General features: G+C 37.3%; 1 protein-coding gene and 1 pseudogene across 6 annotated transcripts; both read right to left on the reverse strand.

Annotated features, from left to right (window-relative positions):
• Nucleotides 1–1,964: 1,964 nt before the first annotated feature.
• Nucleotides 1,965–63,371, reverse strand: GUCY1A1 (guanylate cyclase 1 soluble subunit alpha 1). 6 transcript variants are annotated; one of them, XM_047717827.1, is made up of 10 exons: nucleotides 63,091–63,371; nucleotides 62,627–62,700; nucleotides 30,867–31,226; nucleotides 27,434–27,495; nucleotides 23,961–24,019; nucleotides 21,829–22,538; nucleotides 19,782–20,267; nucleotides 15,908–16,051; nucleotides 12,133–12,287; nucleotides 1,965–2,863 (listed from the first exon to the last, which is right to left on the reverse strand). In XM_047717827.1, the coding sequence occupies exons 3-10, from the start codon at nucleotides 31,119–31,121 to the stop codon at nucleotides 2,662–2,664; spliced, it is 2,073 nt and encodes a 690-aa protein (XP_047573783.1). In that variant the 5' UTR covers nucleotides 31,122–31,226; nucleotides 62,627–62,700; nucleotides 63,091–63,371; the 3' UTR covers nucleotides 1,965–2,661. The 6 variants fall into 6 exon arrangements, with proteins under 6 accessions (XP_047573783.1, XP_047573784.1, XP_047573782.1 ...); XM_047717828.1 differs by lacking the exon at nucleotides 63,091–63,371 and adding an exon at nucleotides 62,826–63,041; XM_047717826.1 differs by lacking the exon at nucleotides 62,627–62,700 and having other exon boundaries at nucleotides 63,091–63,370.
• Nucleotides 22,982–23,114, reverse strand: LOC125094449 (uncharacterized; annotated as a pseudogene).
• Nucleotides 63,372–144,179: the final 80,808 nt, after the last annotated feature.

Raw genomic sequence — 144,179 nt, forward strand, 5'->3', positions numbered from 1 at the left:
AAGCAACTTTTCCTTCCTTCCCATCAAAGGATCTGAAGGACTAATGGCCTTTAGAGTAATACGAAATTCCATACCAGACATGCCATCTTTATACTCATACCTGTTTTCAAACCCAGGAAAAAGCATGAATCATTTTCTTTCGAAATATAGAAGGAACAAGAAGCCATGGATGGAAACAATAAGACCAGAAGAGAAGAAACTGTTCTTGGAATTCCAGATATTAGGAGAAACAGGCTGATTGGGAAGCACTCTTGGGACCTACATTTCTTTATAGAATAGTTAACCTGGCAACAATATTCAGGACCCACAGCCCCCAACCTTGCCAAAAACCCTCTGTCCATTCTTTCCTCCATCCTCAATTCCACTCCTAACTTCAGAGCTGCAAGTCGGATCCCTTACTTTCCTTGAAAACTTACCCTCTAGGCTCTCTGTCTCTGGCTACCATCAGAGGTCTAGATTAGAAAATGTATCCATAATTGCTACCCTCCAAAGTGGATAAGCTAGAGAGAAAAAAGGGAGTCCTTAATTTTTTTTTTTTTTTTTTTTTAGCATCCACACTATGAATTTTGAATAGATCCCATCATGGAAATGTGTGTTCATCCTAAGAGCCATAAAGTATTCCATAATTAATGAGTCTTTGTAGGCTGGCCTGGGGTATCCATCACAGAAGATTTAATTTCTCTGTGAAATTACATTTTTGGTAACTTTTATTTAGATAAGATTTCAAACTTATGGAATAGTTACAGGAATAGTACAAGGAATTCTCATACAGCTTTTACTCAACGTTGTTTACATTGTATGTGTGTATACAGAGAAAATATTTTTTTGTATTTTTTTGAATTTTAATTAACTTACAAACTTAGAACACAAATTATTACTAAATTGGGGTCTGATAAAGAAGACATTGTGTTTTATGCTTTTTAATTTCCTTTAATTCATATCATTTTTTTTTTGTAATTTTAAGGGTTCAGTTCCAGAAAGAAAAAATGTATTTGTCTTTATTTTTCTTTTAAACATGTTTATTAACTCCATATAATTGTGAGACTATAATTCTATTTTCCCAAGGCCTATGGTACTTTCTAATAATAGGATTGGAATTTAACAAGCTACAGTCAGTGCTTCAAGATGCTGGGCTATCATTTAGTACATAAATTGTCGTGTAGCTCTCATAGAAAACCTGGGTACTAGAGGCCAACCAATAATGACTTTTATTCCTAAGGTCACCAGGCTAGTGTATCTAAACTCTACAAATACTGATTTAAAAATTATAATGTTCATCTTTCTCTTGCTTTGAAATTGAGCTCTTTTTAAAATCAGATCCCTATCCCAACCCAAACTTGCAGGTTATTTAGCTCTTCAGAGAGCTTAGACTAGTATCATTAAAAACAGAAGTTCCAACTCCAGAAAAATGTTTAAGAATTTTCTTAATGAAACCATAGCATCATTTTCTTCATCAATACTAACATTCTCTTCAAAAAAAGATTGAGATCATTCAACTAGAGTTAAAAAAAATTCACAAATCTGTATTTGAGAAAAAAACTTGATGACTCTTAGGACACCAAAGTGTACAAAGTACACACCAAAGGACACACCAAAGTGTCCAACACAAATTTAAAAATAAGCTATTAACAAAAAGAACAAGTCTCATTTCCCACTTCTGAACTTAGGTTTTCTCACTGGAACTTTGTATGGCTCAGCACAGCAATGCAGGATGTCTGCTGATATAAATCCAAATTTCTGGGTGTGTGTGCTTAAATGTTTTACTTCTGGACATTATGGTATATCCATATCCCCTGGAATCTCACTTTACTCTCATTTGTTTCTCATTAAATTAAAGTAGAATGATATTATTGCATTTTAATATAGGCTATAACCCTCATTTATCCCAAATATTATGACACAAAAATGAATTACTAGGAATTAAACTACTAATATAGCCTTCACCAAAGTTCAGAATAGAAAAATGTCAAACAAAAGGTAGTATTTATTGATATGATACATTACATTATGGCAGATATTTTTACAAAACAATCTTTGATATATATAGAAGAACTACTTTATAGTCATATTGCATCTAACCAATAATTGCTTATTTCCTTAAAAAAAAAAAAAGTGCAACAGAAAAAATATCCAACCTATTTTGTTACATAACCAACAGTGAAATGAAGAAATATAATAAAATGCAGAGCTGAAAGGTTCAAAGAGCTAATGGTACCAAAGACTCTAATTTTTATTTGGAAAGCTTTTGGGGGGGCACACTATCACAAACGCACTTTCACAACCACGGCATTCCACCAGGACACAAGACTACGGGTCACTCTGTCGGACCGCGCAGGTCAGGGCACTACACCTATCTGACGTATGTACAATATGCTGAATTGTGAGTACAGGTAAAAAGTGATAGGGATGGTAACAGAAATATCCCCCAGAGGTCATTTTTGAGGTTCCTTCCCTTTTTTTTTTTTTTTCCCCTCTGAAGACTTGAAGTGTTGAAGTGAATACATTTTTATCATGTTAAGTGGAAGAAAAAGTAGATTGTGATTTAGCTCCTAAAATTTTAATACTGTTCTTAGTCATCCGCAATCATAAAGTGCTTTCAGAGATTCCGCACCTGCTCATAGGAGTCAAAACCCAAAGACTAATAAGCCGATATGTATTTTGCTAATCTATTCCTGAGGCTTTGCCCAAGAAATTGGCATTGCCATCTTCGACATCTTTCTTCTGGAACCACGGTTTTGAATTTGTTACTGGTTGATAAGCTTCCAGAAAATGACAGATTCCAGGAATTTCACTGGGGAAGTTTGGTGGAAGTTCCTCCCTTGATCGAGGGGTAAACACAAAACCAGGGCAGTCTTTGAGTAATCTGAAAAGATTAAAATAAAAATATTAAAATTAGAATCTAATACAGATATAAGTATCTACTCAAGAAAAAACAACTTAACTAAATCAATATTCCTGACAAACAGATCTTCCTTGACTTATGATGTGTTACATCTTCATAAGTTGAAAACATCATAAACTGAAAATACCATAAGTTGAAAATGCATTTCATACACCTAACCTAGGAACATCATAGCTTGGCCTAGCCTGCCGTAATGTGTTCAGAACACTTTTTTAAAAAATATTTTATTTATTTATTTGACACAGAGAGAGAGAGAAAGAGAGAGTACAAGCAGGAGGAGCAGCACAGGCAAAGGGAGAAGCAGACTACCCATTGATCACAGAACCTGATGTGGGACTCAATCCCATGACCCTGAGATCATGACCTGAGCCAAAGGCAGCTGCTTAACCAACTGAGCCACCCAGGCATCCCTGTGCTCAGAACACTTACAGTAGCCTGCAGTTTGGCAAAATCCTCTAATACATGGCCTATTTTATAATAAAGTGTTTAATAGCTCATGTAATTTATTTAATATTTTATTGAAAGTGAAAAAAAGAATAGTTAAGTTTATCAATTGTTCATCCCCCTGATTGTGAACAAGACTGTCATGTGGCATATCACTAGATAGGGAAAAGATCAAAATTTGAAATTCAAACTATGGTTTCTACTGAATGCATATGGTTTTCCCACCATTATAAAGTTGAAAAATCATTAAGTTGAACCATCGAAAGCTGGGGACTGTCTGTATTAATAAACCAGCCATTTTTAGTGTGATTGGCAGAAAGATCCTAATGATTTTAAAAATATCTTCACAGAAGAACAAAGAAGAATCAGTTCACAATAACAAAAGAAAATTCTCCAAATAATGTATTTCACTCATATTAGGAAAAATATAAAATATTTTTGTAAAGATAAAATCAATAATTCATATAACAGTAAATTCATAGTAGTGGGAAAAAATGCAAAATAATCCAAAAGTCTAATAATAGCAAAAAACCCCCAACCCCATCCATAAGCATAGTGTTATAGAATAAGGCTTCCTAAGTTGAAAGAGAAAAGACATTGTCCATTTATTGGTTCATTTATTTTGTATATATTATGGGGAAGTAATCTAGGACAAGAAGTTGTAAAAGAAAAGTTCTATATAAGATATATTACATATAGAAGCCTGGCGGCTCAGTCTTTAAGCGTCTGCCTTTGGCTCAGGTCTTGATCCCAGGGTCCTAGGATCAAGCCCCGCATAGGGCTTCCTGCTCTGTGGGATCCTTCTTCTCCTCCTCCCACTCCCCTTGCTTATGTCTCTCTCTGTCAAATAAATAAATGAAAATCTTAAAAAAAAAAAATATATATATATATATATATACATATATATACACACACACACACATATATCTTATATATAATGTGATATATATTTCTATATATAATGTGACATACATATATATGATGTGAAAATAACGTATGAATCTCTCGATAGAATTTTTATGAATTGTAGGTTAGTAAGACTAAAAGGAAATTTAATTATACAAATTAACACTCTTCTTACTGTCTGCTATTTGAAATATTTCTTCTTATATTCATCTGTTTACCACATTTTATTATTTGCTACTAACTACTTGTCCATTGCAGTAAACTCATTTTATTGTATTTGCTCAGTTTTTTAAAAAGTTTTTAATTATATCCCAAGTAGTTAACATACAGTGTAATATTAGTTTCAGGTGCATAATATAGTGATTCAACACTTCCATACAACAACCGGTGTTCATCACAAGTATACTCTTTAATCCCCATCACCTATTTCCCCCACTCCCCCAACAACCTCCCCTCTGGTAACCAACAGTTTGTTCTCTGTGGTTAAGGGTCTTGGCTTGCCTGATCTCTCTCTCTCTTTCTTTTCCCCTTTGCTCATTTGTTTTGTTTCTTAAATTCCACATATAAGTTAAATGCATTTTAAGTTCCAATCCTACTGATGAAGTTACTTGTTCCTCTTTCTATTTCCTTCCTTAACTTTCTGTCAAAAGCAAAGTTTTTTTAGTTTTTTTAAAAGATTTTATTTATTTATTTATTCATGAAAGACTCAGAGAGAGAGAGAGTCAGAGGCAGAGGGAGAAGCAGGCTCCCCGCTGAGCAGGGATCCCGATGTGGGGCTAGATCCCAGGACTAGATCCCAGGTCATGAGCTGAGCCAAAGACAGACGCCCAACAATCTGAGCCACCCAGGCGCCCCAAATGCAAACTTAGTAAGCATTTCTCTAATAATATGCTTAGTAAGCATATTATTCAGGTATATGTATTCAGGACAGGAAATGTTGGTAGTTCTGGGCTCTAAACCAACTTCCACAGAAAACCACATATTATTCATGCCCAACCAGACCATGACCTCCGCCTCATCAGCTTGTGATGTCATGCCTTAATGTAACAGAAGATGGCGCTGCATTAGATTTGGTACCTTGACACCCTATGTACTGAAGAAACCAACCAAATAGAAATCTAGGTTTCAAAAATGGCAGAACTCAAGTAGAAAAGAACATGTGAATATTCAAAAAGCCTCATCAATAAATATGCAATCGGCAAAATAATTAATGAAATGATGCTTTAGTCATGATCCATAAATATCTGAGTGCCTATTATTTATAAGGCATAATATTTGGTAATACATAATAAGAAGTTTCCGAATTCCATAGTATTAAAAGTATAAGCTTCGAAGTCTGGTAGATCTAGGCTGAGATAGCAGCAAAGATGTCTGTTTTCTAACCCTTAAGATGGAGTAATAATAGTACAGTTCTCTTAGGACAGCTGTGAAGATTAAATAAATAGATTAAACATGATGGGATAAGCGTCAATTAGTTATCAATTCACACTCATCATATTGCTAACATCTGGGGAATAGAAACCTTCATATTCTGTTGGTGGGATATAAATTGGTAAGAACAATTTGGACAGCGAATGGATGGTTAGTGAAGCTGGGCTGGACGTAGCCTATGATCTGGGAATCTGTGGGGTGTAGTATAGCTCTCCATGGCTTATTCAAGCTCTAGAGTACACAGACCTGTACTGCTAGACCTGGCTCAAACTGGGCTATGAGAGCCAACTGCTAAACATTCAGGGATTTTTATGAGCCAATTAAACCATCTGTGGCTGAAACCTGCTGTGGTGGGAGTACGTATGTCATAGAAATGGGTAAGTGCCAAAAATCAAAGACTCTCTACTTTCCTCTTAATGCTGGTTTACTGTACAATGCTGCATTAGGAACAGCTTAAATAAATGAACTAAGTTTACAATTCATCAAAAAAAAATCTCAAAAACATAATAGGCCGCAGATTTAAGGCAAGTCATGAAAGGATATGGACAAGTTGAATGGGCATCTATTTTTCTCTGGTTTTGTTTTTCTACCTGGAGGAACCTAAATGAGAGTGACACTCTTGGACTCTCTCTGCCCAGTTTCTTTCCTGGTAGTGAGTGTGGGAGAAGCTGCTGGGCATGCTCTTCTAAGTGCCTTCCTGCCTCTCTTTGGGAGCCCTCCTCTCTGCGGGAAATGTACGCTCTCAGCTGCTCCTACAAACCCTAAGGGGCACAGAGTTCAGCCTGTCAGACAGCAGTGGGTTGGGGGCAGAGGGGGAAAATATCTTCTTTCTTTTTTTCTTTTTTTCTTTCTTTCTTTCTTTCTTTCTTTCTTTCTTTCTTTCTTTCTTTCTTTCTTTTTTTTTTTTTTTTTATAAAATAGGGATCTGGGGGCCCCTGGGTGGCTCAGTGGGTTTGGCTCAGGTCATGATCTCAGGGTCCTGGGATCAAGCCCCACATCAGGCTCTCTGCTCAGTGGGGAGTCTGCTTCCCCCTCTCTCTCTGCCTGCCTCTCTGCCAACTTGTGGTCTTTCTCTTTGTCAAATAAATAAATAAAATCTTAAAAAAAAAATAAAACAGGGATCTGCAAGAAAATGACAAAATACTGACATTTATTAAATATTAGTATTAGCCACATGGGTGGCCATGGGTGTCCTATTTTCTTTTTTTCTTTGATTTTTCTTTCTGTAGGTTTAAAATGTTTAAAAATTACTTATAAAGTGCATAAAACTATAAAGGTTTGATAAATAACAATATATAAAATTAAGACCTTTCTTTTTCTGTCTATATCAACCCAGCCTTTCCTAATGAATATGGTGATTATAATCATAACCTTATGTTTGAATTTATATAGAATATTCAGCACTTAGAAGTGGCCTTAAAGTATGCCATTTGAATTTAAGTGCCTTGCTCACGAAGACACCTCTGAAAAGCTCTGTGTTTAGGACTATACAGCATGTCTTCTGAATACAAATTCTATCCTTTTTAAAGAAACTTACAGGTAAACACAATTAGAGTGTCACAGAGTTAGAAATGTTCATTAAGTCATCTTTAAGAAAAAATCAAATTTTTTTTTACAGATTTATTTATTTATTTGAGAGAGACAGAGAGCGTGCTGGGAAGAGGGGCAGAGGGAGAAAAGAATCTTAGGCAGGGTCCGTGCTGAGCGTGGAGCCTGACGTGGGGCTCAATCTCCAGACACTGAGATCACCACCCTGAGATCACAACCTGAGCTGAGACTCAGAGTCAGATGCTTAATCATCTGTGTCACCCTGGTGTCCCAAAAAGATCAGAATTTTTAAGGAAAAGAGGTTGGAAAAATAATACCATTTAGATGAAAGTCTGATGGAGGCCAAAGCCAAGAAAAGCAACAAAAGTTTCAGGGCAGATATCCACATATGGTGGGAGTTTTTTTACTCTCTCTTGACCAGATAGCATTTTCCCCAAATTGCTTTATTAACTCTCCTTTTTTCTGTCAGCTCTCCATATTCTCTTTCTTCTCTTTGTTCCTTCCCTTTATAGAATTGAAGTCTTGTTTGTCTTTTATTAGGTTCTCAGATCTCTCTTGCAAACAGCAGTTCCTGGTTGTACTTTCCCACCCACCCTGGGAAGTATCTATTTATATCCCTCACCTGCCATTTTTGTCTTTAAATCCCTGGATCACCACATAAACCTGTCTCATTAATCCACTGACCTGAAACTTGGACAATATTTAGTCTCATCTCAGTTTTCTGCACTTCAGTGAGATCAAACAAGAGGGCAGAACATTGTCCCTGAAAATAAAACTCCTGGTGCCATTTAGAATGAAGGAATGTGTAACTGTCATAACACAGCAACATTCTAAATTACTGATTAGACCTTGAAGTGAAAGGTAATATTTGAAGTTAAGGATTTTTTTTTTTTAAGATTTTATTTATTTGACAGAGAGAGATCACAAGTGGGCAGAGAGGCAGGCAGAGAGAGAGAGAGAGAGGAGGAAGCAGGCTCCCTGCAGAGCAGAGAGCCCGATGCGGGACTCGATCCCAGGACCCTGAGATCATGACCTGAGCTGAAGGCAGAGGCTTAACTACTGAGCCACCCAGATGCCCCTGAAGTTAAGGATTTTTAAGGATTTTTTGTGCTTGTGGGATATGAATTCTGTGTCCTGAATTTACAAGTTTTATAAGTGTATCAAGGATACACTTACATGTGTACATATAATTTTTTTTTTTTACAAATGTCACCCCAGATTTCAACCAGTGAAGTTCTCCAAAGAAATAATTAGGTTTTATACTTGAATGACTTCTAGTAGAGTCTACTGTTTGTCCCAAACTTTGACAGAACTGGAATTATGTCTCTATTTCACAATCCAGTTGTTAAATTTCACAAAGCGTGCACTTTTGATTGAAATTTATATTATCAATTCTAAATTTTCCTATCATTTGGGGAAAAAAAAGATAGTTTTTAAAAGAAAGACTTTTAAAATGTGGCTAAACATATTTCACATTAAATACTTATTTCTTGCCTAAATAAAGCATTTTAACTACCACTTGCCCTTTAGAGAAGACATATATATTTCTTATATGAAAGTAAGAGGTAAGTAAGTTGAAAAAGGAAAAAAATAAACCATACCTTATTTGTCTACAAAAGATAGAAATTTAGTAAAAACATTGATGTTCAGTATCAATTAAATTTTCATTATCCTTTATAGATGTGCATAAAAATACATACTAAGAAATAATAAAAAAAACCACAAAAATGTGAATAGTTACTGTCTCTGGATAGTGAGATTATGAACTGTTTTTATTTCCTTTATAACTTTCTGACATTGTAAATTTTCTAAAATGAGAGAGCATATATTACTATTATAATCAAAAAATAATTTATTAAAAGGAAGGTGGCACTATGTATGGTATAAAATCTTGTACGTGCATGCCCAGTAACATTGCCTGTATGATGAACCTAAGGATTTAAGCTATGAGCCTTCTCCTGTTGCTGAAAATGTATATCGAAGTGTCATAATACTCTGTTGGAAGACATGAGATCTTAAAGTACATTTCGGGAGTAAAAAGAGTAGCGGATATCAATGTCTCCTACCAAGATTTAAGACAACTGAACTTTGAGAAATGAAACAAAGGAAGAATTTGAAAATGTTTTATCTTGAAATTCCTGAAAACAATTAAAATAGAAGAACTAGAAAATACACTTTTTTCTATATGAAGTTTTGGTTTTAAGGATACATACCCACCCAGGGACTCCTCATGGTGTCCATGCACATATATTACGTTATTGAACACTCAACAGCAGTGAAAGGACGAGAAACTACTCAAGTTATCTCAGGACTATCACTCTTACTTCCTCCAAAGAGCAGAGTCATATCCTCTAAGGACTTGAGTTCTCCTTACATGGCCTATCTGGGAAGACTCTGAGGCTATTACCATTACAACTTTTCCAATTCTCATGCTAGAGTGACTCATTTTCATATCAAAGAGTGGACCATCAATCAATAAATATTTATTGCTTTCCTACTGCATCCCAGGTACTGATCTGGGAACTGGGGCTATGAAGTGTAGACCACCAGAGGCTGACACACTCCGAGGGGAGGTAGGCAATAAACACTGAAAGAAAACACCATTTCAGACACAGGTATGAGCTAAGAAGATGAAAAAATAAAATAACATGAGGGTGTGAGGTGAAAGTTGTTCCTCTAGCTATGGCAGTTAACTAACCAGTGTCTCTTTGAAGGGGTGACATTTGACTTAAGGTCTAATTATGAGGAAGAAGAAGACGCAGGATGATCCAGGGAACAAGTAGAAAGCAGAGGCACAGCCATTATCCTCGATTCAGGAATGGGTTTTGCAAGTCTGAAGGAAAAAAGGAAGGCCAGGGTGGCAGGGTGGCAGTGAGTGAAGGAGAAAGTAGAAGAAAATAAAGTGACACAGGCTGGCAGGACATTGATCAAAGAGGACATTTTGGTCCATGGTAACATACTTCAATTTTATTCTGGCTGCAATGGGAAGCCATTGGGGGGGTTTTGATGCAGGAGTGACGAGACTGGATTTATACTTTAGAGAAACAATCTGGCTGCTGTGGGGGATGGACTGTGGGGAGGAGGTGTACAAGAAAGCAAGCAGAAGAGTGAGGGTGATCCTGAGTTGGCTGGGGTGGGACAGAGGAGGGAGGCTTGCCTTGGGGTGTGGTACAGAAGAAAGTGAAAAAAGATGTATTCAGGATATAATCTGTGGGTGGATGTGGTAAGCTGTGAGGGGGAGAAAGCGATGATCGCCCTGAGATTTAGAGTCTAAGATGGTGGTGCCATTTTAAGGAGATTGATAAAGCAAGCTAGGCTGTGGGGGGAGTGGATTTCATCAGGATGCTGTATGTAGGAAATCACTTGTTCTAAGACGATCATGATAATTTTAATTTGTCAATTAGTCATCTGAGAAGAAATATAGAATAGGATATATGAGTCTGTAGCTTAGTGAAGAATTGTGGGAGGGGCTAGGGATAAAACAACAAAAACAACAACAACAAAAAAAACCTGTGTGTCAATAAAGTTCAGACACAGAAGACAATGGGGACAGAGCTCTGGGCACTTCGAAGGTATGGTAGGGAAAAGAGTAACAAAACAAAACACTGAGACGGTGAAGTCAGGGGGTAATGAGGAAACCGAGTGAGTATGGAGTCACAAAAGCCTAAGGAAGAAAACGTTCAACAGAGGGACTGCTCAAGCTATTCAGCTGCCATTGAGATGTTGAGGAAGATAAGGGGGAAGAACTGACCAGGATTTTAGCAAGAAACACCGATGACCCCATTAAGAACCATGTCAGTGGAGTGCAAGGGACACATGCTGATTGGTGTGAGTCAGAGAGCCAACAGGAAGTTAAAAAAATAAAAATAGAGCCAGTGAGTATGAAGAACTCTTGCAATGAGTTTTGCTGGAAAAAGAATAAAAATATGGCAGCGGTGTTGGGGGTGGGTAGCTGAAATATGCTTGGAAACAAGGAAGATACTATTTTAGGAAGTCTCATAGGAAGACACATCTGTTTTCTGATGGGAATAATCATTTCACTAGAGAAACTAATCACAGAGAGAAACCAGGTATTTTCAGGAGACAAGTTCTTGAGAAAGCGAGAAGTGGTCACACTCAGAGCAAACTTGGGGGGATCGTCTGGAGGAGGAGCAGACAAGATGGCGGCACTGTCACCAGAGCAAGAGGCTGTGACCAGGGCTCTGGGGGAGGGGGGGAACTAGGCTGATGGGGTCTGCCCCCAGGGGAAGGTGGTGATGCACTTATCAGATGCATTCCTGTCTTCTCTGATGAAACAGGAAAAGAAGTTATCAACTCTAAAAGGAAAGGCTGTGGAGTTTGCAGGAGAAAGAAGATGCTATAAAATAGCTTTCTCTGAGAACAGGAACGATAGATAACTTTCTGGGTATAGTTTGGTACATTAGCTACCACTTGTGTCTGGAACACGTTTTGCTATTCAAGCTTTTCTGTTAGAACTGTATTCTTAAAATGAGATGGAACATCTCCCCGTCTGGCATCTGAGCTAAAGGCGTGTTGAGGACCGTGCCCTGTAAGTTGTGGGGCCCATGCTAAGTCTGCCAATGCCAAGAAGGTGCTGCTGTCAGAACGGCCATCCAAGTATGGAGAGCATGAATCCGTGCTTTGAGAAGTACAGTGGGGGAGGATGGGATGTGAGTCAAGGAGCCACCTGGACAACAAACACCTCAGGCTTGTTCTCATGAGGCTGAGTAATTTTTAAAAAGGCGAGGATGATAAAGTTATTGCTTTTCTCTTTCTTGTCAGATTATCTAAGCAAGAAAATGCTATGGAGGATAATATAAACCAATGGGAAAACAAGACAACAGTGTATAAGTGAAAAGAAGGGATTTGAGGCATTTAGAGGCATTTAGTGCAAACTGTACCTGTACGTTGTTGGGCTGACATTGATTTTCCGTGGAACACTGCAGGACTCAAATTTGTTCGCCAAGGTGACGTTGTTTCCAAAAAGACAGTAACGAGGCATTTTAACACCAACAACGCCAGCAAAAACTGACCCGGAGTGCAGTCCAATTCGCATCTGAAAGCCCAAAGTCACACAATGTCCTCGTCATTGGTAAAACACTTCTTGCTCGCTGGTCCATACCAGATGAATGCCCTTCATATGATTTTACCCTCTGCTGTCCCTATACCATTCTGCTCTTCTGCAAGACCTCCTGCCTGCTTCCCTCTACTCACATCCAATTAAAAATTAAAAAAAATCTCTCTCTCTGCCTACTTGTGATCACTGTCAAATAAATAAATAAAATCTTTAAAAAAAAATTCCTAGTACAAAATCTGTCGGACTTCTTAACTCTTCACCACTATGCACTTAGGTCTGTTCCACAAAGCATTTTTGTTTTAGCTGCCTTCAATGTCTGAACCACATTTCTATGCATTCCTATCACGGTCATCAGAATGACAAGGTGAAGCGTCTGTGAGCTTCTGTTTATGGGAACCTGCTCTGTCCATCAAGGGAGACAGACAGAATCCTGGCCCCCAAAGATTGTTTCCCAACACACGGTCAGAGAAGGGCAGGAGATGACGGCTCTTAGAATAAAAGGATGAAAAGAACTTTATGACAAACACTTCCCCCCTCTTAATGACGAACATGAAAGGAGAAAGGAATTGTGATATTTAAGTAGAACACATCACAGACGGAGGAAGCATAGCTGAAGTGGCTTAGACCCGCATCACAATGACTACATACACATTTTTGTTAAACCCGCCCAAATGCGTGGAAAACTAGAGTTGGGCCATATCCAGAAGTAAGGTGAGGTCTGGGATATGCTGGGGTAAAAGTTTAGGAGTTCTGAAGGTTACCAGTGATTTGGAGAACAATTAAAACAATATTTTAAACTGGCATCTTTTATAAGATCTGAATTCTTGATGATCTCAGGGGATGTACAAATTCTGAAATTGCTGCTACAATATAGTAAGATAAAGTCGGAGTATTCTGTATGACAACTGGGCACCACATTCATTCTTTTCAAGTCCTCTGTTCAGCTGACCATGTAAAAAAAGTTTTGTTAGGTATATGCATTTTATTTATTTATTTATTTATTTACTTTAAAGATTTTATTTATTTATTTGACACACAGAGAGAGATCACCAGTAGGCAGAGAGGCAGGCAGAGAGAGGAGAAAGCAGGCTCCCTGCTGAGCAGAGATCCAGATGCGGGCGGGATCCCAGAACTCTGGGATCATGACCTGAGCCTAAGGCAGCAGCTTTAACCCACTGAGCCACCCAGGTGCCCCAGGTATATGCATTTTAAACAAAGGTCAAGTACTCAACGATTTAATGTTATTCAGAATTCAGAAGACTCTAGTTTTGAGTAGTTTTACAACTGATTTTAGGTATCTGCTAAGGATGTTCCAGAATCATTTGCTTATAAAATGTCAAATCATGAATTTTGCACAATTTTCAAACAAAAGCACTATAGTATGAATCAGGAGACCTGCATCTGCCACAAAAATCTGTGACTTTCTATGAGTCTCTTTAGGTCTTGCTCAGTGTTTCCTCATCTATAAAATACAGGATTGAATTAGTTTTAGAGTCCCTTCTTTGTCACAATTTCATCTTAATCAGCAAAGCTTAGATATCTGTTACATCTGGTATTTTCTTCTTTAGGAGAATATGGTTTTGTACGTATACCAACTGATCAATATAAGCAAAAGTCTATCTTCTCTGATCAGGCTCCCCTCTTTGGGCACTCTCCTGGTTAAACCTGTTTCTCTCTCTGTACTTAGTTATTCTAGCTTTGTCTTGATAAATTTATGATAAGATTTTTTTCTATTTCATAATCAATCAATCCAAACAAGGCAGATAAAGTAAATGGCCTTTAGTTCTTCCCATGCCACTCTCCCTCCTTTTCTTCCCTTCTCCGGTTCTGAATTTCGCTCTCAACTCCACAACTTTCTTATCAGGGAACTTTTTATATTCACCAGCAAATTCACAAATTTCATTTCAAATTCATAAGAAAAAGACCCTAAATTGAAGACGCACAGCACGTCCTGAACGGAAAGCTGCTGGTGCAATCTTCCATTTGGGGACCACGTTTGACACAGCACATGTCTCATCACGGATGCCTTGAGAATAGGAAGGAGGTTACAGGAGTACTTTTCCAAATTCACTTTGCACTGACCGACTTCCCCTGTCGCATTCGGCCCTCTGGTTTCTATCAACACTCCACCTGCAGCTTTCTAAGCCACAGTGTGTGGACAGTAGTAAGGAAATCAACAGTGATAGGCGATTTATACAAATGGCATGTTGGAGAAACACACAGAGCTTGAAAAAAAAGGAAATATTTCCTATTCTTTCACTTTGATTCCCTTCCATCGGGTAGCAGGGTAAGAAGGAGGGAAAAGACTGGGTTCAACATATGGCTTCTATTGTGAAGAGAGCCAAGGCTACACTTCTAAGTATTATAGTTTTGTATTTTACATTTTTTCTTTCTTTTCTCTATTATTTTATAGCATGCCAGATAGGATTCTATAGGACTTCAAAGTCCCCTTTCTTTTCGTTTCTTTTTATTTTTTTTTTAAGATTTTATTTATCTACTTGAGAGAGAATGAGAGATAGAACAGGAACAGGGAGAGAGGAAGAAGACAAAGTGGGGCTCAATCCCAGGACCCTGGGATCATGAACTGAGCCAAAGGCAGATGCAGAACTGACTGAGCCTCCCAGGCGGCCCTCAAAGTCCCATTTCTGAGGGTCATCAATCGAGGACTGTTTTATAAAAATTAAGTGGCAGATTCACTACAAGTAGGACAAACAAAGGAGATCTTGTACTCTACGAAATTAATGCCTAGCATGGTCATTTTATCTTCTCATCTGCAATAACACATTATTTTGAGATAACATAGAAATTTTAGAGTATTACATGCTTTGGAAAATATTGGGGTGGAGTAGCAGTCAATTTTCATTAGAGTGTAATGTCCTGCCCTACAGGGGAAATGATGTTTTCTAAACTTGTTTGCATTTTCTAGATGCATTTCGGTTGGTGAATCAGATACACTTGCAAGCGATTTGGAAGCCAGGATTTCTGCTGTGACTGCACCTCTGGGGCTTCCAAGAGCATGGACAGCTGTGGCAGCCTGTGGGTTTCCTATGGCGTGCTTAGCACAGAGCCCAGCTTCCAGTCACTCGTCTTGTGAGGGTCGTGATGCAGGATTTCCATGTTACTGATTCAAATTATATTAAGCGCAGTTTTGTCCTGCAGCCAGTAATAGAGGCAGCAGCTCTCTGAGCACAGTGGTTTCCTGCTGCGGCTGGGGTGGTAGAGTTCTGGAGCCAGCTTCTCCATCTCAGAAAAAGCAAGGACCCAAGTGCGGCTCTGGGAGTCATTTTTTTGGAAGGTTTCACTTATGAATGGCTTTGTTAGTCCTCTCAGTGATTCTGCACACCCCTTAAGACCCTATCATAAATTTCTTCTGGCTTCAACAACTTCAGAGATTTTGCTCTCTGCAACTTACCCCAACTGATGCACTATTCTTTGCATTTTTAATTATAATTATAATTTTATATATCAATTATATATAATTATATATAAATTCTATATATATAATTATAATTATAATTTTCTTTTCATCTTTAATTATAAATAATTAATAAGCATGTACTCTCCATGACATTTGCTGGGCAATATATGATCTGCCTTACCTTGATAGGTTCTCCGTGGGGAGACATGACTTCATCCGAGAGCTCCATCATCTTCAGGGCCATCAGCGCTATCTGAACCGCATGGGTGTCACTTTCTTTGTGTAGTCCCCCAGCCACACAGTACGCATCGCCAATGGTCTCCACCTGCACGTAACAGATTTTCCGCATTACAAATACAAGTTCGAAAAGAATGATAGTGCACGTCATAGAGCAGACACCGCAGTGTATGGGCCCTCTGGAACATCAGAGTAAATCAGATACTCTCAGAAATGGCTCTCCCTTTCAGGAAATTCATCAAGTGGAGACGCCTTACATCAGGTGCTGCTCTGGAAGCCAGTGTGGTCCTGGGAGCACAACGTCAGGAGGTGACATCTCCTCCCAGACTAGCGGAGCATTTCACTCCCTCCACCTCATGTAAAGCGCTCTGTAGAGGCCAATGATGTAATGTAAATGATATTGCCTGTTTATAACAATTTACTTAAAGATATTGGAATCACTTGCCGATTTTATAGCCTCTTAGAATACAGTGTTTTGAACACTCACTGCTCAATCATTTCATATGAATTTAGTAAAATGTATGCTATAAAGCTAAGATATTCTAGTTTTTCAAAAGGATTTGGGGACCCTCAGAGTAACTATAACTGGGTCTACAGGAGTATCAGTCACGAGGTATAGAAATCAAGATGTCAAACAATGGTGCTTGGAAGGCTATTGAAAACCAAGCTGCTATATAAATTCCAAGTGTTATCATTGTCATTACAGTTGTTGTAACGGGGAATTTTTATCTGTCCGCAATGCTGATGGCAAAGCTACCGGTTAATTTGAATCCGCTAATAATCCACCAAATCATAATCACTGAGTTTTTCTTCTCCTCTAAATATTTATTGTAACTTACTAGATCGTATCACTCCTCTTATCCAAACTTTCTAGTGTGGAGGGATGGAGATGAGAAAGGAAAAATGAGAAAGGGAGACAAACCTTCAGTGATTCTCCATTTCACTCAGAATCAATGCTGAAACTCTTAAAATGCCTCCAAAGTCCTTCTCACCTTTCTGCTAATCTCTCATTTTACTTTATCCTTTCTCTTGCTTACTTTGTCCCAGTGCCATTGACCTCCCATTATCCCTCAAACATACCAAACATGTTCCCACTTGCTATTCCTTTGCCTTGAACAACCTCCTGCACATGGCCACTTGGCGTATCCCTCATTTCCTCCAGTGCCCGCTAAAACATTACCACACGAGAAACACTTATCCCACCCGCCCTCTGTAAAATAGCAATCACCCTTACCTTCTGCTCTTCTCCTCCTTACTTAACTTTATCCAGAATAGCACACCCATTGGAATGCTAAAAGTTGACTCATTTGCTCATTTTCCCTTCTTTTCCCCAGTAGAATGTCAGCTCTCTCAAATTGCCTGTTTTACTAACTCCTAAATTACCAGTGCCCAGTATATTTGCTAACAAGTGAACCAGGTGGCAGTGCCTCTTATAAAGATTTTCTTCAGCAATGAATATATAAGAAGTGCCTAAAATAATGGCTGACATATCTCAGGTGCCCAATAAGTGCACCTTATTTAATTAAAAGAAGTGGCACCCTCACTCCTACTAGATGCCTATTCTCTCTGCTATCATAGCACCTGTACACCTGTGTTCCCAACCAGGCATTCACCTTGTCACATGGAAATCTGGCATTGGTCAGCCCCGCCCTCCTATCCCCCCACATATGAGATCTTCTCGCTCAAGTTGACCAATCCTGGATGACAATGAATATCTGCTATAACAATCAATAAATGAAAGCTGAATAAATTGAAAAATGAACAGAAGATGAAAAGACAATAAGCAAATGAGATTAAACAAAGTCCTGGTATAAACAGGTCCTGGGGTGCGGCGGGGGAAGCTAGACTATTCCTTGGAAGCCACCACACTCACAGGCGAGCGTAGGATTACACATACTGTGCATCTTACGTTTATCTCCTGGTGAAGACCCTTCCTGATCTACTCACAGCTGTCTCCAGGTATTTGCATGCAAAATCAGAAGCAAAGAGAAGGTGGAAATAAGGGCAGAGCAGATGATTCACTATTTAGCTTGGGTTGTAGCTGGATTAGCCACGGAACTCTGTGGCTACTATCCACATGGTAAGGAGCACAGATTCTGAATACTTGATTGGAATAACTGAATTGTTTTAGCTTCAACAAGCTGAAATTTGTAGAAGAGGGCTATTACCTCTGCTAGCCACCATGGCAGTCGCAAGGGAGAGTGAGGCTTTCTTCTTAAAATTCTGAGAGGAGACAATGTCAAGATAGAAACTATCTACAAATAACTATAGTAACTTGCACAAGAGGACATCAAGCTTAACCTAACTAAAGCCAATTATTTTATCAGTAATTATACATGGAGTTTCCCCCCGCCCCAAGGGGATCATGGCTCTGTCTGGAATTTCCTGCTGGAAATTTTTAGAAGGAAGGTTTTAAGTTGGACATCTAGATTGGAACAAAGCAGAGGCTTATGTAGTCTCACAAATAATATTTGTTTTCTCCTCAATGATGTACTTAGTTCACGTTGGCTGAATCTCCGAAATGCCAGATTGTACGTGGCAAACTAAAATGGGATTCAAGCCACACAAATGAGAGGGGTGCTTTGTTCTTAATGCCAGTGGCTAAAATAATATGAAAGACTTTAAATTAGTAAAAAAAAAAAAAAGGGGGGGTTCAATTCTAGAAACACAGAACACTAAAACTACTTCACTAGTTCTCTTATAGCTAATCAAGTTACATTAAAAAAAAAAGGCTAGGGACGCCTGGGTGGCTCAGTTGGTTGGGCAGCTGCCTTCGGCTCAGGTCATGGTCCCAACATCCTGGGATCGAGTCCCGCATTGGGCTCCTTGCTCAGCAGGAGCCTGCTTCTCCCTCTGCCTCTGCCTGCCATTCTGTCTGCCTGTGCTCTCTCTCTCTCCCTCTCTCTCTGACAAATAAATAAAATCTTAAAAAAAAAAAAAGGCTAGTACACATTAGGGATAATTACTTCCCTAATGAGCTTCCACGTGCCTAGAATGATGCCCAGTATGTGGTAGACTCATCCAGTAAGTCCTGCCACATCATGAATAACTGATACGATTTACCATCATCTTTGCAACAGGCCTGTTCCTGAAGCTTATAGGACATAATGTATGTTATTCATGTGTATAAGCTCCGTAGGTGGATATTACTTTCTCTGTTTTAGAAATGAGAAAGGCTATTTCACTTTCTCAGCTTACCGAACAAGCGGAGAACAGGATTTGAAGCCAGGCCCCTCTCTGCACCTATGTCTCTGCCTTTGGCCTCGAATCTCCAATAATGCCTTAAGTCAGTGTTTTTTTCCTCTGATTCAGCCATTCAAAGCATCACATTAACTCCAGACTGAGTTAACCTATTTGAAGATAGTTTGTATAAGACCCATGTTTTTTTTCTACTTTTCCTTTTACAGAGGATCACTTTTCTCCCTACAAGTCATACTTGGAATGATCCCATGCTTGATAATTCAGCTCAGTTGCCACCATCAAGTGTCCCATTTACTGACTGTTAAATTGTCCCCGTTCAGGGGTCCTATGCCCCATCTTCCACTCAGCCTATCACCCCTCCACGCTATGCTTATTCTTTGAGAAGACAATGGGGCAATCCTTTAATGGAATAATGATCTCAGTTTCTGAGCAGATTCGGAGCTATTTCTGGCTAGAGTACACCCACAGGATTAAGGCACAATGTCTGCTCCCAGGACGCGGCTTGCAGAGAAAGCCTTTCATCTGCGTGGTAACTCAGTAACTAGGGGGTCCTGGCTCTGGTGCTTTTTCTCAGTGACTTCTGCCTGTCCCTGGGCCTCGCCCTCCTCTGCCCCTACCTTGTAGACATCCAGCTCACCGCACTGCTGGTCAAAGCGAGTGTAGAGTGCGTTGAGCATGGTGATGACCTGCAGCGGTGAGCACTGGGAACAGATGGCCGTGAACCCCACGATGTCGGAGAAAAGCATGGTGACGTCACTGAACTTCTTGGCTTGCACAACTTGCCCTTGCCACAGCTGTTGCGCAACCTCGGAGGGAAATATGGAGCACAGGAGATCCACCGTCTTCTTCTTCTCCTCCTCCAGGGCTTGGTGGGCTTGCTCGAGGGTGGCCTTCAGCTTGCCCAGCCTCTTCTTCAGGCCATCTTGCGCTCTAGCCTGCTCCCCTATCAAGACTACATCCCTCAATGCGTTGTGAATCGGGATGTCTGACAGGTAGAGCCCGCGTCCTGTAAAATCTTCCAATCTGTCCACGCAGGGTGACCCCAAGAACAAGATTGCACTCGATTCAACAATGTAGATCATTTGGCCTTTGAGGTCCATAACCTGGGAAGTAAAGGCAAACCAACTGTGGTTTATTTTAGTTTCCAACATCTTTTTGAGACAAAAGGAAAGACAGAGATATGGCGACGATCCCTTTGTGTTTAAACTCGATTTTTTCCCTACCTGCTAAAAAAGAACAATATGCTTTCATATAGTTCCAATTGACTGTGCATTGTAAAATGCACATGGACATTTGGAGAATGGGTAGAGTGGAGTAACTCTGCATAGAGATCGTGATTTTCAATAAACCTCGCAAAAAATTCTCGCTTCAAGTTTTTCTCACTAGAGGGAAGGCTGTATTTCTGCTATTATTTTCTTATAGTAGTAACAGATAGCGTAAAGGATTGTACCAAGGAAGCCTTGAGAGATGTGAGGGGTAGGTGATCATCCTGGTTTACTGTATGAGTGAGAACAAATACGTGTAAGTGTGTTCTCCGCAGCAAAGAGTCAAAATCAACCCAAATGCCCTTCAGTAGGGGACTGGTTAAATAGAGGATAAGCATACGATGGGATTCTACACAGTCTCTGGAAAAAGGAAACAGGCCTACACACCATGACGTGGAAGAATACCCGAAATGTGTTGCTTAGTGAGAAAAAGGAAGTTGCAAGCAAGTAGTATTTTGTTTTGTTTCACACACAAAAATGTATCCAACTAATGTCGTTGATTTTTTGGCTGCAAGGAATATCTCTAAGTATTACCTATTTTGAGCATTTAGCTACATTGCTTTTGTGATGAAGAGTGGTAAAACTGTTTCCATTTTGGGAACAAACTGCACATCTCCTGCAATTATGCATGTTTAATAGTTACATACATATAAGCCTGAACATTAGCTTTGCTAGTACCATCAACTATGATTTTGCAAACTTCTTCCTTGGACTAAATGACCACCCAGATTCTCTACCATGAGAAAAAGCCCCACAACATTCTCTAACAATTAAAAAAGTTACTGATTTTCCAAGTCTATTAAAAATTGATTTAAAGGGGCACCTGGGTGGCTCAGTGAGTTAAAGCCTCTGCCTTCGGCTCGAATCATGGTCCTGGGGTTCTGGGATCGAGCCCCGAGTCAGGCTCTCTGCTCGGCGGGAAGCCTGCTTCCCTCTCTCTCTCTGCCTGCCTCCCTGCCTACTTGTGATCTCTGTCAAACAAATAAATAAAAATCTTTAAAAAATTGATTTAAAAATCCATTTAGTTGTCTCCTCTAAGAAACAAGTAGTTTTTGTTTGTTTGTTGCAGAATAATGCCTCTTGTTAGGTATTTGACAACTAAAAACACATTTTTATATAAATATTTATCTAATTTGGTTTATAAAATACCCTGAGAGGATTTTAAAAGGTAGACCGCATCCAATAAATATTTGTGAAGTAATGAATCAAGTAACCAGCACATGCATGAAGAAAGGATTAAGTTTATTTCAGCCTTAAAATGCTACTAGAATTGTCTTAAACGTAATGGATGTTTTATCAAAACGTTTGAAGTGATGCGTATCTCTTTACTTTTTTGTTTCTAGTCCTTAAACAAGAAGTGATTTATTTCATATTCCAACTACTATGACATTTTCCTTACCCTTGAAGATTTCTTCACAGAGTTGTCCCACCTCCTCACTCGGACGACAAACTGCATGTTCAGCATAGCCATGATCCCACTAAACGTTTGGTTGATTTTGGGAGTCAGAATTTCAAAGTACTCATCAAAATTCGGCTTTCCTTGGAAGTCCTTCCTGTTCATCAGCCTTCTAATGCCATTGCCAAACTGCAGAATCGTCAAGTCCTTGTCAAACATGAAGTGAAAAGGAAAGGTCTTGCAGAAGAGGGACGCGGGAATCACCAGCGAGGACTGGGGCTTCCCCGGGGACAGGGAAGGTTTGGTGCTTTTGATGTGGAGGGAGTATAACAAATAGGGCTGATTGACGAACTCGCTGCCGTCATTCCGGAAGCAGGGAGGCAGGATGGACACCTCCACTTCGGTTTCGTACAACACGCGAGCAGCAGCCTTCATGATGCCAGGAAGAATCAGGGACGTGATTCTCTTAGGGAAAAAATAGTACACATTTAAGAAATCGTGGTCTTTATCCAGGCACAGAATGGAAGCGTCCTCAAACCTGTCTCTCTTTTCTGCTTCTTGGCAGTGGCTGCTCTGTTTCAGGAGGGTGCTGAAGCTATTTAAAAAATCTTTGAGGGTTCCTCCAACCACACCTAGAATGTGTTCATCTTCCTCGTAACATATTTTGAAAAGCTCTTCCCCGAGAGACTCTTTGACGATTTCCACTGGAACTCCTGAAAGCAAAGAATACATTTTCTGCCATATCTATATCATTCTGGGAAGAGCTGCACAGTTACTACTATTTTTAACACCGTTTGATTTGAGGGTTTAGTGCCCTTTACCTCTGGTAACAAGAGTTCTGACCAAAATTAATCATCTATATTCAAATTACCCACATCGATGAGTTTCCACAATTCTGGAAACTCCAAATAAAAATTCCCCATCAGTTAATTATGAAACCATGATAAATTAAGTATAATACACAACTTTTAATCTCCCTAAAGAGACTGTTGTTCTTACAAAAGAACAATCAGTACTACGGAATCAAGTTCATTTCAGAAAAAGCTCTCCCGTCATTCTGTTAATGATAAACACAGGACATTTTGATGAAGGGGCACTGTCCATACCTGGAGGGCCTCGCTCCCTCAGTAGAAATGTTAACAGGAATGAATTTGAAATCACTGGTCATGAAACTCAATTTTATCATTTTTCTCTAGAGATGATATAAAGTCATTTAATTTTTTTTTAATTAGCAATAATCACGCCTCGGATAAACCTCATTGGCTATGATACTGCCACTGCGCAAAGCTTAATTTTTTTTTAAAGCAAAACAACATTCTTGTTGTTTAAATGTTACTGGAATGAATATTTGTTTGGAATTCATTTACTTCCTGTAACTTCTCCTTCCTTAATCTTCCTTATTTTTTAAATTCTGTGTGTCATTTTTTCCCCCTCATCTATAATTTGGAAAAATAATAGTGCCCTTTTCATAGCACTGTTGTGATGTGTAGAGACTATTTAGAATAGTGCCCAGCTCCTGGGAAGGACTCAGTATGTTAGCCATCACCATCACCATCATCATCATCATTAAATTCTTAATATCTTGTAGCTTTGGAAAGATTTAACCCATTGGTCCATGTCCTCCAACTTTAAAAAGGACAGTACAACAAAGTTACTCATCTACTTCCTTCCCATAAACTAATTATTAATACAAGAACACCGCTAATCCTTTTTCCCAGGATTGCTTCCAACCTTCAAAAAATTTCTTTATTTTACTTTGTTGAATAAGATTTTTCATGAATAAATAAGGAATACTTAGTTATGTTCAAGGCCAAAGCATGTAAATGTCAATGAGTCAGCTTCCCATGCAGCCTTATCTATGTCTCAGCAAATAAACATTATAAAGAAGAGGAAATGTTTTCCGTCAAACAAAAATACACAGCATGAAAAAGAATTACTCTTTATGTTAACACAATATATTATACTGAATACTTCATACTGGAAGTCATCAAAAACAAATATGACTATTTTAGGAGAAAATTTTAGTTCTACAGGTAAATATTTTCTACCAGTAGAAAATATTAGTTTACAGGTAAAATATTAGTCCTATAAGTATGATTACTCCCTAATTACATATACTTAAACAATTCTATTACCTGCTGCAACTGCTTGGTCTGTAATTATTTTTTCCAAGTCTTCTCTTTCCAAAGATTTCCTGAAAATATGTCAACATCTTAAATTACAAACTGACAAATGCTTGCTACACCTTCTGATTGTAACATACAGACATGACGACAGAAAATAGTCGGAGTTGCCTTTTCTGTAGAGGCAAATCTTGACTACCAAGTTTACAAGAAAGGAGCAATGACATGTGCAACCCCAAAATACACCTGATTTGGAGTGTTTCCTCATTTTTTGAAGCATATTTACCATATTTACCTTACTTTAGAAAGCTAATACTATAGAGGTTTACACTGGCTGGGAATCAGAATAGGGGATGGTAATACAGCTGCCCAGGGTTCTTCCGATAATACAACCAAGAAGAAAAGTTCATGCACTGATGGATTTCCCTTTTTAAGTCCCATTATCTTTCTTCTTTGCTTTCTTTCTTTCTTTCTTTTTTTTAAAGATTTTTAAATTTATTTATTTGACCAAGAGAGAGGGGCACAAGCTGGGGGAGCAGCAGGTGAGGGAGAAGTGGGCAGAGGGAGAAGCAGACTCTCCACTGAGCAGAAAGCCAACTCAGGGCTGGATCCCAGGACCCTGGGATCATGAGCTGAGCCAAAGGCAGACGCTTAACAGAATGAGCCACCCAGACACCCCCGCTATCTTCTTTTTTAAAGCAAATATGTAGCATATATTGCTGAGTTTAAGGTTCTATATATTTAACTCTCAGGCATTATTACATTGAGCTATGTGTATAAAAATCAGTAACTAAAGAAATCTATTCTTTATTCAATCACTGCACTGGTTTTTACAGCATAGAAGTTGATAATATAATAGCATACATTTTGACCAATAAAAAGTTTTAGTAATTTCCACTAGATGACTTACTGATTCATGTTTGCCTAATTATGTTTTGATGATTTCTGACAGAGATGACTTATGATAACCAAATTGGCCAAATTACTAACACATGTTAAAAGACACCTAAGATTCTATCTGTAGTTCAATTTGCCATTAGATAAGCCAAGTTTACAAACAGACAAAAATCTAAATTTTAAACAGATTTCAATAAAACACAATACATGTAGAGAAGTTTCAAAAGGAAATATTTTCAAGAAGGAAAACTGCTCAGTCCACTACTTTATCACATAAAGGTACGTTGCTTATAATTGTTTAAAATGCTAGGTAGAAATACTTCCTTATCTAAATTGGTTGAGGCTCAATATCTAATTTTCTATTTAGTTTGTGTCTAGATATCCCCAAACCTCTTATTATATTTTATATTAATCATCTTCAGACTTGCTTATTTTTCTCATTTGCTCAATTTCTGTTTTGTTTTGTTCTGTTTTCCTAAAGAAATGAAAGCATTTCTGCTCAGGGTACCCTAATTCTGCCAATTTCCTGAACCCATGATATGAGATGTGAGCAAAACTTAGTGCAAACAGCGAATAATGCAATTAAAAATAAGTCCTCTAGCTTTACCTTCAAAAAAAAAAAAGACTAAACTTGCATATGTGCCAGCAAATGTGTGTGTGCTTATACACACACGTACACATACACCCACACCCACACACCCACACACACACACCAGCCTTGCACAGATATGCTGATGTGATCAGAAGATCCCCAGAAAAGACAAAGCAAAAGCTCTCTGTGAAACCAACCCAGAGAGATATCACAATGACTGTATTAAAATTAATTCACTTAAAAGGTGGGGGGCAGGGGGCTCCAGTCTTCATTTAGGGACAGTTTATTGTTTAATATATTGATTTTTTTGCTTTTCAAATACTATAATAAACAGTCCAAAAAAAGAGTTATGTTCAGTGGTTGGCAGGTTGAGAGCAGTAGATATGACAGCACACTTTCCAAAATGAAGATGGGGGAAAAAAGGAAACAAAAAATAGATCCAAGAACTAAAAAAGCAAAACAGAGAGAAGCCATTTAGCATATCAGCAGGCAGTCATGAGAAAAAAAGTTTGTCATCTTATTGCAACAACTGAATAATTATCATTAGCACAATTTAAAAGTATAATCAGCTCCTTAAGAAATCAAGGAACCAGTAAAAAAAACTTCAGCTTTCCAAAAAAAATGATTTTTTTTTTTTTTTAAGTTTTGAGGTATTTTTAAAGAGCTGCACAACTGGGAATACATTCTAACTGAGCCCCTGCAGCATCTAGCTTAGGAACATTTCAGAACACAGAGCCCTGAGAATCAATTTTGAGCTGACTGGCTGTCAAGGATTTAAGCAGACAGACACAGCAGGGGAGCTACAATGACTTGGCTATCTTATCAGCTTGACTGAGAATTAAGGTCAGAGGCATTCTGGAATGCTTTTCATATCACTTGTATAAACAAAGCTTCTGTCAGACACAGAGAGTCACACTCGCTCCTTCTGGACCCTTCCTGACCCTTTCTTGGCTTGCCTGCTGCCTGCAGTCCAGGGCCAGTTAGTCAACAGGGAAAATGAAGGACAGGTAATCCACTCATGAGAAATAGATGAATGAACGTGTAAAATATTCCCAACGATGGCATTGGTTTGCAAAGCTGCAATGTTCAATTCTGCAAATTTGAACACAAGTATTTATTTTATTATTTACAAATGAAACAATCCTTGAGATTCCAAGGAATCAAAAACAAGGCCAGTAAAATGACCCTCCAGCAGTAAATACGCTAAGATATTTATGCAAAATTAACTCTATAAAGCAGCTTAAAAAAAAAAAACCCTTATATATTAACCCTTTACAGAAAGCTTTCTTCAAAAAAATTTCAAAGACAGCATGCAAGAAAAAAGTATAAACGGAAGATACTCGGCCAGTGCATACAAATAGAATCAAACTGGTTATGAAAATGTGGAACCACTTCCCTTAGGACTGATAAACAGCTGTTGCCTCGAGCCTCCTGAGTCAACCCCTCCCTTTTAAGCACCCACCCAACTTTGATTCTTCTTCAGTCTTCTCTGGCTGTGGCAGCTGAAAGTTTAAAGTGTGTGGGAATTCCTCTCCCCATCCCTGGACTGGGCACTGGGACCCTTTGCCACCTCTTGGCTGTATCCTTCAGGCAGGAGTCTGTACTGATCACCTGGGATCCCCGCCTTACCTCTGAAGTACTGACATTACCTCTAGTAGGAAAGAATATGTCTTATGGCTTGTTAAAAGCAGCAGTATAGGGAAACATGGTTAAGATCACGGACTCCGGAAAGAACAGGCTTAATACTCAGCTCTGCCTTTTCCTGAACAGCTGTAAAGTCCTAAACATTTTATATAAATCTGAGCTCAAGGATGTATTCAGTGTGAAAAATAAATGCACTAACTTTCAGATTAGTGGCAGTTAAAACACTAAGTCTAGTTTCTCCAATACCACAGCGATTCGAAACATGTCGTGGCCTTCACTAAGGGGTGGTTATTTGTAGTGGTATCAGTTAAGTGCCATGGGTGGGTCACACAACTTAAGTGGTTCAGTTTACCTGCTTTCTTTTATTTTGTGTTTCGCCAATGTCCTCTGAAGTGCAAGGTTCAGCCGCTCCAACTAAAAAGTGAAAAGAAAAGTTTTAAACATTCCCTTGAATAATAATTTACTTGAAGACAGATATTTTAAAAAAATGTGTCCTGGAAGTTTCTACCCAGCAGAAACATGATCACTTTACTGATGAGTGCGGTGAATTTACACTTTGGAAACGGGGACTAATTTTCTAGAAGTTTCTCAGCTCTGGGAACAAACAATGCCCTTTAACTAATTTGACTTTGGATGATGTGGGCTATGGCTTACAGCCTTCGCCCTTTGTGGGTGGTCTCACTGACAGCCACAAAACAAGGTCAGGCTGAATCGGAATCCAAATAGAAGATTCCAGTTGGTAATGCCAGGTCTTCCATGAGGGAATTGTGGGCACCACTTCCGCTGGGTCAGGAAATCCTCTTGGATGTGCTGCCAAGGCTTCAATCTCAGCATGGCTCCAGCCAAGCAAATTCCTGTTCTCTTCACAAACCCTACACCCGGCGCCCCCCCCCCACCCCGCTGATTTTCTCAGCTACAAATGCAAGTTTATATTTCATATTTGATTTACAGGTCCTGGCCTAGAAAACTTGAGCTATCTCCATCTTTACCCTTTCTCTAAACCCTTAAATCCAAGCTTTCACCAAGGCAAGCTGATCGTTGATTTGAAACAAATCTCCCATTTACCTTACTTTTTTACTCTCTTGATTTCTGAGTATTTCATGAGTTTTTCCACATTGTAAGTTATTTGTATGTAAGCCTCCATACTTCATAAATACTTGATGATCTATTAATCTCTCTTAACACCTTGTTTTCTCTAACTAGTTGGTAAGCTGGACATAGAGTACTTGTTGGCTAGACTGCCAATGTTTTGCATTCCATATAAAAACTATATGTATCTATATGTGTATATATAACTGTTGATTCTTTCTGTAGTTTGCCCAGAGGAAAGTGAAGAATTTTTTGGTTGTGTTCCAAGTTGGGAAATTCCTTTTCCCCTAAGAACTATTTATATCCCTCTTACAGTTTCCACTGGTCAAATGAGGCAGCAGAGTTAAGCAAAATAGAGCAAGCTTCTGTTTTAATAAAATGAGTTATGGAAAGGACTTTCAGTTTTAAAGAGCATATCGAGCTTAAGGGGAAAAAATCTGGAATTTATTGAAAAAAAAAAACGAAATGAAAATTTTGCATTGGATGAGCAATAACACATTTTCAGGTCCTTCTATTCCACAACTGGAATGACATCTCCCTGTTCTAAATCTGCTAAGGACACTTGTCCCCTCCCCCACCAAAGAAAACCCCCAAACAAACTCAAAGCACCATGACTGCGGAGTTAAATCTAATTATCTAAAACAAGAACTACAATCCTGTCCAATGCTGTTTTGAGTCTTTCCCTTAGGTTGCTGATAGAATTGAAACTAAACTAAACTTAGCCAAACTAAACGCTCTACGTCCTACTAACCAACAAGTTAGAGAAAATAAGCTGTTAAGAGAGATTAGCAGATCGTCAAATATTTATGAAGTATGGAGGCTTACATACAAATCTAGCCACATGAAAAAGAATCAGTGAAAAAAAGTTATATTTGACTAAAGACATGCTGATGTTTGGACAGTTGAAGTAATCCACACTGAACACCGCCCAGTCCAAACACATCCAGCACCGGGACATTTTACTGTTAAAAGACAAATGGCCTCAGTTGTCAGAGTTCTAGTCATTAATGCCAAATGTACCCATTTTACCCCCTAGAGTTCTGACAGCTTTGCCTTCCCTGCTACATGACGCTGTAGTCAAATTTTGATGTATTTTCCTGTGAGTTCACAAACAACAGAGATTATTCCAAATGAAGAAAAAGAGAAAAGGTAAAATATCATTTAGAGTTGGTATTCAGAATGTTTTTAAAAGCGATTCCAACATTTGTCTGACTTCAATGGCAGGAATTCAAAATTTATCCAACAAAATAATAAAGCCAACATGGTAATGACAGGACCCAGGGAAGGCATGGAAGCTCTCCAGCTTTCCCATCCTCACCATCTGTTCATCTCTGCACGTCTCACTCTGTTCTTGGAAATGAGAGTCCCAAACACTTCCCAGAGGATGATGCCAACCAACTCCCTGAGAAGGACGACATCGCTCATCCCAGCCAAAGCTGGCTGTCTAGTAACTGGGGTGGTGTGAGAATAATGACATATTTCCATTTCAAAGGCCATTAACCAAAGTACTATTGTGCTAATACTGTATCTGAAGTAAACTCCCTCAACTTTCTGTTGATTCTAATTTCTCCATCTTCAAGCTTTAATGCTAGTCTCTTCTTTCTCAGTCACTCTAGCCATACCGTTGACAGCAGTAATGCTCTACCTTTCGGAAGCTGTGGGACTTTAGTCATTTAACCTCCCTAAGTCGTTCTGGGAATGAAACAAGATTACCTCCGAAGTTCCTTTAAGTTTGAAAAGTCAGCAGTCCATGGTTTTTTCAGTGCTCTGCACAAAACAGGGTGGGTGTTGGGTGAATTAAAAATGTTCAGTGGATTATTATAGCTGGGGTCGGATCAGGTCAATGTCCAATCTCTCAGATAAAGTGAGTTTATAGAAAACTGTGAACACTGCCAGAGGGAGGAAGACATCATGAAGACTTGTCAGCTACTCTTCTTGTTAGCCCTGCAGGGGGAGAGGAGCTCTCCACATACCCTTCTATTCTAAGATATGTGACCTCATAAGGTACTGCCCTGTCCCCAGGTTCTCTTATAGGTGGATTAGCAGAAGGGGCTCCAGATATCAATGTGACATGAGGCTATGAAGCTCACAGAGCTACATCAGGAAGTGTCCAAGCTAACGGGCAAGCAAGCACAGGGCCATGATGCTGACTCAAGGAAGCAGGTCAAGAACTGGCTTTCGCAGAGACCTCAGATGCAGAGCTGGAGAAGGAAAATGGAGATTTTCCCAACTCAACAAATTGGCAGGGAACATATGATGCTCTTTGGAATTAGAAGAAAATGGACAGGAGGTAAGTTATTCTTCCAGGAATTTAATTTTAAGAGAATAGGTAACAACTACCAGGCACTTATGGTATGGCAAGAGCTGTGGATTAAGTTCCTTCATGCTCATTAAAACTCTAGGAGCAGGTACTGTTATTACTATCATTTCACAGATAAGGAAGGTGAGGATAAGAGGAGTTAAGCAGTTGTTCAAAGTCATAAAGTTCATCAGAGTGCAGGATCCTGCTGAAAAGAATTCAAGATCTTAAACATTTATTAAGAGTAAACACAATTTAAGAACACAATCACTTTCAAGAAGTGTGTTTAGATGTTATAGCCTTGCAAGTGAGAAAACAAGGGTTAACATTTTCCTTAAAAAATATTCTTTTACCATTTTCACAATATCAGTAAAATCTCAAAAGGTAAAGCACTCACCTCAGGAAAAATCAGTTTGCAAATACTCTCCGCTAATGTGTGAAGATAGACTCGGCTCCTACTGGTCTTTCTTTGAGGAGAACTTCTTTGTACATTCTTCTCAGGGACATCCTGACAGATGGGCAGAGTTGCTTTGCTACTCTCTGAGCTTCCTGCTACCTCTTCCGCTGGCTCCTGGGGAACCTGCCCTGGTGCCAGTAAGGACAAAGGGCACTCCCCTGTGATCTTGAGATCCTTCAGCTTGGTGCAGAACATGGTGTTAGTAGCTGCTACAGAGTACTTCCGGGTGAGCTGTTCTTCTTCCGTGGGACTGACCAATGGATGCCACTAGCAGATCAAGGATACTGGTGACTGGGGTGTCTATGGAAGTAGAAAGTCAGAATAGAAAGGTAAATGATTTTGTATACTTAGGAAAACAGAAAAATATAGGTATAAAAAAGCAAAGACGATGCATTCAAGTGTCATTTTCAAGAAGAAGAAAATTCTGGTGAACGTGTCAGTTACAAAATGGATGAACCATTTGGTGAAGATCTTTATTTAGTATCTGTGCATTTTAGTATACTAGTAAAATACTTGGTTTTAGTAGTTTTCAAAAGGAGCATAATTTTCTCCCAACTGTCCCTACCACAATTACTGATTTCCATTTTTATAGCCCATTTGGTCTAGTTTGATTCCACAAGAATGGAACTTTACAGTTTTATGACAAAAGCCAAGTATAAATAAATCTACATCTTAGTGCTAAGCACTGCATTCTCATTATGCTCTCCTTTCTGAAAAATCAGGATAACAGAAACCAGTGTCTCCCAATATTTAAAGGAAAAAAAAAATGTATGTAGTGCTGCTCAAGGATATGTTTTGGGATCTGAAATTCTGAATTTCAGATGAAAAAAAGATTAATTGAAATGATTACAGCAAAAGAAGATACTTGTTTCTATAAATAGCAAAATAATTTAAAAATAAATCAAAATTAAAAACAAATACTACTTTTTCAAAATACTCCTGGGTCTATGGATCTGAGTCTAGATGACACTGGAATAAACTAAGAAGGCATCTCCTCCCAGAGGCCAGCTGAAATCATACATATAGCTATTCCAGCATATTTCTCTTATACTTTTGTTTGTGTTAATGTTGTGACCATGAATCCCCACACACAATCCACAGCCCATTGATAATTAGTTATCTGTCACTTGAAAATGTCTGGTTGGGAATTCAGTTTGTCAGTAATACTAATGATCTTGATTAACTGGGATCATTGTTTCCATTCTTTGAAAATTAAAAAACACACACACACACACACAAAAAGAGTGCAAAAGAGCCCTGGTTTACTTACTTCCAATGACATGCCTGGCACAGTGCTGAGGATTCTGTATTTACAGTTAAGCCTCACAGCAACCATATGGCACATTATTATTATCCCCAATGCGCCAGAGCCTCAACAATTGAGATTATTTTCTTTCCTCTGATGTGCTAGAAAAGTGACAGAGCTAGGTTTCAAACTAGGGTCCATGTGACACCAGAGCCAATGTATTTTCTATGAACACAAATTCCTAGACCAGTTTCTACATCATCAGGCTTAGTTCAAAAACCAGGATTCATTTAAAGATATGGTTTACAAGTTTATATTAAAAAGCAAATAAGAACATAATTCTCTTGCTCATAGGCTGGGAGTAGTTGAATGATCCAGGATAAAGCCTTGTATTTCAGTCTTTAGAACTGGAGTTCAGTGACTTCTTTTCTGTGTGCCTCAGTGCTTTTAATATGTTGTTAAAGTGTACAAGCCATAGCTTGTAATTTGTCACAGATAAGTTCTCTAATAAGTTTAGGACAATGGACAATTCATTTTCTTAACTGGGACAACTAAAGAAGCTAAATTTGTCATCTGACGGCCCTTGGGGAGTGTCATAGATTATTAGGTATGGGGGAAGATTACGGATGCTGACAGGTCAGTAGAAGCTGCTGCTACTCTCTGTTACTTGAAGTCCTCCCCCAAATCTGTGATCACATGTAATTTATGAGTCTTCAAGAAGATACAAGGAAGATCCTATCTATTCATGAGCAGATGACATTTTCTGCTAGAATAGAATACGGAGTTCTCTCAGCAGGCTACTGAGTGACCCAAAGGTAATTCAGTGACAGAAGGGAATGGTTACTTGGAGTCTGAAAGACCTAAAAATCCCAGGCTTTCAACCACATTTATTTTAAGATTCAGTTCTGAGAAAATATATGTCACTCAATCTTAAATGCATCTGAATGTAACTATTACTATTCACTAACTCCCACCCTCAAAAATGCTTTAGATCAGTGGACAGTGGACCTTTCTGTAAAGGGCCAGAGAGTAGATAAATTCAGTTTTCTATCAGTGATTTAATTCTTGCCATTGCTGCATGAAAGCAACCACAGCTGATACACAAAGGAGGAATGGATGTGTTCCAATAAAACTTTATTTGCAAGAACAGGCTGTGGATTTGGCCCTCAGATTCACCCTATCAATTTGGATCAAGCCATAGGTTGCTGACTCCTGGTTTTAGAAAGCTGAGCAGGTTAACTGAAGCATTTTAATCCAAACAGAATTCCGCTATAGGGCCAGAGTCACTTTCTCATCTCCTCTACCCAATTCACTCCCAAAACATAGCAACCTACGTGGATTCAGTTTTGTACAACTTCAAAATAAAAAAGGGCAGCACAGTGGATAATATTAAATAACTATAAAATTATAATACCATTATTTTATATTAATTTTCAGGAAGAAGAGCTATATTAACTGAATGCCATGATTTCAGTTATATCAAAATTAACTATAATAACTAGAAGAAGAGAGTACTCAAAAAAAAAAAGGAAAGAAAGAAAGAGAAAGAAAGAAAGTAAGAAATCAAGCAAGAACAACAACAAAAAAATTAGAAGATTTTAGATTGGATCTGATGAAGGTATAGAACTCCTCCCTAGAATAAGTTATTCTGGAACATATCAGAATTTCAATTTGGGACTTAGGAGTCTGTCATAAAACAGTTTATGATAAAGTCTCCCACTAAGTTTAACTTCTCATTAATGTTGAATTTCAACCCTTGTCCCCAAACCCAATATTTTGATTCTCAGCCTCCTATTCAATCGTGCTGCAGGGTAAAACTCAGCAGCCCACCTTGAAATTCTTTTTTCTCCTATATTGCGCGACACTATAATTCCCAGAAAATGTGTCTAACACTGTTTTTTATTAAGTAAAAACAGGAACAGGAAACAAGTTGTGCTTACTTTAAGATCAGTTAAGTGTTTAGTCTCATTAAATCACATATGTATAAACAAGCTAATTAGCATTCTTCATCTGCTCAGCCGATGAAATTACATTACGAAACAGATGCACTTAGTGCTGATACCTTGGAAACCTATGCTTGTTTTGTGTTTGCCTGCTAGGAATACAGAATACGTTCTTCAACTAAACAAGTGATGATTTTCAGGTGTAACATTAGCAGTGACTTTGGAAATGGCTTGGTCAGTGGCTGATTGGGGAAGTGAGAGTAACACGGTAAGGGGAAAAAAATTAAAGTAATAAACTTGGTGACAAGGCCTTGATGAGCAGTGGGATGTATGTTCTCAGAAACTTGGAGAGGTATCTGCCATCCTCAAGGTTGATGATTAAACAGCCCTCAAACGTATTAAATGTTCTCTTCCTTTTACTAGTAAGTGATTAACTGCTATGGTGAGAATAATGACCCAGCTGTTGGCCTCATATTAATAACCAAGATGTGTGATTGTTCAGGTAAGGGGCCTGTCCGTGATTCCAACTCCAGAGTTACACATAAAAGTCTTGTTTTCTACTTATAAAAAGATCTGAAAGGAAACAATGACATCGATATCCTCTTTTACGACAGCAGGTCCTAAAGAGCAGATTTCAAATTAGAAGCTGGGGTGGGGGGAGGAGCCTAAGAACTAAGTCTCCATAGTAAAAGCAAATAGTTATATCTGATTTCCAATCTCAGGCCTAGCACCTAGCCAGGCCACAATCTGTGTGAAAGGGATGTGTTTTAAGAGCGAATTCCAAAGTCTAAATTTTTAAGAGTAGCTGAAAGAAGAAGAGAACTTAGAAAACAAAAACTGCCTTAGTGAGGATAAAGTTTGCATCCAGCAGCACAAAGCCATTACCATTTTCATAAACTGGTGTCAAGCTTAATTTTCAGGTAGACCAGAAATCTAAAAATGTTTTTTTCTTCAAAAAATTGAAAGAAATAAATAAAATCCCATAAATCAGCCTTTTACAATGTGTTTCTTTTTATTTTGCAGCGGGAACTATTTATAGAACTTTCCTCTGTGATCTATCAGGAAAGCAGACCAAAGTATTAGAAAAACTGGTAAGAATGTCCAAGTCACTCCCAGGACTAAGGTTAAAAAAAAAAAAAAAAAAGGCAAGCCAATGTCCCTTATGGTCACACTTCTTAAAAGATCAGGACTTAGGTACCATGTTCACTTCCTTAAAAAATAATTTATTCCTAAGTCTACAATTCCTGGCTTTTGCTTCTGCTGCGTCACTGACACCCTGACATGATAATCTCCGAAAAGTTAAAGCTCATGAACCTTTTGGCTTTTAACATACTTGATCTCAAGTGCCATTGGCCTTTTCTTTTTCATCATCTCCACTCCCACAGACTCTTTGATATTTCACTTTCATTCACTTTTCATTCTGTTCAACAGGTATTTGTGGTAGCCTACTATGTGATAGGCCTTCTTCCAGGCACAGGGACAGAGCAGTGAATAAGGGACATCACCTGCCCTCTTGGAGCTCACAGTCTGGCAGGAGAACTCTTTCTGACATACCAGTTCCCCAGAAAGGGGAAGGACAAGTGAGTGCTCTCAGAGCACAAATCAGGGATCCATACCCAGTCCCGGGAGGCAGAGACATCTGAGCTGAGCTGTGACCCTGAACCAGGTGAAGAGAGTTCCAAACAGAACCAGACCTAGCCATGATCTAGGAACTGAAATAATTCCAGCATAGCCAGAGCATGGGGTCAGGGAGAGCAAGGTGAAGGCGGAGGGAGCCAAGACAGGCAGAGGTCAGGATTGTGGAGGGCTCTCTAAACCTCGTTAAACAAAGAAAAACTATTCTAAGAGCAACCACCTGAAAGACTAAGATGTAAGAATGTGAATAGATTAGATTGTATTTTTAAAGGATGATTTGGAATGGAGAATGAGAAATGTGTCAGATCAACCAGGAGGCTGATCTGGGTTGGACTAAATAATGACCTTAGCATGAAAAAGTGGATCAATTCCAGAAGTATTTCAGGTAGAGAATCTACAGCCCTTAGCTACTGACTGGATATGGGGGCTGAAGGACCTTGAAGACGTCTTCCTCTGAATTTTCTTCTCAATACTGCAGCCAAGGAAAGACTCTAAGGCTCATGGAGAGCAATCAAAGAGTCCACAATCCATTTCCCATGACTTTGGTTATTCAATCATTTTGAGCCCAGAATTTGGGTTTTCACTATTACATAACACCTTGTGGGAGTCAGTGCGCTCCAACTCTTTTGCTAAAATCTCCTTTTGGAAAGTAATTTCTCCTTCTTCAAAAGCCCAGAGGTGGGAAAGCTGACTCCAGTTTATGTTATACACAGAGCGTTCCCCTTCCAAGACTGCATCTGCACACCAGTGTAAGGTGTCCTCAGCTATTTTAAGAAGAGTGCAGGGTACTTACCTTGAATTTTGTAACTAGAGAGCCCATACCGCCAACCTTCCCAAAACAAAGAAGTCAACTCTAAGGGCAACAGTAACCTCAGTTCTAGGAGTCAAAATGCCAGAAACCCCCCCCCTTGCCCGATGACAACTGCCTCCCTAAAGCTAGAGTACCCATACAACTTATGTTTAATAATAATTATAATGAAAATTATATTTAATACTGATAATTCTAGTTTAACAAACTGTATTTTCTTTTTTTTTTTAATGATTTATTTATTTATTTGAGAGAGGGAGAGAAAGTGTGAGGGGCAGAGCAGAGAGAGAGAGAGAAGCAGACTCCGCTGAGCACAGAGACACACATGGGGCTCAATCCTAGGACCCTGAGATCACAACCCAAGCCAAAATTAAGAGTCAGACACTCAATCAACAGAGCCACTCAGGTACCTCAAACTGTATTAATTCTCTATTAAAAACAAGGTGGGTATGATTCACATTTTTTTTTTCGTTGGAATTGGGAGCAATTCTCTGACATCTTTGAAGCAATAGGAGAGTTTAGTATCATCTATAGTAGAGAGATTTTAACTCTAAGTTTCTGTTTTTATGACAATACGGAATGTTTTATGTGATTCTCAGTTTTTATATCAAAACGTTCACAGAATGTTTTATAACTAAGCAGCAAAACCTTTGGGATTATAAATCCTAAATCTCTATGTTTAAGACTTTTAGTGTGACTATCACTGAAATTTGAATACATGCAGTTAGTATGTCTTCAAATTAAATATAATTACCACTTAGAGTAAATCATGTAGGTCATAAGGAAATCAGATAAATATTCCAATATTCTGCTCCTGAAATATATGAAACAATTTCCTGCAGCTATTTCTGTGATTCCCATCATTGTTTTATTACTAAAATAGTTCCTTAGAGACTTAGTCATTTAAAAATACATTTACTGAAAACATAACAATTAGTATGAAAGGAGTTAAATGCAAAATGGAATTCCTTTCTACACCATAAACAGCCATTTTGTTTTTATCTATTTTCAGCTAAATACTGTATATTTCTGTGACGTGAACTGACTCAGACGCAGTCATAAAGAGGGGAATAATGTCAGTATAAAGTAGCAGTTATGCCACATCTCTAACCACTCCACATTCTTCCTGACCTCATGTTCCATCTTGGAAGTACTTACTGCGGTGGTTTTCCTCTATATTCTTCCTTGGCGCCCTAACTCTGCAGGCTCTGCACTTTCTTATAGTTCCTTCCCATCAAACTACTTTCACCCTTTCCCCTCATGTCAGACTCATCGTTGATTGCGGCAGTACAGTATTCTTTAGAATTCCTTAGAATGCAACTGGTTTTGGTTTTTTTGTTTTGTTTTGTTTTTACCTAAGCTGGTATATATAGCTTTTACAATTGTTACTGCTCTTGTTGGTGCTCAAACTTTGGGCTGGTTTCACCCTAACACATTTTCCTCCCACAAGATCTTTTATTTTTAGTGCAGTTTTACAGCACACAAGGTTTTTCAGGAATACATATATGGTGTTGTTTTAGAAATGCCTGTACTCTCAACGATATTTGATTTAAATTTGCAGGTAAGGTAAAAAGCTGCCTTAACTACCTGCAAAAAAGCACTCGGTAAGGTCACACTCTTGAACAGCCTACAGAATCCATTATGATATAGATAATACAGCCTGACGAAACTTGTAGAATGAAAACAAGTCCATGATGCTTAAACAATTGGGCTGACTGATAAATTTCACTCAAGTGGGAAAATAAAACTAATGACCATCTAACATCAGAACTTCTCTACTTTCTTTTCTTTTTAATTTTGGCCGGCCAGGAAGACCTGGAAACGCTTCTTCCATTTCATATACATGCATACATACATGTACACAATTATTTGCCCTCTTGCACAATGCCGATTTTTTTAAGTGCCCGAGATTTTATATTTACACCTCTATCTCTGGAGATGAGTGGTAGGAGACAGACTTCATGCTTGGAGACATCAGTTCACACCACTGTACCCTCAGGTAGTAGAGTTAGTGGAGCAGTGATGGAGCTCAGGCTCTGGGACCAGGTGGTCTGTGTCTGGTCCTTACCTCTACCATCTATCAGCTCTGTGACCTTAGTTAAGTTCTTAACTTCACCTCCGCTTTCTCCATCTGGAAAATAGGGATCCTAATAGCAACTGTCTCATTAATGTGTTTTGAAACTAAACAAAATGATAAATGCAAAGCACTTAGGAAAGTGCCTGGTGGCCAACACATAATGATTAATGTTGACTGTCACAATTCCTACTTAGCAGTAGCACATCAATGGAAAGGTTTCTTAATTTCATTGAGCTTCTGTTACCTCAAATGTAAAATGGTAAAATGATGATGAAACAGGGATATATGAAGGACTAGGAAAGATAATCTATGCAAAGGCATTGTACAAGAGAATCCTGCTAAAAGAAGTCACTAAATAAAAGACTGACAAATTTATTCTATTTCCTCAGAAAGACTGAGTAATGTTTTATACCTATGACACCTTTCCTATTACCTTTCAAAGCCAGTTTAAGGGAACTCTAATATACACCAACTGCTTGGTCCTATAAAAACTTGCAAAACATTCTCCACTTGAAGAACATTAATGCATACCAAGAAAATAATATCTATGTCAGTAGTTAGGGTGCCTTTTATTGGTTTATAAAATAATAGAGTTTACAGTATAGTCCAGAAGAGTAAGATTCTAATTTGGTTTTATCATATATAATCCCATTAGCTGAGTCGCATGCCAAATTTCTTTAATAAAATATTAGAATTAAAAACTGATGGACTATGCTAAATTTTATTTATTTTTATTTTTTTATTATTATTTTTTTTTAGATTTTATTTATTTATTTGACAGAGAGAGATCACAAGTAGGCAGAGAGGCAGGCAGAGAGAGAGGGGGAAGCAGGCTCCCTGCTGAGCAGAGATCCTGATGTGGGGCTTGATCCCAGGACCCTGAGATCATGACCTGAGCCGAAGGCAGAGGCTTTAACCCACTGAGCCACCCAGGCGCCCTGACTATGCTAAATTTTAAATCTGTTTTTCCACTCATGAAACCAAACCTGTGATATAAATCAAGCATGCTTTACATCAGTGAAGTACATACTATTTTCTATAAGCCCACCTTACTCCCAATGTGGAAAATTTTTAAACAAAATAAACCTGTAACAACCAAGTTGAAATAGAAATTCTGTGGTATCTGATTTCCTTTCCTAGAATGCTAGATTGGCAAATGACTCATATTGTTATACAACCAATCTTGCCTTCAATCACTGCTTTCATATGTTAACTGTTCTCCATATCGACTCAATGTTAACTTCTCAGTGTGTACGTCTTTTGTAGAATGGTTTAAGAGATGGGTAGGGAGAGATTAACCAGCATGTTAATTTTAGGATATTTGTGAAATCAAGTTAAGTCACCCAGAGTCTGATTAAAATAAGAGATGCTGGGATTCCTAACAAGAGTAAAGTGGATTCTGGTTTTGACTGTCACACCTATGGGGCATTTGAATTAACATTTTAACAATGAGAAGATATCATATCAAAGTGGCCTCATTTTTGGTGGGAAGGAAGGGGTAACTGGACTAGTACAGAACTCACCCTCTGGTGGAGGAAAATAGATTTAACCTGTTATATTTGGAAAAAAGATTCTGAAAGAAAACACAATAGTGACTCTCCTGAGTCTTCTAATCCAGCCCATGAAACCTTTCTCAAGATCCTTGAGAAAAAGGGCTGCAAACTATAAAGCCATGAAAACTTAAGACTTGTAAGTACCTTCTCTCAACAAAGAGAAAAAACAAGAACAGGAACAAATATATCAATAGTAAAAGCACAGGCACTGAAGAGGTCTACACTGGGCCAGGACTGGGAAGGTCAGATAGAGCTAAACCACCACTCAGGAAAACACTGGACTTTCAGGAATTCTCCTCACTTTTTTTTTTAAGAGAAAGAGAATGTGTGAGAGTGGGTGGGGCAGGGGGACACAGTGGGCAGAAAGAATCTTAAGCGGGCTCCATGCCAACGCAGAGCTTGAGGCAGGGGGAGGGCTCAATCTTGGACACTGAGGTCATGACCTGAGCTGAAATCAAGAGTCAGATGCTCAATTGACTGAGACACCCAGGTGCCCTTCTTGGGACCTCTTAAGTCAGGGGTTGGCAAACAATGGCAAAATCCAACCTGCTGCCTGTTTTTGTTCTGCCCTAGAGCTAAGAATGGTCTTTATGTTACTAAATGGTTGAATAAATCCAAAGAATATTTCATGATACATGTACACTATATGAGATTCAAATTTCAGTGTCCATAAAGTTTCATTGGAACACAGCCACGCTGGGACAGAATAAGAAATATATATTTGGCTTCTGCCTGTTGTTTCCTGGCACACAACTGCTGAAACCCAAAGAATCTCCAAAGTGATAAGGCTCCTGGATAGCTTCAGGATGGGGCCTGGTTGCCATGGGAACCAACCATATGATTAGAGGATCGGAATTCTCTATCCCAGCCTGGTCTCTAGAGAGAGGAGAGAGTCCGAAGGTTGAGTTAATCACTAATGGTCAATGATTTCATCAATCATCCCTATCTAATGAAGCCTCCGTAAAAAAGCCTATTCAAAGGGGTTTTGGAGAGCTTCTGGGATGGTGAGCACATGAAAGGGCTAGGTGGGTAACACGCGAGGAGAAGGTATGTAAAGGCTGTATTTTGAAAAGACCTCTCTCTTTTACAATTTACAATTCACCCCAAAATCCCACCCTGGAGACCCCAAGAAAGATGTTCCCCTGGAAGCTCCTGGGGACATGATGGATAGTCAGGGGCCTTCCTGAGTTCTCAGCTCAGCAGCTGAGATCTTCTGATTCTTGAGACAGAATATGACCTCTGTCACCAGCAATGGGGTACAGATCCTTGATGCTCATGCTTAGAACCAGGCCAGCAAGAATCCAGCACAGATTCCATTCCTTTCGAATTTTACATAATGATGAAATGAAAAGAAATCATTACCAGAAGTAAATTTTGGCTTCTGGATGTGTCCTTTGCAGGTAAATATTCAGATACTCACAAAGTTGCATGTTGAGAAAGGCTGAGTTCTTTCCCATTAAATCCAAAACCACAACCATATTGTTTTAATGATTTTTACATCTAATTGATTCAAAATGTGAAAAATTAAAAGAAGCCTTCCTGTTCATAGTAAGCTCCAAGCAATTTTGAACACAAAAGTGAAAGTGAACCTAAAGACATAGGTATTTACATAACAGAAGATTAGAACTAGGAAAGATGTTAGAGACTATGTATTGTAACTCTTCCTACTTACAGATGGCAGAACAGAAGTCAGATTTCAATGAGTTGGCCCAAACCCCAAAGTTACTGAGGTAATGGGGTCAGACGGGAACTGAGGCAGATGGACAGCCCAGAATTTACTCCAATATACAGCTGAACTTTGAGAAACATGAATTTGAACTGCACTGGTCCGCTTATGCACAGATTTGTTTTTCAATAAATATGATACAGTACTGTCCATGTATTTTCCTTATGCTTTTTTTCTTTTGTTGTTTTTTGTTTGTTTGTTTTAGATTTTTATTTATTTATTTGAGAGAGAGAGAAAAAGAGCATGAGAGGGAAGAAGGTCAGAGGGAGAAGCAGACTCCCCATGGAACTGGGAGCCCAATGTGGGACTTGATCCCCGGGCTCCGGGATCATGACCTGAGTTGAAGGCAGTGGTTTAACCAACTGAGCCACCCAGGCACCCCTTTTTAACAGTAATTTTAGTTCAAGTTCCACCCTTAATAATTTGAGAGTTGAAAATACTTCAGCTTAAAAAAAATTTTTACTTAGTCCAAACAGAGGCTTACATCTCACCCATACATCATTATTAATAACATTAATGAATTAATATTAAAACATACCATAACATTGCTTTGGCTGTCTGTAGTTTCTACAGTATTTCCCCAGACTCTTTTTCATGATTTTCTCACCACCTTTTGCACTTTCTCAAGAAGCTATCTTTAGCCCTTTTTCAATTACCTAAAAATATTTTCTAAATAACCTTACTCATGATCCAATCTTTGCCACTTAATTGAAAGTAGGTATGGGAGGGGAGTACCTGGGTGGCTCAGTCATTAAGCGTCTGCCTTCAGCTCAGGTCATGATCCCAGGGCACGGGGATCCAGCCCTGCATCAGGCTCCCTGCTCAGCAAGAAGCCTGTTTCTCCCTCTCCTACTTCCCCTGCTTGTGTTCCTCCTCTCGCTGTGTCTCTCTCTGTCAAATAAATAAATAAAATCTTAAAAAAAAAAAAAAAGAAAGAAAGAAAGTAGGTATGGGGGCACCTCGGGACCTGGGTGGCTCAGCTGGTTGAGCATCCAACTCTTATTTTCAGCTCAGGTGTGATCTCAGGGATGTCATATCAAGCCCCACCTCAGTTCCTCACTCAGCATAGTCTGCTTAAAGTTCTCCCCCCACCCACTGCTCTCATACTCTCTCTCTCTAAAATAAATTTAAAAAATTTTTAAAAAGATTTTTTTTATTTATTTGAAATAGAAAATGAAAAAGAGCACTAGCATGAGCAGGGCGGTGGGGCTGGGAGTGGGGAGCAGGGGCTGAGGGAGAGGGAGAAGCAGGCTCCTGGCTGAGCAGGAAGCCTGTTGCCGGTCTTCATCCCAGGATCCTGAGATCATGACCTGAGCCAAAGGCAGATGCTTAACTGACTGAACCACCCAGGTGCCCAAAATCTTCAAAAATAAATAAATAAATAAATAAATAAATAAATAACAAGTAGGTATGTTTCCAGACTCAATCTAACTGGTCCATGTAGATCGCAATTTATTCAATTTTTGACTTCCAATGAGTTATTTTTAAAATTTTATTATTATTTTTTAAAGATCTTATTTATTTGCCAGAGAGAGAGCACAAGCAGTGGGAATGGCAGGCAGAGGAAGAAGCAGGCTCCCTGCTGAGCAAGGAGCCCCATGTGGGACTCCATCCCAGGATCCAGGGATCATGACCTGAGGCAGATACTTAACCAACTGAGCCACCCAGGAGTCCCTCCAATGAGTTATTTTATGCTGTAATCAAATGACAGAACTGGCTTGAACTCATCTGTTATAAACATGGAAGGGGTTAGGGTAGCTGATTAAATCTTTATTATCAAATTCACTCAATCTTTTCATTTTATTTTCACCGGATCTTGTGTGTTTGTGCTGATTTTATATATATATATATATATATATATATATATATATATATACATATATAAAATTTATATATATATTTATATTTTTATATTTATATTTTTATATATATATGATATACAAATTGAGAAGAAAAGTGTTTCAAAATGTTTTCCTATATATTTTCCTTTTCTATTTTATTATTCTACCTTCACCAACTTATTTATTTTTTATTATTTCTTTCCTTTTCTCTTTTCTTATTTATTGCTTACCTTTTTGGAAAGGAGAAATCTTGTTATAGATAGAAATTTATGAAGTTTACTAAAGTTTACTAAAGTGTGACAAAGAAGCCAACAAGGTTTAGGTAATTACCTACCCTCTTTCCCAGTTCTCTGTGAGAGTAGCTAAGTGAAAAACCACACGTTTCCTACAGTTCACTGCTCTTCAGAAGCACTGAGCACAGCATCATATATTATTTGGTATTCAATAAATATGAGCTAATGTCAATAAAATATACTAATATTAGGCCATTATTATATCTAATATAAAAGACAAAACAGTTTAAAAAAGTTACAAAATTGAAGTAAAATAAGGCTAATAGATTGGAGCCTATAAAATGTGTTGCTTCTTGAAAACAAGTTTTATAATGAAAGATTAATAAATGAACTTATAATTCAATCAATATTTATTGAGTTTCTGAAAAATACAAAATTATTCCTTTAATTTTCTTCAAAGTCTAGTATGGGTGATAATATATTTTCATAAATGGCTATAAAAAGAAGTGGAGGATAGGCACAGGCAGAAAAATGATGATATTTATAAGAAACATTGCTTTAGGGCAGTGGCAGCAAAAAGGAAGGGATAACTTCTTGGAATGCATGGAATTTGAGCTTAGTTTTGAAAGTGACTAGGGTTTGGCCCTAAAGTCGTTAGCAAAAACTCAGCCCAGAGAGGGAAAACAGTGTAAGTGAATGTGCGGAGTGAAGGAAGCTGTGGGAAGGAGCAGGAAAGGATAAGTTCTAGAGATATTATAAAATTAAAGTTGGCATCACGTGGCAAATGACTAGATCCAAGGAACAGGATGACTTTGAGGTTTTATCTCTAAAGATAATGGTGCCATTAATAGAAAGAGGGAATAGAAGCCTTAAGAGAAGGAATATTGAATTCCGTTTTGTACACATGGATCTTGAACTATTAGCAGGGCATCTAGGTAGAGAAATATTTGAAAATTGGAATTTTTAATTAAGCATTAGAGACATGAGTGTGTGGTTCTCCACACTGAGGAAGCTCTTAAAGTTGACTTCAATTCAAACTGTTTAATGTCAAGGGCTGCAAGTAGAGAGAGAAAACTGCCGAATTCATTATCCTGGGGGAATATTCATATTTAAGAGTTAGAGAAGAATTGTTATGACTAAGACTGAGAAGTAGCAATCAGAAAACTGTGATGAGAATGGAAACAGAAGAGGACACATGTTCAAAAAGAAGTGTATTTTGCTAGTCTGAGAGGGAAAGGGGGTCTATTAGCTTGGTCCAATATAACAAAATATCATAGACTGGGTGGCTTAAACAGGAAACATTAATTTTTCACAGTTCTGGAAGCTGAAAGCTCAACATCAGATGCCAGCATGGTTGGGTTCGGTAAAAGCTCTCTTCTCGGCTTGTACATGGCTACTTTCTCACTGTAGCCTAACATGGTGCAAGGAGAGAGAGAAAGAGCAAGTTCTCTGCTCTCTCTTCTTCTAAGGGTACTAATCCCATCATGAGGGTCTCACCTTCAGGACCTTACCTTATACCCAATTATCTCCCAAAGGCCCCGGCCTCCAAATACGTTGGGGATTTTTAGAGCTGCAACGTATGAATTTGGGTGAAGACACAATTCAGCCCATAGCAGAAGAATTGAGAAAACGCCATCTGATTTTTAGATTTAAAAGACATTTATAGCTTTTATGAGACAAGTTCCAATAAAAATAGTAGAGTAAAGGTGAAAGGAACAAGGAGTTATGGTGAGGAGATAGTACAGTGTGATCGATTACAGATGACATTGAGAAATACCAAGTTTGAAGGAAGGATTTTGAGAATGGGAAATCTCTTGTTCTTTATTTATGTATACTGGTAGTCTTCTATAAATAGAAATACTTATCCACATCTGTATCAAGTTAGCTTAAAGTCAAAGTACAGTGTCTTCACTTCTGATTAGATTATAGAAAATCACAAGAGACTCTCCTACTCCAGCCCCAAGAATGAAAACTAGCTAGATAAACTACATAATTATAGTTTTAAAAACTCTATCAGAGGGGGTCTGCATAAACTACAGTAAAAGTCGTACCACAATTAAAGACTTAACACTTTCTACTTTGATCAGAAATAAGGCAAAGATGCCTCCTCTCACCACACCTAATCAATTGTATTGAAGTTAGATCCTAGTCATTGCAATAAGAGAGAAAAATAAAAGACAGAAAGATTAGAGAGAGGTAAAACTGTCCCTGTTTGTTGTATGTATCTATGATAATTGTTCATGTAGGAATTCCCGAGGGATCTACCAAACATAAGCATATCTAGTGATATTGAAAGTTTAGGTTCAAATAACGGCAATAAAGCAAAATTGCGATAAAGTGAGTCAAGTGAATTTTAGGTTTACCAATGCAAATAAAAGTTATGTTTATACCATACTATAATTTATTAAGTATACAAAAGCATTATGTCTAAAAAATGTACACATCTTAATTGAAAAGTACTTTACTTTTTTAGATTTAGATTTAGATTTATTTATTTTAGACAGCAGGTGAGCGAGAGGGCAGGGTTTGGGGGGGAGGGGTGGGAGGAGAGGGAGAGAGAGAATCCCAAGCAGACTCCCTGCTGAGCAAGAGCCAACCCCCAACAACGGAGAGCCTAATCCTACCACACCACAATCATGACCACAGCCAAAATCAACAGTTGGCAGCCTGACTGACTCAGCTATCCAGGCACCCCTGAAAAGTACTTCATTGCTAAAAAATGCTAACTGTCATTTGAGCTTTCAGTGCATTGTAGTCAAGGATCACAGATCACCATAACAAATATAATAATGAAAAATTCTGAAATACTATGATCATTCCAAAATGTGACACAGATACACAAAGTCAGCAAATGCTGTTGTAAAAATATCTCTAGAAGACTTTCTGGATTTGGGGTTGCCACAAACTTTCAATTTGTAAAAACACAGTATCTGTGAAGCACAATGAAGTGAAATGTGCCTTTAACAGGTAGAACTAAGAGGTGAATTTAGCAAAGCTGCAAATACAACTACACATGGAAGTATGCTAATCTACAAAAATCTGTTGTAATTTCTGTATTAATAGTAGACAACTGGGAACTAATATTTTTAAAAATCCATATATAATAATATCAATTAATATGAAATATTTAGGAATAAATCTAACCAAAAGTTTGCAAGACCTCATACTGAAAACTACAAACAGTGTTCAGATAAAATAAGGAAGGCCAAAGAAATGCAGAGGTATATCATGCTTAATATTGTTAATGTACCAATTTCCCTAAATAGTCTATAAATTTAAAGCAATCCCAATTAAAATCCTAGCTATCGTTTTAGGAGATATGGAAAAAATGATACTAAGATTTAATGGAATACATGGAATATAGAGAATAGCTAAATCAATACTAAAGAAGAAAAACAGCACTTAAAGATTTACATACCTTATTTAAAAATTATTATAAAGCTGAAGTAATTGAAAGAGTTTGGTCTTGGTTTGAAAGGAGTAACATAGAGATTAGTGGACTAGCAAGCCCCAAAACAGATCCAGATTTGTGTATTCAATTATACAACCAACATATCAAGGCAATTCGATGAGGGCGGAAAAAAAAAGGCTTTTTCAATAAATGATGTTGGAACAACTGGATATGCATATGGAAAAAAATGAACATTGATCCATATTTCACACCACATACAGAAATTAATTCTCTATGGATCACAGCCATAAATGTGGAGATTAAAATGATAATACTTGTAGAAGAAAACAGGAGAAAATCTTTGTGACCTTGTATGAAGCAAAGATGTTTAAATTAAAAAAACAAATCATGTGGGGGCGCCTGGGTGGCTCAGTGGGTTAAGCCGCTGCCTTCGGCTCAGGTCATGATCCCAGGTCCTGGGTTCAAGCCCCACATCGGGCTTTCTGCTCAGCAGGGAGCCTGCTTCCTCCTCTCTCTCTGCCTGCCTCTCTGCTTACTTGTGATTTCTCTCTGTCAAATAAATAAATAAAATCTTTAAAAAAAAAAAAAAAAACAAAAAAAAAAACAAATCATGAAACATCAAAGAAAATAATAAATTAGACTTCATCAAAATTTTAAATGTTTTACTCTTCAAAAGATGCCATTAAATAAACAGAAAGCTAAGTCACACACTGGGAGAAAACATTTGCCACACATATATCAGCAAAGTAATTAAATCCAGAATATATAAATTTTACCGCTAAGAAAGCAAACAATTCAATTAAAAACGGGCAAGAGATCTGAACAGATATTCCACCAAATATAAATATAAATATATATATATATATGAATAGCCCATAAATATCTCTTCCTTAGTTCAATAATATTAATTATAAAGCAAAAACCCATTGGAATGTCTAAATTTTAAAAGTTTGACAATGCCAAGACTTAGTGATGATGTGGGATAACTGGAATTTTTTAAATGCTGCTGGTGGGAATGTAAAAAGGAACAATCACTTTGTAAAATAGTTTGGTGGTTTCTTAAAATGTTAAACATGCTTTCTCATACCACTCAGCTATCCCATTTCTAAGTATTCACCCAGAAAGAAAGGTAAACTTATTTTCAAACAATGACAGCAGTTTTGGGGGGGGGTGGTAATAGTCAACACCTGGAAACAATTTAAATGTCTCAGATCATGGCAAAAGATAAAAAGAAATGTTGTATAGCCATACATGTAAAAGACTATTACTCTGCTGATATACACAACAAGGAAGATAAAACTCAAACTGTGTGAATGAGACCACACATACAAGAATACATTACCTTTCCATAAAATCTAGATACTGCAAACAAACCTGCTGGAACACAATGCAGATCAATGATCGCCTGGGGGACAAAGGAGGAGTGAGGAATTGACCGGAAAAAGACACAAGAAAAATTTTAAGGGGTGATAGAGATCTGTTTTATATTGATGCTGGTGGTTGTTTTACATGTGTATACATCTGTCAAATCGTATCCAACTCTGTATTTTATATATGTGAGATTTATTGTATATAAGTTACACACTGGCTAAGTTGTTAAAAAAAAAAAAAAAACAACTCAGTGGAGAACTCAGAGAAATCTAAATAACATAGGTTCCAAATAAATAAATAAATAAAATAACAGGCCTAGGGAGAGATGAAACTCATGGCTATTTTCATCCCAGATGAAGTGGTGGAAGGTGGCAGAATCTCCCCAGGGCAAAGGTCAAGAAAAGTTGATTAAATGTTTACCAACCTTTTAACTGTTGCAAGATAGATTAGAACTCAGTGACACCCCAGAATTTATATTGACTCAGCTCCATACTTGCAGTTTAATATACATGTGTGCATGTGTAAATAGAGAGTACCCATTGAGAAATGGTTAGCAAAGAAAATGAAACAATTGGAAATACTAAAAATGAAAAATACAATACCAGCAATAAAAAATTCCACTTAATTGACTCAACATCAGAGGAAAGAATCAGTGAACTTGAAGTCAGGTGAACAGAAACAACCACAAGAGAATCACAAAGAGAATAAACAGCAAATAAATAAATAAATAAATAAATAAATAAATAAAGGACAGCACCTGAAATCTATGCAGCAGTATCAAAAGGTCTTTAGAGTCCCGGGGCGGGGGGTAGGTGAGGGGATGCAGGAAGAAAAAATATTTGAAATGGCTGGGAATAGTTCACATTTGATAACAGCATTAACTCACAGATCCAAGAAGTTCAGCAAATACCCATGCATGATAAATACAAAGAAATTCACACCTAAGCATTTAGTTACCAAACTTCTGAAATTCAAACTTAAAAAGAAAAAAAAGAAAAAGAAAAAAAAAGGCAGCCAGAGAATCATGGAAAGTAGCAAACAATGAAACAAAAATTTAAGAACCGAAGAAAGAAAACAAACAAGTTTGTTTCTCTTAAATTATACACCCAACAAAAAAAATATTTTAACAGTTAATACATATGAAAAAAAGAGTAGCCTAAACATTACAATCATAGCAACTTTAGTCTGGTGGAAAATTTAAAGATATATTATTTTAATTTCACTGAAATTCTTTTTGCTTTGTTTTGTTTTAAAGATTTATTTATTTATTTATTTATTTTTAGAGAGAGAGAGTGGGTTGGATGGGCAGAGGGAAAAAGAGAGTCTTTTTTTTTTTTTTTTTAAGATTATTTATTTATTTATTTGTCAGAGAGAGGGAGAGAGAGTGGCAGGCAGAGAGAGATGCGGGCTCCCTGCTGAGCAAGGAGCCCATCCAGGACTCCATCCCAGGACCCCTGGGATCATGACCTGAGCCCAAGGCAAATGCTTAACCGACTGAGCCACCCAGGTATCCCCAATTTAATCGAATTTCTATCAAAATTCTTTCAGATGCCTTAATTATCTCTTGTTTCATGCATATTTTTGGAAGTTCACAAGTCTTCGAAACCTAGCTCTAGAGTCTAAGTAGACTACTGTATAAGCGAATATGCTATTGATCATAGGCAAAAGTTATTTACAAACCACCAGAAAATCTTTTCTATAGCCAGGAAAGGTGGTAAAACATAGTATTTAAGAGCATGGACACTGCCTACAAACACTGGTTCCACCCACCCCTAACTGAAGGTATGACACTAAGGCAAATTACTTTTCTGCTTTTGACTCCATTTCACCATCTGTACATTAAGTGATAACACAGAATATTTCTCAGGGGCTCAATAATATATTCATTTTAATTCAGTTTTTAAAATGCTTGGAATATAATATGTATTTAACGAATGTTGACTCCTAGTTTCTGAAATTAGGTATAAAACTATTCTAGCACCTGTATGTTACATTGTTACAGGCTTGGTTGACCTAAAGCAGTAGCTCTCAGAGTATCATCTGCAAATTCTTGTGGATGCCCTGAGGCCCTTTAAAGGATATGCAACATCACAACTCTTTTCATAACAGTACTAAGGTACAGGTGCCCTTTTCATTCTCATTCTCTCAAAGGTAATGAGTGCAGCTTTCCAGAAGCTATACAACATCTAACAATGTCCTCATTTTATCAGCTAACAGAATGTGTGCTTGTGTAGAATACTGTAAGGTAGTAGATTTAGTATAAAAATGTATTTATGTTCCGGGATTAACTCGGTTTGTTCTCAGAACTTCTGCTGTGTTCTTTCTGTGTTTCCCAGAAATCAATGGTTATACTTGCTATTATCTCCAGTAACTTCATCACTGTCCAACAAATCACTATTTTGAAATTTCCGAGTTTTTCTTGCACGTGCATGTAAATACACAAAATAACTACACTTTTCTGTTTTGTTTTTCGGTAATATTAAATTATGTTGTTTTCTAACTTGTAAATTTTCACTTAAACTGCTATGTTAGAATTTAATAATATGTATTTCAATTAAAAGGAAAATTTATTGGTATTTTTCATATATTTATGGGTGGATTCTTGGCTTGAAGACTTTCTCAGCCTCCACACCACACCACAGCTATACCTTCTACATCTGCCATGGTGAATTCGACAGCTTCCCAATACTTAAAAATTTTTCTGGGTGAGATCCATGGTGATATTGATGAATGTGATTTTTGGTTACTATATGATAGAACATAAAGTGTATCAACATGTTAGGTCTGGCAAAGCTCAGTGAACCAGTATTTTCCAATGACCATGATGTTTCAAAATCATGCATTAATAAAGATCCCTTCACAGAATATAGATTTTAATAGTTTCACGTCCCATACTGCAAGCAACCTTTAAGTTATGATCATTTTTCAAATTTTGAAATTTTTGTACCAGAAAAATCTATAATTACCCAAAAATACTACTAAATGACTCCTCCCTTTTCAACTATATATCAGAGGAAGGCTGGAATTTTTTCATATACTTCAACAAAAACAACCAAAATTTGTTAAATTTTAAAAAAATATATTACTTTTGGGGCACCTGGGTTGCTCAGTTGGTTGAGTCCGACTCTTGATTTCTGCTCTGGTCAGGATCTGAGAGTCCTGGGATCAAGCCCTGCATCAGTCTCATGCTGAGGGAGGAGACTACTTAAGATTCTCTCTTTCCCTTTCCCTCTGCCCCTCCTCCTGCTCACATTCTTTCTCTCTCTAAATAAATAAATAAATAAAATCTTTAAAAGATGTATTACTTTTTACGTCAAAGAAGTATATAATGATTGTGGGTTCTTTTACCAAATACATAGTTAGTGCTTATAAATAATATACTTTAGGTTTATATTTCACAAATCATTTGGGTAACACCACTTCTTTCTTCCACAGCATTTACCTTAATGTTACACTAGTTCTGTATTCAGTATCCTTGTCTCTGATACTGGACAAGAAAATATATTTCCTCTTCAAAGTCTATGTACTGCTCTGGACTCCATCACAACATGCTTTCTCTAGGACCTTTCTTTATAATTACTCGACCTAAACTTCCCTTAAAAATCTTCCCTCTTTCTTCTACCTGAATTCTTCAATTTATCCATCCATCCATCCATTTGTTCATATATCCTAGAAATATTTATTTAGCATCTATGACTACTTTCTAAGAGATGAGATTTCAGAAACCCAGAACAAAAAGCAATAAAAATAAACCAGCCCTAGACCTTTAAGGAATGCTTCATGTAGGGAATCGGATGTGGATACACTAAAAGCACACAAATTCAGTTAAAGTGTGATCTCTCATGACATGTGATAGGAAGACAGAAAATCTGCACCCATTTTTTTTCAAAGATTTTATTGATTTATTTGACAGAGAGAGACACAGTGAGAGAGGAAACACAAGCAGGGGGAGTGGGAGAGGGAGAAGCAGGCATCCTGCCGAGCAAGGAGCCTGATGCGGGGCTGGATCCCAGGACCCTGGGATCATGACCTAAGCTGGAAAGCAGATGCTTAACGACGGAGTCACCCAGTGCCCCAGAAAATCTGCATCTAAATATGACACAGTACACTGGTAAAGGTTTCCTCAAAAAAAGACTTAAGCTGCATCTTCTAGAATAAGTATGAAACAACAAGGCATAGAAAACAAGAAAGGTATTCCAAGAAGAAGAAAAAGATGTGCAGAAGACAATGACAGAAACAAACTAAAAAAGCCTGTTGACCAATTCTGTAACACAGAATCCAAGTAAGAGAATAACCAAGACATTGACCAGCAAAGTTAGACAGTAAAGTAAGTAAGGCTGGCAGACTACTTAAAATTATGAACACTGCATGATCTCTATAGCACTTAACATGGTTTTAATACATGGCATGCAGCAAATTCTTGATACTCAAACAATGACCAGTGATTATTTACCAAGGACAGTTAATGTAAAGAAACAGAGCTAAACACCATTTTACCGTGTGTAAAACAGACTGTGACAACCTACAGCTACCAATTTCCACTATGTACTGAAACAGACCCAATATTAAGATAAATATAACTAAACTAATGTTAATCTGCTTTGATGTAGGTGAGGAAAACATCCTAAGCACCCCCAGTTAGGATAGGGAACAAAAGTGTAAAGAAACAACTCTTTTCAGGACCCTAAACTTTTTTTAACCTTCAGCTTCCTGTCTGAACACCATATTGTCCCCAGTGTACCCTACTTGTATCTACCTTTCTCATTTAGGCGCTACATGCTAGGTCTTTCAGTTTTCTTTTTCTCTTGCATTTGAAGGTCTATGGTCCAAGAAACCATATTCTTGCTTGAAGATAGAAGGCAACATAATAAATGTGACTTTTGCTGTTGGGCAAACAAGGTAATGCTCTTCTTCCCAGTAAAACAGTTATACCAGGACCTCCTAAAGATAAAATCCAAAGGACTACATTGATCCAAAGCAGTTGTCCCTAGGAGTCGACCAGTGGAAGAAAAACTTTTGTGGTAGATGGCCTTATGATACCTCTCAAATGCAACCTTCTTACCCTTGGCCAAGCTATCAAATGAGTTGCAGGTGGTAATCCAGTCTAAATCAGGATAAATTCTTATAGCTTCAAAGGGTGGCAGAGAAAGAGGAGATGGGGAAAGCTAACAAATTAGGTTCGGATAATTTGCTATCTATCCAAGGAACAGACTGTCTGAAGAAAGATCGCAGCTCTCCTATATACCACAGCTGATTTTTCAAGGGCATAAGACAACACACACGACAAGAGCTTAAGAGTTACTCTAAGCCAGTCACTGGAGAAAAGAACCAGGAATAGAGGTGCACAGTGCATTAAATTGTTATTTGGGAGTAGAGGTGGACAAAGAAGAATGTTGCTTACAATTAGTGACTATGAATATTTTAAAACACTTAAAAAATGGAATTTTAGCCAAAGAGTCTTCACTGGGAAAAGTCTTTTGTTAATCACATTTACAAGTGAATACTAATCTATTGTAAGAATATCTTGTTTTAAATTTTGACATATCAAGTACTGACAAGGTTAATGTGTTTATCCAAATCTCTTCTATGTTACAGTTCTAATCCCCTAAATCCTCCACCCATTGTGCTATCTTGATTAAATTTTATGCTCACAAATATACGACTCAAAAGTTTATATTATACCACTGGAACACTGAAATTCCTCACCCTGTGTGTTACTAACTTAATAATATAAACCACGTAACATTTAGCAACTTTAATAATAGAGAGTATCTGAAGCTGCAAAATGATTGAAAATTGAGAACAATTAGCAGCTACAATGTTCTTCAAATAAAATTAGACTAGTAAAAGAACAAAACTTCTCTAATAAAACGAATGGCATTAAAGTTACAGGGTCTTCTCAACCTCACACATGGAAACACCTGATGCAAGGTAAGGAGCCAAATAATTTCCTCATTAAATCTAGAAAAGCATATCAAATTTTGAATAGTTTGAATTGATTTACGAAGGTTTAATTAAAAGTCATGTGTGTGCTGCATCCTGTCCCTAAACTCAAAAAAACAAGATAGTTCTTCATTCCCTAATAAAGCCAAAACTCAGCCTGGCATCCTGGTCTTTTGTAATCTAACCTCTCTTTACCTTAAATATTTTTATAAATATGCCCCAACATAGCCTCATCACTCCAAGAAGGCCTGTATCATATGACACATTTTTACTGAGTGCTGAGGATCCATGGGACACTTCTATTAGGTGTTTGTGACTAGAATGAGAACTAGGCAGAAATGGTACCTCCTGCCACGAATAGGAGGGTCCTGGTGAAAACAGGCAATTCAACAAGCAATTACAGGGTAGTATAATAATATGATGGGAAAGCACAGGGCATTGAAGGAAAAACATAACAAAGCACTTAACTCAGGCTGGAAGGTCAAGGAAAGTTTCTGAGAAGTAGAGCCTAGTTTGAGATTACGAGGTTGAGTAGGTATGGGCCTCCCGAAAACCGAGCAAAGGAAAAAGAGATCTAGAAATGGAGGGAGAGGTAGTATTAGTATTTTCCACAAAGGAATACTTCAAAGCTGTGCTTGAGGAAACCTGCTGTTACCCCTTCTCCCTCCAGACCCCGGTTCCTCATGGACATGCACGCACGTGGATGCACACGCGCACACCCCACGCTCAACCCACTCGCCCGCTTGCAGCTCTGTGCCTTTCCTGTTCTCTGCCCAGAGCACCCTTCCCACTCTTCTCTATATTTAAATCCTACAGGTCCTGCAAAGTCCCACATCAGTCCTCTTTCAAAATCTCAACGAAGAGCCAGATCTTCTCTAGAGAGCCTTCAGTATTTCCATCCTGCCAAGTTCTCTCCTTTAAGTTCTTCAGACCTTCCTAAAAAGGCACCACTGATATTAAGCTCATTTGTAAATGTTGCTGTGTGTAATTTTGAGACTACTTCTGGGTTCTGTTATCTCTGCATGCAGACTTCAAATTCCCTCAAGTCAGCGACTGTGTCATAAACTGCGCTGGTATGTAGCCCAGTGACGAACATAATCCATAATAAACCTTATTGCGAGAAGTACCAAAAAGAGACTGAGACTCTGAGAAGGCTGTCATAAAATATAAAATAAACTGAAGCCTCCAAAAATCATAAATTTAAAAAATAAAAAAGTTCTTCCAATTCTTTTAATTTACCTTTCAGATAAAGTGGAGATAATGGCATTTATTTGGTTATAGGAAGAGTTCAAGGACTTGCAGGGGATATGAGGAAATTCAAAAGATGGCACAGAACTGGTCAAGCAGAATTACTCTATTTTTGTTTTGTTTCATCTCCATTCCTCAAGAAAGCAATATTCATACTGGCAAAAGTAAGACCAAAATCAAAATAACAAATTTAAGGCCCAAGGTATAGAATGATATTAAATATTCTAAACGAGTTTAAATCTACTCATGTGAGGGAACCGCATTACAAAGTACTGAAAGCATCTGTGGATGAAATAGGGACTAGTTAAAATCATCTTTAAAAATATTACAATGAAGAGAAGGGTTGGTAGAAAAGGAAGAATCCAGCCATTGTCTCAATTTTCAAAATAGAGAAGGTGATTCCACGAACTCTAGCCTAGAGAGCTTGACATTCCCTATAGGTATGATTCCCAAGATATTTGTAAAACTATGGTATGTGAGTATTCAGAATGTGAGGTGTTGATACCTACAAGCTAATGAAAGGTCACAGGGAGCATATCATTACATAAAAATAATAATTTGATATCTATTCCACAGAAAGTGGAAATGCATTTTTCCAAGGAATTTGACCACATCTGTCACAGTATACTCCTGGGCTACACAAAGAATGTAAATGCCAAAGAAAGAGAATTAGTTGAGGATATAATTGGGGGGACATCCTCATAAAGAGGACTACTAATTCACAGACTAATGTAAAGCAAGAAGAAGGTGTCTAGGATCTAGGATTGTGCCAGATGTCCCTCCAGAGCAGCATTTTGCAGTTATTTGGATGAAGATCTTAACTGCATCCTAATCAAATCTATTAATGCCACCAAATTGGGAAGAATGGCTAATCTTTATCAAGGAATTAGAATCCAAAAATATCTTGACCTTTTGGAACAACAGACTAAAGGTAAAGATCAAATTTAATTGCAGTAAGTATTTTTAAAAATCCCAACTCAAATGGCCAAATGCACAACTGGGGAGAAGTATATCTGCATCAGAGTATGGATAAAAGGATGCATAATTAAACAGTGTAGTGTGGATGCAAAAAAAAAAAAAAAAGTGGGGGAAAGACAGACTAGAGTTAGGATGATTAGTGTACAGTATCCAGAGGATGTAACCAGATATATTCAATGATATCAGTCCACTCATCTATGTTCAGCTCTAGGGACCACACTTTAAGAAAAATAGGAGGGTATCCAAAAGAGAAATTCCCTGATGATGATGAGACTTTCAAGGCATGTCAAATACAGATGAGTTGAAGGAACTGGGTGGGACCCATAGAGACCCAAGAGTTGTCATATATAAAAGCCTTTTGTATTAGTACTCTAAGAGGTAATAATCAGCACATAAATATTACAGAGATAAATAGTATTGTTCAATATAAGAAGAGAGTTCTTTTTTTTTTTTTTAAAAGGAAGAGAGTTCTTATGATCAGATGGGTCAAATAAAGAAATGCCTCCTAAGTTCCAAATGAATCTTGATAAATGGTTTGCCTAAGTTGAACTTAATATTCTCTGTGAATATGGAAATAAGGTCATCCACTAAGAATGAAAAGAGTAAGGCTAAAGTGGGCAGATTGGAAAATCTGGAGAAATCTGGAACAAGTACTATGGAGAATTTGATATGGAATTATCCAAGAGAGGATAAAATAGCTTCCTAGCACTGTTAATCACCTCTTTTTTTTTTAAGATTTTATTTATTTATTATTTGAGAGAGAGAGAGAGAGATTGAGAGACCAAGTGGGAGGAGAGGGAGAGGGAGAAGCAGACTCCCATGAGGCAGGAAGTCCGAGGTGGGACTCGATCCCAGGACACTTAGATTATGACCCGAGTCATAAGCAGACACTTTATTACAGAGCCACTCAGGTGCCCTACTAACCAGCTCTTAAGCTGAAGTTAGAGTAAATCAGATTCTGGTAGCTCTGGTGGCAAGAGATCTGAAGTCTGGAGCAGAGTTGACATTGCCATTCAAGATTAGTGTGGTAAGTAAAGAGGAAAACATGAGAAAATTGGGGGTGCCCAACTAACAGTGATGGGAGAAAAGGGTGTTGGGTAGTAATGAGTGAGTGGAATTAGGGGAGCGGAAGGATAAGATGTTGTTGGTAAGAAATATGAAATGCTTAGCTTTTGGTCCAGCTGGGGCAACCCTGAGGGATGAGAAGGCCCAAGGGGGTGAATACTAGTGGACCCCCACCGGGAGGTAGAGCAGGTTAGGGTCCTCTGAAAGCCAAATCGTACATGTTGAATGAAGCCCTGAACAACCTCCAATTATTTTAGATTCTTAAGGAAAGCAGAATGTTCAGGAGGTCAAAAAGCACTGGTAATGGGGGCAAAGTAACACAAGTTAAAGAGGTAAATTAAAAAAACAAAGGGTAATTGGACGATGGTGAAAGAAACAGCAGTTTACAAGCAGTTCTGAACAGGCTGAAAGCCATATGAGAAAAGAGCACAGCAAAGTCTTTGGATGATCAAGACCAGAATATTCCACAGGACAATATTGCACTCGTCAGTGCAAGACGAGTATTTCTTTAAAAAAAAAATTGTATTCTTGAACAGAATAAAAAAAAAAAAAACCTTAATGCAACAATTACAAAGACAACACAATTAATCTTATTAGACACCTACTGTGTGCCAGGCTATGGACCCAGTGATGAGTATCCTGAAAGAGATGTGAGTTTGGTAGGCAATACAGGCATATTTATAGGTATTTTTAATGTAATGCCCCATAGAGAAAGGAGACATGTAGATAGGTCAGACCTGGAAGAAATTCAGGATTAAGAAGTTTTTTTTTTCTGGTCTGCTCAACTTCCTTTCCCCAGGGTGTTCACTCCCAAAGCCATTGTCTTCTGTTGGCTTCTTGCTAATTCCTACTGTGGTGAGTAGGAGGAGGTGGTATGTGAATTAATTAAATTGAGTTGCCTTTGATTTTCTGAAAGGGAGGGTTCATTTTATAAAACTAGTATTAATTGCCAGAAAGCATTTTGGGTAAGTGATAGGAGTAACTACAAGAAGTAGCAAGGGGTAGGGGCGCCTGGGTGGCTCAGTGGGTTAAGCCGCTGCCTTCGGCTCAGGTCATGATCTCAGGGTCCTGGTATTGAGTCCCACATCGGGCTCTCTGCTCAGCAGGGAGCCTGTTTCCCTTCCTCTCTCTCTGCCTGCCTCTCTGCCTACTTGTGATCTCTGTCTGTCAAATAAATAAATAAAAATCTTTAAAAAAAAAAAAAAAAAAAAAGAAGTGGCAAGGGGTAACCATGCCCCAGAGACCCTCAAATTTTATAAAGCATTCATTCTTTCCTACTGTAGGCTGAGGAGGGAGCTTACCTACAGCTCTTCACTCCTTGCAAATAATTCTATTCGTACTGTATAACCCCCATGACTATAGGAAGATAAAATCTGTTGGCCTGAACCCAGGAGAGAGAAAATAATATGAAATAGGTCAGACACTTCCAAACTGTTTGAGAGAAATAAAATAAGCAAATGTGATTCAGGATAGTCAAAACAGTATTCTAACCCCAAATAAGTCAACGAGTCTATGGACACCCAAATTTGTTCATATAAAGACCTAAAAATTGTCAAAAATTCTTCTTGTATCAGGTCAAGGTAGAGATACTCAAAACTATTGCATAGGGCACCTAATAAATACTTATTGAATAAATCCAGGTGGCCTAGAGACTAAAACCTAAAATTATTGCTATTTTATGAAATAAAATATCTTTTCCTACAAATATGCTGAAAAGTAATTAGTAGTATTTAAGAAAAGTAGCTTGGGTGAATATCTATAATTAAATGGTATAAAAATCAGTGCCATAAAAGTTATGTATTTCAGCAAAAAAAAAAAAAAAAAGAGAAGCTAAGCAACTTGTTGGCAGATCTGACATACAGAAAATATTCTCAATATCTAATTTTCCCCCCAAATTTTTCCCATCAGTAACATACTTTTTGGTTTATTCAAATACTGCTTTAGCTTTCTACTTCTCCTTCCTTGGAGAAATTAATTCTTTTTTTTTTTTTTTTTAATTTTTTTTTTTAATTTTTTTTTTTTCAGCATAACAGTATTCATTATTTTTGCACCGGAGAAATTAATTCTTAAGGCAAATTTGATTTTAACTAGAGATTTTTTGGGTACTGATATTATTTTTTTAAAAATCAATATTCTCCTCCCTACAGTCATTATTAATTGTTATCAAATGTAATCTACAAATGTAAATACAGGATTTAATCTCCCTGATATGGTTTCTGACAAAATTCAAGGTTATCCAATTTTAATTTATAAGAAAACAGACAAACCTGGTATTAACTAAAGATTTAAGTCTTTTTGTTTCAAAAATATCTATGACACAACAGTTGACATTTAGGCACAAGAATATTTTATTGACATATTTACAATAGAAGTAATTTAATTTTAGTTATTACTTCTTTAGTTTTTGGTGCAATATTAAAACAGTTTTTCAAAATAATGCCTTAAAATAAGATTGTTTCATAAACCATAGTTATAAGAACTATAAGGACTAAGGCTTATGAAGTTGCCCACATTTTTCTTTCCTTTGCTGTTACCAGATGTAAGTCAAATACCTTTACATTTTCTTCCACATTCTCTAAATGACAGAAAACTATCTTAGATACTTTATAACATCTAAAACAAGACATCTAAAAACAAGGCCTCTAAGGGATTACTTATATTCACACACTTTGAAACACCACACCAAGTATAAGTATATTTCTGTTTGGTTTCAAATAGAGAAAAATAGAATTTTTTAAAAAATTTTCTGTGTCATACTAGCAAGAGATCTTACAGTACAAGCAGAAACAGAATATACCTATTTGTCTATCACAAATTTCTACTAAATAAAGTTCCTCTACCTAAGTTTCCTGATAAAAACACACAAGGCGGCCTATCTTACATGAAATGTTTAATTATTGTAACATGAGTTATTCAAGATTTTTTCCTACCATTTTATGTCTGCAGGCTTTATGTAGAAAGCCTATTGTTTTGACAAGAAAAAGTAAAGCTTTTATATTTTAACTTTGTGGTTAGTTTTCTGTTGGGTCAAAAATCCCTTTGGATATCTGAGGACTCTGGACTATCGCCCTAAAAATGCAGGGACTCAAATGTTTACATACAATATCAAGGGCTTCATGACTCCTTGACAGAGATCTATAGACTCAGTCGCTTAAGAACTTAACGTACACAGAGTACACAGATAGTCTCACCTAAAGAGTAATGAAGCTTATAGGGCTTTTTGACAAAGTTTGCTTTGGAATTTCAGATTTTCAGATTGTTGTTATATTTTTACTGTTACTGATTTTTTACCACTCTTCATAGTAAAGCACTTGACAGGACCACTCCTGAAGAAAAATACAGCCATTTTAGGAAAAGCAACAGATTACTTCCACACTATGAACCAAGCTATAAAAACCTCTATCATTAAGTGCTTCAACGTTTATGTATGTAACCAGAGGGTTAATGATGCTCCCACCAAGACTAGTTCAAGTATACTTACTTAGGAGACATTTAATGATATCACCATCGGAAGACTGATCCTGGAAAATCACTACTGATACATAATAAATGCGCGCGCGCGCACACACACACACGCACACACACACAATATGGCCTGTTGTATTTAAAACTCAGACGAGTTTTCAGAACCTTGGAAACCCGGTGCCTCTGACCGGTTACCATGAAGGCGTCCAACCTGTATTACTTCGGAAGATGCAAACTGCTCATCGAGTGCAAAAGGAAGAACCACAGGAAATAAGTGAGCAAAAGAAAGACGCATGAAATCCATAGCCTGAAATCACATGACCACGAAGCACTGCAGCCCCTCACACAAATGCCACCGTGAGGCCGCTTAGCTCAGCAGGAACAGGCTGCAGGCACAGCCCCGACGCGCAGAGACAGCCCTTATCCCCAGCTCACCATTTCCCCAAGTGCTGCGGTCTTAATGAGAACAGAAAATTGGTCTGCCAGATTAGACCGCGCGCGCGCACGTACACACACACACACACACACACACACACACACACACACACACACACACACTTACTCTTCGGTTCAGCCCGAGCAGCCCCGCTGGAAGTTTGCTGATTGCTTTCTCTAAGCAATTCCGCGAACGTAGCGGTTTGCTCCCTACAAGGGCGAATGGCTCGCCCACGCAACAGCCGGCGGGGTGAAGTTGCGGTGAAGCCAGGGCGCGGCCTCGAGCCCCGGCCAGCTCTAAGGTCCCGGCCGCCCTTTGCCGCCGCAGCTGACCCTCGCGTGCGCCCAAGGCCCCGGCGCCCGGGCCGTGGGAGAGCAGCTGCCCCAGCGCGCCCAGCGCGTTCTCACGCCCCGGCTCTTCGAGCGCCGGCGCTGGCGCTGCACGGCCCGGCGCCCACCCCCTTCAGTCCTCTTCCCTCGGGCCCCGCAAACCGCCCCCCCGCCCGGGCCCTGAGCAGGGCCCCCCGGGCGCCGTCTCCTTTGCTCCTTCGCTCCTCCCCAGCGTGGGAACCGGGCTCCAGCCCCCAGGGGCCGAGCAGCTGGGAGCGCACGGAAGTCTTCCCAGGGAAGGGAAAGGGGATGAGCCCAGGCCACCGGCCGGGGGAGAAGGACTGCCTCTCTGGGGAACCCCGAGCCGCGTGGGCATGCAGAGACCATTTACTCGCTGGCTTCCCAGACCCAGCGGCTGCGTTTCCGGATCTCGGGCAGCTCCCGGGCGCGCCGGGCAAATCCCCACTGCGAACGCGGAAAGACAGTGGGCGTCAGGGCCAGGAGAGGGTGAGCGGGAGAGGGGATCCTGCAGCCGCACCTGTCAGTCCGGGCGCGAGTGCATCAACCAAACGCGCGACCGCGGTACTCACACTTGGGCTCACTCCTGTCTACCTGCTCAACAGGCTGGGCGGGACGCGACGTGCCTTGCAAACCGGATTCCCCGCTCTGTTCCCAAACACTCAATCAGCTCTGGCCGCGGTCCCTCCCTGTCTCTGTATCTCTCTCCCGCTCCCTGACGACTCCAAACGATCCCTTATAATCCTTTTCCCTACTGCATTCAATCAAGTTCTTGTCAGAATCCTTCCCCTTCCTTGCACCGAAAGACTGAAAAAGAAAGTAGCGACTAAAACCAACCATGGTGAGGTCACTGGGGTCTGGGTCCTGCTGATGTGCTCCCGACGCTCCCTGCCCCCCTCTCCCCACCCTCCAGCCCCCCAAACCCCAGGCAGGTGTCGGTCGCCTGGGGCGGCTCCAGGCTGCTCTTGGCCTTTTGGCCTCGCGTTTAGCGCTGCCAAAGAGTTGGTAAACTGCAAAGAAACCTGCTTTGGAAAATCTGCTCTGTGTTAGAGTCCCACCCACTACGCCCAGGCTAGGGCAGGGGAACTGAGTCCTGGCCTCTCTCAGGCCGCCCAATCGCCAGCCCAGCAGTTACCAGAGAGAAGGGACAGGGACAAAGGAAAGGAAACAAAAAAGGGAGGAAACTCAAGGAAAATTGGACTCACTTAGGAAAAAAAAAAAAATCTGCACTATGCAATCGTCCAGAAAAACTGTCGTTTACAGTAGTTAAAACCTCCAACATTTCTACTGGGAAGTTAATACCAAATGGATGATTTTCTTTTCCTGTTTTACAGGTTTTAAAGCCAATCTACGCCTCCGCAAATGCGATTCTGCGGTTGCAAAGCTTATGCATCTTCCCAGTAAAGTCCTGATTCTGCTTGGTTCAGTGCATTTAATTCTATTGGTGGTGGTGGTGGTGGTGGTGTGTGTGTGTGACAGAGAGAAAGAGAGAGAGAGAGAATTTCAGCACAGAAAAGTAAGTTCTGATATTCATTTTGGGTCAGTTTTCCGACTTAAAAAAATCTCATTATGCTGTTTCATTGTGAATCCATAATTAATGCTTGATTATTATGTGTTCCTTCTTTAAACCCAGGACCACCACTGTGCACTAACTAAATCTGCAGTAGGTGACTATGTCAGCCTTGTGGGATTGTCTCAGGTTATCTCAAGGAGAAATCAAGAACAGGAAGAACTAGAAAACCAGTTAAGTAGAGGCATGCAAACAATAGTTTTAAATAATCAAATATGATAGAAACATAAAGTATTAAGAGGACTAAGGGTCTTTCTTGTGTCTATTTAGAAAGTAGAAAAACTTAATTTTTACAACTGTATTATATTTTACAACTGCATATATATTTTCACAACCGAATTATACCTTATGATGTGTGAGTATTTGGAGAACAACTACATATGCACCCTTCGCCTTTTGTATCTATAATCCCCTGTAGCTCACAAGCTTTGAAGAAGTTCTTCAGAGCAATCTGAAATACTACCCAGGCTGTAGTCCTCAGGGAGACAATGAATACCGCATTGACGAACCTACCTAATGAGCGTGGCTTTCTTTCAGTGGACAACATAATTGAGAGAGGATCTCTTACTATTTTTTAAAAATAAATTCAGTGATATAAAAGCCCAGAGGAAGAAGAGATATCTTCTAATAGGAGAAACACTTCATAATGGAGCAACATTAAAGTTAGTTCTTAAAAATTTGGTCATTATGAAAAGATGAAATAAAGGAGATTTTCCTTTTTTTTTTTTTTTAAGATGTCTTTGAAATTTAGTTCCTGATTAAAATGCTTCAAAGTATAGGGATAGAGGGAACATTCCTGAACTTCATAAAATCTATCTATGAAAAACCCACAGCAAATATCATCCTCAATGGGAAAAAGCTCACAGCCTTCCCGTTGAGATCAGGAACACGACAAGGATGCCCACTCTCACCACTCTTGTTCAGCACAGTATTAGAAGTCCTAGCAACAGCAATCAGACAACAAAGAGAAATAGAAGGTATTGAAATTGGCAGTGAAGAAGTCAAACTCTCTCTCTCTTCACAGATGATATGATACTTTATATGGAAAACCCAAAAGACTCCACCCTCAAACTGCTAGAACTCATACAGCAATTCTGTAATGTGGCAGGATAGAAAATCACTGTACAGAAATCAGTTGCTTTCTTATACACTAACAATGAAAATACAGACAGGGAAATTAGAGAATCGATTCCATTTACTATAGCACCAAGAGCCATAAGATACCTGGGAATAAGCCTAACCAAAGAGGTTAAGGATTTGTACTCGAGGAGCTTTAGAACACTCATGAAAGAAATTGAAGAAGACACAAAAAGATGGAAGACCCTTCCATGCTCATGGATCAGAAAAATAAACATTGTTAAAATGTCTATACCGCCTAGAGCAATCTATACTTTCAATGTCATTCCGATCAAAATTCCACCAGCATTTTTCAAAGAGCTGGAGCAAACAATCCTAAAATTTGTATGGAACTAGAAGAGACTCCGAATTGCTAAGGAAATGTTGAAAAAGAAAAACAAAACTGAGGGTATCACGTTGCATGATTTCAAGCTTTACTATAAGGCTGTGATCACCAGGACGGCATGGTACTGACATAAAAACAGACACATAGACCAGTGGAACAGAGTAGAGAGCCCAGATATGGACCCTCAACTCTGGTCCAATAATCTTTGACAAAGCAGGAAAAAATACACAGTGGAAAAAAGACAGTCTTTTCAGTAAGTGGTGCTGGGAAAATTGGACAACTATATGTAGAAGAATGAAACTTGGCCATTCTCTTTCACCGTACACAAAGATAAACTCAGAATGGATAAAAGACCTCAATGTGAGGCAGGAATCCATCAGAATCATAGAGGAGAACATAGGCAGTAACTTCTTCAATATCAGCCACAGCAACTTCTTTCAAGCTATGTCTCCAAAAGCAAAGGAAACAAAAGTGAAAATGAATTTTTGGGACTTCATCTAAATCAAAAGGTTCTGCAAAGCAAAGGAAACAGTCAACAAAATAAAGAGGCAACCCACGGAATGGGAGAAGATATTCGCAAATGACAGTACAGAAAAAAGGCTGACATCCAGGATCTATAAAGAACTTCTCAAACTCAGCACACACAAAACAGATAATCATGTCAAAAATGGGCAGAAGACATGAACAGACACTTCTCCAATGAAGACGTACAAATGGCTAACAGACACATGAAAAAATGTTCATCATCACTAGCCATCAGGGAGATTCAAATCAAAACCACATTGAGATACCACCTTACACCAGTTAGAATGGACAAAATTAACAAGACAGTAAATAATATGTGTTGGAGAGGCTGTGGAGAAAGGGGAACCCTTTGACATTGGTGGTGGGAATGCAAGTTGGTATAGCCACTTTGGAAAACAGTGTGGAGATTCCTTAAGAAATTAAAAATAGAGCTTCCCATGACCCTGCAATTGCACGATTGGGTATTTACCCCAAAGATACAGATGTAGTGAAAAGAAGGACCATCTGTACCCCAATGTTCATAGCAGCAATGGCCACGGTCACCAAACTGTGGAAAGAACCAAGATGCCCTCAGAGGATGAATGGATAAGGAAGATGTGGTCCATATACACTATGGAGTATTATGCCTCCATCAGAAAGGATGAATACCCAACTTTTGTTTTTTGTTTTTTGTTTTTTTTTTTTTAAGATTTTATTTATTTATTTGACAGAGAGAGAGGTCACAAGTAGGCAGAAAGGCAGGCAGATAGAGAGAGGGGGAAGCAGGCTCCCCACCGAGCAGAGAGACTGATGCAGGCCTTGATCCCAGGACTCTGAGATCATGACCCTAGCCAAAGGCAGAGGCTTAACCCACTGAGCCACCCAGGTGCCTGCCAACTTTTGTATCAACATGGATGGGTCTGGAAGAGATTATGCTAAGTGAAATTATTCAAGCAGAGAGAGTCAATTATCATATGGTTTCACTTATGTGGAGCATAAGAAATAACACAAGGACATGGGGAGATGGAGAGGAGAAGGGAGTTGGGGGAAATTGGAGGGGGAGATGAACCATGAGAGACTATGGACTCCGAAAAACAATCTGAGGATTTTGAAGTGGCGGGGGGTGGGAGGTTGGGTGAGCCTGGTGATGGGTATTATGGAGGGCACGTATTTCATGGAACACTGGGTGTGGTACATAAACAATGAATTCTGGTACACTGAAAAGAAATTTAATTTTTTTTTTAAAAAAGGAAAAAAGATGTCTTTGAAATTTAAATTTAATTAATTAACATATAACATATTATTGGTTTCAAAGGTAGTGATCAATGATTCATCAGTCTCATACAATACTCAGTGCTCATCACATTGCATGTCCTCCTTATTGTCCATCATTCAGTTACCCATCCCCCCCACCCCTCTCCTCCAGCAACCCTCAGTTTGTCTCCTATGATTGAAGTCTCGGGTGCCTGGGTGGCTCAGTGGATTAAGCCTCTGCCTTTTGCTCAGTTCATGATCCCATTTGGGCTCTCTGCTCAGCAGGGAGCCTGTTTCCCCCTCTCTCTCTGCCTGCCTCTCTGCCTACTTCTGATCTCTGTCTGTCAAATAAAGAAATAAAATAAAAGTCTCTTATGGTTTGTCTCACTCTCTGATTTCATCCTGTTTTATTTTTCCTGTCTTTGTTTTGTTTTTTAAATTCCACATATGAGTGAAATCATATGATAATTGTCTTTCTCTAATTGACTTATTCCGCTAAGCATAATACCCTCTAGTTCCATCCACATCTTTGTAAATGGTCAGATCTCTTTCCTTTTTTGATGGCTAAGTAGTATTCATATATATATATATATATATATATATATATATATATATATGATATATTATATCTTCTTTATCTGTTCATCTGTTGATGGACATCTGGGCTTTTTCCATAGTTTGGCTATTATGGACATTGCTGCTATAAACATTTGGGTGTACATGCCCCTTCGGATCACTACATTTGTATCTTTATAGTGAATACCCGGTAGTGCAATTACTGGGTCATAGGGTAGCTCTATTTTCAACTTTTTAAGGAACCTCCATACCATTTTCCAGAGTGGCCACACCAGCTTGCATCCCCACCAACAGTGTAGGAGGGTTCCCCTTTCTCCACATCCTCACCAACATCTGTCATTTCCTGACTTATTGATTTTAGCCATTCTGACTGGTGTGAGGTGGAATCTCATTGTAGTTTTGATTTGTATTTCCCAGATGCCGAGTGATGTTGAGCATTTTTTAATGTGTCTGTTGACCATTTGGATGTCTTCTTTGTAGAAATGTCTGTTCATGTCCTCTGGCCATTTCTTGATTGGATTATTTGTTCTTTGGGTGTTGACTTTGATATGTTCTTCATAGGTTTTGGATACCAGTTCTTTATTTGATAAAACATTTAGTTCTATCAGATATTATTAGTTTCTCTTTTTCTTTATTTCCCTTGTATTTGGAGATGTGTCTAGCAAGAAGTTGCTGCAGCTGAGATCAGAGAGGTTGCTGTCTGTGTTCTCCTCTAGGGTTTTGATGGATTCCTGTCTCACATTAGGGTCTTTCATCCATTTTGAGTCTATTTTTTGTGTGTGGTGTAAGGAAATGGTCCAGTTTCATTCTTCCACATCTGGCTCTCCAATTTTCCCAACACCATTTGTTGAAGAGACTGTCTTTTTTCCACTGGACATTCTTTCCTGGTTTGTTGAAGATTAGTTGACCATAGAGTTGAGGGTCCATTTCTGAGCTCTCTGTTCTGTTCTGTTGATCTGTGTGTCTGTTTTTGTGTCAGTACCATACTGTCTTAATGATGACAGCTTTGTGATAGAGCTTGAAGTCTGTAATTGTGATGCCACCAGCTTTGGTTTTCTTTTTCAACATTCCTTTGGTTGTTTAGTATCCTTTCTGGTCCCATACAAATTTTAGGATTATTTGTTCCAGTTCTGTGAAAAAAGTTGATGGTATTTTGATAGGACTTTCATTGAATGGGTAGATTGCTCTAGGTGTCATAGACATTTTAACAATATTTGTTCTTCCAATCCATTGGCACAGAATGCTTTTCCATCTCTTTGTGTCTTCCTCAATTTCTTTCATGACTGTTCTATAGTCATATCCTTTGTCTCTTCGGTTAGGTTTATTCCGAGGTATCTTATGGTTTTGGGTGCAACTGTAAATGGAATTGACTCCTTAATCAAAGGAGATTTTTTTCCTTGTTTTATTTGTTTTGTTTTCAGGCAGAGGGAAACTTGTGAACAAGGGCATGGAGGTGGGAAGGCATGAAGACCAATAGTCAAAAAACAGAGAGTGATGTCAATAGATAGAAATAGGAAGTAAATGAAAAACAAACAAAAGTCTAGGAAGATAAAGTGGAAAAATCAGTTGGGGCCAAGCTTACATGGCTGTAAGCTTATATAAAATCTGTGTTTTCGTTTTTGTGTTCCTTTACTCTTATCAATATTCCTTTCATCCTGGCACATGACTTGCTTAACTCATTCATTTCTGCCTTCACCATCTTTATATCCCAGTGCACACCAAAGTCCTTCCCAAATACTACATTTATCCTCAGTAATCTCTGTCCCCCAGGCTACTCAGTTTTACCAAGAATAGACTCTCAGCTAGAGAGAGGGCTTGTATTCTCCTTCTCCCATCCTTTGTGACTGTCAGGCAATGCAGAATGTGGGAAAAATAACCAATCTAGGGTGCTGGGTGATCATGAAGCATATGCTCTACTCTGGATGTTTGATATGCCCTAAAAAATTGCTAAGAGTTCCTTGCTGTTAGGGAAGGAATCTTTGCAGCCTAAGTGCCTAGCAATGAACATGGTTCATAAGAGGAATTCAGTAAAATAACTATAGAGTGGATGAATGAATATATGAACATTTCATCATCTTCTAGGTCCATTTTTCTGTCTTCTAGGTAATGTGTAGGTGAAAACCCACTGGCCTCCACTTTATTGAGAATAGGAAATTTGTCATGACAACTTAATAAAATGTTAACAAGGACAAGTGTTGGGTTGACAGTAATCCTTGGTAGCCCTGGCATCTTTGGCAGAAAAACAACTTTTTCTTCTCAAAATGTTTTGGTTTAAAAAAAAATGCCTTGGTTTTTTTCCTGTGCCCACAACTGACAATGGCACAAAAGCATCCAAATGTGTATTCTTTTCACACTCCCAAAAGACAATGGCAACCAGAGATGTGATCTAATGTCTTGTTATTCAGAGTGTAGTCTGCATATCAGCAGAATCAGCGTGACTTGTCCTCCTCTCAGAAATACAGAGTTATGAACCTCATTCCAAACTTACAGAATCAGAATATTCATTTATCAAAATCTTCAGTTGATTCCTATGCATATTACAGTTTCAGAAGCACTGATCTAATATCAACACATTAAGCATGCTAGATGTAGAAAGAGATTCAATGAATCTGTTTAAACCCAGAGATTTTTAGGACTAGTATTTTCTCTTTTTTTTTCTGTGAAGTTATTACCAAATCAGTTTTAATAAAGTAATGGGACTAATTGATTCATCTTTAATAGGTTCTTGGTCTAGTTCATAAACCAAACACAAATTGATAAACCAAAGGGAATTGAGAGAGAAACAAGGATGGGAGCAATGGTGCAGGAGGGAAGATATGAAAAACATTGAATATTATTGTATACTTTATTAAGATGTCAGGAGAAGAACTTCACTTTATTTTTTAGCAAACAGACAAACCACTTGACTGTACTGTTTATCAAATCAGGATAACTTGTCAAACACAAGAATGATAACTTCATTATCTTTTTCCTCTTTATGACTTCTTCCCCTCCTTTTCTTCTTAAGATGATTTACTTTCAATTTGTTTTAAATATAGCTAGTTAGATAAGCTTCACATTGCTAACTTGTCATTACTGGGACTGTGTCAGTACTCCAAAATGTCTGTTTTAGAATGTGAAAGTTTCAGGACTCCTGGGTGGCTCAGTCAGTTAAGCATCTGCCTTTGTCTCGGGTCATGATCCCAGAGTCCTTGGATAGAGCCCTGCATAGGGCTCCCTGCTCAGCAGGAAGCCTGCCTGTGTTCTCTCATTCTTTCTCTCTCAGACAAATAAAGAGGTAAAATCTTAAGAGCACCTGGGTTGCTCAGTCATTGGGCATCTGCCTTCGGCTCTGATCATGATTCTCAGATCGTGATCAACCCCATATTGGGCTCCCTGCTTGGTGGGAAGCCTGCTTCTCCCTCTCCCACTCCCCCTGCTTGTGTTCCCTCTCTGATTGTGTCCCTCTCTGATTGTGTCTCTGCCTGTCAAATAAATAAATAAAATCTTAAAAAAAAAAAAAAAGAATGTGAAGTTTCAATTAGGAAAAACAGACTACATAGGGTTGGGGGGTCCCTAAATGTCTCGTCTTGGTATCGACATTCATGAAGCAGTTGCGACTCTAAGAGATTCTAATGATGACAGAAATGTTTATACTTTTTCTCAAACCAGTGGTGTTTGTTATCAATAAATAGTGTGGTAGGCAAAATGATGTGCCCTCCCTGCCCCAAGGTTCCCATGCCACCCCTGAAAACTATGACTATGTTATGCCACGAGGCAGAGGGGGGAGGGGAAGTTAAGGTTGCACATAGAACTAGGATTGCTAGTCAACAGAACTTGAGATGTGGCAGGTTATCCCAGATTATCCATATGGGCATACTGTAATCACAACGGTCCTTATAAATGAAAAATGGAGCCAAGAGAGTCAGGGTCAGAGTCAGAGTGATGCAACATGGGAAAGACTTGACCAGGAATTGCTGGCTTGGACGATGCAAAGGAGTTATCACCGAGGCGTGTGTGCAGCTTCTAGAAACTGGACAAGGCTGGAAAACCTATTCTCCCTGAGAGCCTTCAGAAAAGAAGCAGCCGTGCCAGCACTTTGATTTTAATCTGGTGAGACTCATCTCAGAGTCTCAATCAGTGTTACTTGAAGCAACTGAGTCTGTGGTTGTTTGTTACAGTGGCGATGGGAAATGAGTACCAATTTTGGTACTGGAGTGTGAGGTGCTATTGTAACAAATACCTAGAAATGTGTTTGGGACACGTTTGGGGCAATGGGGCAATGACAAAGGCTGAAAGAATGATAACTTCATTATCTTTTTCCTTAATTCCTAAATTTCCTTAAATTCCTAAATTTAAAAAGCCTAGGTTGCTTGAATGCAGTGTTAGTGGACATATGTATGTTAACTCTGCTAGCAAGGACTCCAAAATGTGGTAGAGAAGTGGACATGTGGTAGAGAGAGCCTGTATCATTCTGGAGAATACTTAATATGTCATGATCTGATTGAATTATGATGCTAAATTTTGATGTTAAATTTATGATGTTAAAATTATGATGTTAAATTGAATTATGATGTCAAAAGTGATGCCAGGGACAATATAGCTGGAAATGAGGAATCTGTTACTGGAAACTGGAGGAAAAGCTGCATGGCAGGAAATTTAGCTGAATTATAGTCTGCAAGTACCAGAAAGGCAGAATCTGGATATTTAGCAGAGATCTATTTTTTAAGATTATATTTATTTATTTGGGAGAGAGAACGAGAGCAGAAGCACAAGCAGGGAGGTGGGAGAGTGAGAAGCTCCCCACTGAGCTGTGAGCCCAATGTGGGGCTCAATCCCAGTGCCCTAGAATCATGACCATGATCCGAGCCAAAGGCAGACACTTAATGACTTAGCCACCCAGGTGCCTCTAGAGGAAGAGATTTCTAAGAAAAGTGTTGGAAGGCATGACTTGGGTTTTTCTTGCCGCATACTATAGAATGTGAAAGGAGAGAAAAATTGAAAGGAAGAACCATGAAACAAAATGGAACCAGGATTGGTGATTTAGGAAATCTTCAGTTTATCTAGACTGTGAAAGATGCCTTGCCATCATTTTCCAGAGAAATGTAACATCCTTGTACTTGGGTGAAAACGGAGAGGACTTACCGATTCTTGTATTTGAAAAATTTGCTGAACACACTGATATGGGAGATCTGCATATCTTAATTTCATGTCTTAAAGTACTAGTCATTTTGACTCTTTTAGCCCGATATAATTATACAGCGTCGGTAGTATTCCAAGAATTGTGCTTTGAAAGGAGGCCAAAGTAGTAGCCTATAGACCTCCAGATATTTCCTGCTATCGACTTTAGGAAATTGAAAAGAAAATGTAAAAAGAGACATTGACATGGAAGTCCCTAAGATGAATGGGTTAATGGAGACTGCAAAAGAAAGACTTGAAAAACTTACTCAAAGGTATTTATTGAGTATAACTCTACTCGGTAAAAAATATTTCCCATGAGTAAAAATTGACACATTTAAAAGGAAGAGTTCAGCCCTACAAAGACATTATGTTTATAAAAACAAAACAAAAAGTCCATAGCTATAGTCAATCTCTCACTGTAACTTAGTTCAAAACACACTTAACTTTCAATATTGCAATTTCTACTCTAGCTTGGTCTCCACCCCTACCCTGTATTTACCAGATTTCTAGGCTTTCCAAAATAATTGACCATATACAGACAGATTCTGTTTTCTGAGTCTTTTACTTTTCTGACTTTTAAATAGGAAAATTAATGCCAGCTTCCCACAAAGATTATTTGGACTATTTGTAATAGTCCCACACTGGAAACAACTCAAATATCCAGCAACAGATAAGTGGATGAACAAATTATGGTACATTCGTATAATGGAATACCACTCAATAGTAGAGAAGGAATCCCAAGGATGAATCTCAGAAACATTGTGCTGGGGGGCAAAAAAAAAAAAAACAAAACATAAAAGTATACATACTGCATGATTCCATTTGTATGCAATTCAAGAAAGGGCAAAGCTAATCTGTGATGACCGAGGAGTTGTTGGCAGCCAAGATAGAAAGATGCCAACAGAGGGGCACACAGGACTGTTTGGGTGATAAAAATGTTTTCTATCATGGGGCGCCTGGGTGGCTCAGGGGGTTGAGCCTCTGCCTTCGGCTCAGGTCATGATCCCAGGGTCCTGGGATCGAGTCCCACATCAGGCTCTCTGCTTGGCAGGGAGCCTGCTTCCTCCTCTCTCTCTGTCTGCCTCTCTGCCTACTTGTGATTTCTGTCTGTCAAATAAATAAATAATCTTTAAAAAAAATGTTTTCTATCATAATTGTGGTGGTGGTTATTGTGTGTGGTGGTTAATACATGTATTAAAACTCATCCAACTACACACTTAAAATGAGTGTATTTTTTTTTAAGATTTTATTTATTTATTTGATGGACAGAGATCACAAGTAGGCAGAGAGGCAGGCAGAGAGAGAGGAGGAAGCAGGGTCCCGCCGAGCAGAGAGCCCAATGTGGGGCTCGATCCCAGGACCCCCAGATCATGACTTGAGCTGAAGGCAGAGGCTTTAACCCACTGAGCCACCCAGGTGCCCCGAGTGTATTTTCTTGTATGTAAATTTATTTCAGTGAAGTTGATTTGAAAACACCGTCCACAGTCAAAGTCATTAAAAGAAGGATGAATGACTTCTGGGATTGTAACATTTTAATGGTCACGAAGAATCATAAGAGTTGGCATGGTAGGATGTTAAAGTTAAATATGAGCCAAGCAATTCTAAGTACATTAGGTCAGTCGTTTCTTCCAGTAATCCTTTGAGGTAAGCACTATTATTATATTTGCTTAACACATGAGAAAGTTGAGGTATAGGAAGATTAAGTAACTTTCCCAAAAGCACATAGCTAGTGAGTGGCAAAAGCAGGACTCAGACTCAGGCCATCTGGCTTGTAATCTTGAGGTATGAATCATCCTGGTCATCTGCAAAGAGCTTCTTAATTATATGAAATAAAGAGTCCTAGTTCAAACAGATCAGATCAGACTCTTTGGGTATTGGTAGGTCCTAGGAATCTGCATTTTAACAAGCACCTATAGATCATTCTGATGGTTAAGTATGGGAAACAGATATTTCAAGGTAGTAAAGTTGTCTTATTGAGCATTCCTTGGATGGGTACCTATTCTTGACACAATTATATAATAGGCTTGTGTTTTCAACACTTGCACTTCAAACTGTTTATATATTCTCTTACATTCTTTGCTTGACATGAGATTAAGCTGCCAAGTAAGGGGTGGAGAATATGAGTTTCAATAGTTTTAGCTTTTAATAGAATGGTTAACTAAATAGGGGTAGTATGTTTCCATTTAATTATGTATTTATAGAAAGGAAAAGAGAGACAGAGAGAGAAAGAAGGAAGGGAAGGACAGAGCTAGGCAGATTACTGAGGTAGGCAAAGCCCTGGAACTCTACTCAACAAAGCAACTTACAGAAGAAACTATTAAGGAAAACCACGCTCAGGTAATTTTCTACCCGTTCTTCAAATGTCATACAGGTTGAGTTGTTCCTACTTCCTTTCACGGCAGGGCATGTTAAAAAGTAATCACTGATTAAATGAATGCCTTATACAGAGAGTTGGAAATACTTTAACACTTTTTATCTCTAAGCACCCAGCGTGGAAACAACCCCAGAGCTCCTGTGGTTGAAGTTACCAAGAATCTTCCTTGACAGGATGACAACACTATTTCAGGGGGTTCCTGTAGAGCAGAGTTAAAATAGAGTTTAAAAATATCACCATCTTAATAGAATATTACTTGTAAATGAAAGCATTTCCTCAAGATGAGAATTTTTATATGCAAATATAAATATGTGAACATCTAGCAGCTTTAAATTTTAAGAGAAATATTCCAAGGCAGTATGACCTACTGACCTATTGGAAAGCAAGCTCTCTGTGGGCAAAGCCACGTTTGTAAATTTTTCAAATAATGGCCAATGAATGAAATGTATACTTCAGTCAGTAAAGCACCCTCTCGCCTTTCAAATATTGTAACACATAAAAGCTTGTCTTGATTCCTCTGGTAGTTCTTCCTTTTTTATAACTTAAAGCTGCAAAATATGGTGTGAGAAAAATAATATGCCTCTAGTGAAGGAGCCCAGTGGGGGCATATCCTGGTAGTTTTCCTTAGTCTAACACAGGACACTCATCCCCTGGGGATGTGTCATGCTAATGAGCTAGTAAGGTGTGTGTGTCAAAAACCTCCAATGAAAGGGCATCAGTTTTGCTTTGGGTTTTCGACTTACTTCCCAAGCCAAGATGTTTTCTTAGAGCTTTGCTTATCATGTATTCTGCTCCTTCGGGGAGAAGTGAAGCACATAGATCTCAAAACTGGAAAAAGCAGCCAGAGAGCCTGATGCTCTTAGATAATAGTCCTGCCAGTCGGGGCCAAAAGGCACGTCCTGAGCCAGGGATTAAAAAAAGAAACTGCTTCCAGGGGCACCTGGGTGGCTTAGTTGTTAAGCATCTGCCTTCAGCTTAGGTCATGATCCCAGGGATCCAGATGGAGCTCCGACATTGAGCCCCCACATTTGGCTCCCTGCTCGGCAGGAATCCTGCTTCTCCCTCTCCCACTCCCCCTGCTTGTGTTCCCTCTTTTGCTTTCTCACTCTCTCTGTCAAATAAATAAATTAATTAATTAATAAAATCTTAAAAAAGAAAAAGAAAAAGAAACTGATTCCAAACTCAAAGCAAAGAGAACTCTGTTTTGACCTTAAAAATAAAAATAGGAAAATTATGCACAGGCAGAGTTGTTGAAATCTCATTTGATGAAAATGACAGTTATGGCTGCTGCTTTTATATTTACGAAATAATTTGTTTGAGCAGTTGGCAATATTACCTAAGGGAAATGGTGCCTTACCAAATCTCTTTCATCTTACTTTTTAAGATATTCTATTTTGGTCGGATTATAAAAGTAATGCAAGTAATAAAAAGAGGCCTTCCCTTTCTAACACCATAGCAGATGTACATAGACACCCTTCCTGTGACAGAACACTGGATGATGCCGGAGAAAAAAATTAAACATGATTTTTGGGTTTAACCAGGCTGGAGGCCCAGAAAGAGCGACAGACTGAAACCAGACTCAGTGAGAAAGGAAGACTTCCCTGGTAGGGAAGCACGGTAGTTGGTGATTATTTTAAGGCCATGTACCTATTCGCAGTAGGCCAGTACCTGGGTTATGGGGCAACACGGGCAGGGCACCTAAAAGCCAAAACCAAAGGCAAATAGGAAATGATAACACATGTAATAGAAATCTTGGAGGCGGTGTTTTCACAAGGTGCTTTTTCTCTCATTAGATACTGACTCAGAATGGAGCAGGGTGGTAAAAACAGGCCTTTCCTAAGGTTTCCTGATCCTCTGCTTGAACTTCCACAGTTTGGAATTGGAAGCAAAGACAGATTCGGTGGCTTGAAAATCTGCAGGCAGAACCTTGGGTTTAAAGTGATCGTACATTGGGAAGGTTGCAGGAGCCTGCAGAAGAAGCAAGCGAAAATCCTCACTGGGGGGAAACCATTTTAAAGAAAGTCTTCAAAGAACTTCTACAGATAAAGTCCCAGGAAAAATGAGCCTATAATAAGGGAGTCACCAAATACCTGAGGAAAGATGCAACCACAAATGATAGAGAGAACTCAATAAATTAGAAATCAGACCTATAACACTGTAAAAGTAGAAATTATTCGAAGAATATAAAATTAGTATGTTTTATATATTTAGATTTTATTTATTTATTTCAGTGAGAGAGAGAGCACAAGGAGGCGGGACAGATGGAGAGAGAGGGAGAAGCAGACTCTCTGATGAACAGAAAGCTTGATGCAGGGCTTGATCCCAGGACCCTGAGATCAGGACCTGCGCTGAAGGCAGAGGCTTAATTGACTGAGCCCCTGTTTAATATATTTTATATGTTAAAAACAGTCATTGTGTAAGAAAGGAACCAGAATATAGAATTTGACCAGTTTGAAACAAGAACCAAAAGGTACTTTCAGAAATACAAATACGAAGGTTGAGAATAGCCCTTCTGTTGGAAGAGTTAAATAGCAGATTAGATAAAAATGAAGATAATATTAATAAACTAAAAAATAGATCTAAAGAAATAACCATAATTTAGAAAACAAGTTGGATGAAAATATAAAAGTCAGATGAAGATTTATGAAGGATACCACCAAGGAGTAGAGAGTTAGTAGGAAGGTGATATTAAAAAGGACAACTGCTAAGATTTTCCAGAATTTAATTCAATCACCCATCTTCTTCTTAGTCCAACAATTCAAAAAGAATAAATACAATTTTAAAAAATTCACTCATAAACATTTGATGAAATGACCAAACCAAAGATAAAGAGATCTGCAAAGTGACCAGAAAAAAATTCAAATCATCCACAATGGAATGACAATTAGGTTGACTGCCAATTTTGCTAGCTTCTTAACTGAAACAATTGAGAGTAGAAGAAAATAGGTTATTACCTCTAAGGTGCTAGAAAGTGCTTAAAGAAAAAGGCTGTCAATTCAGAGTTGTATATTCAACAAAATTGTCTTGTGAGAACTGGCAGGTAGGGTGAGAAGAGGGTGATTTTACAAGCAACATCTTATCAATAAAAGAATTTCTAAAGATGTACTCCAGTTTTAAAATTTATTTATTGATTTGTTTGTTTGTTTGGGTGTGGAGCCCATTAGGATGCTTGAACTCATGACCCTAACATCAAGACCTGAGATGAGCTCTAGAATATAACCAACTGAGTCACCTAGGTGCTCCAGGTTTACTCGATTTTTAATAGAAAACATTTTGGGAAAAAATGGTATTTCCAGTCAGATGATCTGAAAGCAAGACAGAAGCAAAAGAAAAATAATAACATGTCATATGTTTAAGGTAAATGTGAACAAAGGAATAGATTGCTAAACCCTGACTATTTTTAATTTAAGAAATTCCTTTCATCAAAGACACTATAAAGAGAATAAAGAGACAAGATATAAACGAACTGAGCAACATAATTAAAAATGGATGAACAACTTTGTAAATATAAATGGTTTGTTCACATGCCTTATATTTTTCTTTATTCATTCCCAAGAATTTGGGTCCTAGGAAATGAGTTATTTTATGCTTATTAATGTCAATTGCCAGATCATTTCATAAGTTTTAATCACCTTATAATATGAATTTCATATAAAGAATGTTCCACTTGCTTGTTATTATTTTAATTAGAGATTTATTTTACATTAAACATTTTCATGGAAAGTGAATCTCAGATTATATTAGTTTCATAAATGATTCTGAATATCTTATGTACTCATTTAGTCATTATTACTACCACTATCCCTTATTTTTTGAAATGTCAGTTTATGCCCTTTGCCCTTGATTAAGGTATTGGTGCTTTATTCCTAATTCATTTGAAGGAAATGCTTATATATTTAGAATATTCATCTGAAGTATCAAAATTATCAACCCCAAAATTAAATTCTTCTTGATTAAAATTACAAGCAGCCATAGATCACAATGGAATTTAATGATAAATCATGAGACAGAATACTATTCAGTGCTGGGCTGATTTTTACCCTTTCCAAGGTAGTTAAAACTTACAGAGACGGCAGTAGACAATGAAGGAAGAGCAAAGCTGGAGGACCAGTCAAATAGGACAAGGACTTATTTAGAATTAAATATGCATGCTCTGTTTCTTCTTACCATAATTAACGGCTGCCCCCCCTTTTTTTCTGATCCTGACATTTAGAAAAAAAGAAAAAACATTTTCTCAGATTCATTCATTCATTAAAAAGGTAGTTGAGGGAATTGGAAGGGGAGGTGAACCACGAGAGACTATGGACTCTGAAAAACAATCTGAGGGTTTTGAAGGGGCGGGGGATGGGAGGTTGGGGGAACCAGGTGGTGGGTATTAGAGAGGGCACGGATTGCATGGAGCCCTGGGTGTGGTGCAAAAACAATGAATACTGTTATGCTGAAAAGAAATAAAAAATTAAAAAAATATATTTTTATTGAATAACAATCATACAACAGGCACTATTCTAGAAACTGGGGACTCGACAGTAGGATAAACAAGGATCCTTGTTGTCATGGCACTTTTACTATGATGGGCAATTAAAAAGATTAACAGGGGTGCCTCATTGGCTCAGTTGGTTAAGCGTCCAGCTCTTGATTTCAGCTCAGGTCATGATTCAGGGTTGTGAGATGGAGTGGGGTCCATGTTGGGTGTGGAGCCTGCTTAACATTTTCTTTTTTCTTTTTCTTTTTTTTTTTAATTTAAGAAATTAAATTAAAACTTATGTCCCTCCCCCCAACCCCAAAAGAAAGAGAAAAAGAAAAAAAAAAAGATTAACAAATAAAATATATAGGGTGTCAGTGATTTCTGCTGTAGGGAAAAATAAAGTAGAGAAGGATAATGGAGGTGAAAGGGTAAGGAGAAGTTTCAACGGTTCAAATTCAACCAAGAAGGTTTTTTTTTTTTTTTTCCATATCTCAGCTATCGAGTATTTAACTTTTATTATGACCACAATATCAGAATATTTTTCTTCAGGAAAACAGACATCACTTCATGCATTTCAAACAGAAAGAGGTGCTAAGAGAACTACTAGAAAGGCTTGAGGAGAAATGTACAGATCAGAGGAAGATACCACTGATGATGTTAACTGCCTTCTGTAAGCTGGTGGCTGATACAAATCTCTCTAGGCCCTTAATCAGTGCAGGTGCCTGCTGCTGCCAGAGGGAAATAGCACTTCTCTTTTTCTCAGCGTTCTGAAGCTCACACATTGGAACTAAAGCCTGTTGGTGAGGGATTCTGGGAACTGTAGTTTCTACGCTCCTGCTTTCATTCCAAGAATATTCCAGAAGGGGCCAGCTGAGGCTCAATGGACAAGACTCTCTGATATAACAACAGAGTTTGAAATAAATTTTATTATTGCAAATACTGCATAGGTGTGTTTTTGATCAATTAGCCCATTACAATATATTTGCTATAGGATATTGCATTTACTCATCTGAGGTATAAATAAAACCACCAGTTTTGAGTTAATTAGCCAGAAGTTCTGATCACAGAGATGGTATTAGAAAAAGAGCACATCATTCATGTCACCAGTCATCAGGGGCATTGGAAGGGTCTCCTGGAGCACAGAGGAGATACAAATCACGTGAGGATGGCTTTCAGAGGAGACTGTCTTTGAAGCTTGTTCCTGAAATGACAGGTGAGAGAACATGGCAGCCCAGAAAACCAGCCATGGAGATTGATCCTGAGGGAGAAAGTGGTTCATCATGGCGGATGACCTAAATTGATTTCTGTATAAAGTATTACCAAGTGTTGAAGGGCTCCATGCTATCTTTGTGTCGGATAGAGACGGAGTGCCTATTAGTTAAGTGGTCAATGGTAATGCTCCAGAGTATACCTTGGGACCGGATTTCTTATCCTCCTTTGCCTTTGCAACAGACTAGGAGAGCAAACATGGACTTACCGGGACTCATTGTCAGCCTGGAAAAGGAACTTGTGAGCACCTGGGTGGCTCAGTTGTTAGGCATCAGCCTTTGGCTGGGGTCGTGATCCCAGGGTCCTGGGATCAAATCCCCTGTGGGGCTCCCTACTCAGTGAGGAGCCTGCTTCTTCTTCTCCTTCTCCCCCTGCTTGTGTTCCCTCTCTCACTGTCTCTGTCAAATAAATAAGTAAAATCTTAAAAAAAAAAAAAAGAAAAAGAAAAAAGAAAAGGACCTTGCTTCCTTATTTGAAGAATTGACAAGTTGTGGAAGTTTCTTAATCAGGCAGTGGTTTTGATGTACACCCTATTTTCATTATAACAGATACAATATCAATCCAACAATCTTTAGATCACAATAATACTTGTATCCATGTATTCAAGAAAGGGCCCCTTTTTCCAACTTAAAGAAAGAAACTGCAGACAAAGTTTATGGACAGATTGTTATCTTTTCTTGTGTAAGTTCTTATGTAGGAAGATCTCAGGATATCACAGAAATGGTTCAGTATATCACAGCTCCCATGAAGTTAGCCCAGTCACCAAATATGCATGAGATTCTGTTCAGTGGGTCAGAATCAAAAGGGTGCTTTGATCTACTTGAGCCATTATGTTCTCCTTAATATATAACATGCCCAAGATTGCAAAATGGAAGCGGATCATTTTTATTGCAAATAATAACAAGGACATATTCTTCTTTATATTGTTTTACTTCTTTGCATTGAATGTGAGAAAGATGAAATGGCTTAGTAAAAGTAATAAAGTCAGTACAACCACTAAAAAAAAAAAAAGAAAGAAAGAAGAAAAAGAAAAGAGCAGGTCAGAAGAGAACACTGAGGAGAGGTAGAGTTGAGGCTGAGAGAAAAGACTGCTCTATTGCCATGCCTGAATGAGCTGTCTGGTATATACCAAGAACATTTAAAGCATCAAGAGCAATCGGAATGTTAATCTAATCAAATGTATTTCAGATTTATTCATTAAGTTCATATATTGAAACATTCTACCATTTCCGGAAATAAACTAATGCCATTAATGATAACGTTTCAACTAATCGATTGATTCTTTCACCTGATTCAATAATATGTCATTAATTGCCTATTGATCTAACTGTTGAGAATTACCCCACACCCCAAAAAAGTGATCTAATTATGGCCCTCCAGGAGTTTACGGTTTAAAAATGGAAGAAAATCGAAAAATAATTGCAATACAGGAATACAAATGCTATGATAGAAATGTTCAGAGACCCATGAAGGGTCATGAACAATTTCTTTTTTTTTTTAAGATTTTATTTATTTATTCGACAGACAGAGATCACAAGTAGGCAGAGAGGCAGGCAGAGAGAGAGGAGGAAGCAGGCTCCCCGTTGAGCAGAGAGCCTGATGCGGGGCTCGATCCCAGCACCCTGGGATCATGTCTGAGCCAAAGGCAGAGGTTTAACCCATTGAGCCACCCAGGCGGCCCCATGAACAATTTCAAAGAGTTGATGATATTTGAATCTGAGAATTTGGGGCTATCTAATAATTTTCTAGGTGGAAGTGTAATTTTTATTCCAATTTTATAGACTAGGAAATTGAAGCTCAGAGAGGTTAAGTAACTTTATGAAGTCATACAGTATCCAATATAGTGCTGACACAGAATAGGAACTCCTAATTATCCTTATTTATTGAATGGATAGAAGGATGAAGGATGATTTAGATCACATTATTATTGTATTTACTGAAGTTTTCTAAGGTCTGTATTTTCAAATTTCAGAAAATGCTTCACACTTGATTCAGATTCTTTTTTAAAGATTCATGATGTATTTTTTTTAAAAAGACAAAATTCTTAATGTGATGATACCTACCAAACAATACCAATAATAATAGAAAGAACAAAGAAATTGGACCTGCTTGAAAGGCATGCATAATTATGTTAGATGATCATAACAAAGGGAACCAAGAAGGCAAGGCAAAACCTTTAAGAAAATTCACAAATACATTCACACATTTTAATTATGGTTTTATGTAATTAAACAAATTCTATTAAGAATTTCCAAATATTTTCTGTCTGCTTTACCCATATATTTGTTATCTAAGACAGAGATCAAATATATAAGAACCGGGGATGCCTAGCTGGCTCAGTCTGTTGAGTGCCTGTCTTCAGTCAGGTCATGATCCTAGAGTTCTGGGGTCAAGTCCTGCATGGGCTCCTTGCTCAACAGGGAGCCTGCTTCTCCCTCTCCTTCTGCCTCCCCACCTACCACTTGTGCTCTCTTTCTTCTTGTCAAATAAATAAATAAAACATTTTAAAAACCAAAATAAAGGGGCGCCTGGGTGGCTCAGTGGGTTAAGCCGCTGCCTTCGGCTCAGGTCATGATCTCAGGATCCTGGGATCGAGCCCCGCATCGGGCTCTCTGCTCAGCAGGGAGCCTGCTTCCTCCTCTCTCTCTCTGCCTGCCTCTCAGCCTGCTTGTGATCTCTCTGTCAGATAAATAAATAAAATCTTAAAAAAAAAAAAAGCAAAATAAATAAATAAAAGAAAAGTAAACAAATACATAAGAACCAACTGAGACTGTTACTTTTACAGAATAGTTATTTTATCCTAGAGGCCATGGAAAGTAAATAGCCAATGTCCAGGAAGTTTTGATGAATTGTCAAGTAAAATTAAGGATTTATTTCTTTTTTAAGATTTTATTTATTTATTTGACAGACAGAGATCACAAGGAGGCAGAGGGGTAGGCAGAGAGAGGAGGGAAAGCAGGCTCCCTGCTGAGAAGAGAGCCAGATGCGGGGCTCTATCCCAGGACACTGGGATCATGACGTGAGCTGAAGGCAGAGGCTTTAACCCACTGAGCCACCCAGGCACCCAAAATTAATTATTTTAATCATAGTGGAGCAGCAAGAGCATTTTTATCTTATTACTTATATGTGTTTCTTCTACAAATAATGACTATTTTATTTTGGGTGTTAAAATTGGTAAATTAAAATAACTAGAAATTTGGTATGCTAAAGAACAATTGTTTACTAGATAGAAAAACATAATAATAGTAGTAAAATTGCTTTCTTAATTTTTCCTTCTAGATTTAGAATGGTCTTTAAAACTATCAGCTGAAATACGGAAATAATTTATAATGCAAAATAATTTAATGTATTTGGTAATAAACTTGAACTGGCATTTCTGTATGGAAAATGAGTAAAAGAGGCAGTTATAATTAGTAAATAGAAATCTTGGCTATATTAAATTATTCAAAAATCAGAAGTGGTGATAGGTCCTAGGTTGGCAGGATTACTTGTCTAAACTGAGTCATTTATGAGAATGAAGAGGTTACTAACAATTATTATGTTGGGAAGGTAGACCTAAAACAAGAACTTATCTAGGCCAACTTTCCCTATCTCCTTCCCCATTAACACTTTTGTGACCCCCCACCTTCCACTCCCTACAGTGTTGCAGGATTGTCAGAGGATAAACTTATTGGACACAAACCCTCTGCGCATGTCACCCAAGTGCTCTTCCCTGTCAGATGTTTCAAATTTGGAATCCTTCCTTAATTTGCCATCTCTCCAGTCTTATCATGGAGGGTTCTTTCATCCTCCATCCACTCAGGACGTCTTCCTCCGTCTCTACAATGTCAAAATCATCATGTACCAGTTAGCCATATTATTCTTGTCTATGGTTTCTATTGTTAAATGAAGTGAGATTAGCAGCAGCTCCAAATACTACATAAATTCGGCTCATAGAGATTTGGGGCTTTGTGGTCAATGGATCTGAGGAAAGGGAGGATGGAGAAACAGGGAACAATGGTCTCTGGAGAATGGGATTTTCTCTGTTTGAAGTCACAGTTGTGGGTCAGGGAGAGAGAAAAATTGAAAGGAGATTGGATTTTTTTTTTTTTTTGTAATATTCAGGAAGGAACTATATCAATATTAATTACTTTTATAGATACCAGAAAAACAATAAAAGAGACTGAAAAACTATATGGCTTTGTGGTCATACAAATGAAAAAGATGATACAATCTGATGTCAAGACTTCTTTCCAATTTTGGTAAATCATAATGCAGTAGATCAAATGTTAGCATACATTAGTATTACTGTGCTTCAATAAAAAGACTACTGTAGTTTGGAATGCTGCTTCTCAGAGATTCATTAATTTCCCGTAAATTATTCATGTTTTACATTGAGCTACTTGGTTATTTTTCAAAAATTTTGAATTATTCTTGTGAGCTCTTATTTATAACCATTTCATGGTTAGCAACCTGACATAGGACAGATGCATCTATTTTTTAATGAGACTATTAACAAAGTTAAGCTTTTCGGTAGTGTTTTTCACTTTCCCTTGGGGTAGGATAAGGGTGTGGTTGAATCATTTTCATAGCTTCTCCTGGTTACAAGTTTTTTAACATGTAAGTATTGTGAAGGCATTTAAGGAGTTGAAACAAAAACCATAAAAAGTATATATTTTTTTATTTCTCTCATATGTGTCAGATTTAGACATGGAGGGGGAGATGGACCACAAAAGGCTGTGGACTCTGAGATACAAATGGAGGGTTTTGAAGGGGAGGTGAGTTCCGGGTTGGGAGGACCTGGTGGTAGGTATTAAGTAGGGCATATATTGCATGGAGAACTGGGTGTGGTGCAGAAACAATTTTGGAACACTGAAAAAAGAAAAGAAAAGAAAGAAAAGAGATAGACATGCATAAACTTAAAGAAGAAATCTTCCATTAAGTAGAAAATAAACATCGTAACTTCAAATGCCTGTAATTTAACTTTGTTTAAAATTAGGTTGGCCAAAGAGGGTAAAGCTTCAAAAACAGACAACTTTAACAGAAGTAAAATAGTTACTGATGCTAATTCTTTGAGAATAAGTAAAGCACAGTGGATAAACATTGCCCATTTTTTAGGCTAGAAAATATTTGTACATTTATGTTCACATAACAAGTATAATTTATATTCTGAATCCATTCTGAATTTTATGTCCAAAAGCAATTTCATTTTAATTGTATTCCCTAAAAGAGGAAATGAATGGTCCTAATATATGAAGTATTTCAATATTTTCAAGAAAAGTCAATATAATTTTGAGAATATGAATTTTTCTGTAGAAAACTTTACTTGTTCACTTAGTTATAAATCATGTTTCTTTTAAGGACATTTTACTCACCAACTCTATGACAATTAATATACTGATTATTAACTCCTTTTGATTAACTCAACCAACATAAAAAGACCATGCAGTGTCCTTTAAAAATAGGAAATACTTAATAGTAATTCTCCTTGCTAAGGCATATTTTAAACTTTCTATAACAGTGCAAAACTGCAATAACCATAGCCCTGAATTAGTAAAACATTAATTAACATCGCATTCTTAATTTAGTCTAAATTTTCTCTTCCATCTTCCAATATAAACTTTATTTTTAGAACTTGCTTAATTTAATCTTGATTTTTTCCCATAACTAAGTGGAATGGAACTTTCTAAAACAATATAACTTCACACTTGGATTTTTCTAAAAGTTATTTAAATTTCCTGGCAAATGGGGGTGCCTGGGTGGCTCAGTGGGTTAAAGCCTCTGCCTTTGGCTCAGGTCATGATCCCAGGGTCCTGGGATCGAGTCCCGCATTGGGCTCTCTGCTCCGCGGGGATCTTGCTTCCTTCTCTCTCTCTGCCTCCTTGTGATCTCTGTCTGTCAAGTAAATAAATAAAATCTTTAAAAAAAATTTTCCTGGCAAATGGAAGAGTTATATGAAGCACTAAATAGTTATACAAAGATCATCTACTTATGCCTTAACTGTTGTAAGGAAAGAAAGAAGTGTTTCTGTTCTTTTCAGGAAAGAACATAGCTTAGCTTTTCCAGTGTTTTATTTTTCATTGAAGGTGTCCCTCTTCCCCCTCTTATTGGCAGAAATTCATAGAGAAAATATAAAAGTATTTGCAATAAATGTCTATCTGTATTGTGGACATTTGGGGTGAGTACTTAGCACAGATCATATTTTTGTGGTGATAAAGCAATTATCAGAATGCTGTAACTCTTTCTTTAGGTCACAGGACATGATTCCACCATATCGAGAAGCAAAGTTTACTCATAACACAAGAAGGAAGATATCACAATTTTCCAAAAACTCAGACTGTCCAGAGAACAAAACTAATTTACTCAAATTCCTGACATTCTTCTTACTCAACTAAATTTAATCAGTGTTGAATCATCATATTGGACACCTGAAACTAATATAACACTGTATACTAATTTACAGGAATTAAAATTTTAAAAATTTTTAAAAATTAAAATAAATAAGTTTACTCAAATGAGCATTAGCCTTAAGATAATTTGAGATCTCCTTTAGAACTTACCCTTGTTTTAGATATTTGAAAAGAGAACAAACTGAATGTTATTGATGCCAGTTCTTTTATTATTCATTTTATTATTATTCAACTACACTCATATTCCTGTAACCAAAAGATGGGGCTATAGAATCCTCAATCTGTAGACCATCTTCCCCTTCAGCCATCTCCTGAGAATCACCACATGAATTAGTTTCCTAGAGCAACCATAACACATTATCACAAACCTGGCAGCTTGTGACAACAGAAATTTCTTCTCCCACAGTTCAAGAGGCCAAGAGTCTGAAGTCAAGGCGTTGGTGGGTAGGCTCTGAGGGAGAACTCTTTCCATGCCTCTCTCAGAGCTTCTTCTTGCTAAGAAGGAGCAATGCTTAGCCTTGTGTGGCTTTTTGCTGCATCACTTCAATTACTGTCTCCATCTTACGGACATCCCCCTGTGTCACCATGTCATCAACTTTTCTGTTGCTGATAAAGACACTTTTCATTGATTTAGGGCCCATCCTACTCCGGGAAGTTCTCATGTTGAGATCCATATCTTAATTACATCTGCAAAGACCCTTGTTCCAAATAAGGTCACATTCTGAGGTTGCAGGTAGACCTATCTTTGGGGGGCTACAATTCAACCCCCTATGCCAGAGTTAACAATTGGAAAATTCTCATGTAAACTCTAGTTTGCTTGAAGGTTTGGCAGAGGGTTCCAGAACGATTTTGTCATAAACACAAGAAACCAGGAATTTAGGAAAGATGACATCTAACTGTATCCTATTCATCTCTGTATCACATTGTGATAATGTGATAATACTTTATGCATTTGTAGTATTGATAGTCTCATAAAATTATCACTGCATTTTGTGCTATATACAAACAATAGAAATAAAACATGTTCCTTATTTTTTTCCTTCTCAATGGATTTAGTTTGTTATTCTATTGGAAATATCAATGTCGTTCTAAGAGATACTCTCACAGAGTATTATAATTCTAAAGAAATTAATCAGCTTCAAATAAGAGTTACAAAATTTTAAAATGAGGAAAAGAGCAATTTTTACTTAATATGAACATATTAATTATTACAATATATTTCTTATTAAAATATATACTCAAGGTGAAAAATGGACAGTAACTTCAGTTTTACTAAAATGTAAAAAAAATTGCAACAGTGTCAAATCTCGGGACTGAATTTTATTTTGTGGCATATTTTTTTGTATTATTTAAAAACAAACAATTTTTTATATATTTCCTTTAGGAATAAAGTTGTTTAAAAATTCCTAAAATTTTAATTAACCAGACTGAACCAGGAAATCCTGGCAAAGGAATTTGTATGCAACAAAATTTGGTATTCTTAGGAGTCCACTTATATTGATGTGTTTCTTTGTGAATCAGGATAGGTCTATTTCTATATCTATCTATTTATAATATGTATATTTTGCCACATTTGTTGATCTTTGAATAGTGTAAACAAATCTTAGTGATACTGTGTTTACCACTGAGTGGTATTTCTTTTTCAAACTACTTGTTATAAATCTCCTTTTGGGCTCACAGCTTACTCTGTGTGTGTGTGTCTGCTGATTTGTCTCTCTTTCCCTTTCTATACCTATTTCTCTCTTTCATCCCACGTACTATGTATAAAACATATTACATGTGATTATGTAATTCAATATATGCCAATATATGTAACTTTCTGGTAATATGTTTATAACCCCATTATCTATAACATATATGTATATATATATATATACACACACATATATATTTGTCTACTTAATTAACATCTTCACATAAAACATTAAACTTCATTAAAGCTTTGCCAGAATGCTTTTTAGCTACTTCTTTCTTTTTTTATTTTAAGATTTTATTTATTTATTTGATTGAGAATGAGAGACAGAGGAAGAGAGAGGAGAGGTCAGAGGGAGAAGCAGACTCCCTGCTAAGCAGAGAGCCCAACATGAGACCTGATCCTGGGACTCTAGGATCATGACCTGAGCTGAAGGCAGATGCTTAACAAACTGAGCCACCCAGGTGCTCCCAGCTACTTATTTCTTAAAGGAATTTTTGCAATTATCTTCAAAGTTAGCTTTTAACTTTTTTCTCTGTTACAATAGTTTTCTTAATAGTTCTTACTTAAAAGCGTATTCCCTTAATGTATTACCAGAGAGCCAGATTAATAATTCATCTTTCACATTTTTTAAAAATTTATTTTTATTTTTCTTTATTTATTTTTAAATTTTATTTATTTATTAGAGAGAGAGAGAGCACAGAGGGAGAGTGAGAGGGAGAAGCAGGCTCCCCATGGAGCAGGGGCCCAATGAGGGACTCGATCCCAGGATTTTGGGATTATAATCTAAGCAGAAGGCAGACGCTTAAGCGACTGAGCCACCCAGGTGCCCACATTGGTTTTGTTTTGTTTTGTTTTTGTTGTTTTTGTGTTTTTTGGCTGCTAGCATTTTTCTCTGCATTTTAAATAGGAGGCATGGTCAAACAGTTGATTTTATAATCTGAGTTGTGGTAAAATGGTCACTTCTGTTAAAGTAAATTTTTAAACTTTCTCTTGTTCAACTTTTAAGTACTTATATTAACCCTTTAAATATCGGGCAACTGTATATACCAATGAAACATTAAGTTGGATGGAAAAGCCAAAAGCTGGTTACCTAAATTGCTTTTGATCATTTTAATATCTTTCATTATATACAAAAGCATTCCAACTTAAATTCTGATTATTTTTATTGAGATGATTAGTTTTCAAGAGCCTCTCCAGACAAAGTGGTTCCTACCAAAGTGAAAAATCTCTCATACAGTAAATAATAATCCAAAATCATAATGGAAGAGCACAGAGCCTATGAAGTTTTTCACTGGAAGTAATACCAACAGATGCTGGCTTGTCCTCTGTCAGGACTGCTGGGTTGTACTGGGAAGGTACTTAGGAAAAGTGAGATCCAACTGTACCCCATCCATCTCTGAGATTCTGTAACAGTGATAATATATTTTGGCTATGTCAGCATTTCAGTAACACCTGGAATTTCAATGTAACATTCATTTATTATTTAATAATAATGCAACACAAAATTTTTGGAGGAAAAAAATGATCAATAGAGAGAAACTTAAAAATAAAAATTAAAATCTCATGGAACATTCACCATTCAGAACAAACCTGTATCATATTTTGGCAGATATATCCTTACTATTTTATTCATTCGCATGCCTACCATAAAACTTCAAATAATGCAGAAATAAAACCATATTTCCCTTCTTAAAATGAGATTACATTCTCCTTACTATTAATTACTCCAATATGTCTAACCACTCATGAGTAAGTAATGCAGATAAATTCCCAGGAATATAACTGTTGGGTCAAAGATTGTTATTGTTTTTAAGCTACAGTTGTTTTTTAAACCACTTACAGATTTTGAAAGAACTATTTCGTCTAGTATTAGCAACAGTCCTCCTGTGGAAATGGGACCACAATTATAAGGTATAATAATGTTGCCATTATAAATATATAATTAATTATTTAGATAATTTTTTGGAATAAAACCAAGCAAGAAGTCTGTGGACAACAGTTGTTCAGAACCCATGCTGAGTAAAGTGCCACTAAATGCTTCTGCATGTGCCATCAGAGGGCACAGAGAAAGGAACAAGTTCAAGGCTCATGGGTTTCAATATTCTTAGAAAAAACCATAGTCTGTACAATGCTTTTGGAACAGTTATAAAATAAGATGTATGACACATGATAACTAAAAAGGAAATAAAACAGATTTGCAAAACTCTCTGGACATAGTCATCTCCTTCACATGAACCTTGCCATTTCAAAATCATGTCTAGTTTTCTAAAAATTTGTAATCTTTTTTTTTTTTCCACCTGTCCTGACATGTACAAAACAAAACTAACAAACAAAAAGCTAAAGATAAGCCCAGGTTTTTTTTTTTGTTGTTGTTTGTGTTTTTGTTTTGTTTAGGATTTTATTTGTTTGAGAGAGAGAGAGCATGAGACAGGTGAGGGTCAGAGGGAGAAGCAGACTCCCTGCTCAGCAGGGAGCCTGATGTGGCCTGGATTCCACAACCCCAGGATTATGACCCAAGCCGAAGGCAGATGCTTAACCAATGGAGCCACTCAAGCACCCAAGCCCAGTGTTGTCTTGACACCACTTTGCCTAAAGAACAGAGAACCTACATTGGCTTTTCTCAATTGGAACTAGGACAAAATTAAGTGGTGAGGCCCTAAATTATCCATGGTATGTAATGAATGATCTTTCCTAGGCATGGAGAATGATAGCAGTTAAAGAATATTCTTTGGAGACTAGGACTTGCATAGAATACTAGTGGAGAAAGGCTAGCCTATGAGATTCATGTGCCTATGTGACTCAAGCACAGGACTAAGGCATGGGAATAGAATGGCCACATGGAAACATGAGGTCACCACATTAGCCCAGCAGATGCCTGCGCAGGGTGATAAGTGAAGGAGCAGGCATGTTCTGGCAGCCTGCCTGATTATCACCAAAGGAACTGGTATTAGCACAACTTGCACAATGGCCCGCCCCTGTGCTTGCCCCAGCCCAATATAAAGAATATCCTTAGTTGTGGGATAGAGAAACATAGATTGTGGAAAGGTCAAATAGCATGTCTTATTTGTCCCTAGGGCTGGGGCACAGCAAGGGTACACCACTGGAACTCAGGAAATGTGGTGCGGAGGACAACACCTTCATTAGAAACCTTCATTCTTTAGTTTCCACAAACTGGTCACTATTTGAGCCTCTTTTTCTCCACATATAAAGTGGAGAACATGATAACATTTACTTCAAAAGATTGCCTCAAGGATAAAATCAAATTATGTCAGTAAAGATATTTTTGTAAAATTTAGAATTCTAAATAAGGGATTAGAAAACAGCTTCCATGGGATCTACTTCTAAAAAAGAGAATAAGTTAATTCTTTGTTGTCTGGCTAAATTGCAGTACACGTTTCCTCACTGAAATGTTGTTGTGTAATCCAGTACAAATAATCTGTACCATAAAAACATAATTTTCCTCATGAGATTCAAAAATATTATTTTAATTTTAAGTGAAAAAGTGAATCCCAGAAAAAAACTTATTTTCCAAGAATAAACTTTGTTCTAAATAGGTTGTCTTCAGGGGCACCTGGGTGGCTCAGTCGGTTAAGTGTCTACCTTTGGCTCAGGTCATGATCTCAGGAATCTGCGATCAAGCCCTGCATTGGGCTCCCTGCTCAGTGGGGAGTCTGCTTCTCCCTCTTCCTCTTCTTCTCTATCCTGCCCATGTTCTTGTTCACTCTGCTCTTTTTCTCTCTCAAATAAATAATCTTAAAAAAAAAAATAGAACCTTCAAATAGGTTGTCTTCAGTTAGTTTAAACAATTTTAAGTTGACTGATTTTATACAATTGGAAGAATTTTAAATGGATTTATGACAAATCCCCTAACAACTGGCAGTCATATTGTCAAATGCTGACATTTTGGACGTAAAGGGAACATCACTATTGCAAAAGTATAGCCTCAGAGATTACATGTATCACTAGATCCAAAAAATGTCTTTCATAGATAGACCCTCTCAAATTCAGTCTTTAAAATGTAAACAATTTTGTTTCCAAGTAATAAATGCCTCTGTCTCATATGTTTAATTTTGCATAAGATTTAAACAAAGAAGACATTTATGTATAGCAACATTATAACCTGCGTTTGTTTAGCTAAGCATTGTGATCTTTTATGAAAATTTTAATATTTTAGAATTTAAGTGTGATAAATTTTAAAATTAATTTCTTAAAGACTTTTTTTTTAGAAGGGTTTCAGGCTCACAGCAAAGTTGAAATGAAGGTATGGAGATTTTTATTTTTAAAGATTTATTTATTTATTTGAGAGAGAGAGCAAATAGGGGAAGGGGCAGAGGAGAGGGAGAGACAGAATCTCTCAAGCAGACTCCCCGCTGAGCATGGAACCAGACCTGGGGCTTGATCTCACAAACCTGAGATAATGATCTGAGTCAAAATCAAAAGACCAGCGCTTAACCAATTGAGCCACCCAGGAATCCCCAGAGATTTTTCCATATGCCCTTTGTGCCTACGCATGCATAGACTCCCCATTATCAACATGCCCCACCTCAGTGGTACATTTCTTATAACTGATCAATGAACATTGCCACATATCTGCAAAGTGCATAGTTTCACTGGGATTCACTCTTGGTGTTACATGTTCCACGGGTTTGGACACATATATAATGACATATATCTGTTATTATAGTATCACCCAGGGTATTTTCCCTGCCTTTGCTGTGCTTTGACAGACATTTAAATCTTTAGACAGCGATTTTAAAGAGGTCCATCAGGGGCACCTAGGTGACTCAGCCAATTCTGTGTCAAATTATTGATTTTGGCTCATGGGGTCCTGAGATTGAGTCTGCTGTCAGGCTGGGTGTGGAGCCTGCTTGAGATTCTCTCTCTCTCTCTCCCCCTCTGTGTCACTCTCCCTCTCCCTTTCTTTTTCTCTAAAAAAAGGGGGGGCATCCATGAGTACCATTCTTTTGTCTGCCATCTGAAAGTGCATCATGTCAGTTTCCAACAGCTATTGTTGAGAACAGAATAAGAGTTTTGAAGCAGGAAGAAGTAAAATTTTAAAGCACTTAAAAATTCTATACCCTTTTGCACTTGTCATATATCTGTTCATACTTGGAAAGTGTAAAAATTGCTTCATAACAACTCTAGCTAAAAATTCAAGAATGTCCAAGTATATTCTACTGTAGTTAATGCAAAAAATAAGTTGTGCACATGAGTTGTAAATAGATCATAAGTGTTTTACTGAGCTTAATTATACACAAGATTTAAGACACTGCAATATGTGTAGGTGAGATTTTATTCCTGTGATATTTTTAATTCTATTCTTGAAACTTTATATGAGGCATTTTAACAGCACAATCTTTAAGCTTCAGCTGGATGAATAAATCCTATATTCAAATATATTGTTATGTTATTTATTCAGATAGGAAATGTTATTAAAAACCATTATAGTGTGGAGGACCACAGCGGAAGGGAGGGAAGACTGAACGGGAAGAAATCAGAGAGGTAGCCAAACTATGAAAGACTCTGGACTCCAGGAAACACACTGAGGGTCACAGAAGGGAGGAGGGTGGGGGATGGGGTAACCTGGTGATGGGTAATAAGGAGGATATGTATTGTGATGAGCACTGGGTGTTCTATGCAACTAATGAGTCATTGAACACTACATCCAAAACTAATGATGTACTACATGCTGGTTAACTGAATGTAATAAAAAAATTAAAATTAAAAAAAAATTGTGGATTTAGCTTCATATGCTTAATACTTATAAGAAAGCTTACATCTTTTAATAAAAAAACCATTGTTGTAAACAACACAAAGCTTCTTGATCGTGCACATCTCGTAGATTCTTTTTTTTGAGATAGGTGGAGATTAGCCATTTTTCTACAACCTTACCACAGGCCATAATGTAATACAGTCTCATAAAACATATATTTATTAAAAAACATTTATTATGTGATGAGCACAAAAACAGTTATTATCAATTGGTATATAAATTTGATGAGTCCCAGTTTTCTTTTGTCCTGGAAGATACTACCTTCACTAGTTTTACAAATGTCTCCTTAGAGTCATTTGTTAAAAATATTCTACAGGTAAAATTCTCTTACTCTCATAGTTGGCATCAGGCAACTAGAATACAACCCTGTGATAGACAAAAAGTTATTTAGAGGTTAAGCCTCAAGCCCCACCTTGGAGAATTAGGGTTTGCTCAGAGAAGAGTGGAAAATGTCTGTATGATATTAGGCAGTTCACTTAGCTTGCATATTATTGACTTTGCCAATGAGAGTCCATTTGTAGCATTAATTAGAAAGTAGAATGTAGGACATAGGAAAACCACAAGTACAGGTTTACGCGGGAGTGTCCTACATGACCTATGACTGTTCCTGTTTATTCTTATAATCCCTTTGTTGCAACTGGATTCGTGTCAATATAGAGTTCTCATTTTTTAAAAGTGCAGTATTATTATTAATAGTTGCATTGCAATAATCAGGAACTGGTTTGGCAGACTTTCCTTTGTGCTTACAGCTCCCGCTATGCTGCCTTGTAGTATTAGGTATTCTACAGCAAAAGAAAGACTTTTCATTTTAACATGTCAAAAAGACAATCAGTAATAATTCATCTCCCTTTTCAAATGCAGTATAACGGGCATCTTCCTATTAAAGAACACATAAAAGGCACTTGCTGTTAAAGACATATGCTCAGCCTAGAAATTGCTACTTTGAAAAGGATTATATGCAATTTTATAAGGAATTAAATATAGAAATAACATACTGAATAGGTAAATTTTTTTAAAAAATTACCCAGGAACATAATAATAGAAACAAAGTTACACAAAATTGACTTAAATGGGGAGCTTGGGTGGCTCAGTTGGTTAAGTGTTGGACTCTTGATTTTGGCTCAGGTCGTGATTGCAGGGTTGTGAGTTCAAGCCCCACGTCAGACTTCACACTGGGTGTGGAGCCTGATTAATATTCCTTCTCTCCCTCTCCCTCTGACTCCACCCACCACCTAAAAAAATGTATATCTATATACTAGATATTAGGTAGATAGATAAACAGATACATTCTTGTTAACTAAAATTTGTAAATTATTAGGAGTTTCTTGGCTTTTAACTGCCTTTTTGTTTCTGTTCTAGGATATTACATTACATTTAGTACTACCTCCTTAGGTTCCTCTTGGCTGTGACCTCTTTCTTTCTTTCTTTCTTTCTTTCATTCTTTCTTTTTTTTTTTTAATGACCTTGACAGTTTTGGCAAGTACTAGTTAGATAATTTGTAGGATGTTTCTCAGTTGGGATTTGTCTGATATGTTTCTCATGGTTAGACTGAGTTTACATGTTTTTGGAAAGACCATAGGCACAAAGTGCCATTGGCATCACATTGTATCAAGGATGCACACTATCAACGTGACTTTAGTGTTGATGATAATCTTGATTGAGGTTGAGGTGGTGTTTGTCCGTTTCTCTGCTTAAAAGCTATTCCTTTTATACCCTCTCCTTGCCATACAGTGTAGAAGGAAGGCTGCAGCTCACACTTATGTAGTGGGGCATTAGGCTGCATTTCTTTGAGGCTGGAGTGTCCACACTGATTATTTGAAACTCTTCTGCAGGAGATATTTGTCTCTTCTCCATTTATCCATTTATTCAATCAATTGTGTATGTCAGTGTGGACTTAGGTATCTGTTATATTTGGGATTGTAATCCAATACTACTTTTTTTAATTGTTCAAGTTTTTCCAGCTTTGGCCATTGAGAACTCTTCCAAATGACTCCCTTATCTTTTGACTAATATCTATTGTTTTGTTTTTGGAGCACCTTTTTATTTTCTGGCAGTGGAAGATGATACAAGCTAGTGTTGTAATGTTGTATATTTCCTGTCCCCATCCTGGATTCAGTCATCCCCTAGGAGGCTTGATTCCTTTTATTGAAGAAAGATATTAAGGACCAAGATCTGGTGTTGGGTCTTTTCATTGATGGTAGGGTGTTACTGTTTTTAGGTTCCTGAGCTGACATATCATGGAAATATATGCATGTATCTTAACCACTGTCTGTACTTAGATCTATTAATATTTCCCTACGTAACCACCTGTATCTACATTAAGCTAAACATGAGTTCACACTGATATCTCTGACTCTTAATCTGTTACCATGTGGATCATTCTAGTCTCTTTCTCTGGCTTAGCTGTAATTTCCCGCTCCAACAGTGAGAAAGCTGGCTCCCTGCATTTGCTATCCACTTGCTTTATTGCTCAATTCCAGTGTACATGTATGGTAGAATCAGAATTATTAATTTTACCCCAATAGGAAACAACTTTATTAGCTAGAATATAATGTGCATAGTTTCTCCTGCCTCATCTTAGAGATTCCACTCATATCCAGATTTACTTAGGTCAGCAGCTATTTCCCTGATTCTATTCAGTGAGGTCTTTTCATATATCTGTAATGTAGTTAGATAATTTCATCACTTTGCACAGTCCATCCTGGGATTCCTCATCCTCCTAAACAAATTTGTTTTACCTTTCACGCATTAAGATTCACTTTTGCTGTACATTTCTGAATACAGAGTGAAAACTGGAAATGCAAATTTGCAGATGCATAATGTCATGTATCTACCATTACAATATCATACAGAGTAACTCTAAAAAAATCCCCCTGTGCTTTACCTATTCAACTCTTCCACTGGAAAGTACTATCATTTCTCTTGTTTCTAGAGTTTTCCCTTGTATAGAATGTCATGTGATTGGAATCATACAATATGTAACCTTTTCAGACTGATTTGTTTAATTTCACTTAAGATTAATCCATTCCTTTTTCGCTGATAGCTCATTAATTTTATTTCTGAATAATGTCTTATTATATAAATGCACTGCAGTCTGTCCATTTTGGTTGTTTCTAGTTTTTAGTGATTATGAATAAAGTAGCTATAAACGTTCATATGAAGTTCTTTGGATATGCCTAAGTTTTCATTTCAGTTGAGTAAATACCTAGGAAAGCAATACTAGAGTCCATGGTAAGACCGCTTAGCTTTGTAATAGCCCAACTGCCTTCTAAAATGGCTGTACCGTTATGAATTCCAACCAGCAGTAAATAGAAGTTCATGTTGCTCTTCACTCTCGCCAGCAACTGGTATTGTCAGATTTTGGATTTTAGCCATTATAATGTGTGTCTTTAGTATCCTGCTGTTTTAACTTGTAATTCCTTCATAACAAATAATGCTTAGCACTTTTTGCATGTGGTTATTTGCCATCTGCATACCTTCTTTGGTAAGATGTCTATTCAGATATTTTACCCATTAAAAAAATTTTTTTTGTACTCTTGAGATTTAAGTTCTTGTATACTTGGACATAATCCTTTATCAGATATATGATTCACAAAAATTTTCTTCCAGTTTAATACTCACCTTTTTATTCTTTTTGTGGTGTTTTTCATAGAGCAAAACATTTTCTTAAATGAAGCTTATTTTAAAAACTAGTTTTATATTTCTAGAAAACTACAGAAGTTATTACAGAGAGTTCCTATATACCTCACATTTAGTGTCCCTTATTAATAACATTTTGCATTAGTAGGGTACATTTGGTAAAATTAATAAACCAATAATGACAAATTATTATTAACTAAATTCCATAGTGTATTAATATTTATGTGATAGCCTGCTTTTTTCCCAGAATCCCTTCAGCATACTCACTTTGCACACTCACTCACTCGCTTTGCACTCATTCATCATTTTCTTTCTTGTAATGTTTATCTGGCTTTCATATTAGGGTAATACTGGCTTCATAGAAAGGGTTAGAAGATATTTCCTCTGCTTCTATTTTCCAAAAGAGAATTGTTGAAAATTATGATCATTTATTCCTTTAACGTTTTGTCAAATTCGCATGTGAAACCATCTGGGCCTGGTGATTTGTTTTCTGAAAGGTTGTTAAATTTTTTATGCAATTTCCTTAGTAGAGATAAGACTATTCATTTTTCCTTGTATGAGCTTTGGTAATTTGTGTCTTTCAAGGAATGGATCCATTTCACTTATTAGTGGGCATGGAGTTGTTCATAATATTCCTTTTTCATTTTTTTTAATGTCCATGTGATCAGTAATAATAACCTTTCTCTCATTTCTGGTATTAGTCATGTGTATCTTCTCTATTTTTTTCTTCATTTGCTTGGATGAGAGATTTATCAATTTTGTTTATCTTTTCAAATGGTCAGCTTTTGAGTTGATTTTCTCGATTGTTTCCTGCTTTCAAATTCGTTGCTCTCTGCACGAATTTTTGACATTTTTTCAACATGTTTTCACTGCTTCTACAAATTTTAACAGCTGAATTTTCACTTTGACTTATCTCAAAATTTTTATATTTCACTTGAGACTTCTTTGACCCATCATATTTGGAAATGTGTTGCTTAATTTCCAAATATTTGGGGACTTTCCAGCTATCTGTCTTTTAATGACTTCTAGTTTAATTTTTTTGTGATCAGAGAAAATATGTCCTATGATTTGTATTCTTTTAAATTTGTTAATGTGTATTCTGTGGCCAAGAATGTGGTTTATCTTGGCAAATGGTCCACATGGGTTTAAGAGGAATGTGTAATCTGTTATTGTTGGATAAATTATTCTACAAATGTCAATAAGATCAAATTAGTTAGTGGTGCTATTCAGGTCAATTTTACCCCTATTGATTTTCTGCCTGGTTAATCTATGGATTAATAAATGAGAGATGTTGAAATCTTTAACAACAGTAGTGGATTTGTATATTTATCCTTCCAGTTCAATCAGTGTTGCCTATTTTGATGTTCTATTGTTTTGTACATTCACCTTTAGGATTGTCATGCTTCTTGGAAAATTGACCCTACTATTGTCAAAAACCTTTCTAGATCCCTGATAAATTTCCTTATGTTGAAGTCCACTTGGTGTGAGATTCACACAACTACTATAACTTCCCTTTGATTAGTGTTAGCATTGTCTATTTTTCTCCATTGTTTTACTTTAGCTTCTGTGTTTGTATTATTGTATATAAAATACAACTGAGTTTTTAAAAAAATCCATTCATATAATTATTATATTTTAATTAGTGTATTTATACAATTTAAGGTATTTATTGATACAGTTAACATCCACCATGTCTGCAACTGTTTTCTATTCATTACATTTGTTCATTGTTTCTTTTCCTTTCCTGCTTTCTGCTTTCTCTGGGTTTAAAGAGCATTTTACATGATTCTATTTTATCTCCTATCTTAGCGTATCAGTTATACTTATGTTAAAAAAAAAATTTAGGGTTGCCTTCAGCTTTCCAATATATATTTTTAACCATTTAAAGTTACCTTTCAACTAATACTAGACTGTTTCACTTGTAGTATAGGTGACTTATAGCAGAATATTCCCAAAGCCTGCTCTTATCCCTATGACACTGGTATCATTCAGATTATTTATCAATAACTAGAATCACTCAATATACTTTTAACATTGTTACTTTAAAGAAAAAAATCATCTTTTAGATAAATTACACAAAGAAAAATTAAAAAAAAACACCTTTATCCTTTTCCAACACCTTTTTTATGTGGATCCAAGTTTCTGACCTATATTATTCTCTTTCTCTCTGAAGAATTTTATACATTTCTTATACAGGTCTGTTGACAATGAATCTCTTCAACTTTGCCTGTCTGAGAAAGTATTTCCATTTCACTTACAAAGATTAGTTTTGCTGGATATATAATTCAAGGTGGGTGGATTTTTTTCACTTAATACTGTAAATATTTGACTCTACTCTCTTTTTGTGTGTTTCTGATAAGAGGTCCAGTATAATTCTTATTCTTATTCTTCTATAGTTTACATTCCCTCCCTCCCACCCTCTCTCCAGTTTCTTTAAGGATTTTCTCTTTGTTTTGTAGTTTTGCAGTTTGAATATTGTTATGCCCAGGTGTCATTTTTTTTTTTTTTTTTGGTATTTATCCTGATTGGTGTTCCCTATTTTTCCTTCATCCGTGGTTTGCTATCCTTAATTTTGAAAAGTTCTCGACCATTTTAATTTCAAATGTTTCTTCTGTTCCCTTTCTTCCCCTTCTAGTATTCCAAATATGTTATATCTGTTGAAGTTTTCCCATTGTTCTTGAATGGCCTAGTCTATATTTTCATTCTTTTTTTTGTTTTTGCATTTTGGTTTATAAAGATTCCAATAACCTATCTTCAGGTTCCCTGATTCTTTCCTTGGTTGAGTCCTGTTCTAATCAATCAGTCCAAGTCATTCTTCATTTCTGTTATCCTAATTTTTATTTCTACTCTTTTCTTTTAATTCTTTCTTAAGAATTTCCATCTCTCTGTTTATATTACCTATTTGTTCTTGCTTGTTGTCTACTTTTTCCATTAGACCACTTAACATACTAATTTTGATTATTTTAAATATTTGCTCTAATAATTCCAACATTGGTGTCATATCTGAGTCTCCTTCTGGTGCTTGATTTGTTCCTTTAGACTGTGGGGTTTTCTGTTTGTTTGCTTTTATTGTTGTTGTTTTCTTTTGCATTTTACCATGACTTGTAACTTTTGGAAATAGCTGCACGTCTTATACTGGGTAATAGAAATTGAAGAAAAATAGGCATGTAGTGTGAAAATTTATGTTATGATAGACATTGAACTGTGCTTGATGTTTGCCTTAGCTCTGGGTTCCAGAGTCTTCAAATTCTTTTAGTTTCTTGTTTTTATCTTCCTTCTTGACTCTGGACTTCCCTATGTATACCTCTTTCTGGAGAATTTGCATCTTGTGGCAATTTCAGCTGTGATCCACTATTGTTGTACAAGAGTTCTGTTGATACGGTGGTGAGATGTGGAAGATGGAAAATATTCTATAATCTTATCATTGAATCTCAGTTTTGAGTATGTGACAGTCATAGTGTTTTTCCAGTGGTTGTATGTGTTCCTCCCTTAGGTAATGCAGAAGGTTGGAGTGGGAGAAATACCTTTCCCTCAGATAAGATGGTTTTGGTAAAATCTTTTCCCTAGATAATGGGTTTGTGTTATGGAAAATGTAGTGGGCATGTTTCACAATGATTTCTGTCTTTCCCCCTACCGTTCTTCTTGGATCTCCACTATGAGTTCCTAGAGAGATGCCTGGAAGTAAAATCCACAAGTATGGAAACACTTCTAGACTGTGGCCTCCAGGACTTTCTCACTCTCATCCCAGACCTTTCTCAACGTCCAGTTATTAATCAAAATAGTTATTCAAATGTTCCTACCAGTTATGTCTCTAATGATTTCTGCTGTTGGTAAGTAGATCCAAGTTGTGTTCTTCTTGATTCTCCTATCTCTTTGGATTTGGGGATTATGGTTTTCCATGCCACCTCAGTTCTCTGGTGGGTTTAAGAAAGTAGTTGATGTTCAGTTTATTCAATTTTTTTTTTTTTTTTTAATGAGAGTGACAACTTCCTAGTTCTACATTTCAGAGCTGAAACTGACAGTTTGGCTTATATTATATTCAAAGTAGTCAAGACAAAAAAAGAATAAAATATCATTTTGATTTAATTTATATAAATATGTTACTTTTAAGAAGAAAACACTTTTGAAAATAGACATATAAAATTGTATGTATATATACACAATATACTAAAACGCTCCTAAAATTAAAGAAAAAAATTAAATGTTTCAGAAGTTATATGATTTTAATTACTTTTAGTATCCTCTTACACTTCCAAAAGTGTTTGATTTGGAATATAAATTATGTGGGAAAACTCAAGCACCTACAGTTATAAAGTCTTATGCAAGTCTTCAACTATAATGCTTTTTGTTTGGTCTAAGAAGACTCAATGTCTAGTTATCATTACCAATTCAAGTATTTGATAAACATAAAATCACCTGCCTTAGCAGAAAATGGTGTAGACTTGTCAATAACTAAAATGTACTTATCTATATTATGTACAAACAGCAAATATTCCTGTCAAGTTAGTAAGAATGTTGTTTAACATCCATTTCTCTAGATCAAGCAAATAAATCTTTGTGATGAGGGATTCTCTTGTATTTGTAATTAAATTTCTTTTATTCCTAGGTGGGAATATATTTTAGCTATAATAATTTTCTTAGAAGTTATGGAAGAGGAAACATCCGGTTTCCTCTGTTTATAACAGAAATTTCCTATGCCTCACATTAGAAGGGCCTGTGGCTCAGAGGTCTTTTCTTTCTCAGAAGAAAATTTTTATAACTACCAAGTTAGATGCATCAAAAGAAGAGCAGAAATGAAAAAGTGGACATTAAAGATTTTTCCCTTAAGCCTTACTCTGGAATAAGTAAAGATATTTTTCCTTTGGGTTTTTGAGATTATACACTAGAAAGTGCAATAGAAAAAAACTAAAACATTTGATTTGAGTAGTCTATGTTGAGATTCAGAAATGAAGGATACCACTGAAGTAGCCACAACAAAGGAGTGTATCAAAGAGAACATTTTCAGATTGGTTTAAGCATATATTCTTATTTGTTAAATAAAATTGAGACTAAATACACATTAACAAAATACAGTGGTAAGCAAAACAGTTTAATATTTTGCCCTCTGCTCCATAGTTAGTGAGATGGGAAACAATAGCCAAATATATCATTAAAAACAACCTAAGTGCTATGAAAAAAAGAACAGGGAGGTCTGAGAACTTGTAAATGGGGAATCAGATGGGAAGTAGAGATATGGTCAGGGAACCTTCCAAGGGGAATGAAGTTGAAGCTGAGATACAAAGTGTGCTTGGCAATTCAGTAGTGTTGGGAAGGAAGAGTGTTCCTGACGGAAGGAACAGGATATGCAAGAACCCTGAGGTTAGGAAATATGGCATGTTGGAAGAATGAAAGGGAGATGAGTGTAGCTGGTGTGGAAACAGCAGAAAGAAACACATGGCCTTGGCAATGTGTAAGAACAATTTCTGATTTCGATTTGTGTTTAAAAGCAGTGGTTCATGGGCATGTGTGGGTGGCTCAGTTGGTTAAGTGTCTGACTCTTGGTTTTGGCTCAGGTCTTGATCTCAAGGTCCTGAGATGGAGCCTTACCTCAGACTCTGCACTCAGCAGGGAGTCTGCTGGAGATTCTCTCTCTCCCTGTCCCTTTGTCCATCTCCTTCCCCCTCTCTCTTTCTCTCAAATAAATAAATAAATATTGATGTTTGCTTTAGCTCTGGGTTCCAGAGGCTTCAAATTTTGTATTTATATAACTATATATATATTTATATTTATAAATATTTGAATATTTATATTCATGTTTATAAATATTTATAGATATTTTTAAAAAATAAAGAAAACACAGTGATCCAGGGAGGAGCCAGAAATCACATTCTCCCAGCTCCATATCCACTTTGGACTCATGTTACTCTTTAGTTTCCTAGGAATTTGTATTTCTTCCCAGAAGGTTATCACCATCTGGAAGATGCAGGAAAACTTAGCTCTGTTGTGAGGAAGACCCAACTGCAGCCCCTTGTAGACCATTCCACGGAGATTTCTCCTTATTCCAGAGATTAGAGAAGCCAAGATTGGTATTGACGTTCATACGGGTCTTTATTCCTTCCCTTGCTGCTCTAACTTTCTCTCATCTGTGAAGTCTCTCTTTTCTATGCCCAAACTGTAAATAAAAGTTGAGCATGCTCTTCTCTGTTTCGCTCATATTTAAGATTTAGGATACTATAGTGCAGTATTTTGTTTACATCTGTCTGCATTACTTGACTATGAGCTGCTTGAGAAAGGACTATGTCATATTCATTAGAAATTAATATATATTTATTGAACAGATGAGTAAAATAAAGCTAAAAAGTTGCTAAAGAATTAGAACTTTGAGAGTGAATTCATTCCCCTTGAGGCTTTACCTAAGATGAGTGGCCTAGTTAGCAGGGAGGGTCTTCCCTTACAATAATCATCAAAGGTGGCTAAAGGGGCATTGAGTTGGATCAGAAACAGCTGACAATGCAAATCTGCTGCCCTTGACTCGGTCTCAAGGGGTGTTTTTATTTTTGTTTTCTTTTTCTTTCTTTCTTTCTTTTTTTTTTTTTGAAGATTTTATTTATTTATTTGACAGACAGAGATCACAAGTAGGCAGAGAGGCAGGCAGAGAGAGAGGGGGAAGCAGACTCCCCACCAAGCAGAGAGCCTGATGGAGAGCAGATAGCCTGATGTGGGGCTTGATCCCAAGACCCTGGGATCATGACCTGAGCCGAAGGCAGAGGCTTTAACCCACTGAGCCACCCAGGTGCCCCTGTTTTATTTTTCTTATTCTCATTCTCAAATGTCTGAACTTCCCTTGACTAGTCTGTATTTGTGAGATTTATTTATTTATCAGAGCAATTTATTTTTCAGAGCATATTTCCTCTTTTCTCGTCTCCCCAACGCAAAAAATGACTTGCATATGCCCCCACATTCCTGGTCTACCTCTAAGAAGGACTGGTACAAACAGGCGGGAGCTGGTTAGATGGATCCAGGAGTGCTTACGATGATGTCGTTCTTCACCTGCTAGTCAAGAAAACACTTGGAGATGCAAATGACAGTGACACTCTTGCAGTGATAACCTTGAATCTAATTTATTTTTCAATCAAATCTTGCACATACTTGAGGATTTTGTTAAAATTTGTCAAATTTTGAATACACAACGAATCTTAACAAACCATAATTTAGAACTTCTAACTCATTTAATACAGTCTCTCTGAATGGAACAGAGTGAATTTTCTCTTAGCAAACTCAGGGCTAATCTTGACATAAAGGTAAGAATCATATTAATCATCAAAACCATTAATCACATTAATATCAAGCCATTTGCACTTTGGAGACAACTGAAGATTGTATAAGTTGCAGACTGCCCAGCTTTGAGAATACCAGAGAATACATACATTTTTTTTGAGAATACATACACCATTCAAATCTGCAGCTTAACCCAGAGCTATACAGAGTCTCTGTGGGCCTTCCCAGGGTATTCCGTGATAGGTCATTCCCAAGTTACTGATCACTGAGTGACCAATAATTGGATTTCAGACAGTTCCAAGTAGATTCATTAGGTTATTTTCCTATAATTTATTGATAAATATATCATTTGAGAAGAATTCAAATTATTGACTATGATCTACTCAAATATATCTGTGAACATATTAAACTCTACTTAAATTTCAAATAGTTCTTTGTTTAAATGATTCCCATACACCAACATTTCATTAGTTCTATTGTTACCTAATAAAATCTTTGTAGTGTGTGATAGAGTTAATTGAAAATACCTCAAATTATTGATTTCCGGTTCTGAGAGAGGGAACATACATTTTCCCTGACCATATGTTTGAATCATGTAAATTGGACCTGTTAAGTGTTCTGGGGCTTATCAATGCCACACAAATTGTAGCATATGCCACTTTAATTCTTATTTGAGATTTGTGGTTATTCAAGAGAAATTGAAGATGCTATGATCCTGCTCATGAGTTGTGAGATTTCTGGGGCGGCAGGATATTTTCTATAATAGGATCTATAAGGTACTTTCTACTCAATTGCTTTACACCTGCTGGTGGTTTGTTCAATTAATTTTGTCAACAAACACAAGTCTTGATCAAGTTTTTTCTGAACAGGCTGATTATTTGACTTAAATTCCCACCAAACTATAAACTCCTTGAAAATAGGAACTGTGTCTCATATCTCTGTATCTCTAAGTCTGCTGAAAGAAGATGTATGTGGTTGGTGGTTGAAGTTTTGGGTGTATGTGAAAACAATGTATATGTTCAAGAAATATTGTTAATAAAAATCACTTAACATTGAATGAATTAATATATAATCATTTATTCAAGATGTTTAAGTAGTGATTTATATAAATAATCTAAATGTATTTTAATGACTATACTACAATAATACTGCATGCATGATAAAAAGTCAACAAACATAAATTTATGATAATTATAATTATTATTAGTTTTACTTAAAGATTCTTTGATAAGTAGCCATAAAAGATTTTCATAGCAAGGATTTATTAAGTTGATTCAAAGTGTGTTTTAAATGGGGATTCTCTAGAAAGCTATATATTAAGTATTGGTTCAAAGCCAATGTATAAAGATGTATTTTTAAGTAACTACATTTCTAAGACTTCACATCATAATGCTACAGATGATGAGATATCACTGCATTTTTTCATAGCAGCTGGAAATCTGTTTGATGCTGTCAACCAAGAACTGTGCATTATAATGGAATTCCCAAAGGTCCCAGCCAGGAGGTACAGTATAACACAGAACAGCTTGCTGCAAATATCAGACACCTATTGTTAAGTAAATAATAGCTAAAAGATGAATCTGTTGAAGATTTGAAAAAGGGACAGATATAAAATGTGGTCCAACAGGTGGAATATTTAAAACAGAAACAGCTGCTTACCCTCAGTTGACCTGTTTTCTTTAACAAATGTCATTTCCCAGTCATTAAAACACTTTTTTCAAGACAATGTACAAAGTCTGAAATAGCTATTTTGTCAACACACATCTGCATGATCTCAAAAGCTACCTGGTATGACTTTACAATGCAGTTAGCAGAGTTTCATTTGGAAGACTCCCAAAAGAATGTAAAAAAGAGGGAAACGCCTTTCTTCAATAAGAAGCAAAAGGATGTATTCCAAAAAAATAATGATAACTTTCCACATTAGTGTATTAAGAGTGTCCATTTTGTTATTGCTTTGCAAACAGCAATGAAATGATTAGTTGAAATATGAAAAAGTAGGCTGTAGTCATAGAAGTGATAAAGAAGTTTGTGTAAGATCTAAAATCCACATGTTCTCCCTTTCCTAAATTAACAGTTTGTTTGAAATGAGTGTAGTGATAATTGCTAAATGAGCATTTAATGGTTAACAATTAGCAAACACTTTATTATTTTTGGATGATATGAAGGGTGACACAGAGGGTACTGATAAAAGAGAAAGAATCTATTATACCATAAGTAGTGTTAATACCTATAAAAAATAGTTGTATGAAAGTTTCGTGTTTATAGTATAATTTAAGTTACAAGAAAGGTTTTTTTTTTACATTCAAAGATCATATCTACATACAAGCTATATCTACTATAAAGTAGGATGAAATGCATTTGTGTTTTAAAATACATCACTGAGACTGTTGGTCTCAGAGTGGCAACTCTGTTTCATCTTCTTTGCCAAGCCTAAGTGATTGGAAGTGGCTGCCTGGGGTGCTATGTTGAGGAAGATCCTGAGGACTCATTGAGAAAATATATAATGACAGGTTAGTGATTTTGGGGTGGAGGTGGTAAGTGATGGCCCATATACCTAATATATATTATCTTTAGAGTTAATACAGTTTAGAAATTAACTGCAAACATCGTAATTTCTATCAATATATCTCTGAAAATATAGTTAATGTTTTATTCTACACAACTAAAATTTAATGAAGTATATAGTCAAGTTTTATTTCTTTTTCTCTCTAAATCACAGTGCATTCTGTGGCATATACTAACTTTCATATTGCTTTCATGTTTGGGGCAATTTTGGGTTATGAAAATAAAACGAAGAGAAAATAGTAAATTGAAAGTATAAGTCCTACTCTTTTTTTTTTTTTTTCTTAAAGATTTTATTTATTTATTTGACAGAGAGAAATCACAAGTAGGCAGAGAGGCAGGCAGAGAGAGAGGAGGAAGCAGGCTCCCTGCTGAGCAGAAAGCCCGATGTGGGGCTCGAACCCAGGACCTGGGATCATGACCTGAGCCGAAGGCAGCGGCTTAACCCACTGAGCCACCCAGGCGCCCCTAAGTCCTACTCTTGACAGAGTATTCAAAATAACACTTAAAAAAAACCAAAAACACTTGATGTACAGCCAAGAGTCCAAACTTTCTCATAAACTGCTTGGCTAGTGAGTACTAAAGAGTTTTTACATTGGAGTTTACAAGAACAAAACACATAAACAATGACAGTGAAACTTGGTTCTAATTTAAATAAATGAAAATTGTTGAAAAGGAAGTTGTAATTACTGTTTGAAAATGTAAGTTATAGAAAACACATTCACTGGGCCATTGGCAGTGCAAACACTCAACTCCTGGTTTCTTATCTCTAGAAAAGTCTTCTGGAATTAATTTTTTTTTAAGTATAATGAAGTTCAAAGTTTTTGGTTAATACAAAAAGCTTCCTAAGAAAGATTGCTGATTTGATAACATCATTGGAAAATTTAACTACTTTATTACCATTCAAATGTATCTGCTTGAGGGGAAAAAAGGACAAAGATTAGGGTTAAGGTTAGGGCCAGAGATCAACTCATATATAAGTAATAGCCACCTCCGAAATGAGCAACGTAAAAAACAACAGCCCTCACATGGAAAAGACTTCTTAAAAGTTTTGCTCTCCTTAAGTTTCTATTTAAAAGGAGTTGTCCCTTATCTGATAGTTGGTTTTCAAAGGAAGAATGAGTCATGTCAGAAATGTTGTCAATTTTTCTTTTATGAGGTTTGGCAAAGAACTTTCTATTTTCTCCATATTTTATGAGACCTCGAAATAGATTTAGGAATTTCCCCTCTGAGAGTGGACATTATAATACCAACTTGCATTTCGAAGATAGTTTTCGGCTTCCAAAGAGCTTTCCGTCTACATTATTCAGCCTTGCCAGTCCTGACAGCCTTGCCCATTGTGAAATAGAAGCATTAGTATCCGCATGTTGCAAATGAGAGCATTAAGACAGGGCTGATTAGGGGGTTTTCCAAGGGCACAATGTTGCTATGAGCAAAGCAGGGAACTGAAACCCAAACTGTGGGATTCACCACTGCATTGTTCTTCTGACCACTGTATACTGAAGGCTGTGGGTGATCCTGAAGAAGCACCTGTGGACCTGCTTCAAGAATGAAGGCCCTTCCTCTTCCGGCAGACTAATAAAGGTATTGGGGAGCATGCTTTTAATAAAGGCCATAGAAAATCTCTCCACAAGAAAAATGTTTGTGTTTTGCTGCATTAACTTTTAGTCCTTTCTCCTTTCATACCATCACCCTGGATGACATCAGTCATTCTTTAGCTTAGTTTACAGACAATATCCTGACAACTCCCATATTTATCTCTCTGGCTTAGATTTTCCTTCCTTCATAGCTTCAGATTTAAATGTGTACCTATCTACTGGATACTTCCAGTGGAATGTGTTCTAGGAGAGCCATCCTCAAAATGTCCCCAAACGACTTTCCCATCTTATTCCCAAACCTAATCCCTCTCTGTTTTCTGTGTTGAGATTGATACTACTGCACCAAAGAAACAAAACTTGGGCTTCATCTTTACTTGCTTCCCTGATCACCTCCAAGCATTCTCCAACCACTGCAGAGTCAGTTTTCCAAACACCATAAATTTTAGTGGCTTTTTCCATTCCTTCGCCTTTATTCAGGTCTCATGATTTTTCACACCGATGAAGGCCAGCACTTTCTAACTGGCCCCTCTTACTGCAGTTTGGCCCGTTTCTAATCTACTTTCCATATTCCGGTCAGCCATCAAAGGCTACAAAAAACATTCATGATAAAGTTCTCACTTTTTTTTTTTTTTAAGATTTTATTTATTTATTATTTGACAGAGATCACAGGTAGGCAGAGAGGCAGGCAGAGAGAGGAAGGGAAGCAGGCTCCCTGCTGAGCAGAGAGCCCGATGTGGGGCTCGATCCCAGGACCCTGGGATCATGACCTGAGCCGAAGGCAGAGGCTTTAACCCGCTGAGCCACCCAGGCGCCCCTAGTTCTCACTTTTTTTTTTTTTTTAAAGATTTTATTTATTTATTTAACAGAGAGAAATCACAAGTAGGCAGAGAGAGAGGAGGAAGCAGGCTCCCTGCTGAGCAGAAAGCCCGATGTGGGGCTTGAACCCGGGACCTGGGATCATGACCTGAGCCGAAGGCAGCGGCTTAACCCACTGAGCCACCCAGGCGCCCCTAGTTCTCACTTTTTAACTGGCCTATAGAACCTGCCTAATCTGGCTCATGCTCGCTGACGAGCATTATGCCTGATCACTTCCAGCTTCTTCATCTAAACTCAAGCTAATTGAAATCGATTTAAGTCCCAAGACATACAAAATTCTGTATTGGTCTATCCCTTTGTTTAAACCATTGACAGGTGATTTAATTCTTCTGCCATTAAATCCAGTTCTCAATATGGTTCCCTCCCTGCCCATTGGGAGATTATACATCGTTGCCCTGTGGATTGGGCCACACAACTAGCTTTGTCCGGTGAAATGTAAGCAGAAAGTGGCACGTGGCACGTTTGGATGATAACTCTAAGAGCCATCTGTCTTCTGCCACAGACAGATAGTGTTTCAGCTGGAGGATGAGTCATCACCTTGTGTCCTGGAGAAAAGAAGATGTGGAGCAAAGCTGCAACCAACCCGTGACAGAGACATAGAATGAAAGCAAAACAAGCCTTCGTAATTGTAAACCATTGACACTTGGAGATCTTTTTTGTAATCTCAGCATAATTAGACTATTTTTATTGATACATCCGCCTGGAAGAGACTGCTCCCTCTTTGTCTATCTAACTTCTTTTGTTTCAGCTGAAATTTATTCTTTTCAGAATTCATTTCTAAATTCTTGAGTGGGTGCAAACTCTTGTGTTCCTATAGCATTCTGTACCTCCCATAATAATAATGTTCATTGCATTGCAATTATTTGGTTATTGTTCATGTCCCCTACTAGGTGGTCAACTCTGAGGACATGGCATTTGTTGTTCTTTTGTCATTTTATTCCTCTCTCTTAGTACCTAGTGCATAAATGGTGTGCCTTAGTCATGCTGCATGAACAAATGATAAATAAATCAGTGAAGGAAAAGTAGTCAAAGCAGTTCTCACATACCTAAGTAGTGTGGAAGGATGTGTGAGCACCAACGATACATGGACATTTTCTTTGCTATGGTGACAGATGGAATTCTAAAAGGAAAAGGTGTCATCACCAACCTCTACCACACACCAGTCTCATTTTCTGTTTATCACACATTTTTAAACTATAGAACTCTGTGAAAAGTTTTAGTCATAAATTGTAGCTTGGAGGGACGCCTGGGTGGCTCAGTTGGTTAAGCAGCTGCCTTCGGCTCAGGTCATGATCCCAGCGTCCTGGGATCGAGTCCCACATCGGGCTCCTTGCTTGGCAGGGAGCCCGCTTCTCCCTCTGCCTCTGCCTGCCATTCTGTCCGCCTGTGCTCGCTCTCTCTCCCTCTCTCTCTGACAAATAAATAAAATCTTTAAAAAAAAAAATTGTAGCTTGGAGTACAGTATTGTATGATGAATCCCCTGAGTGTATTCAGTTTCATTGTGGTAGTCATGACCCTAACAACTCCAGAAGCCATGAACAGTTCATCCTGGGGTCACAAAGGTGAGACAGCAAGGCCATCTTATTTCAGGCAGACCTATAGAAGTTTTGTAAGATTTGATAAATCACCATCTTTCTTAATCTGCTTTCTTCCTTATGATGTGTGTTTTCATCAGAAATGTTTGGCAGTCTAAATTGGGTCTAAAATTATGATAATTTAAGTTTTACATTAAAATCGCAGTGCAGTTTTAGGTTGATGTTTGTGATATATGTTACTGACTCTCTAGAATTGTGCCATATGTGCACCAGGTTTTTAATAAGTACTTTTTCCCAACCTTCCTCTTGCTACTACTTATATTTTTTCCCTTCACTATCAAACGTCTTAAAACGATTAAAGGAATAATTTATGAATTTTCACCTTCACTTTCTAACATTTCATAGACATTTTAGCCCATTGCTTTTTAGTTTATACCTTTAATATTCTGTCCACACACACGCACACACACACACACACACACACACACACACACACACACACGCAGCAGCAGCAGCAGCAGCAACAGCAGCCAAGTTAAAGATTTTAGCTTGAGATCATGAAGATCCTGTGTCAAGTCTCCTAAGAGAAATTTCCTAGAATCTTTCTCCAACTCCTACATATTTTTCTCCCTTCTGCCTAACTCTTTTAGATTGGTTTCCACAGTCTAATTAGCTTCTGATTCAGATTCTTCCCAAGATGACGTTTTAGATTATCCTTCTGTGCTATACACTCTAGCCCATGGGTGAGAGATGCCTATCCTATACTTGACCCAGATTCCCAGACACTGCACCCCAACTCTGGCTGAGCATTTCAGATTCAGATCCTGATTTCCTAGGAAGGGGAATTGGAGAATGATAGACTCTTTCACTCCCCTTCAGCAATTTTGAGCACTACTTGGGGGGCTTGTTGAGAACTCTACTTAAATCCAGGGACCTCTGATAACTTAGCTTTAATACCACCAACTGGAAAACAGGGTCATCTGAAGAAAAATCATAAAGTGTTAGGACTAGGAAAAATCCTATGCCACATAACCTAATGCCTCATCTCATAGATTCAGATACTGAAATCCAGGGGATATTTAATGGCTTACTAGAGGTAATTAGTGGGAAGTATGGAAGCAGAACCTGGATCTCCTCAAGTTTTATTAGGTACTTTTGAATTTACAGCCTGCCTTCCTCCCTGCTTTTCTTCCTTCTTCTTTTTCTTTTCTTTCTTAACAATTTTCTTAAACCAAACACAAAAATAAATTCAAAATGGATTACAGACCTAAATGTAAGACTTGAAACCATAAAAATCCTAGAGAACACAGGCAGTAACCTCTTTGACATCAGCTTTACCAACTTCTTTCTAGATAGGTCTCCTGAGGCAAGGGAAACAAAAGTAATAATAAACTATTGGAACATCATTAAAATAAAAGACTTCTGCACAGTGGAAGAAACAATCAACAAAACTAAAGGCAACCAACAGAATGTGAGAAGATATTGCAAATGATGTATCTGATAAAGGGTTGGTATCCAAAGTATATAAAGAAATTATACAGGCACCTGGGTGGTTTAGTCAGTTAAGTGGCCGATTCTTGATTACGACTCAGATCATGATCTCAGAGTCCTGGGATCGAACCTTGCATTGGACTCTGTGCTCAGTGGGGAGTCTTCTCTCCCTCCCTATCACTGTGCCCCTCCCCCTGCTCTCTCTTTCTCTAAAACAAATAAATGAATATTTTTTAGAAGAACTTATACAACTCAACACCCCAAAAATGAATAATCCAATTAAAATAGGCAGAAGACACAAACAGACATTTCTCCAAAAAAGACACATAGTTAGCCAATAGACACATGAAAAGATGCTCAACATCATTGATCATAAAGGAAAAACAAATCAAAACTACAATGAGATATTACTTCACACCTGTCAGAATGGCTAAAATCAACACAAGAAAAAATAAATGTTGGCAAGAATATGGAGAACAGAGAACCCTCTTGCACAGTGATTTGGTTGGTGGGAATGCAAAATGGTGCGGCCACTGTGGAAGACAGTATAGAGGTTCCTCAAAAAATTAAAAATACGGGCACCTGGGTGGCTCAGTCATTAAGCATCTGCCTTTGGCTCAGGTCATGATCCCAGGGTCCTGGGATCAAGCCCTTCATGGGGCTCCCTGATCAGCAGGAGGCCTGATTCTCCCTCTCCCATTCCCCCTGCTTGTGTTCCCTCTCTCGCTGTGTCTCATTCTATCAAATAAATAAATAAAATCTTTAAAAAATTTTTAAAAATTAAAAACAGAACTATCCTATGATCCAGTAATCTCACTACTGAGTATTTACACAAAAAATATGAAAACACTAATTTGTATATATGAGTATTACTCATCCATAAAAAAGAATGAAATATTGCCATTTCCATTTGCAACAACACTGACAGAACTAGAGAGTATAATATTAAGTGAAATAAACCAGTCAGAAAAGAAAAATACCATAGAATTTCAATCATATATGAAATTTAAGAAACAAAACAAATTAGCAAAGGGGAAAAAATGGACACAGAGAGAGGCAAACCAAGAAACAGACTCTTAACTATAGAGAACAAACTGATGGTTGCCTGAGAGGAGGTGGGTGGGGGATGGGTGAAATAGGTGATGGGGAACAGGGAGGGCACTTGTGATAAGCACCAGGTGTTGTACGGAAGTGTTATGTCACTGTACTGTACACCTGAAACAATACTACACTGTCTGCTAATTAGTGGAATTTAAATAAAACTTAAAAACAGTGTCTGTTTCTCAAATAGTTTCTGAAACTCCTTGCATTTACTGTTGACATTTCAAACAAAGCCCTTCAGAGAACCTGTTGCAGAACCCAGGCATTCTGCACATGGGGTGACTAATGGATAATAAATTAAATAAGCTCATATCTCAGATGAACAAGTTGGAAGAGAACATGGGAACTAAAGCTGTGGTTTATTAAGAATTAAGAATAACTCAAGGTAGAAGGCTGACATTATGTGTATGCTTGGGATAATGTGGTATTAAAGTTTTTTAGGAGAGAGGAGAGGGAAGATTATAAGTTTAGGTTTAAATATATTGAATTTGAAATTACAGTAATATATCCAAGTAGAAATATCTAGCAGGCTGTGGAGACTAAAAAGAAGAGAAATCAAAGCTGATAAAAGATGTAGGCTAGGAGAGGTATTCTTTAAGTATGGAGTGTGACTTTGAAGAGAAAATTTAGAGACAGGCAAGAGAGGGGAGGCTATGTCTACAATTAGCACTTCTAGCAAGGAAGCAGAGAAAACCAGCCAGAGGCATTCTCCCTCCTAAATAATAGTGAAATAGTTTCCTGAAAACAAAGAATGGAAAGATTCTGTGGAAATAGTCAAGCCTGCAATTAGGAGGAAGCACGGTCATGTGTTTGGCTTGTCCCTCAGATGCTCTCTCTAGGACTTTTGACTCTTGAAGAGTGACACTTTGACTCCTATACAAAGAAGCTTGGAAATCTAAATAAGCAAGGTATCTGGAGTGTGAGAATAACATACTGCTTTAGGAGTGGGAACTGGGCAGTCAGTGAATCCTGCTGTGAAGACCTCTTTGTTCTTGCCAGGTTTTGGGGGCAGTTCTGCAGCTTCCCATTGATCATGAGGTCCCTGACTCTGCTAAAAATTCTCTTTTTTTTTTTTTTTTTCTGGATTCAGGCAACGGGAAATCTCCACTGGCTACACCAGAGAGTTGGTCAGCCAGAGGCTTCCGTTCCGCTTTTATTTTTTTTTTTTAATTTTTTTATTTTTTTCAGCATAACAATATTCATTATTTTTGCACCATACCCAGTGCTCCATGCAATCCGTGCCCTCTACAATACCCACCACCTGGTGCCCCCAACCTCCCACCCCCCACCCCTTCAAAATTCTCAGATCATTTTTCAGAGTCCATAGTCTCTCATGGTTCACCTCCCCTTCCAATTTCCCTCAACTCCCTTCTCCTCTCCATCTCCCCTTGTCCTCCATGCTATTTGTTATGCTCCACAAATAAGTGAAACCATATGATAATTGACTCTGCTTGACTTATTTCACTCAGCATAATCTCTTCCAGTCCCGTCCATGTTGCTACAAAACTTGGGGATTCATCCTTTCTTTCTTTTTTTTTTTTTTTTACAGCTTTATAAACATATATTTTTATCCCCAGGGGTACAGGTCTGCGAATCGCCAGGTTTACACACTTCACAACACTCACCATAGCACATACCCTCCCCGATATCCATAACCCCACCCCCTCTCCCAACCCCCACCCCCATCAACCCTCAGTTTGTTTTGTGAGATTAAGAGTCACTTATGGTTTGTCTCCCTCCCAATCCCATCTTGTTTCATTTACTCTTCTCCTACCCCCTCCACCCCCCATGTTGCATCTCCTCTCCCTCATATCTGGGAGATCATATGATAGTTGGTGGGAATGCAAGCTGGTGCAACCACTCTGGAAAACAGCATGGAGGTTCCTCAAAATGTTGAAAATAGAACTACCCTATGACCCTGCAATTGCACTGCTGGGTATTTACCCTAAAGATACAAACATAGTGATCCGAAGGGGCACATGCACCCGAATGTTTATAGCAGCAATGTCTACAATAGCCAAACTATGGAAAGAACCTAGATGTCCATCTACAGACGAATGGATAAAGAAGATGTGGTATATATACACAATGGAATACTATGCAGCCATCAAAAGAAATGAAATCTTGCCATTTGTGACGACGTGGATGGAACTAGAGGGTATCATGCTTAGCGAAATAAGTCAATCGGAGAAAATTCTCTTTCTTATTTCAGATGGCCGGCACCAGTTTCTGTTTCTCATCACAAAGCACCATGTCTGACACACAGGGTGACTCCATATTATTCCTGGGAGCCTAGAGAAGTATTGGTATCTCCAAGTAGTCCTGGGGGTAGCAAGGAGGAAGAAGGGGCTATATTTAAAGTCAAAGAAGTCATTAGTGATCTTAAAGGGGTGAAATTTAATAGTCCGTGGAAGGTTAGATATTACCCTGTAGGGATTTGGGGAATGAGTAATGGGTGAATTAAAGGAGGCCCTAAGTACAGATAAGTTTGAGCAATTTGAAATTATTATGAATCTCAAATTTATTTATGGGTAGGATGAGCATGTATGAAAGGTGGGGTACAAATGTCGTGAGGAGAAATGTGAGAAAATTAAACACAGAACTCATAGGGTAAATCAACCAAACATGTAATCAAGTATGTTAGTGGGAGTGTGTTGACAGGATGGAAAAGGAAAGCATTATAGCGACAGAACTGAATAGGATTATTTCTATGTATTAAATGATAATGTCATGGGATTTTACTATTATATTCTTCATTTACACCAATATCACAATTGAGATAAATTATATCAAAGAAAAACTAGTCAATAAATTGTTACAATTAACTTATTTGATAATCACTATTGTTGACATAAACCCAAACATCAATAAAAGTAGGCCCAAGATTATTGCTTAAGAGGGCATTTTCCCTAGTTTTTTCAGATGTCCTAAATTTTGAAACACTTTCAACATCTGAAAACCTTTTACCTTGGATTACGGAAATGTGTCCTGCTAGTGTATGAAATTCATTGTTGATGTACTGATTAGCTTTCCTCAACATATTTTAGTTGGCCTCATTTATTTTTCCATCAGAAATTATGTTTTGATCATATAGAGGTTTAGAGGGAATACGATTAAATATAGAACAGCTTTATTTTTTTTTCCTTTGCCATTACTACAGATAGATTAACCATATTGTGTGTGTGTGTGTGTGTATGCGGGGAATGATTAGCAAATTTCACAGTTGTCAACAAGTTTATAAAACATTACTTTTAGGACTTTCATTAAAAGATTTGTTTCTTTTAGGTTTCAAATATATTTTGAATTCATTTGAAGCAAAGAAATTCTAAAGTCCAAAGAAGATTTTTTTAAATTTTATTAAATTATAGAATCTTAAAAAAAGCAAACACCGAAAAGACACATTGATTCTTTTGGTTAATTTCTTGACAGAAAACGTCAACATATGGGGATATATTCATAGAGTAGACTCCATAGAACCCATAGTGTCTGTTCACCATTCTACTCTTAGCATCTGGCTCTGAGTTTGCACATGGTAAGCGCCCAATAAACACTGGTGCGTTAGTGAATGAACAGGAGGATGAATGATATCTATGGAAAACACCTCGATTATATGACTTATACATAACTATCTTCTATAATTTCAACTCATTACACAAAAATGTCAGGGATGGAAGGAGTAGTAATCTCTGTATCTCTATAAAATTGTGAAATTTGAAGGACACCAAACAAGCTAACGCTAAGAATCTCTTCATCTGGCATGGAATGCTAATCTTTCAGTGGGAGGATTTTGGCATCAGATTAGCTTTAGTTGACAGATCTATATATACATCAATATCTATAACATATCTACATGTATGCCTATATTTATAAAATATATAGTATATTTATTATATAGATAATATATATACAGTCTCACACAATTTAAAAAAATGTATGAAGGGGTGCCTGGGTGGCTCAGTGGGTTAAGCCGCTGCCTTCGGCTCAGGTCATGATCTCAGGGTCCTGGGATCGAGTCCCGCATTGGGCTCTCTGCTCAGCAAGAAGCCTGCTTCCCTCTCTCTCTCTGCCTGCCTCTCTGTCTACTTGTGATCTCTCTCTGTCAAATAAATAAATAAATAAATAATCTTAAAAAAAAATGTATGAAGCTAAAAAAAACTTGTTGAAGGATCTTGTAGATGCTCTGGACATGATAAGTTAATAAAATGAAACATGCTTTTTTTGATAGCTTAGGAATAGCCCAACTTTTGTGATAGTAAATTTTTGTGTGTATGACAATTATTATTTCATGACCCAGGACACCATATATTTAAGAACAAGTTTGAAGACTTTTGAGACTGAACAAGTTTTTTACTTTTTTAAAAGCATTTGCTTTTCTTTGAATTGAATATTTTTGAAATTGTGCTGTTATTTGATCAAACGGAGTCAGAACATATAATGAGGAGGAAAAGAAAAAAGTGCCATTTGGTGTTGTTCTAAATTTGTTGAAGAGCTATGATTTGATACTATCTTAAAGAAACATAGCAATTTGCTTTTTACAAAATGTGATTCATCATGATGAAATTGCCACAAAACCACATGTCATAAGATAAAAGCTATTGTCTCTAGTCTAGAAATAAAATACCAGACTACATGTCTACTACATGTATCCCTGTTATGTGCACTTTATTTTCTTATTTTCTTACATATATCTTATTTTATGCCCTGTATCTTCCTATTATCTCCAGTAATGGCAGTGAGGACTCTCCTGATTTTGATATGAATAAAATTTTGACAGCATCATTAAATGACTGCCATATCCAGGTCATGGTGTTAAATGTAGAAAGACATTTAAATATGGTTCTCCTGCCCTCCCCCAACAGTAACAACAACAAAATGGATGTTTTGTTACTAGTATCAGGATTGCTCATTTCCCAGCTACACTGTGGATCTTTAGAGTATAAGGATAACATAGAAAATTAAATAGCCACAAACAATGGCATACAATTATTTTATAACTTTTTTGGAACTTATAGGATTGGGCGATAAAATACTTCAATTCCAAGACAGAGGAGTCCTTTAAAACATTTCATGGGTTACATTCTTTCCGACATCATAATACCTTCAATATCCTCAATATCCTTTCAGTTCTGCATTCTCCAAATATTTATCCCATTCTATAGTATATAGAAAGAGGCAAAGCTTATCAAAATAAATTTTTCTAAGGACTGTTTTTCATTTTTATATACTATATGAAACAGAAATGACATTGATATAATTGCACATAAGAATAATCATGACTGAACTAAGGGTCAGGCTAGGTTATTATGAGCCTATCTAAATTGGGAAAATTAGTTTTCTATGGGAAAGAAAAGGGATTATAGTTATAGAAAATATATAATTACCTAAAAGAGATGTTAAAGTCAATTAATTAGATTAAAAAAGAAAGAAAAGCCTTTAAATACCACTCCCTATAATAACTTGAACTTGAACAAGAACAAGGTACTGTGCACAGAAAGGAAAACAATCAACAAAACTAAAAGAAAACCTACTGAATGAGTGAAGATATTTGCAAATGACATATCTGATAAAGGGTTAGTATCCAAAATAAATAAAAAATGTATACAACTCAACACCCAAAAAACAAATAATTCAATTTAAAAATGGGCTAAAGACATGAACAAACATTTCTCCAAAGAAGACATATAGATGGCCAACAGACACAAGAAAAGGTGCTCAACACTTATCATCAGAGAAATGCAAATCAAAATCACAAGAAAATAGCACCTCACACCTGTCAGAATGGGCAACAAGTGTTGGCAAGGATGTGGAGAAAAAGGAACGTTTGTGTACTGTTGGTAGGAATGCAAAATGGTACAGCCACTGTGGAAGACAGTATAGCGGTTCCTCAAAAAATTAAAATAGAACTACAATGTGATCCAGTAAACTCACTATTGAGTATTTACCCAAAGAATATGAGAACACAAATTTGAAAGGATATATGCACCCCTATGTTTATAGCAGCATTAGTTACAATAGCCCAATTATAGAAGCTGCTCAGGTGTCCATTGATAGAATAATTAGTGGTGCGGTTAGGATCTCTCTCTATATATATGACTATTAGCCATAAAAAAGAATGAAACCTTGCCATTTGCAATGACATGGATGGAGCTACAGAGTATGACGTTAAGTGAAATAAACCAGTCAGAAAAGAAAAACACCCTATGATTTTATTCATATGTGAAATTTAAGAAGCAAAACATACAAGAGAAGGAAAAAAAATAGAAAAACAAACCAAGAAACAGACTTAACTATAGTGAACAAACAGATCATTATCATGGTTACCAGAGGGGAGGTGGGTAGGGAATGGGTGAAATGGGTAGAGGAGATTAAGAGTATCCTTATCATGATGAACATCAAGTAACATATGGAAGTGTGGAATCACTATATTGTACACCTGAAATTAATATAACACGGTATGCTAACTACACCGGAATTTACATTTAAAAACATAAAAAAAAAGACTGTCAGACGTCTGTTTTGGATACAGAGAAAAACGGAAAAGATGTCATTTTTCTGCAGTCAGCATACTCTAAATAATTGAATGTTAAGTTTCTACATGATTAATTTTAAGATCCTAAAAATAGAGTAAGCCTTTGAGCATTTTTTTTAAGCTTTTGTTAATAGTATTAGACCACTAAGAGTTCCAAAATCCTTCGTATTTTCTTCCTTCTTCACCAATACACTAAATCCTTGGTTCAGATGACTGGCAATGATGAAGACCATTGAAGATCATTTATGAACATATATTTGTGCAGGATTCTTATGTCCTTTAGGTTGTTAAGAATTTGGTGTGTGTTCACCAAACACATATGGTGAGGGACAGAAAAGAAAGTTACTTGCTGAAGTAATCTTGGGCAACAGTGGATTGAATAAAGTTAAAGCTTTGATTTAACACAGGAAATTTTCAAACTGTTGGTAAATTAAAAGCATTTCTAAATCATCTGTAAGCATACAACACTGTTACCTGCAAACAACCAACCCCACCACTATAGAATCACGTGAATATTTCTGGGAACTTCAGTATTTCACTCATTTGGAAAATGCTGACCCAGAGTCTAGCCAGCTGCTTGCCCAGTGTTGTGTTTAGTCCCTTTGCTCCATGAAGGAGACCTTTGCAATATTTTCTGGTTACCGCTATTCTATCAAATGAAGAAGGCAAACCTGAAGCAACATTGAAATAATCCATCCATAGGTAGTGTCATGTTCAATTTCCTTATGCAGGATTAGACTGTCTTACTTCTTCAGCCTATTCTCCTAGCTATTCTCTACCTTCTAACAAAAGCATCACAGATAAGTTTTTCACTCTGTTCTCTTCTGATTTAGGAAATACAATTATTGCTTAAATTCCTGTATTTTCTCTTTGAGACCTACAAAAAAAAAATCAACAAGACATTTGACCCTTTCAAATTTACTCTGGAAAAATTATAGTTTCAAAGTTTTGTCTGTGGTCCATTGTCTAGTATCCTATTACTTATTGGTTATTTATGAAGGAAAAAGGTGTATTTTTCAAGATCACTTGATATTATCTCCCACATTTTTTCTTGGTTAGGATCTTCCCATGACTAGGAATTTTTGCTCAAGTGCAGTGGGAGAGAAAAAAATGACTGATAAGAATACCAGTCAATCATTAGTTGGAATTCCTAAATACTTTCTCACCTAAAAAGGAAATGATATCTGAAGTTGGCCTTTCATCAGGTTAACTGGCAAAATGACTGAATTAACCACGGTAAGCATATTGTTAAAATTACAATTTGTTCGAAATTAGGCTGTGGGAAAGAGGATTTTCTACAGTAAGTTAAGCCAAGTTAAACAGAGAAGGAAAAACACAACTGTTATTCCCTTTACTTCAAGTCTGGGTTAAAGGGTTGATTATGTGGGAACATGCCAAAGGGTCAGATATTCCAAACCCATGGAATCTGGCTTCTTGACAAATACCCAAATATAACTTATGTCTTTAAGTACTTTTTTCTATTTTGTTCCTCTAATTTGGAAATTCTGATACAGATCATTATCAAAACTCAAGAAATTAGTTTATTGTTCTTACAAATGATTTCAATATTTATGAATTAGATAAAAATTAATGAATACATTTCTGCCTACACGCATGTATGGTTTTATAGACATCATATTTTTCAGATGAAATAGGATTATTATGTAACTAACCTTAGTACATTTAATACATGTATAATATCATGGTTTCATTCAATCTTTACAGAAGATTCTTAATGGAATATATCATCATTTCATATAAAATTCTGTAGTATTTTCTTTAGTTTAAACATGAAACTACTTTAATTTGACATTCTTGTGTATTAGGAAAATTACTTAAAACGGCATCATTTAATCATGTAAATTATTGAAACCAAAATGTGAGAAGAATTGCTGCATCTTGAATCTGGTGTCAGTTTGATGATATGTATCTATATTGTTATTAATGGAAGCTTACATTGTAAAATAAGTCTTTTGTGGTCAACCACATGCTGCATTACTTTCTTTTAGCATGACTTTGGTCCAATATATACTGCTTGATTGCAGCATCAATATAAATACTATGGGATTGTTGGTATAATAAATCCCTCATATATACTGATTATTTTATTAAAAAAAATAAACTTGATTCCTTTCCAAGAATCATAGTGTTGTTATTTTTGGTTAAGCTGTATGTCCCTTTGGTTGTGATTTTTAGACTTGAAAGAAATCCCTTAAACTATCTTGAAACTCGAAACAATTTTCTCTTTTCCTTTTCCTCTTTCCATCCCAATGCCTATGGCTACCCTGATTTAAATCTGTTTTGAATTAATTGTTCCTTTGACCAAGAACTAATAATTTTTCCCCATAGTTCATTCACCCTACTTTAGGAAGGTCAAGATGTTTCTGGAAAGGACTGAGTAGTTTTTCTTTCCTTGCTAAGCAAGAATTGTAGTTATTTATCTTCTGATGGTAAGCAAACAGAAATGTCAGTGAATGCAGAGTTATGATCAGACCCTAAGTGAACAATTTAATGAGAATGAACAGGCCATGCACATTGTCTTACTGAAAAATCTTCCTTCAGCATATTTTATTTAGGCTCCACACGTTGCTACTCTGGAAGAGGTGCAAAAGGATCTGGTCTTTTATAATATATAATATATAATATAATATAATATAATATAATATAATATAATATAATACAATATGTGTTATATATAATATGTCATATAATATAAAACATATAACATGTAATATATAATATATAGTGTATAATATGTAATGTATGATATGTAATATATAATGTATAATATATAATATATATGTTAGGTTCATTGAAACAATGTAATTTCAGGAATGACTTATTGACTCTGATATAAAGGCTTTTTTAAAATAAACGTAATAACCAGTTAGGAGAAATGGAAAAAAATTAAATTTTAGTTGTGTGGAGAGAAGACAACTAAAAAGTAGCGAGTTCTGTAGTTGACTCTCTAGAATCCATTTTTCTCTCATGAAATAGAAAAGTAAGGAAGTTGGAACTGTCTCCATTCTAAAAGTAGGTTGCTGAATCTTCTAGGAGATATGAAACTTAAAAGAGAATCTGACATTCAATTTCTTTTTGTGATGATTTTGTATAATTTATTTATAGAAACTTAATACATGGGGTTTAACAGATAACTGACTCTAATTTTGGCAATTTTGAAATGTTAGAAAATAATCTTCAATCAATATAGGAATTTAAACCCTGGAAAACAAAATGTACTTTGAATGGTAGTAAAAAAAATAAAATAAGATTAGTTTATACAGTTTAATTTTTACTTCCTTCTTAGAAAAATATAGTTTATTTAGAAAGAAACATAAACTACTCTTTGCCACCTGAGTAATGTCTATCCTTCAATAACATTCTTATTATTAAAAATTAATAAACATTAAGCTTAATTTAAAAACCTTTAGATCAACACAAAGTAGGTGTTATAAAGAGGCAATGCTGAAATAGAAAATTCCTTAAGTGGAAAACTTTAGACTGGTGTGAAGCTATTTTCTGGCCCTTCTTGAACACACAAAAACAGATCAAAGAAATTTTTCAATTAGTAGATTTGAGCTTTTAGGCTCTGAATCATATTTGTGTCCTTACACACCAATCTTCCTTTTTTGAAAATATTCAGTTTATATATATATATCTATAGATATATATATCTATAGATATATATATATATGATTTTATTTATTTTGATTTGTGAGTATAGTATATATGCATTTGTTTCAGGTATTCAATTTAGTATTTTGACAAGTTTGTCAACATTATGCTATGTTCACTACCAGTACAGCTATCATCTGTCCCATTACATCACTATTATAATATCATTGACTGTGCCTTAGGCTGTGCCTTTTATTCTCTGTTTATTCATTCCATAATTGGAACCCTGTATCTCCCACTCTCCTATACCCATTTTGCCCAACCCTCACCCTGGCAACCATCAGTTTGTTCTCTGCATTTATAGCTCTGATACAGCTTTTTGTTTGTTTATTCATTTTTTTTTTAAGATCCCACCAATGAGTAATCATATGGTTCAATGACCAAGCAAGATGGAACTACCATTGTTTATTTATCTGGTGCATTGTTGTCAGAAATATGTTCACGTTGTCAAGCCAAAGTATCAATGACAATATTAACACATATGTAAATATTTAAAGTTAACAAATACAGTCACTTCTGCCTCTCACCAGGTAAGTCTGGAATTTTTCTGTTGGAGGAAGCCTCAAGTCAGTCAGAAACAATTAGGGCTAATGTTCTTCAGGTTTGCTTGTAAGCTTAAGGTTTCATAGCATTACATGAAGAAAAATCTAATTAACTCACTGGATTTAGAGGACCTAAGCCAATTTTTGATAGAACACAGCACTTGTCATCAATCCTTTATATTCTCTGATATACCTTTAAAAATGTATTCATTTATTTTTAGCTAGAGAGAGAGTTACAGAGGACAGAGGGGGGGCAGAGGGAGAGAAGCAGACTCTCTGCCGAGCATGGAGTCTGATGCAGGGCTCAATCCCAGGTCCCTGAGATCGTGACCTGAGCCAATACCAAGAGTCCACACTTAATGGACTAAACCGTCCAGGTGCCCCATCTGATACAACATTAATATCTAGTTGTAACCACCACTAAAGAAGCAGAATTATAGAAGGTGTCATCCTCTCAAAACACATCGTGTTTGGAATTTCCATACTTGCTGAGGGACATGTCTTTTGAATGGCATATATTTTAGAGTAGTGATTGAAGTGAGAAGAGAAAGAAAAGAAGAAGGAAGTTGGAAGTGAAAAAGATAATACGGAGAGTAGAAGGAATAGAAAAAAGAAAGGTAAAGTCAAATGTGTGGTGAAAAGAGAGAGAAGGAGAAAGGGAATGTTTAGTGAGAAGAGGAGAGGGAAAACAAATGAAGAAACTGAAGGAGACAAAGAAATAGAAGAGAAAACAATTTGTTTGAAGGCATATGCTGCTGAAATGACCACAGAAGATTGAAACTGTAACTCCATTTCCATTAAGGATGCCACTCTTTGTGACTTTGACCCGAGTTAGGGATAGGAAAAGTTGGATCCAGATAAGTTGGATCTCCCGGGTGTCTGTGATGGGGCTGGCTTCTTCTGGTGTCTTCTGTCCTGGGCATTTAGGTCAGGACATCTACCAGCTAGCTATGTTTCCAAACTAAACCGCACTACAAAGAGACAAGATTGACTGCCAGAAATCTTGTTCAGAAGGGAAAGAAAATTCACTAATGCTAAGGAGAAGCATGAACTGAAATCTGAGACCTCTGATTTACCTTCATACACCTATGGTGCCCTAAGCAAAAAAAAAAAGAAGAAGAAGTAGAAACGCAGGTAACTATAAACAAACACCAAAGGCAGCTCATTTTTACTATGGCTTGGGATGATCTGCATAATCATCTTAAATGGATTTAACAATAAGCAATTAAAGACACAATTATTAGTATCCATACTTTCTGTATGTCCATGCTATAGTCATTGCAATGTTCATAAAAGTTCTTTCCAAATCTCAGAAAACATTTTAATTAGATCCAAAATCATCATCATCAAGTTGCTTTCATTCTTGTAGGGAGAACTTGGTCTTGATGAGCCTTAGTCAAAAAATAGACAAATAGGGGCGCCTGGGTGGCTCAGTGGGTTGAAACCTCTGCTTTCGGCTCGGGTCATGATCCCAGGGTCCTGGGATCGGGCCCCGCATCGGGCTCTCTGCTCAGCGGGGAGACTGCTTCCCCCTCTCTCTCTCTGCCTGCCTCTCTGCCTACTTGTGATCTCTGTCTGTCAAATGAAATGAATAAAATCTTTAAAAATAAATAAATAAAAAAAAATAGACAAATATTTTCAAACTCTGGCATAAGAATATAAGAGCTTTCCTGCATCTATGATCAAGAACTTTGACCTTGGGGAAAAAAATGACATCTTCTTCAATAAATCTCTGATTTATTGATAAGCATTAACAAAATCTTTCTCACACTAATTAGGTCTTATTAGAAAAAAATGAAATAATAGCAGTAAATTACAGTTATTATATAGGTCTTTTTAAAATTAATAAATCTTAAGCAAATAATTGGTTGAAAAATTAAATAATGTGTACATGCAAAAGAAAGAAAAATAAGAGCTGGCATATTACAGTAGCTGTTGACATTGGTCTGTAGCCATGTTTAAGCTTCAGTGAGTCAAGGAAGAGTAGGTCACTTAAGCATTGTCATCTAGGAGCCATAGGCAACTCAGGTAAGGATTTACCGTTTGTGTCTTCCAAACTATATATTTATCCACCCTTATAAATCTTCCAAAAATCATGTCCTTTCAAATCATTTTCCTGGCAAGTTTTGATTTGCCTCCCTGTCCTTCCAATCACTCCCATCAACATATAATCTACTAGAGGAGGCTGGGTGGCTCCGTCAGTTAAGCATCAGCATTTGGCTCAGGTCGTGATCCCAACGTCCTGGAATCAGGCTCCCTGCTCAGCACAGAACCTCTTCTCCCTCTGCCTGCTGTTCCTTCTGCTGGTGCTCTCTCTCTTTCTGTCAAATAAATAAATAAAATTGTAAAACAAACAAAACATACCATTTACGTTGACCATTTTAGTATTCTTTTGTGCACGTACTCACAGGCACAGAAAAGTGAGATGAAATATACCTTCCTTTTTTTAAAATTAAATTTTATTTTTTTTTCAGTGTTCCAAAATTCATTGTTTATGCACCACATCCAGTGCTCCATGCAATGCGTGTCGTACTTAATACCCATCACCAGGCTCACCCAACCCCCCACCCCTCCCCTCCCAAACCCTCAGTCTGTTTCTCGAGTCCACAGTCTCTCATGGTTTGTCTCCCCCTCCTTTTCAACCTGATGTGAATGCTTTCCCCTTCAGTCTCTCTCTTTAGTTTTGAGAACAGACCACCTAACGTATACGTCATGTTTCTTCTGTGGTCATCATATGCTGGGTTATGAAATGTAGGTTCTGAGAAGCTTCATAAAATCAGACTGATCACAGATTCAGAGTTACTTTAGGTAATATGGATTCTCATTTTTCATTTTACACATGAGGACCCTGAGAACTAAAGAGATTAAGTAACTTAAACTGTGAACCACAATTGCTCCATGTTTTTGAATTATGTCCTCAAATTTTGCATGGAATTATTAAAAAGCTCAGATAGACTGATAACCAAAGTACATGTCTGTACATTCTTCTGGTTATTAATAAGATTCCATATCTGAAATTCATATTAAAATGAAAATCTAAGTATTATATTTAATATTGTAAATTGATTTTTTTGTTTGTTTTTTTTAGTGAAGAGGCAGAAGCTATGTTCGAAACCATCTCCTACCAGAAGTATCACCTCTGAGAATGAATTCCACTGAATGAACTTCATTATTTCAAAATGGCTGCTGATGGGCACAGAGGTGGGGAGAAGAACATGACTGAAGGATTCTTTTTTTTTTTTTTAAAGATTTTATTTATTTATTTGACAGAGAGAGAGATCACAAGTAGGCAGAGAGGTAGGCAGGCTCCCTGCTGAGCAGAGAGCCAGATGTGGGGCTCAATCCCAGGACCCTGGGATCATGACCTGAGCCAAAGGCAGAGGCTTTAACCCACTGAGCCACCGAGGCGCCCTATGACTGAAGGAGTCTTATGTCTATAGTAAGATATCAGATTTATGTTCTTTCCTGTCAGATGTATGAATCAGAAAATTTTCATCAATCATGGGCTCACTGGTGTTCCGGATATATATTAATTGGTGATTATGAATGAGGGAGCCTGTGTGCTGCTGAGCACTCTAGTTAAAATGCCATCCTCAGAAAGAGGATGGGCCTTATTTGAAAAGATAGAAGGCTTACTTTTCCTGATACTTGGAGCCAAGTAATGATGAAAATATTTCCACAGACATGGGATACCATCATTTCCCATCTCTGTCATGTGGAGATTTTGGAGAAGGGGATCTTGTTTACAAGGAAGAAGACAAATTGGGATCTAAGACAGGAATACTCTATGAAGCCATCTCATTCTTAGCTCTCCAAATATATATTCCCCCTCTTTTCTCCAAGAACAGAATCCTGAATTTATTTATTGAAGGATTGTAACTCAGTAAGATTTCATTTATCAGATTCTTTTGCAGTTATAGAGAGATAGAAGAAAAAGGAAGGAAGGAAGGAAGGAAGGAAGGAAGGAAGGAAGGAAGGAAGGAAGGAAGGAAAAAAGAAAGAAAAAGAAAAAGAGAAGCTCTTTAAAACAGGAAGAGACATCTGGCACTTTCAACTGTCTCTTTGGACATATTAGTTTCTTTGCTGCATAACAATTATCAAAAACTTAGTGTCTTAAAACAATACACATTTATTATTTCTCAGTTTTTATGGGTCAGAAGTGCAGTCTGGATTCTCAATTGCAGGGTCTCACCAGACTTCAATCCAAGTATCGGGTGGGACCATGGTCTCACTAGAGGCTCCCTCAGGTTGTTGGCAGAACTCATTTCTCTGCAACTGCAGGACTAAAGGCTTCAGTTTCTCCCTGGAGACGAACTTCAGCCCCTAGAAGCTGTTCACAGTTTCTTTCCACATGGTTTCTCCAACGTGGCTGCTTACTTTGTGGCAATTTGCTTCTTCAGTGTAGGTGAGGGGGAAGACTTTAGTCTGTTAACCAAATGGAATATCATATAATGTGTCATGGGGGTGACAACCCCTCACCTTTGCATATTCTATTGGTTCGAACCACATCACAGGTCCTGTCCACACTCAAAGGGAGAGGACTGTACAAGGGTGTGGATCCCAGAACACAGGGATCTTGTGAGTTACATTAAGCTCTGTCTCCTACAATGTGTGTAATGGTCACAACTTTCACAACTGTCTTGTGATCTTAAAGATGAAAGTTGAGTAGTAAGGATCACAAACTTGAGTCCTTGAGGGTTTCACAGAGGTGCTGAACCAAGTCTAGAATGCCTACCTCTGGTCTTCTTATTACATGAGAAAATTAATCTCTATAATTTGTATAGACTCCTATATTTCTATTTCTGTAATTATTTGTTGGACACAACTCTTTATTGATTCAGGAATTAACTTTTTTAAACCACTTTTCACCTATATATTAGACATATAATTATACACAGCATCTCATTTCTCTTCTACAAAAACATGAGAAGCACGTATTCTTCTTACCGCAGATGATCATATCCATTATAACAGCCACCATTCCTAACTATAAGCTGATTCGTCCCAAAATGGTATCTCCACTATCTTCACTGTAGATCTATGAATTTTGGAACTGTAATATGTTAAAGCACTTCAAATTCAAGGCCCTATCTTTCCAGTTGCTCAAGTAGGAAACATGGGGTTACCCCTTCCATATAATTGAGCATAGTTCCCCCAAGGTTTAAGTGAATAGTATTCTGTAATGTAATTCAAAACTGAGAAGGAGATAGTGTTTTAGCATAATAAATGCCAGAATTATGCTTGCAGGGGCATGCAACTGTCATCTGTAAAACCTATATGGATCATTGGCCAGAGAGTATCTTTTGCAGTGGAAGAGTTTTGTTATTTCTAGATGCTTAGGCAAGACAAAAGAAAAGTAGAAATCAAAAGAAAAAGCAATCTGTGGCTTCAAGAGGAAGCAAGCATATTCCAGGATTTTGCAACCCACCAACATCAATGAAAGGGAGAATAGTCACAATATATCCTACCACAGGAACAGCTCCATCCAATATAGCAGCTACTAGTGACATGAAACTATTGAATGTTTGAAATGGAGCTAATGGGAGTGAGGGGCTGAATTTTTCATTTTATTTAATCTTAATTAATGTAGACTTATATATCCAAGAATGGTTAAGGGTAAACATAATGGAACACATAGCTCTGGAGACTAAGAAGTTTCCTTTGACATGACAAGGGGTTGAAGGCTCACTAACTGCTAGAGAAAGGGCCATGAGACAAGCATGACAGAAGTCTCAGGTGAACAGAAGAAATGAAAAGGCCCAGGCAGTTGATGAAAGTTAGAAGGGAGCAGTGCTGAGGAAAGAAGAATTCCACATTGCACTCTTTGGAGAGGAAATTAATAAGTTTGGTGACTATTATGTGTATATTATTTTATTTTATTATTTTTGAATTTATTTAAATTCAATTTAATTAACATATATTGTATAGTTCATTTCAGAAGTAGAATTTAGTGATTCATCGGTTTTTATGCATATATTATTTTAATGACACATAATCAAACATCTATAATACAAAAGAAAACCAAAAGAACTTGTGGTTCCTCCATGAAAGAGTTTTTTTTTCTAATAGCTTTAAGAAGTTACAAAATTAACAACATGTTTATGATAAAAGATTTGGAAAATATAGAACATTATAAGGAAGAACATAATCACTAGTAATCACATCACCAGAAGTTAATTTGTGTTAAATTTTGGTAATATAGTATGATCTTCTAACTTTTTTTTCTTTAATATCTATGTAGGTGTATGCATGTGGATACATGTGTGCATGTGTATGTATGTATTTACACATATATATATATATATAGAGAGAGAGAGAGAGAGAGAGAGGCATATAGAGGACATTTCGCACACATTTGTTTGTATTTAATAGAATTGATATAATACTCGTTTATAAACTGCTTTGCTCCTTTAACAAGGGATCCTGAATATATTTACACAATTTCTCATCTGTCTGCAATATGATTTCAAATGAGGAGCAACATATTGTAGTTCTTGACCACCTGGACTTTGGAGCCAAGCTACCTGGGTTCAAACACAAATGCATGGTTTACCTCTTGTGTGATTTGGGGGAAGTCTCTTAACCTTTCTGCATCTCAGTTTTCTCACTTCAAGTGTGACTATGATGGATAAATAAGTTATTATATGTAAAACATGTGTGTCAACACCTGGAACAGAGTAAGGGCTCTATTTATTAGCTGTTATTATTACCACTACTAATGGCTGAAGACTGTCTCATCTAATAAATGTATGATAGTTTGAACTAATGATCTTAAAATATTTCACATCTATAAAAACCTCTTATAAACTTATAAAAACCTCTTTAATACTTATGAAATGTAACAGAAACATTTCTCAGAGTATAGCTATTGTCTTGACACATTGAAGTAGTGGTTTATGTCACAAATGATCAGAAAAAATTGTAAATGAGGTTAGTTTGAAATTTCGTTTCTTAAAAGCAGATAATTTTATTTATTTATTTATTTATTTTGAGAGAGAGAGAGAGAGAGAGAGAGACAAAATGAATGTGAGCAGGGTGGGACAGAGAGAGAAGGACACAGAGAATCTTAACGGACTCCATATCCAGCACGACCCTGAGATCATGAGAGGAGCCAAAATCAGTAAGCTCTCCCAGGCACCCTAAAAGCAGATATTTCTTTAAAATAAAGCATAAATACATAACAATTATTTTTTTTTAAATTTTATTTTTTATAAACATATATTTTTATCCCCAGGGGTACAGGTCTGTGAATCTCCAGGTTTACACACTTCACAGCACTCACCATAGCACATACCCTCCCCAATATCCATAACCCCATCCCCCCTCTCCCAACCCCCCTCCCTCCATCAACCCTCAGTTTGTTTTGTGAGATTAAGAGTCACTTATGGTTTGTCTCCCTCCCAATCCCATCTTGTTTCATTTATTCTTCTCCTACCCCCTCAACCCCCCATGTTGCATCTCCTCTCCCTCATATCAGGGAGATCATATGATAGTTGTCTTTCTCCGATTGACTTATTTCGCTAAGCATGATACCCTCTAGTTCCATCCACGTCGTCGCAAATGGCAAGATTTCATTTCTTTTGATGGCTGCATAGTATTCCATTGTGTATATATACCACTTCTTCTTTATCCATTCGTCTGTTGATGGACATCTAGGTTCTTTCCATAGTTTGGCTATTGTAGACATTGCTGCTATAAACATTCGGGTGCACGTGCCCCTTAGGATCACTACGTTTGTATCTTTAGGGTAAATACCCAGCAGTGCAATTGCTGGGTCATAGGGTAGTTCTATTTTCAACATTTTGAGGAACCTCCATGCAGTTTTCCAGAGTGGTTGCACCAGCTTACATTCCCACCAACAGTGTAGGAGGGTTCCCCTTTCTCCGCATCCTTGCCAGCATCTGTCATTTCCTGACTTGTTAATTTTAGCCATTCTGACTGGTGTGAGGTGATATCTCATTGTGGTTTTGATTTGTATTTCCCTAATGCCGAGTGATATGGAGCACTTTTTCATGTGTCTGTTGGCCATCTGGATGTCTTCTTTGCAGAAATGTCTGTTCATGTCCTCTGCCCATTTCTTGATTGGATTCTTTGTTCTTTGGGTGTTGAGTTTGCTAAGTTCTTTATAGATTTTGGACACTAGCCCTTTATCTGATATGTCATTTGCAAATATCTTCTCCCATTCTGTCAGTTGTCTTTTGGTTTTGTTCACTGTTTCCTTTGCTGTGCAAAAGCTTTTGATCTTGATAAAATCCCAATAGTTCATTTTTGCCCTTGCTTCCCTGGCCTTTGGTGATGTTCCTAGGAAGATGTTGCTGCGGCTGACGTCGAAGAGGTTGCTGCCTGTGTTCTCCTCAAGGATTTTGATGGATTCCTTTCTCACATTGAGATCCTTCACCATTTTGAGTCTATTTTCGTGTGTGGTGTAAGGAAATGATCCAATTTCATTTTTCTGCATGTGGCTGTCCAATTTTTCCAACACCATTTATTGAAGAGGCTGCCTTTGTTCCATTGGACATTCTTTCCTGCTTTGTCGAAGATGAGTTGACCATAGAGACGAGGGTCTATTTCTGGGCTCTCTATTCTGTTCCATTGATCTATGTGTCTGTTTTTGTGCCAGTACCATGCTGTCCTCATGATGACAGCTTTGTAATAGAGCTTGAAGTCCGGAATTGTGATGCCACCAACTTTGGCTTTCTTTTTCAATATTCCTTTGGCTATTCGAGGTCTTTTCTGGTTCCATATAAATTTTAGGATTATTTGTTCCATTTCTTTGAAAAAAATGGATGGTACTTTGATAGGAATTGCATTAAATGTGTAGATTGCTTTAGGTAGCATAGACATTTTCACAATATTTATTCTTCCAATCCAGGAGCATGGAACATTTTTCCATTTCTTTGTGTCTTCCTCAATTTCTTTCATGAGTACTTTATAGTTTTCTGGGTATAGATTCTTAGTCTCTTTGGTTAGGTTTATTCCTAGGTATCTTATAGTTTTGGGTGCAATTGTAAATGGGATGGACTCCTTAATTTCTCTTTCTTCTGTCTTGTTGTTCGTGTAGAGAAATGCAACTGATTTCTGTGCATTGATTTTATATCCTGACACTTTACTGAATTCCTGTACAAGTTCTAGCAGTTTTGGAGTGGAGTCTTCCGGGTTTTCCACATATAGTATCATATCATCTGCAAAGAGTGATAGTTTGACTTCTTCTTTGCCGATTTGGATGCCTTTAATTTCCTTTTGTTGTCTGATTGCTGAGGCTAGGACTTCTAGTACTATGTTGAATAGCAGTGGTGATAACGGACATCCCTGCTGTGTTCCTGACCTTAGTGGAAAAGATTTCAGTTTTTCTCCATTGAGAATGATATTTGCGGTGGGTTTTTCATAGATGGCTTTGATAATATTGAGGTATGTGCCGTCTATCCCTACACTTTGAAGAGTTTTGATCAGGAAGGGATGCTGTACTTTGTCAAATGCTTTTTCAGCATCTATGGAGAGTATCATATGGTTCTTGTTCTTTCTTTTATTAATGTGTTGTATCACATTGATTGATTTGCGGATGTTGAACCAACCTTGCAGCCCTGGAATAAATCCCACTTGGTCGTGGTGAATAATCCTTTTAATGTACTGTTGAATCCTATTGGCTAGTATTTTGGCGAGAATTTTTGCATCTGTGTTCATCAAGGATATTGGTCTGTAGTTCTCTTTTTTGATGGGATCTTTGACTGGTTTTGGGATCAAGGTGATGCTGGCCTCATAAAATGAGTTTGGAAGTTTTCCTTCTATTTCTATTTTTTGGAACAGTTTCAGGAGAATAGGAATTAGTTCTTCTTTAAATGTTTGGTAGAATTCCCCCAGGAAGCCATCTGGCCCTGGGCTTTTGTTTGTTTGGAGATTTTTGATGACTGTTTCAATCTCCTTACTGGTTATGGGTCTGTTCAGGCTTTCCATTTCTTCCTGGTTCAGTTGTGGTAGTTTATATGTCTCTAGGAAAGCATCCATTTCTTCCAGATTGTCAAATTTGTTGGTGTAGAGTTGCTCATAGTATGTTCTTATAATTGTCCGTATTTCTTTGGTGTTCGTTGTGATCTCTCCTCTTTCATTCATGATTTTATTTATTTGGGTCCTTTCTCTTTTCTTTTTGATAAGTCTGGCCAGGGGTTTATCAATCTTATTAATTCTTTCAAAGAACCAGCTCCTAGTTTCGTTGATTTGTTCTATTGTTTTTTTGGTTTCTATTTCATTGATTTCTGCTCTGATCTTTATGATTTCTCTTCTCCTGCTGGGTTTAGGGTTTCTTTCTTGTTCTTTCTCCAGCTCCTTTAGGTGTAGGGTTAGGTTGTGTACCTGAGACCTTCATAACAATTATTTTAATGTACATATACTTAGAATTCATTTATTAAGTTGGCATTTTTACATTATCAGAGTTTCAAGACAAAATGTGATACAAAAAATGATAGTGGATATACTTTTATAAGTGTAGAAATGAATATTCCACTGATTCTTTTCTTTTTAACTATTTTTCCAGTTTTATTGAGACATAATTGAGATATAAAATTATGTAATTATTAGATCTGTAAACAAGGTTCTAATATATTTATATCATACAATAATTACCATGATAAGTTTAGTTACATCCCAACACTAAATCTTTATATAATTGAGACTGAGGACTTATTTTCTTAGAATTCACATGGTACTAAAGATATTGTTTCTCAATAATTGTTTCCTCTCAGTAGAAAAACTATTAGCCACATACCCAGCTCAACTAGAAAATTTTCATGATAAAAATTAGTTTCTAGAGCAGATATTTCAAAGAGTATGTCAATTCTTCTGTAATCAAGCAAACCTGAGTAAATGATTCAAAAACATGTCTCCATTGGAAAAGTGCTAACACTGATTTGCTTTTGCCGCAAATGGAGATGTTGACTAAGAAGAACAATCTGACAAGTCATGTGAGCAACCACGCTGCTTGATAGGAATAGAAATGACTCTTCAGTGACTTTTCTCCCTTATTATCACCACATTCTGACTGTTATCCCTGGAACATGGGAGACACTCACAGGATTGAGTGTGTAGAGATGGAATGGAGAAACCATATCCAATCACTAGCTCGAATTTCTGCCTTTCATGAATAGACTGTGAAGGAGAAAATCCTTGGGCAGATAGGTTTGTCTGTCCTGCTAAATGGCCATCAAAGTATGAGACTTCTTTGTATAAATATACTGCAGACTGTGAGGCTGCTTCCTATCAGGAAGCAAGCATATTAAAAATCCTTTTTGTTTTGTCACCTCTTCTTTAAGCATTTACCAAATTCATACTTACATACTTTCTATAAATTACATAAAATAATTTAGTATACTGGTAATGCCTGAAAACTTTAGACATACTACCAAACTGCTTGTGTCTTAAGAATACAAAGGCTTCAAAGTCAGAAATGTGAGCGCCTAGGGCTGTTGGGGGTGCTGTGGCTGGCTCACTTGTAAAGGTGGTGGTCATTCTGGTTTGCTTATTCAAAAAATCTGGATAGCACGTAATTTTCTGAGCCCAATCACCTTGATAATGTATAATAATTCTAAGCTTTACCTCCCTTTCCTTTAAGAAAAGGTTTCCTAGTAACCAAGTAATACTAGTTGATGACAGAAAGTGTGTGTGTGTTTTTTAAAGATCTCCACTAATAAATGTGAAAGAAGTAAGATAATTAGAAAATTATGAGTTTTCAACTTCTAGTGAAATGAATGATAGAGGCAACATTGAAAATCGGTCAAGCTAAAACCCAGAGGAGATGAAACCTGATTGGACCTTTATGTGGCTCTGCCTTTGGTTGTGGATGGCCTAATGGATTTTTCACTCTCTTCTGAGTTCTCTTCATTGCATATCCTTGTAACACCCTTCTTCCCTCCTTCTCCTTCCTCCCTCCTCCCTCTCTTTCTTCCTTCCTCCCTTCCTTCCCTCTTTCCTTCCTTCCTTCTTTCTTTCCTCTTACAACTGTTTATCAAGGCCATATTACAGTTGGCATCAAGGACATGAAAAGCTAACATCCATTCAATGTTTTGTCCTTGAGGGACAGTATTGAATAGAGAAAAGTGCAAGAGGAGGGCACAACTAGCTTTGCATTCTATTGTATCATTTTCAAACTGGGATTTCATGTATATAACATAAGCCCTCTGAGCTTGAGTTTTCCACTTCTCAGAGTTATTGTGGGGATAATTGAGAGAGAAATTTAGAAAGCACCTAGCATTACTATGGGCATATAGTACACCCTTGAGAATAGTTAACTTCATGACTTTTCCTAGCTGGCTGGCCCAAAAACTGGAGAGTGAGACCACAGAGTGCTTTCACACCGGTTCCCACGTGCAGAGTCTGCACCCTTCTGCTCTTCTTAGACCTGGGGCCTGGACACTTCTGCTGTACCTTGGCCTAAGCTACTTCTTTTTAATCATCCAGAGCTCCATAAATCACCTGCCTGTTCACCCTAGGCCTAACCATCACCCAAATGGAAGTATAAGAGCATAAGAAAATGAAAAATGAAATCTGGCCTAATTAAGCCAAACTAGCCAGACAAGTATTGAATAAAGATGCAGCATGTCTGTTTACACCACTTACACTCTTTCTGAGTTTCATTTTTATTTTCCTGAAAGGTTGAAGCCATAGATGGGATTATAATACATAACATATGCCTATAACATAATATACTTCTAAAAATATATATCCTTCATGACATGATAACTCTATTGATTAAAAATAACATTTGGTTGATTATTCATGAAAATGGAACATTCTCAGCCCTCTTGGTCCCAATTCTTCTCTTCTTCCATTAACCGAACATTGAGAAATCTCCCTAACTCTTGAAATCTTGATGGTCTGTGAGCCTTGGTCTGGAAGCTGGTTGTTTAGTATGCCTCATATTCTCTTTGCTCTCAGTATCATTTGCCTGATCTCTAACATTTAATATTTCTGAGGGTTTTAGGTTTCCCTTTCTCCTTGCTGCCTCTGGATTGGATGATATCTAACAAGGGCAAGGAGGTCTAAATGCACTTTGGGTTGGTGTTTTAAGCACCAAACCACCACAGAAGAAGCAGAATTTACATCAAAATTTGTCTCTTCTCCACTCTCCCAGGACAGGCCCGCACACATAACCAACTTGGGTTCTTTCTTCTTCTCCCTTGAGGTGGAAACATTTAGTTTCTTTGACTCTTTCTATATACAAAGATGAGGCACAGATCAGTTGCTGGACTGAGTGACTCTGACACTAACCAACACAGATGCTGGATGATCTGCTTCTATTTCTAGGCCTTTCAGTTTACTGATCTGAACAGAGTCTTTGACTTAGATAATGTCTCATGAATCTCATCCTTGATATTATTATGACTTTTGCTACTTCTGGTAAATCTTCTTGTGGATAATTGCTATAAGCAATAGAAAAAAAAAGTCAGGTATAATGAAGGAAAAAAAAAACAGGGCAATGTAATAAAATTAATGGTGAGATTCTCTAGGTTGGGGAGATAATAGTATGTTGAAAATGGTAAGAAGAAGCCTACTCTACCAAAATCTGAAAAGAACACTAGAGGCAGAGAAAACACTCTATGACAAGGCTTTGAGACAAGCAGGAAGTTAACAGGTTGAAGAATAGATAGCTTAGGCTGACTTGGTAACAGTGGAGGGAGTGGTAGGAAATGAGGGCCCAGAGGTTCCCGTGTTATGTTGGGTCAGGCCAGAAGTGGTTGGGACTGTCTTCTGTAACAGTTCAAGGAGTTGTCACTGAGGCAACTGTTGAGGTTGTTCCTTTAAATGGGGAAGAAAGTTCACCAGCCATATTGCCAAGAATGGTGCCTAGTAATTTAATAGTGGTATACTACTAGGCTGATTTTTTAAAATTCTCGTATCCAAAGTTCACCCTAGTGACTTTTAGATAGGGGAATTCATTTTTTTAAAAATTACAGTAGGGGCGCCTGGGTAGCTCAAGTCATGATCTCGGGGACCTAGGATCTAGCCCTGCATTTGGCTCCCCTGTTCAGTGGGGAGTCTGATACTCCCTCTGCCCTTCCCCCAACTTGTGCATTCTCTCAGTCTCTTTCTCTTTCTCCCCCCCAATAAATAAAATAAAATCTTAAAAAAAAAATTAAAGTTACAGTTATATTCTAGCCAGTCTTCTTTTTTTTTAAACCTGGATTTTTTTTTTTAAACCTGGATCCTTCTTACTGCATAGAACTTCCTAACAGAAATAAATTACAGACAAACTTTAAGTTACAAAGTTCAAAATATAATGTTATTGTACCATGTCATTGAATATGAATGTCCTTTAGGTAACAATATAGGCTTTGCATATAGAAGTGACTATAATGATCTTATTAATTTCTTTTTTTATTTAAAAAATGACAAGCAACATAAACATTTGCTACCTGGGATTTCATACCTGGCTTTCACTTGTAGCTTTGTAATTGATGAGATAATAGACTAAGTCACTTTCATAATTAAGGAAATTAATGAAGAGAATGGTAGTGACACTGTGTCATTGTATAGACTGTGGAATAGTATTAGATATTAATAATTGTAACTTCATAAAGAAACAATATTTCATAAGTGTGATCTAACAGAATGAGTAAGTGCTTGGCAGTTGGCTTGCTTTCTAGTCGGCTCTCTCTCACACTGTAGTTATCTGAACTGCTATTAGTCTTTTGACATCACAGCCTCAGTAATTTTTAGCAGTAAAATGGTAATCTTTCAGGATTATTTTTCCTTAATAACTGAGATAGAGCTTGGCAAGACGCTACTAAAGGGAATTCATACTAACTAGTGCTTCTACAATTCATCCTCTAGGAGCCTGTTGCCATCCCCTCGTCCTGCTCACAATCCCACTCCTGCCATAAGTTACACTTGCAGGAGGCATATGAGGCACTGATATTGTTCTAATGTGGTTAGTTTCATTTGAGTGTAGTAAGTGACTTCTTGTAGAGCTTTATGATGGATATTGTTACAAAATAGTTTTGTAGTGATAATGGATTAGATGCCTATATCATGCTTTCCTGATAAAAGATAGCCATCATAATAACTCATGAGTTTCAGACTTGTACCTGATGAAATAAGAATTCCTTGAAAACCTAACGCAATTTAATACATAGCCCCAAAGCGATTGGAAAGAAAGTACCAATATATGTAATGTACCAATATAACATATTGTACCAATAGTTACCATATTGTAACATATGTACCAATATAACATAACCAATAGCTACTGATGTTATTGGTACTATTATCCTTAAAAAATTGATAAACAGTTTGTGAAAATATTTTTTAAAGATCATATTTATTTGTTTGACAGAGAGAGAGAGCATGTGCACAAGCAGTGGGATTGACAGGCAGAGGGAGAGGGAGAATTAGGGTCCCTGCTGAGCACAGTGCCCAACTCCATCCCAGGACCCTGGGATCATGACCTGAACAGAAGGCAGAGGCTTAACCAACTGAGCCACCCAGATCGTGAAAATATTTAAGAATAGGGTTAAGGGTTGTAGAGAAGAAGCTCTGACTGTTTAAGGATCCTTAAACCAAGAACAGGACTGACGTCTTATAATTCATGAAAACCTTATCATCTGCCCTCCAGACTGAAAGAAATGACATCTAATAAATCTGTCTTCCTGATTCCTTTGCAATGTTTAAAGCATGCAGCTTATCTCAAGAAAAATGTCTGCAGCTTGCTTCAATCAGCTTACTGATTGAAGAAAGGAAAGCCAGAAACACAGATGCTCCTATGTCCCCAAACTGGGCAACTCATTTTGCATTACACAGTCCATACTCTGTCTTGCTACCCACGAACACTATTATCCACAGTGCTACTTCCCTTCTGGGAGAAAAACCAGCTTCATAGGCTATGCTCTTCTCCTTTAGCATTATGAAGGAAAATGCACTTTAAAAGATAAGCAGAAGCAAATGTTAAGAAAGATACTCAACTAATCCCTTATCAATTAGGATGTCACTAATTGACTTATAGAATTATTGAAGGGATTGGAATGGAAAACAATCTTATCAAGGGACTAAAATGAACAAGGTTATCAAGAGGAAAAAGGAAAAAAATAAAAATAAAATAATAAATATTTTATTTATAATAAAAAAATAATAAAAATAAAATAAAAGACAAAAATCCAAATGGGAAAAGTAGTGAATTGTTGGACTTGTCCACATTATTAGTAACCAGGCAAAATAGCAAGAAGCTGGTTCAGATTTATGACTGCTAGTACATGTTCTTTCCAGGCCACCACTTGGGACCATAGAAGAAGACAGAATTCTCATGAGAGAACCTTATTCCCAAGGTCTTACTTCCCATGTCCTCGGATGTGAGGCATCTGTCTCATTCAGATGACCCATCACAGCGGGTACTTCTGTACCTTTCTCTTCCACCGATGAACAAATCTTATTTGCTTTTAGCTCCACTCTCCTCATCCCTTGGCAAACCTGATTATCGTACTCTATTCAGGAGGTTGCTTATTTGATAAAGAAGCTGGTTTTTCCCTGAAGGAGTTCTGGCTCAAGTTAGCAGGAAAGCAATGAGTTACTTTAAAAGAAATGGCATGAATCACTGAAATGGTGAAACAAAATACATGATTCAGTTCGTTCCTGCAAATAGATTTATGTGAAGACGGCTTGGAGTTTGATAACAACTGTGTTCTGCTAATCAACGTTAAGCTGAGTGTGACTGTCTGAAATGAGCTGAATGTCAACTGTGCCTGAAATCTCTGTGAGAATTCATCCATTAAGTAGGACACTCTTATCACTTAGAACCTACACAGTTCTGTTATAATGTATATTCCTTTTTTGTATTGTGGCAAAAACCAAAAACAAAACACACCACATAAAACCCATTCTCCCAAAAGTTTCTATAATGGATGTTCTTTTTTTTTTTTTAAGATTTTATTTATTTGACAGAGAGAGAGAGAGACAATGAGAGAGAATGAACACAAGCAGGGGGAGTGGGAGAGGGAGAAGCAGGCTCCCCGCTGAGCAAGGAGCTCGATGATGATGATGATGATGATGATGATGATGATGATAATGACGACAACGATGATAATGATGACGACGATGATGATGATGATGCAGGACTCTCTCTTGGGATCTTGGGATCATGACCTGAACTGAGGGCAGACACCTAACCAGCTCAGCCACCCAGGCGTCCTATAATGTGGATCCAGCATGATAGTGAAATGCCTTTTCTGACTCAGAAAAGACATAAGCATTCAACCCCCACTTTTAGGACCACATTATTTGCTGAAGTTTAATACTTTGAGAAAGAGCACCTTCATATAAAGTGTTGTTTGTTTGTTTGTTTGTTTCCTCAAACATGTCGTATTTTTAGAATTGTCTGGGGAGAGGAATCTGTAAAAAGTAGAATCTTTCCATGAGATTTTGATTTGGGGGTTCTGGGATGGAAGGATCTAGATTTCTACCAAGAGCCCCCGGTGAGGGGCACCTGAGTGGCTGAGTGGGTTAAAGCCTCTGCCATTGGTTCAGGTCATGGTCCCAGGGTCCTGGGATGGAGCCCTGCTTGGGGCTCTCTGCTTAGCGGGGAGCTTGCTTCCCTCTCACTCTCTGCCTACTTGTGATCTCTGTCTGTCAAATAAATAAATAAACTCTTTAAAAAAACAAACAAAAAAAAAGAGCCCCTGAGGGTTGTTTCGTTCGTCCATCTGATCGAAAAACACAGAAGTAAAGGTGCATATCTATGTGAGAATATCTCATTCCCCATCTGTGCTGGAAAGCATGACATTAATACTGTCCCTTTTACACATTACTGAGCAACGAGAGTTTTCCTGGAAAGTTTTTAGAAGCTTCTCACCCTGATGGGCTGTGACGGGCATTACTGCCACCTCGAGTCCCTCTGCCATTGTGACATCTCCCACTTAGCACCTCCTGTGACACTAATGGGCCATGGGGCTGTTATTACATGAACAGCATCTCTTGGGGTCATAGCAAGCCCAGCATTTTTCTACCAGTCCCTTTTGAAAAATCCAAACAGGGAAGTTGCTGAAATAAATCTTTAGAAAAACTACTGGAAAGGAGAAGACTGGTTCAACAAATCATTGATTAACAACAAGGTAAATGTACATCCAGAATGTTTTATTTAGAATCAGACTAAAATTTTGGACATTGAGCATAAGTCTTGTTTTTATTTTGTAAATTACAATAACTTTTCTATTTATTAAATTTTGACTTGCTCCTTTTAGTGTCAGGTTGAGTAATATTCCCAAGTGATAAACATCTGGCTTTTAAACAGAAGAGATGTTATGCAAACATAGCATAAATATTAAATCATGAAAGGGAAAACTGAATTTATTAGATGCCTATGAGCTGATATTAAAGAAAAAAACAAGCTTATAAAATATGGACAATTTAATTAACATTATTTTCTAATAAAAAAAAACATAAATAGAGGCCAATATGAATAGAGAAAAAAGAACGCCTGGAAGGAAATGCACTAAAATGCTAGCAGTGGTTATTTGTTTCTGAAATTATAGGTAATTTTAATTTTCCTCTCCTTCTCTCCTTTTTAACTTCTATTTTAAACCTTTGTAACAATTAAGATACATTATATTTATAATAAAAATTGTTAAGAATTATGTTGAGAAAAATCACATTGC

This window comes from Lutra lutra, chromosome 2 (assembly GCF_902655055.1).
Source record: "Lutra lutra chromosome 2, mLutLut1.2, whole genome shotgun sequence".
Taxonomy (NCBI): Eukaryota; Metazoa; Chordata; class Mammalia; order Carnivora; family Mustelidae; genus Lutra; species Lutra lutra.

Excerpts from the sequence above, each read along its gene's own strand:
- GUCY1A1 (XM_047717827.1), bottom strand. The coding sequence starts at position 31,121 with ATGTTCTGCACCAAGCTGAAGGATCTCAAGATCACAGGGGAGTGCCCT. Across the intron at positions 27,496-30,866 it reads GCAAACTGATTTTTCCTGAG|TTGGAGCGGCTGAACCTTGC; the intron begins GTGAGTGCTTTA and ends TTCACTTTTTAG. Across the intron at positions 20,268-21,828 it reads CTGTGAAGAAATCTTCAAGG|GTTATGGACCTCAAAGGCCA; the intron begins GTAAGGAAAATG and ends TTTACTTCCCAG.